General features: G+C 37.7%; 5 protein-coding genes and 1 long non-coding RNA gene across 8 annotated transcripts in view; 5 read left to right on the forward strand and 1 right to left on the reverse strand.

The window, feature by feature from the left end:
• The window catches only part of LOC311090609 (sphingosine-1-phosphate phosphatase 2-like), a gene marked incomplete at its 5' end in the record, with an annotated part of 9,510 nt that extends 9,260 nt beyond the window's left edge, over positions 1-250 (reverse strand). The window contains one exon of the mRNA XM_084125999.1: positions 11-250. Coding sequence (XP_083982125.1) covers positions 11-250 — 240 coding nt within the window. The remainder of the gene's footprint in view (positions 1-10) is intronic.
• Positions 251-2,366: 2,116 nt separating this feature from the next.
• Positions 2,367-3,885, forward strand: LOC311090624 (RING finger protein 228-like). Its single transcript, XM_084126039.1, has one exon. It carries the CDS (start codon positions 2,837-2,839, stop codon positions 3,569-3,571), a length of 735 nt encoding a protein of 244 aa, XP_083982165.1. The 5' UTR covers positions 2,367-2,836; the 3' UTR covers positions 3,572-3,885.
• Positions 3,886-12,817: 8,932 nt separating this feature from the next.
• Positions 12,818-34,888, forward strand: pax3b (paired box 3b). Its single transcript, XM_084125993.1, has 9 exons — positions 12,818-13,140; positions 14,497-14,732; positions 14,904-15,030; positions 15,561-15,710; positions 27,735-27,934; positions 28,010-28,175; positions 28,265-28,452; positions 31,988-32,216; positions 33,682-34,888. Exons 1-9 carry the CDS (start codon positions 13,056-13,058, stop codon positions 33,714-33,716), a joined length of 1,416 nt encoding a protein of 471 aa, XP_083982119.1. The 5' UTR covers positions 12,818-13,055; the 3' UTR covers positions 33,717-34,888.
• A 4,879-nt stretch (positions 34,889-39,767) lies between these two features.
• On the forward strand, positions 39,768-41,030 carry LOC311091216 (uncharacterized protein). Its single transcript, XM_084127039.1, has 3 exons — positions 39,768-39,833; positions 40,000-40,121; positions 40,273-41,030. The coding sequence occupies exons 1-3, from the start codon at positions 39,831-39,833 to the stop codon at positions 40,871-40,873; spliced, it is 726 nt and encodes a 241-aa protein (XP_083983165.1). The 5' UTR covers positions 39,768-39,830; the 3' UTR covers positions 40,874-41,030.
• Positions 41,031-50,643: 9,613 nt separating this feature from the next.
• On the forward strand, positions 50,644-68,940 carry LOC311090614 (uncharacterized protein). 3 transcript variants are annotated; one of them, XM_084126023.1, is made up of 9 exons: positions 50,644-50,885; positions 51,056-51,157; positions 51,290-51,358; positions 57,450-57,531; positions 59,004-59,144; positions 62,958-63,080; positions 64,610-64,732; positions 67,576-67,698; positions 68,121-68,939. In XM_084126023.1, exons 1-9 carry the CDS (start codon positions 50,712-50,714, stop codon positions 68,171-68,173), a joined length of 990 nt encoding a protein of 329 aa, XP_083982149.1. In that variant the 5' UTR covers positions 50,644-50,711; the 3' UTR covers positions 68,174-68,939. The 3 variants fall into 3 exon arrangements, with proteins under 3 accessions (XP_083982149.1, XP_083982150.1, XP_083982151.1); XM_084126025.1 differs by having other exon boundaries at positions 50,850-50,885; positions 51,258-51,358; positions 68,121-68,940; XM_084126024.1 differs by lacking the exon at positions 64,610-64,732 and having other exon boundaries at positions 50,679-50,885.
• A 6,801-nt stretch (positions 68,941-75,741) lies between these two features.
• Positions 75,742-102,155, forward strand: LOC311091217. The gene is made up of 3 exons (XR_014608026.1): positions 75,742-75,806; positions 101,160-101,281; positions 101,586-102,155. It is a non-coding gene; the product is annotated as an uncharacterized lncRNA (long non-coding RNA).
• The last annotated feature ends 1,713 nt before the right edge of the window (positions 102,156-103,868 follow it).

Here is a 103,868-nt window from a genome sequence, read left to right on the forward strand (position 1 = left end):
ATTTACTCACTTTGTGTTCACACTGTGAACTGATGGATTTATAATTGGAGTTGGTGTCGTGCGCGCGTGACGTCCCGTTCGACACCTGTTCCGCTCTGCGCCGCTGGGTCGTGCCCGGATCGGATCCATTGGCGTGTACGCGTCTGTTCTGAGTGATACACGAGCCCCTCTCTCTCTGGACCAGGCCGCAGCACCGCTGGAAGCTCACCACCAGCTCGGGGCTGTTCAGGTACCAGATGAACCCCCACATGTTTGAGCTCTGGCTTCCGCACCGGCCCAGCGCGCGTTCACAGGTGTGTTTTACAGCTGCAGGTGACAGCGCGTCAAAGTGTGCTGACGTAAAGAAGCGTATGGATATTCTGATTGGCTAACATGCTTACCCAAGGAAGAGTGTCTGCTTATCTGTCACAGGTGAGTCATTCCTGCCATGTAGCCTAGTAGTAGAGTATAGGATGGGGGAAGACGCCCCCCTTAAGAACAATATGTGGATTTACTTTTAAATTGTAACTGTTAGATATGTTTAGCATGTGCAGGGTGATGATGCATCAACCAATGTGTTATTATAATAATAAGTACTATTTTATTATTAACAGTATTTTTTATTAACAATTTACTTGTTAAAGCACATCTATTAAAAGAGGGGTAAGACGCCCCCCTCTTTAAAAAAAGAAAAAAAAAAGAATACTAACAACTTGCAACTTAGGGCCTTCTGTGGCAATTCTGGTGGCCCATCTTACCCCAAGGGTCAAATTTCATCCTTTTACTCCACAAATCCAAAAACATAGATGTGTCAACAAATCCCTCATTAACAAATAGACACACACACACAAAAAAAAAAAAAAAAAAAAAAAAAAAACATAAAACAAGGTCATAGATCACTGTTTTCCAGAGACACAAAACTGTTTCGGCTGACTAAATCTCACAAATGTTGATATTCAGATGAAATGAGAAAATAAAAAATGACTAGTACTGAGATGAGATTTTGATGAGATCTATGGTCAGAAGAAAAAGAAAAAAAGATATTTTCCCACGTTACCCTATTTCTATAAGTGTAGCCTTTAGGAAACTCTCAGAAATGTGTTCTGGTCAAGCTCAGGCACTACGACCTGATTCGGGTGAGTATTTACACAGTGCTCAACTGCTCAGTCACGGTTATCTTACATGAGGGACACAAAAATCCCAGTTGTTCAAAAAGTTTAATCTGGGGGATCAGAATGATCCAGGTTTGGGAATCCCGCATGTTTTGCTTTATCCAGGATCAGGTAATCCATCTTAATTCTGAGCTGGATTTTCAAAGCAAAACTGGATTGGATAACCTTGATCCAGATACAATCTTTTCCAGACAGAAAACATCACAATATAACAACAACACAAACATTTCTTTTAAACGCAGTGTTACATCGTGTGACGTATTGTTGGTGTTGTTCTTGCCGTCTAATGTTGTATTTTCCTTCTCTGAGGTTGCTGAATGCTTACATCTGCATTTGCTGGTTATCAACTAAACTCCCTCCATTGGCTCCTGTGGGAAGAAGGCCAGCAATAAAAGCAGCCGAAGAAGCACAGCAAGCAGAAACTCTGAGGTTTCTGTCCTCACTGTTGCTTTTCTTTTAGTTTGATGCCAAACAGTTGATATGAGGTGTTTGTTGAACTGGTTCTTTTAACGGTTAAGTCTAAAATATGTATAGGCCACACTATGAAACAAACATTGCATTATTTGACCAGTTTTATAGTTTTCTTAACCTACATTTTGTTCCTGAAATCCACCACATGAAACTACCCTTTGACTGGGATCAGGAAGAGGAATCAAGGTATAGGCAAATCTGAATTTTTTTTAACATACTAATCCAAATCCAAACCAACACTGGATTACATGATTTCAGAATCTTTTTTTTTCAACCCATTTTCAAGATTTGATCCAATAATAACGGACTGATCTGATCATATTTCTTCTGAACAACTGGGCCCTGGTGTTTCTGCTGTTAAAACAAACTCCCTGCTGAGAACCATTCATTTAAACATGTTTTGTTTGACTAATAAAAAGAAAACAAATGAAGAAAAGTATTTTTAAATAAATCTAATTGTCAGTTTTTTTCACATCAGAAGTTATTAGCAACTGGAAAAACATGTCATAAATGTGATTTATATCTTTTAAAATTGTGAGATTTATATCCAATAAGAACACCAGGGTTGTATCATGAAAAAAAAAAAAGTTTATTTGATTGAATGGAGGGTGTATGAGAACTCTGGGAATGAATGCACCTGAAATAGTGGGCAAGTCACCTGTTTCTGGTTTATTAGTTTCCATGACAACAACGTGAGCAAGCCAACAAACAGGTAAATGACTCACAATGGAGAATAAACACGGTTAAATGGCCAGCTTTTATTTCCATGAAGTCGGTAATGTTTTATGGAGGGGAAAAAAACAAAGAGATGTTTGGACAGCAAAAAAAGAGTTAAATCTACTGACGTAAACAGCATCCTTTAGCAGAAAGGCTCGTGCCGTTTGACCCGTACGCGTGTCTGACGCTTTGATTGAGGTGTGATTCCCGCGTCCCGCATCTCTCCGGGCTCGGTCGCACACACACATCGGTTCTGGATGAGAGAGAGCAAAGCATTACATCACCTCCCTTCCGGACTGGAACGATACGGTTAATTATTTAGGCTACTCAGCGTGCACGGAGACTAAAAGAACCGTTTTTTAAAAAAGGCCTTACACAAAAATGTCCGGGTTTAACGGGAGCACGGGCTTTCGCTGACAGGATAAAGAGAAGAAAAGGCGGCGCGCGTGACTGCCTCGCGCCCATTGTGTCGAGGATGTGAGGCAGCGCGAGATGCCATGGCAGATAACGGGTCGGAGCCGCCTGCTCTCCCGGCACCAAAGGCGTTTCCCTACGAGGAATACGAGTGCAAAATCTGCTACAACTATTTCGATCTCGACCGTCGCGCGCCCAAGATCTTGGAGTGCCTACACACGTTCTGCGAGGAGTGTCTGCACGCGCTGCAACTGTGCGAGGAGCGGCCGTGGCGCATCAGCTGCCCCGTGTGCCGCCACCGCACGTCCGTACCCGACTACCGGATCCAGAACCTGCCCAACAACACCAAGGTCACAGAGGACTTCCCTCTGTACATCGACTCGGACCCTGTGCCTCAAGATGCCCTTCCGCCGCACCCGCCTCCGATGCACCCGGCGCTCGTGGCGCTCAGGCGCGAGGAGGACGCGTCCATCATCGCGTCCACCACGACGGTGTCCACCGCGACCACGCTGTCTCAGGACTCGGTCTCGCGCTACGAGAGCTGCCGCAACTGCAGGCGTCTCGCGCTGACCACCGGGTGCGTGTGCGTCATCTTCTCCTTGCTCTCCATGCTCGTGCTGCTCTTCATGGGCCTCATATTCGTGCACAGCCACGGCGGGCCGCCCTCGCCCGCGGGACCCCTATGTCTGTCGATCGCGAGCATCCTCGCCATGGTGTCTGCGATGGTAACGTGGCTCCTCTACTGGCTCAAAGACAGACCGGAGCACGAGACGGGCCGCTCCTCTGCCTCCACTAATGCCAGCCGGAGAAACGCGTGACAGAAGATCTGCATCAAGCCCTCTCAGCTTTTATTGCTTAATAGGCAACCAAGTAGTTTCTTTTTATGTTACTATCAATATCTTTTATAATAGTAGGCATGTATAGCTACAGTAAATACCAACAATTTTCACTCAGAAATTGCTAGTAAATTTCACAAATAATTATAATTACACGTGACATTTTGAGACAGACTGAAATAGTTGGCTGTTTTCTTGCAAAATGCTCCAATATTTTTTTTATTTTATTTACAACTTTAAAAAATATCTAATATAAATATCTAAAGTTTTCTTTTGTCAAATCAAGAGATAATTTGTGGTTCAGATAACATAATATTTTGAGTTTATGTTGATTAAGCCAAACTCCTTTTTTGTATGAACTAAAAATTTTAATTTCAATGAACTCAAAATTGTAAGGCAATCAGTTTACTTATTAAGTTAATCCAAAAATATATTTTTTACGTGATCTCACTTCTTTATAATTGTGTAATGATTAGTCAAAATAGCTAAAACATGTTCAGTAAACGATAGTTACGCATTAACTAATCATGGGCAATACATTTTTACAGTATTTATTAATCTGTGTTATCATTAGTTAATAAAAATGCATCTGTTGTTAGTTCATGTTAGCTTAGATCCTATAAATAAATAATATGGTAACACTTTACAATAAGGTCTCATTTATTAACATTAGTTTATGCATTTATTAACATGAACTAAAATGAGAAAAAATATTTATAAATAGCATTTATTAACTTTTTAAAAAATAAATAAAAGTATTCATTGTTTGTTCATGTTAGTTCACAGTGCATTAACTGGTAACTGATACAAACTTTGATTTTAATAATGTATTAGTAAATGTAACAGCAAGTGACATTAATAAATGCTGTGAAAGTATTGTTTCTCGCCAATTAATGTTAACTAATGTGGTTAAATAATGTTAACAAATGAAACCTTAATGTAAAGTGTTACCAACAAGATCAACAGAAACAATTTTTGATTTTAATGTGTTAGTAAATGTAGAAATGAACACTAACTAAGATTAATAAATGCTTTAGATGTCTTTTTTCATTGTTAGTTCACGTTAACTAAAGTAGTTAACCAATGCTAACAAATAGAACCTTTATTCCAAAAAATGTTCCAATGTTACTAAAATACCTGGAATTCACACAGGTGTCAATTCAATTAGTACAGAAAGCTGGAAAATATACTAGTTACTACTTGAAAAGCAAACTTCAATGACTAAAGAAGTACTAGTATTTATAGACGAGTCACTATTGGATCACTACAACGGGCCGTCGTTTCTCTACGACGAGTGCTAGTATTTCAACTATTTCAGCCCAAAATCTTGAACACGTGAGCAGCCGTGGCACATCAGATGCCCTGTACGATGCCCGTCCCAGACCACTGGATACAGAGCTAGCTCCACTACGACCACACTGTCCCAGGACAGCTGGAACAAGCGGATACGTGTGTGTCACCCTCTCCTGCCTGTCCATTCTTGTGCTGCTCTCACACTCGTGCACAGACACCCGTAGATCTTTTGCTAGGACACCTGTGTGAGCTTGAGAAGAACGGACTTCATGCATCCACTAAAAATCACCAATACACCAGTCGGTTAAACGTCATTGCAGAAACGGTTCCGGGGAAAACCCGTGCAGCATCTGAGCACAGCTGCCATTTGGTTTGATATTTCATTTCTAATGGAAAGACATTCAGCCACAATATACAAAAAGTTCAAAAGTCTGCGAGACCACTAGTGAAAATGCATCTATTTTGTATTATTTTTTATTTAATCCAACCTGTCCATTACTTATGCATTTGGCAGACACTATATTTTGATGGTCCACTTTAGACATTCTAGTAACTTTGCAACAATGTACATGTCAACTAACTCTCATTAGAGTATTACTAAAGCATTAGACTGTCTGTTTAATATCAGCTAACATTTTATTTTGAGGCTCTCCCAATAGACAATAAGTAACTTTGCAACTACGTCAACTTTATTCTTCTAACCCGATTTCTAAAGGCACACCAAGGACGATAACTATAACGATAAAGATATAGTTCTAAAAATCGTTCTAAATATAAAAGAATAGCAGAGTTCACTCTACAACTATAATGATAACAGGACTGAGAAACGATATGATTTGATTCACTTTCAGAATTATTTTTTTTCCAGCTGATGAAGTTACTAGCCACTCAGCATTTTCACTGGCCACTATTTTGACATCGATACCATGGGGAAAAACTGCCATATAGATATTTTTAATATTATCTCATAATTTGTCAGCAGGTATAATAGGCTGCTGTCACTTTAACGCCTGATACACTTATCTTCTACACATGTGTTTTCTTTCTCAAATGTTTACATTCACTTAAAACATTACTGTGTTTACATGAATACTCGCCAAGACAAAGTCTGCAGGAAGGAGTAAAATTATGCGCAATATTCACAATCCCACACTGAAATTCAACATTTAAACTGTCACCTAACCCTAACCTAACAGTCTACTATAGTCTAATGAGAGTTAGTTGACATGTAGTTGTAAAGTTACTTAGCCTATAGTTAGTAGAATGTCTAAAGTGGACTATCGAAATAAAGTGTAACCGACACTTTTATCCAAAGCAACTTACATTGCATTCAAGTTATCCATTTTATTAGTTAATGCTTTCCCTGGGAACTGAGCATGACCTTGGCGTTGCTAACACCATGCTCGACTGATTGAGCTATACAGGAATGTACTACTTTATTATATTATCAGCAAACATGAGCACAAAGTTTAATCTAAAAATTGGTCAGTGTCACAAATCTGCTTAGTGATCTAGAATTAGAGCAGAATCGTTAAATTTCTTCCATATTTTGTCATAACCTTTCTCCAAATCAATCTGTTTATGTCCAAAATAATACAGCACAAGTACGTCTCCAAGATTAATTTGTTTAAGAGCAGTTCATTGGGAAAGTATCTGCTGCATCTTATAAACATCTTTAAAAAGTCAGTTTTACATACAGTCTAAATCATAAACATCTTAAAGACGTTTTCTAAATGTCTATTTAACATCTGACAGGAAATGTCTTAGAGACGTATTGCAGATGAGGAAACACTCTAAAAAATACATCTTGCAAGTGAAAACATGCACATCAAATAGATGTCTCCGAGATGTATGTGTGCTATTAGGGATATATCACATTTTCAGTGTGGTCTCAGACTTTTGGACCCAACCATAGCACAGTTTAATCATACCAAATGAGACGTACATTTGACATTTTATGCACTGAAAATTCACTACCAAAATCTGGTAGATAAGTAACATTTCTGTGAATCGACCAAGCAGACCGTAATCGGAAGATAATCTCAAAATCGCCACTGGGTGTTGCAATCCACTCACTTTATCATATATGCTATTCAGTCTTTGAAAAAGTAGACCTCTTTGTTCTTATGGATCAATAGCTTTACTATGGAAATTGTGAATTTTATACCACCTCTTTGTTCTCGCTTCACCTATGCATCTACCACGGTGAAACCGTGTTATTTGACGACTAACTGACAATCTCTTTTTGCTATCGTCTGCGTGTGCTTTTAATGTGCGTAGCATCACAATGCATTTACCTTAGTACTCACTTTATCAAGTCGTTCATCTGAGTTTTGTACCACAGAAACCTGTGATGCGCAGTACCGATGTACCTAGTATAGAAGCAAACAAGCTGCATGATGTTAAACGAACACTAGATAGGGCCTACTGAACTCTGCTTGGAAAGAAGGTCAATCTTTGCCTGACAAAAGCTTCCTTGTTAATCAAATCAGTACTGCCGGTTTTCCATTTCTGCATTAAGCAATGACAAATCAGTAATTTATGAAGGGTATTTGATATGATGATGCTTGGTGTAAAAAGTGTTGGTGAAAAGCTCTATCTCTGTGTGAGATGTGTTAGAAAAGACGTGCACAGCGGATGAAGCAGACAGGAATCTGACACCTGAGGAGCAGCTTGAGTTTTGCTGTGTCCTTGCAGAGACAGGATGCAGCGATAGAGAAATCAATGCTGAAGACTCACACACTGGGACTGCAGCCAAGAGGTGCTTTCGAGCGTTTACTGACCCACTTATGAAATGTTGCATCTCTCCCATAGGTCATTTGTCTTGATGCCACAAACTGATATATTCATCCAGCTAACCGTGGCTTGTTAACTTCAGTGCAAAACACATTCTAACTAGGCATTATAGCCTACTGAATATCGTTCAGCTCGTTTTAGACTTAATGGTTTTATGACGATGATTATAGACACTTGATGCCCTTAACTTCTGTATTTCCTTCTATTAAAGGTGCGGTCACATTTACCGTTGTTTGGCGAAATTTCACTGGCTCATTCCATTCGGAGTCCGCGCGATTGTATGGAAGCTTGTGTCCGCCACTGAATAAAAAATAAAAAAGTTAATTGCGACTTTTTATTTAACAATTCTGACGTTTTTTTCTTCTTCTCAAAATTGCGTGATATTAAGTCGCAATTCTTACTTTTTTCTTAATTGCGAGTTCATAGGCCTACATTTTTTCTCTCACAATTGCGAGTTTGAAAATGTCAACGTTGATTTAGAAGGGTTTTTGTTAATCTTTTTCAACAACAAACTGACATTATTTCAACCATATTTCAACATTGAAGGTCGGTCATGTGCTGGCTGGGTATGTACTCATTTCCCATTAGTGAACTGACTAGGTCCCACATAGGGAGCCCATCCGGGTTTGCCCATGTTGGACCTACTTAGTTGACCCAAGTGGGCCCCAGATAAGAAGCCCATTTTGAGCCCATGCCCACTCTGTACCCCTGTAGCCCATTTGTAACCCATATGGGCCCCAGATAAGAAGCCCATTTTGAGCCCATGTCCACGCTGTACCCCTGTCGCCCATTTGTAACCCATATGGGCCCCACATAAACGTGTTGGCTGGGACGTCTTGCAATTCTGACTTTTTTTCCTCAGTACTGCATGATAGAAAGTTGCAATTCTTACTTTTGTATCATGCAAATTTTACTTTTTTCTCGCAACTGCAAGTTTATATCTCGCAATTCTTACTTTTTTTTCTCGCAACTGCGAGTTTATTTCTCACAATTCGTACATTATAACTCACGATTTCGGGTTTATATCTTACAATTCTGACTTTATAACTCACGATTGCGAGTTTATATCACACAATTCTGAAAAAAAAAGTGTTTCATATTTATTCTGTGGCAGAAACAAGCTTACCATATACGATTGTTTCGCGTGAGGGAGAAAAAGTTCCCTAGAATTCGCTCATTAAAATTGGTCGTCTGAATTCGCCGCGCTGACCTTCAGAAAGCTGCTTGGTTTCAAAGTGACTTCTGTGTGAGCTGTGCTTCATACATCTTCACCCTATTGACACTGAACACACTGTTTTTTTCCACACGAAATGTCGCTAATGTGACCGCAGCTTTAAGGCCATTCTCTTTCAAATGGAAAACAAATCACAAGGGGATAGTTCACCCAAAAATGTTAATTCTGTCATTTACTCACCCTCATGTCATTCCTGAATCCTGTCACCTTATCTGTGAAAAACAAAAGGAGAAATATTAACAAACTATCAAGCTCCAAAAAAGAACAACAATGAACATGAGCGTGGATAAATCATTTTCATTGAACTATTTCTTTAAATTAGCTCTTATGTGCCTTTCCTTTTTATTTATTGATTTATTTATTTAAGTAATTTAACATTTTAATAGGATGAATTTAAGTGAATTTTATAGAAGCTTACTCTTTGATATTTGATAAAGTTGTGCTGTTGTTGTAGGCAAATGTGATGGATCAAACCAGGTCTGCCCTCTGCTGGTGGACAAGTGTAGTGATGCAGTCATTTGTGTGTAGTAATGTGAGGTTTTGCTTACATTTTTTTGTAAGGAAGGTTTATAAAATGAATGTGGGGTATATGAATCATTGCAGCAGTGATGTAGACATGCAAAGGTTATGTTCCTGAGTGTTAAAGAAGTAAACAGCATTTAGCTGCTGTAAACTGTGCCGTTCAATTCAACACTTGTACAGGAAGTGTGCAGTGCAGTGTGTTATATAGTCACCAGCTTCACAGCTCCTCCTGCCATTCTGTTGGGCAAAATATATGTCATGAATACTTTACACAATGGCCTTGATTTACTTCCTTTACTGCCTATTTTTTTCCCTATTTTTATCCCTGCTGAAAAGACCAAATACACACACTGTTCAAAAGTTTGGGGTCAGTAAGTTTTACTTTTATAATAATACTTTTATTCAGCAAGGATGCATTTAATTGATCAAATGTGACAGTAAAGACATTTACAATGTTACAAAGATACTTAATGCTGTTCTTGAACATTATATCCATCAAAGAATCCTGAAAAAAATTAACAAATCATTAGCCTATATTAGAATCATGTAACACTGAAGACTGGAGGAATGGAGAAAATTTTAATTTTGCATTTTAAAATTTATTCGAATATAAGACAGTTATTGTGAATTGTAAAAAAAAAAAAATCACAATATTACTGTTTTACTGCATTTTTTTTTATTATATAAGTGTAGTATAGTGAACATGACAGACTTTTAAAAAAAATAAATCTCACCAAACCCAAACTTTTGACCAGAATAAGAATTTGTGAAGCTGGTGGACAAAGGAAGTCTAGTTAAGAATCCTGGAAGGGACACACCAGCATCCGATACTGGGAAACAAAACTCAATCTGTGTTGGTCTTTTCAACAGGGATGAGGATAAGGAGAGAAGATGCTCTTGTACTCTGTCCTGGTCCGAATGCTTCATAGATGTGAGCCTGAAAAGGAAAAGTGTGAACTTGGTCTCTATGACTTACAGAAATCATGACCAAACTGTAAACATAATATTTCCATACTATTGAGTGTGACCTCCCCTCGTTCTCGTAGTAAACCGCTATGGCTGTGACTGTCTGGACGATCAGGCCTGAAGTGATGTGCACTCATGTATGTCCGTTTGTCCCGCACACACTCGCCCAATGACTTCAAGGCACTTTCCTGAACCCAGTGTTACTGCCTGGGACGACTATACTTCCCTTAATGCACTCCAGCCCTCTTAGTAACACTACGTAGGGTCGTGGGCTTTGTACACAGCCCTTATATACTCCGTGATATGTTTATTATAGATTAGGAAATGTGTCTTTTTACTATTAAGCCTCAATAATTGTTGTGAAACCTGTTTGAATTGTATTTGCACATTGAAAGTTTTCTGTTTACATACAAGAACTCACCTCTCGGTTGGCTAATAAATGAGAAAAATGCAGAAAAATGGCTGTCGTCATGAAATTTATATTATTTTACAACCTGAAATTACTGCATGTGTGCAATGTACAGGAAAAAATTCTACTCACCACCATTTATGATGATGATTATTATTATTATATAACATGACAATGAATGATACATGTTTAGTACCTGGCTATATGTCTCAGGGTATCTCAAAGACCTCATGTGTTCTCTAGCCTGGAGCTCCGGGATGCTTGTGGCAGTAAATGCAGGACAGATGATTTTATTCTAAAGTTGTCTTTGGAGAGGATTTACGTTTTCTCTCAGGGAACCTCATCTAATTGAGGTTAAAAGGCTGGTGACCTTCCTGAGGCTGGACAAGATAGATCACAAGACAGATGACACAAACAACATAGGCATGCACTGTTCAAGAAGATCATTATATGGTCAAATGGTGTGTGTGTGAACATTCTTTTACAGGTTTATACTTTTTCATTCTCTAAAAAAAACTGGCAAGTCTAATTTTAATGCCAGTTTCGACCAGCATTCTCATCATCAGGTTATGTTGTAGGGAGATCTCAGTACATACAACTTTTTTTTTTTCTTTTTTTTTTCTTTGTCTTCCATTATGCATATATTTCAAAACCGATTCGAATTATTTTGACACTATTTGCTAAGAGAATATAGATATTTGACCCTAATTATGCTCTCATCAGAGCGCACTTCTGCTCGAGATCTGTTCTCCAAAAATGGATTCGACACGCGGATTCGGTGTTTCAAAAGACTGCAACATGCATCATTCCCCTGCCTGTTCCCCACGCTCTCCTTTACAGCCAATCATCTTCTGTTTCTGAAGTTTAATAATAAACCCTTAAAAGGAATCCGACAAGTATTCTAAAGAAACATCTTAATAATTTTTTTTTCATCATATTATTTTATTAGACTTTTCAAAATGAAAGTAAAAAATAAATGCATAATATTCTGTGTTATTTGTGTTTGAAACATTCTCCTATTTATCCATTTGGTTCTATTTGGAATCTTCATATTTTCAGAGTCAACGACATGTCTACGTCAGATGTTCTATGAATTCTCGATGGGGCTTTTCTATTCAGCCTCTGTAAATGTAGAACTATAAGATGATTTACAGCTTGTATAAAGAGATCAATTTAAAATGAAAATATCTGACAGCCAGGAAAATAATGCAATAGCAATAATGCCATTAATGCCATCGAATAGAAACTCATTAACAAACACGCACACACACGCATTCATTGTTAACTTCTCCATTAAATAGTTGGGTCGGTGTCTCCAGGGTCCAGGCTATTTGGCGTTGATTTAACTTTTTAAGTAAGAGAGAATAATCGAGTGTTTTGCACGTGAAAGGACCCCCGTTTCCCACGCGTGTTTCCCTCCCGCGTGCGCCCCATTGTCCCCGCGCGCAGGCAGAAAGAAAACATTTGAAGTTTCTTTTTAGTCCAACAAAAGAGCCACATGTCATTGAAGTCACTGTGTGTGTGTGTGTGTGTGTGTGTGTGTGTGTGAGAGAGAGAGAGAGAGAGAGAGAGAGAGAGCTGAGAGAGTTAAAACAGTCAATCATGAATAACTTTTCATTTAAATTGCTTCATTCTGAGTTTCTGTCTTTAAAATACGTTATAATAAATCATGTTACAATATTGATTTAATATAAATATATATATATATATATATATATATATATATATATATATATATATATATATATATTACTGTTTTTAAAGTAGTCTGATATTTTTCAGTAGAATTTAATCATTCATCTATTAGCTGTAAGTCGCTGAAATATCTTCAAAGTCCACTTTAACGCTCAGAAAGCAAAAGTATACATATTCGACCAATCAGCTCTCGGTTACAGAATCCTGTGGACCAATCAGAACGCGCTGTTCGAGTAATAGACAAGGAGGTCTCTGCAAACTAATGAATGTCTCAGTAGTTTGAGAACTCGCGCTCATCCCAAACGTCTGCTATTAACAATAACGCGGCGATTATAATTCTCCTCACATAATGAGAACAACCAAAGGACCACAAACGTGGAGAGGCTGCATCTGATTGATAACTTTTCATTCCATCCTCTACTTTCTATTTTCCTTGAGGGATACAAAAAGATCACTGGAGCTTATATTTTTGCTTTTGGTTTTTGATCGTGGAATATTTACATGCATTTTTAAGCCCTGGTGGTTTGCCTGAAGTGCACTTTTAGTCAACAATGAACGGCTTGGCAGGGACCGTTCCCAGGATGATGCGTCCATCTCTCTCTCAAAACTATCCCCGCACTGGCTTCCCTATGGAGGGTAAAATACATTAGCCTACATTAAAAATAATGCACATTAAAATATTTTAATTTAAAAGTAGGAATTGATTTCAAATGTAAACTATTTTTTGGAATTGGGGTTGCATAAGTGCTGAAAACGGTGATGCTATTTTTCTAAATGTTTTTAATTTAGCTAGTAAACGTTTGTTAACATACATAAACATATTTTGTTACAATATTGAAAGCCTAAATTGAATTATGTAATTATAAAAAATAATATGAAATAAAAATAAATGTTCTTCAGTGGTTCTTTGGATGATCAAATAACCCTTCTTATTTAGAAACAATAGCTGATGTTAGATTATTACATTCGGTTCGTCAGACCCATGTGTTGATTTCTGTTTCTCTAAAACACTTTATTAACACTCATTTTTATTAACATGGTAACACTTTATTTAAGTGTCCTTGTTACATGTTACTGTAGTAATAACTATAAATTATGCATAATTACATGCAACTATCCCTAAACACATACAGTGTAACAAAGACACCTTATAATAAAGTAGTTACACTTTATTTTAAGGAGTCTTTGTTACACTGTAATTATACATTTAAGTACAGAGTAATATTAAGTAGGCTAACTACATGTTAAGGTTAGGATGAGGGTTATTACTAAGGTAACTACATGTAACATATGTAACAATGACACTGTAAAATAAAGTGTTACCAAATAAAATGTAACCAAAAGTTGGACAGTATAAGGTAAAGTTATGGCTATGAACATATTTAATTGGAATAATTATTTTTTATTTGTTTTCATCATTAACAACAGATTTGTTTCCATTTAACTTTTTCGCATATTTACTGACATTTCTGTTTTGTTTTATTTAACTAAATTCTAATGCAATTCAAAATAGCATGGAAAAGCTATTTTGATTGTAACCAATTTGCACCGATTTAATTTTACCTAAAACGGTGACACTTTATTTTACAGTGGTCTTGTTACACGTTACATGTAGTTACTGTAGTAATAACTATAAATTATGAATAATTACACGCAACTAACCCTAAACCAACCCCTATTCCTAACCCTAACCTTATAGTAAGTATACATGTAGTTAATTATTATTACACACTAGCCTACTTAAATGCATAATTACACTGTAACACTTAAAATAAAGTGTAACCCCCCTTACACTTTAAAACAATTACACTGATGTGTTTTTAAGGCAATACGAATTATGTCAGGGAATTAAATGCACATGCAAGGAGCCTAGACTCTTCCTAGCACACTTCAGTTGATTAGGGATAACTACAGCATAAATAATTTTTTCAGACATGTTTGTGCATACTTCGATGACCATCTCTGACATCATTTGAGTTTGCTTCGATGCAGTTTCAACTCCGATGGGTCAGGGTCGAGTCAACCAGCTCGGAGGAGTTTTCATCAACGGCCGGCCTCTACCGAACCACATTCGGCACAAGATAGTGGAGATGGCCCATCACGGGATCCGGCCGTGTATGATATCCCGCCAGCTCAGAGTCTCTCACGGATGCGTCTCCAAAATTCTGTGCCGGTATCAGGAGACTGGATCCATCCGGCCTGGAGCAATCGGCGGGAGTAAATCCAAGGTGAGGCCCTGATGTGCGGATTCATCTATTACAGCTGGCGCGCAGGAGTTTTGTGAGCAAACTTAAAGCAACTGGTCGACCGAAAGCGCTGACATTATGACATAACGAGAGTCTTTGAACTGAATCAGGCACATTGTTGACTGTTTTTTATTTTTATATTATTTTTAACAGACTACATCTCCAGATGTGGAGAAGCGGGTTGAGGAATATAAACGGGAAAATCCCGGAATATTCAGTTGGGAAATTCGGGATAAACTGCTCAAAGAGGGAATTTGTGACCGGGACAACGTACCATCAGGTATGGGATAAACATAATTAAATAGGCTACACGAAGGAAAGTGTGCGAATTATTTATGTTACTTGCTGACATTTACGGGATTAAAAAAATACTATTTTTAATCAGGTTAGCCGTCAACTATGCCATCTCAAAGTCGTAGGGCTTAAAAAAAAGGTTAGGCTATTTCTAAAAATTCTTTAACCTATGATAAAAAATAGAGAAATAAACAATGACAATATGTTTTGTCAATGTTCGCTCGAATACGATTTCTGTTCGCGAGCGTTTAATTGCTCAAGTTGCTGAACTGTTTTCAACATTTTAGTTTCCACAAATATTTCATTACTCACCCTGGTTAATTTGTTGTCTAACTTTTGTGGTTACTGATACGTTTGTGAACGTTATTAAAATGTTTATTTCTATGTAAAAAGAAAACATAATAAGAGCACTTACACATTCTGTTCAACGTTTTTATTGAATGCTTGAAGAAGAAGAAAAAAACATTAACAACAATTATCATCATTGTCATAACATTCTGTTCAACTCTTGTTCAGTGAGTTCATTAAGCCGCATCATGAGAGGCAGATATGGAGGGAGAGGTGACGAGGAGGAGGATGAGGATGAAGAGGACATCGAAAAGCGTGAGCAAGAAGAAATCGCCCGCAGGAGTGGACACAGTATTGAGGGGATTCTAGCTGACAGATGTGAGTGGATCCTACATACTTTTTATAGCCAACTTAAAAGGGTTAGTTCAGGCAAAAATGAAAAGAATTTCGTTCATTTTCCGGAACACAAATGAAGATCTTTTTGATGAGACTTCTGTCCCTCCATTGTCCCTCCAGCTATACAACTGACACTTTGACACTTCAAAAAGTTCATAAAGAGATCGCACACGAGAATGAACATCATTGGTTCTTGCTGAAGCTCAAACGCGTGTAACACGAGAACGAACATCATTGGTTCTTGCTGACGCTCAAACGTGATGCGTAACACAAGAATGAACCTCATTGGTTCTTGCTGACACTCAAACGTGATGCGTAACACAAGAATGAACCTCATTGGTTCTTGCTGACGCTCAAACGTGATGCGTAACACGAGAATGACCCTCATTGGTTCTTGCTGATGCTCAAACGTGATGCGTAACACGAGAATGACCCTCATTGGTTCTTGCTGACGCTCAAACGTGTGTAACATGAGAATGAACCTCATTGGTTCTTGCTGACGCTCAAATGTGTGTAACACGAGAATGACCCTCATTGGTTCTTGCTGACACTCAAACGTGATGTGTAACACGAGAATGAACCTCATTGGTTCTTGCTGACGCTCAAATGTGTGTAACACGAGAATGAACCTCATGGTTCTTGCTGAAGCTCAAACGTGTGTAACACGAGAATGAACCTCATTGGTTCTTGCTGACGCTCAAACGTGTGTAACACGAGAATGAACCTCATTGGTTCTTGCTGACGCTCAAACGTGCGTAACACGAGAATGAACCTCATTGGTTCTTGCTGACGCTGAAACGTGTGTAACACGAGAATGAACCTCATTGTTTCTTGCTGACGCTCAAACGTGTGTAACACGAGAATGAACCTCATTGGTTCTTGCTGACGCTCAAACGTGTGTAACACGAGAATGAACCTCATTGGTTCTTGCTGACGCTCAAATGTGTGTAACACGAGAATGAACCTCATTGGTTCTTGCTGACGCTCAAACGTGTGTAACACGAGAATGAACCTCATTGGTTCTTGCTGACGCTCAAATGTGTGTAACACGAGAATGAACCTCATTGGTTCTTGCTGACGCTCAAACGTGTGTAACACGAGAATGAACCTCATTGGTTCTTGCTGAAGCTCAAACGTGTGTAACACGAGAATGAACCTCATTGGTTCTTGCTGAAGCTCAAACGAGTGTAACACGAGAATGAACCTCATTGGTTCTTGCTGACGCTCAAACGTGTGTAACACGAGAATGAACCTCATTGGTTCTTGCTGACGCTCAAACGTGGTTTTACATGAGAATGAACCTCATTGGTTCTTGCTGAAGCTCAAACGTGTGTAACACGAGAATGAACCTCATTGGTTCTCTTACGTCAAGCAAGCATGCTTGAGTTTCTGTTTACTAATGTGGGAGTTGATGAATGTTTAAATTTACATACAGACTGTTTCCAGACAGAACTCTGGCAGGATTGTAACTCATCTGAAGTTGTTGGAAAGATGTGCCTCTAACAAATTTAATAAGAATGATATTTATTATATTTTAAAAAAAAATAGCTTGAACAATTTAGGGCCTATAATGGTGATTACAACTCATAAAGGTTTTTTTCTAAATGTGCTTGAAAATTCTTAAAAAAGTGTTGTACATTAATATAAATAATAATAAAAAAAAGTATTCATTTATAATTTTAAATAATAACAAAAAATCTTGCTACGTGTACTGTGCTAGACTAACTGGTCATGGCACTTGCATATTGTTGCACTATTGTTAGTTTGATTGCTTCTATTGCTCTCATTTGTAAGTCGCTTGGGATAGAAGTGTCTGCTTAATTATTAAAAAAGTTAATGTAAATGTAAATAAAATTGTGCCTTTCTCAGCAAAACTTTTTCTTTTTTAATGACAGACACAACAAGTGTCCAGAATACATATGTGGAATTCTTCAGTAATGTTGATAGCACCCCATGAGAGAATGTCCACAATGCGTAGAGCTGGATTCTATACAATTTAATTCCTTAAACAATGCATAATTATCATATTTCCATTTGTGTGTTTCATAGTATTGATGACTTTACTATCATTCTAAAATGTGGAAATATTCATAATAAACATTAAGTAGTCCAAACCTTCGATTGGTAGTGTACATAAATAACAGAAATGTGTATTCATTTGTAATATTTCTTCTAATCCATTCAATCATTTATTTTTATTAAAATGAGTTAGATTAAGTAATAATTCATAAACTGACAAATATTATGGCAACAGGCATGAAGAGAGTGGGAGACAAAAACCACAGAACGAGTTAAACATGGGAAATCTGGAAAGAGGATGTTTATTGTGGCTGCAATGAAAGATTCATTCTGCGAGTTCAGCATTTCACTTAAAATAATAAAAAATTAAATGTGTATACTAAAAATTATGTTTGGTCATATTTGGGAGAAAAAAAGAAAAGTGTCATAATTTACTCCCCCTCATGTCATTCCAAAACTTCTGACTTTTGTCTTCTGTGGAAGTCTGAAGGAGAAATTATTAAAACAGACTTATTAAAATATGACAACACATGAATTGTTAAGAGGACAGGACAGCTGTACCATTTACTGTTCAAAGAGGCCTAAAAAATAGAGTAAAAGAGTCTATTTTTACCTTCTGGATGAAGCCAACAGCTGGAGTGACGAATGTTTGGATGTCTGGATGAATGTTTTGCTGTTCTATAATGATATTTAATGAGCTAACAGCCTATCTCTGCGTGACTAATTAAGGTGAACGTTATTTGACTGCCATCAATGCCCTGCTAACACCACTTCAGCTCCCTAAATAATACTGATCGGGATGCAGTGTCACACTTAATGGCGACGGGAGTTTATTAAAGGCTATTTCGGTCAATAGGGACCAGTGTTCTCCTCGGCTGTTCCTTCATGGCCCGGAGCGTCAGTCACAATGGGGGCGAGCCTCTCGTCATGCGCGCCTCCACAAAGCCCGTCCGTCACGCTCTGCCCGTCTCGCGATCCGAGAAAGACGAGTTGCCCGAGCCGATTAAATCAGGCTCTTTATTTGAACTTCACTTTCATCTGGCCAATGAGTCAAACACGCCTCGCTCTTTCTCTCCTCCGTCCTCCCCATGCCCCGTTCTACCTCTCTTGGCCCGCGGCGCATTTTCGGTTAATATCTGTGGGCCGTTGTCTGTCCGTTCCATTCCCACCATCGCCCCTCCTTCTGTGGGAGACACAGACAGGCAAGTTGAGTTCAGTCTTTACACCCTTCTTTTGAACAGGCAACAGCTTGATTCCTGAACCCTTTCCTTCATACTGGCTCCATATTTCATCTTAAAGACTCAAAGATGTTGGCGGGCGTGCGGGGAGGGAAATTTATTATCTTGGTTGTGTGAACATTAACAGTTCCATTTTATAATTTTGCAAACATTCTGTGAATGGTACTTTTTAATGTTCTCTGGAACAACGTTTACGAAGCGTGCAACTAAAATGAAGCTCCATGAATGATTTTTGAAAGCATAATTAAAGACCAGATAACTTTGAACGAACGTCCTATTAACTTTACTGGAAGAATGTTTGTTTGGAACTTTAAGAGAACCCGTAACACTTTATTTGACAGTGTCCTTGTTACATATGTTACATGTACCATAGTAATAACAGTAGATTATGCACAATTACATGCAACTAACCCTCAACCAAACCCTAATCCTACCCTAACCCTATAGTAAGTACATGTTGTTAAATAATATTACTCTGTACTTAAATATATAATTACACTGTAACAGTGACACCTTAAAATAAAGTGTAACCAGAGAACCTTGCCAGAACATTAGCCAAAGTTCCCTGTTAGCTGGGATAAAGCATTGTATTATATTGGAGTAGATGCATTTAAATATGGCCAGAATATAAAATGCTACTTTAAAAAGTGTAAAATGATTGACACTCCTATAATACGCACATATGCACACGCCGCCAAACATATGCACATGCACAAACATGCAAACACATGCATGGATGCACACACACGTACACATGCATTCACAAACAGTGCCAACTGGCCCAGTGCGGGATGGTTTGTGTGGCACCATGGAGTGTGCAGTCAGCGGCTCGTAATTTACTCTGAAAGCCGAAGCAAACACAAGCACATGCACACAAGCACAAAAACACAAATGCACCACCAGGAAGACCTAAAAAAGGAAACTTCGTCCAGACCAAATTGGCAAGACAAAGCCTGGACTGAAAACAGCATTGAAAAGTGACGTTCATTAAGGCCTGATGTTGTTTAAGTACTTGAGAAGTGGTTGCTAGGCGGTTGCTATAATGTTCTGTGTGGTCCACGGATACTTTACCTGCATAAAAACAGTATACTCACATAAAGCTATATACTATATAGCAAATCTCGGCTGCATGATTGTTTATATCATTGAAAAAATGTGAACTGTATTATTGGATATATAAGTATCTCCAACTTTTTCCGCATGCATAAACATACAGGCCTATTGATTGCTTGTATCATTGCAAAATGTAAAATAAATTATCGCCCAGCTGTAATATGCTAAATTTGGCATGTAGATATTAAGATATTATAAATATTACCATCATGATTTCCTGTAACGCTGCTTTGAAACAATGGGACAGATTTACTAACAGCTTGCATCAGCGCAAACCTTCTTTTGCCGTTAAAAAAAAAACGGTCAGGATTTACTAAAGACACACAGTGAAATATTAGTGCTTAAAAGGCATGGACAGGGTTATTTTTGCATTTGTAGGAGTTTCCCTTTCACATTTATGGGAGGAGAGTATTTAAATCAATCATGCAAGGTGATTTACTAAGGTTTATTTGCACTGCTCTTGATAGATTGTGTTGGTCATTATGGAAATTATCCGGATTAATTTGCGTGTCGTCAGTAGATCACGTGCAGAACTTTACACTCCCATCTGTGCTTTAATGGGATTGTGCTAATGCTAATATGCCCTGTTTAGTAAATCTGGACCTATGTGTATTGTAAAAAAACTGACTTTGACTTCAAACACCTGAGGTATTCTAAGTGGTTTCCAGGTTGTGTGGTTTCTGAGGCTTTCCAGTTGGTGCTAGATAGAATTTAAGGCGTTGCTAAGGCGTTGCTAAGGAAGGAATCTTCAATGGGATTTTTTTTTCAGTCTGATCAGATAGGAAATATATATGCAAGTTTGATCATGCCGAAGCTGTATCTTGTAATCTCTAGGAGGAGTTACATGTGAACAATTTGGTCGTGGGTTTGGAATTGTGAAATTATGGATTACAGAGTAACATTTTTATCTTAAATGAGATATTAATGCATACATTGTTTCTGTTTCTGATAAAAAGAGAGACAGACAGTGAAAGGATTACAGTGAGATGGACAATGCGGGGAAACCCCCCAAACCAAACTGTCTCCATTGTGTCCAGTGTGCAGTGTCAGGGTCAGCAGACTTAGGAATCCGTGTCTGCTTGTGTTCAGGCCCTGAAGGCAAAATTACAGTGTGTGTGTGTGTGTGAGTTATAACACAGACAGCACGAAAACAACAGAGAGAGTTCGGGACGGCTGCTATTTATTGGATAGTTGATAACTGAACCTATTATCAAATATGAATCAACTCACCCAATCACAAAGTGCATTTTCCTTCTCAATTTGCTAAGAAAAACTTGTTTTAAGTAGTGAATACTTATAGGAGACAGTCAGCAAACACTTGTCTGAATATGTGTTTTCAATTGGTAAACAGAGCAGTTTGAGGTCACTGGCATTTGACCTCCAGGGAGCAAAGGTCACATTGGTGTATGTTTAGAGAGGCAGGTGACCACTTCCTGTTTTAACTCCTATTCCCTTCAGCATAAACACTGACTATGTTTGCAATAGCATACTAATCTTACAGTCTGTTCAAAGTATGCACATTTTCTGTGTGCACAAAAAGAATTGCCAAAATGTGCAATATACACACCGCATGGAATACTATATCCTACAATGCAATGCACTCCATCTCCAGTGTGAAGTAATATATTAACAGCAGTCTTTTTCTTGACTCATTATTTGATCAGACTGACATACACCGCCATTCAAAAGTTTGGAGTTGGTTCGATTTTTAATGTTTGAGAAAAAAAAAAAATCTCTCATGTTCCCCAAGGCTGCATTTACTTGATCAAAAATACAGTAAAATACAGTCAAATTGTGAAATATTATTACAATTTAGAATAACTGTTTTCCATTTGAATATATTTAAAAATGTAATTTATTCCTGTGATCAAAGCTGAATTTTCAGCATCATTACTCCAGTCTTCAGTGTCACATGACCCTTCAGAAATCAGTATATTTGCTGCTCAAGAAACATTTATTATTATTATCAATGCTGAAAACATGCGCTGCTTCATATTTTTGTGAATACATTTTTTTGTCAGGATACTGTCACTTTTTTATCAATTTAATGCAACCTTGCTGAATATCCACTCTTGCTTTTGAACCGCAGTCAATGCATTTCTACACAAACTTGGATTCAAGCTGCAAAATAATCATGTGTAATTGATAACTTGATGCCAGTCGCCAAATTAAACGTGCTATGTGATGAGGCCATAGCATACACACTAGCTTCTTTTACATAAGTCACACAACCAAAAAAGCAAAGAAAAAGAGGCTAAACAGACGAAGAGCACATTTGGCTCAGAGCTGAAACGTGTGGTTGTTTGAGGGCAGCTGCGAGGGTCACAGTTGCTCTTTAGCAAGTCAAGTCCTCCCTCTGTTTCTCTCTGTTCCTAAACGCTGGGGGGCAGATGGGCCCACGAGCTGTCACTCATCCTTTCTGTCTCCGGCATCTGTTAGTTCTCTATGTACTGCTTAATGTAGTCGGGCAGTCACTCAGCCGGCCTCTGCGCTGAAACGAACCCGCCTCGCTCTCCCCTCTTCGAGACGCTGCATTTGTTCCCAAGCTTTCTTTTGTTCCCCTCTTTGTCTTTCTTTTTGGGCCGTTTTTGATGGCGAGGGGGCATGTCATTGGCTCAATTAGCCCTCTTCATTACCTGCCCCCAAGAGAATCAGAGGAACACACACCAAAACACAAACTCAGAGCGCTACACGCACATATGGTTTTATCTTGGACCTCTGCCGCTTGCCATAGACCAAAGTTAAGCTAAGAGGATTTTCTTCCTCAGTATTTTTGTCTTGTTTCCCATTCCAAAAATCTAAACGTTCTTAGTTTAAGATGCATTTACTTTAGAAGGAAAATTACTTAGGATATTAAGTCTTATTTTCATAAAGGTTTTATAAGAAGTGAAAGTGCTTATGCATTTGCCGTCCCACGGTATTAGGCGGATTTTGTGTGCATGAACGCACGAGGTAAATGTGCTCGGGGTGATGTTTCGCCTCCAAATATTGAATTTAAGCGACGAGGGCCCAGAGCTGAAAAGAAACTTTGGAGATGCTTTTAGTGACCGCACCGTTTACATAGCGGAGGGTTAAAATATCTAAGCAAGACCTTAAAACACATACTCGTGTGCACTACACGCTAACTTTACATGCCAAAGACCTGAAACACACACACATACAAAGGCAAACACACACTCTTGTGTATTTACAGAAGGCAGAATATCTCTAGATTGTCCAGTGGTTCCATTTCCATGACGCTTGTGTTTTTGGTTCTGTGTGTTTAGAAACCTGCGGTCTGTTTTCTTCTGCTTGAATTAAACCTGTGTTTACTGTTTGCTCTTTCCTTCTGTTTATTCACATTGATTCTCGTTCACTCAGCAAAAATATAAAAATGCAAGTGCTTACTTATTTGCAACCAGATGATCAGATGTCAAAAATGAACATTTTGACACAAAAAAGTGCTCCTAAAATGACAAAAAGCACCATAAAAGTATCATCAAAGCAGTTCATGCAACTTGTGCACAAATCTTCAAGTCATACAATAGATTTGTGTGAAAAACTGATCAAAATTATTGTTCACTGATAATCTTCCCTTCTGGTGTCAAATCTCATTTGAGACTGCATTTTTCCAATTTGCTACATTGCAATCACTTTACATGATGTGAGAAAACTGTTTGATATCATTAATGTCTAGGGTATATTTACATTTATGTGAATATACATTTACAAACATATTCAATTTTTTTTATTAAAAACAGCACAGAAAAACGCAGCTGGTTTGATCACCACCTAGTGTATACCAACAGTATACTGTATATATATATATATATACAGCGGGGGAAATAAGTATTGAACACGTCATCATTTTTCTCAGTAAATATATTTCCAAAGGTGCTATTGACATGAAATTTTCACCAGATGTTGGTAACAACCCAAGTAAGCCATACATACAAAGAAACAAACAAAAATAAGTTCAGGAATTAAGTTATGTGTAATAATGTGAAATGACACAGGGAAAAAGTATTGAACACATGAAGAAAGGGAGGCGCAAAAAGTTGCAAGACAACTGCTGAAAACTTACAGTAATTAAAAAGCAATCCAGCCCCCTGTCAGTGGAAGTTAATAACAGCTGGTTCAGTCCCAAATGATGGCCTACAAAAAGGTCTCATTGCCAAGGTGTCACACAAGACACGATGTGTAAGTCATGATGGGTAAAAGCAAAGAGCTGTCTCAAGACCTTCGCAACCTAATTGTTGCAAAACATAATGATGGCATTGGTTATAGGCGCCATTCTAAGCTTCTGAATGGTCCAGTGAGCACTGTTGGGGCCATAATACGGAAGTGGAAAGCCTCGACCAGTGCTCCTCGCAAGATTTCTGATAGAGGAGTGAAAAGAATAATCAGAAGAGAATAATCTACTTTTATTTTATGGAAAAGAGAATCTTGTATATTTGCATTTTGCATATTTTCACAAACAGAAAACAAAACAAAACAAAATGTCAAACAAAAGAGTTATTTCAATCATGGCAGCTCTCAAAATAGTTTTAGCATGTTGATGAATATGGCAGTGTTAATGTGTTCGGTATTGTCGGACTCGATCTGCAATGCTCCTGCTGATGATGATTTTTGCTGCAGAGCAAGTATGGACTTGCTACTGCTGATAGATACACAGAAACACTGCTGTGAGCATGTAAGATTTGCTGCTGCTGCATAAATAGACGTACATACATCTAGGCAGGTGGAGCTGGGGGAGGTGGAGGGTTTCGGAGGAAACAATGAACCAGACTATTTAAATGTTAAGCAAGCAATCTCATCCAGGCCAATCAGCTTGTGCCGTGTGGTAATGATGTGATTGCCTGCAGATTGCCTGTAAAGATCGTAGGACCGTAAGGTAAGGACCGATCAGTCTTCATGCCTATTTATGCGAGTGCACAGAACTAGAAAACCCTATGTATGACTCATTACTCAGCTCTCATTCCTTGAATGGATGGATCAGAATCAGTTTTGAATGGATTTCAGATCTTTGAATTATCTGTGTCCGCATCCAGATCTGAAGTTTCAGGTGCTTCTGTGCTTCTTGTGAATGGGTTTTTGAAGAAATTTAGCACTTAAACTACTCTGGCCCAGCCTTTTCCCTTTTTGCCCCACACACACCCACCTTTGGCCTTCTGTATGCCCCTTCCACCCCCTCCAGGGCAGGTGACGGCCTCCACTGAGAGCCCTGGCCGTCGTGACGGATTCCACAGATGGAGCGTGCAAATCAATCCAACAAAGACTGAGGGGAAGAGAGAAGGAGAGCGAGAGAGATTGACTAATAGCTCAATGTCTGAAGATTATAAATTAAATAAATATGAATCTCTTTTAATTCCAACTCCATGAATATATAGTTACCAGCTTCTCCTTTTGGCATGTGTTGTTGTGAAGTCATTCCAGGCTGATGAACAGTTTTCCACAGAGTTCAGCGTTCCCTAAGCCAAATCCCTGTGAAATTGTAGGAATTTCCCATAGTTCTCGATGAGTCCTCATAGGTACAATGGCTGATTTCTGTTTAAAACAAGAAAAACATTTCAACTTTAACTTTTTTTTACGAAGACATGTATCAGGTTTGATTTATTAATTGTTTTCTTTTATAGGTTTTTCTTCTTATTTTCCATTAAATATTATGATCATCCAGTGCATTGCTTCTTTCTTTTCTCCTATGTATTTCTCTTTCATCCTGTTTTTTTTTGCACATTTTATATTCCCTCCTGCAGCTCTCTCTAATTGTGTTTTATTGACTGTTGCACTTTGGTTTTTCAGTTACTGAGGCAAAATGACAGATAAAAAACAGACAATGAATTACTGTGACGCACAGAAATAAGCCTGTTCTGAAGTCTTTCAAGAAAAGATGTGAAGAAGCTCATCAAATTCTCCCTCATAAAAGCGCTACAGCATTCAAAATGAGAAAAAGCTACTAAAGCATGTTTGTTTTGTAGTTCTGCCCGTTGAGGAATGTCTTTTGTGCCTCTGCTTGTTTGTATTTGTATATTTTGTAGGTCGACGACTTTATATGATTGTATAAGTGGCGATTTACCATAAACCTCTGTTGTTTCCAAAATAGTGAAAAACCCAATCCAATTAAAATATTTATGTTTAATTTGTTTTTATTACACATTAGAAAATTGTAGAAAATTATTTAATTTATAGAATTTTAGAAAATTATACAACATATAACAATTTTACAACATAAAAATGAAAAAAACATATGCAAAAAAACATAATTTACAGACAAATAATTATGAAATTGTTGTGATGCAGCTGCTGTCAGAACCAGTAAAGTTAGTTGCTGTCAACAAAAGTTTCTTTGTGAATTCTCCATCACACTATAACTCATTTACAAATCAAAATGCTCCGAACAAATATGGAATCCTCTAATGCGATAAAATGAACCATCCTCTTGTTTCTGATGCTGGAATCCTTCTGAAGTCTCTACAGAGACACAAACAAGCTGTTTAAACTGGACGCTTCAAAGCGATCGCTCTTTCATTTGTCTTGTTGTCAACAGACTCAAGTGCGTGGAGTATATCAGAAACTGAACACGCATCTGTATACTGGACCCAGTGTAGACAGTGCCAGTGATTATAATGGATTCTATTTGCTTTTGACCCAACACTCACATCAAGTGTAGGCAAATGTCAGCCGCTAAGTGACAGAATGCCAGTGGGCGGGGCCTATGGTGCGATGATGTGTAACTATTTGTTACATTTGGTGCCGTGACCTGGGTGGGAGTGAGGTTTTGGGTGGTGAGTGTAACGGATGTAGGCCATCAAGAACTGTGCGTGTAAACCTCAATCCCATGATCTCAAGGGGCGAGCTACTGACTGCGGTCTTTAGCGTCCTTAGCCCTATTGGGACGGGATTAACTTTACAAGGGTAGATGGAAGAATGTAATTTTACCACAGGACGTCTGTAATATTAATGGCCAATTCACACGGGATAAGATATCTCAGTAAAACTAGCAGAAGTGGGAGGAGTAACTCGATTTGCGCATCGCCGTTACCCTCCTGTCATCATGTGTATATTACGTTGCTTCCTGATATCACGTGCACAAACACATATAACCTATATTTTATTAATAAAACAGTTATGTCCGGTCGAACAATGTATTAATTAACTTCAGATTGGATTGTGTTGGTAATAGGCACTTGCCTAACGCTAAAAGATGTTTTGTGCCTCTAACAAGTGCTTTCGATCTTCTTTCTGATCTGAATGGTGTGTGGAAAACACTTTGAAACACTTTGGAGTTTGAATCCCAGCATCTAGAACGCAACTGAATGCTTTTTCAAACGTCTCCATACTTGAAAAACCGCGGAAAACTACTTTTAAACACGAAGTGATGAAATATTTATGTACATAAACTAGTCCCATCTGAATAGGGCTCTTGTTAGCGCACCTGCCTCCCATGCCGGTGACCCAGGTTCAAATCCCGCTTGGAGTGGGTCGAGTAGGACTGGTTAAACATGCAGGATGTTTTATGTTTTAATGGTTCAAATACCTCTTATATGTCAAAAGATCAAAGCAAATTTGATTTCTCATGTCATGACCCCTTTAAATAAATTTCTAAATAATCTAATAACAAATTCTCTATTCTTTGCATACTTTGCATGTGTTTCAGCAAGTCCGTCTGATGAAGGTTCAGAGGTGGAATCTGAGCCCGATCTGCCGCTGAAAAGGAAGCAGCGGCGCAGTCGAACAACATTCACGGCCGAACAGCTGGAGGAGCTGGAGAGAGCTTTTGAACGCACGCATTACCCTGATATCTACACCCGAGAAGAGCTCGCTCAGAGAGCTAAACTCTCAGAGGCACGAGTACAGGTACAAATACACCTCAAAACGAACAGACAGAATTAAAAATTCCGTATGAACTGTTTCATGTTTGCCTTTTCTCAGGTGTGGTTCAGTAATAGACGAGCTCGTTGGAGGAAGCAAGCGGGAGCCAATCAGATCATGGCGTTCAATCACCTGATCCCTGGTGGGTTTTCACATCCGGCTATGTCCAGTCTCTCCCCGTATCAGCTGTCAGAGAGCCCGTACCCATCCGCTGGCCTTTCTCAAGGTAAACATTTTATATATAAATTCCAATTTTACCTAAAATATACTCTGATGTATTGTGTAACCATTATTGGTGACTGTATCTGTTCTCAGATTCGAGTACTGTACACAGACCTCAGCCGCTCCCACCGCATCAGAGTTCAGGAGGGGCGGGGCCAGAGGGCGGGGCTTCCTACTGTCTCTCCAGTCGCCATGGTTACGCAGGATATTCAGATACCTTTGGACCTCATAACAGTCATGCCAACTCTTCCATCACGCATCATAATGGACTGTCTTCTCAGGTAATAAAGCCACAGAACTACTTTCTAGTCATTTTTTTATTATTTTCCAGACCAGTTATGCCCGTTTCACACATACTCCGTTTGCAGTGCGTATGCGGTGCGTATTTTTTTCCGTACCCATGTTAACAGGTTAGAGCTTTCACACTGCACACGGATGCGGTCCGGTGTTGCGCCAAATTTCAACCCCCGCCAAATTATTACCCCCCTTGTACTGGTAGGTTTAGGATTAGTTGTGGGGGAGGGGTGGGGTTAGGATTAGACAATCAGGTACTGACTTCAACGAGGGGGGTAATAATTTGGCAGGGGGTCGAAATTCGGCACAACACCGGCAATGCGTTCCAGTTGTGGTGCGTATACAGCAGTGCAGCGATCGTTTCCGCACCGAGTCTATTTTTGCTGTGCTGCACACGCTGAATTAAAGTGACAGCGCATGGTTTGTGGTCAAAATGACATGAAAATATAATAATCTCACCATAAATGCATTTAATTAAATAAAATGTAGTAATCTCACCATACAAAAAAAAATCACAGTCATCTTTTTACTTTAAGACCGGGGTAAAGCAAGGAAATCTATAATTTACCTCAACAAGGCAACATAATAAACAACACTCGTCTCATTCGTGGAGGTGGAGGTATTATTCAATGCATTGAATAATACGTTGTTTAAATTGTGTTTAAACGTGAATACGTCTTTTAAAGAGTGTATATTTGTACAAACCTTTTTTTAATAAAAGTTGCTGATAACTTCTGGATTTGAAATAAAAATAGTGAGTATGTGTTTGTGGTAGAGCCGTGGATCAGTTATATATATAAACCAATGGAGAAATGTAATTTATTTATTGACTTTTTTTAATGAAACATTTGTTTTATTAATAACTTTTCACATGAAGCTGACTCTATTCACAGGAATTACATCAGTAATGTATTATCAGAAGTTCATCAACACAGAAAAGTAGTCCCACCTCAAAAGGACAATTTAGACACTTTACAGCTCAAATAACAAACGTTTTAACTGACAAATTAATCAAAAACTATGAGCAGCAAACTGTCAAGAAACATTATTTCCTGTGGTAATTGGCAGCATGATAGAGCTCAAACCCTAAACCACTGCATACAAAAGATATAAATGTTATTTATATAGTTGAGAGTGACTCAGTGAAGGTGTAGTGGATCCCACCTGTTGACCCACAGTTGAGTGTCAGTTTAATGGGCTCTTCTGGCTTCTGTACAAACTATTACACACTTCAAGGCGACGCATTACGCAGATAAATTCCTCCATCGCGGGTCATCCACGGGCCGTTTTTCATTCGGTTATCTTTAGCTTTATCACTGGACCATGCGAGGCAAAGCACAGAACGCACACTCACACACACACACACACTCTTCAGTGTGATAGATCGGACAACTGACCCACACATGTTTCTCATTTGTAAAAGGAGCGCAGCAATTCCTCCACGGGGTGTTTGTCAAGAACACTGACAGTCCGCTGTGAATTACAGGTTTGACGGGTGTGAATGTATTACAGTCTCACATCCTCTCTGTCATCATCCATACAGTGGGAATACTAATATGTGAAAAATGTTGTTAAGATTCAAAGCATCCCAGTGTAATACTGAGATAGATCTTTCAATCTGTGCTGTCTTGCATATATATTTTTTTAAAGAAATTAATACTTTTATTCAGCAAGGTTGAATTGAATTGATCAAAAGTGACAGTAAAGACATTTATAATGTCATAAAATATTTCTATCTCAAATAAATGCTGTTCTTTTGAACTTTCTATTCATCAAAGAATCCTGTCATGGTTTCCACTAAAATATGAAGCAGCACAACTGTTTTCAACACTGATAATAATCAGAAATGTTTCTTGAGCAGCAAATCATCATTTTATACTGATTTCTGAAGGATCATGTGACACTGAAGACTGGAGTAATGATGCTGAAAATTCAGCTTTGATCACAGGAATAAATTATATTTTAAAATATATTACAATAGAAGCCAGTTATTATAAATTGTATGCAGCCTTTTGATCTGTGCTATATGCATGTGTATGTGTGTATATATTGTGAATATACAACCACCAAATATTTTAAATATTACAAACCCATGTAATGTGTATTTTCTGAAGCTATAGTGAATTAAATGAAACTTACAAAAAAAAAATGGAGCTACTTAATTTAATTTGATTGGAAATATTACTAAATGCAAAAACTCTAACACTCATAGATATACATACATAGATTTATCATTAGCGGCTGTTTTTATGGGCCATAAGCCGTCCACCATATGGGGATGTGAACGCCAGTCTGTGACTACCTTAGAGCAAGTTATAATAAGTTATGCACAAGTTATACACATGAATGAATATCTATATCTGCAATAGACTTTAGCAGATGATTTTTACAACCATTTAGTTTTGTTCAACCAAGAAACTTATTAGTTTAAGTAGGATCCAGGAACAATGTAAATTTAATGTAAATCCCAAAAAAAATTCTGTTGCCTGCTAAATTTTCCAAAACTCTCAGAGAAAATCTTCCAGAGCTTCGGAAACAGAATTCCATCCTGATTCGGCACATGTCACTCTGGGAAAGGGTTTAAGCGAGACCATGTGCGTGACTGTGTGTGTAGTACTGCGTTTACTGTGTCCACTGATGTAATAGGATCCTGTAGCCTGGGAGACATGCTTTTCTCTTTCTGTTTCTAAGTTAAGGTGCTTATTTGGTGCAGCGACTGGAGTGTGTGTTTATTTTGGCCATAATTCTGGTGGTAGATTCAATTATGCTTCAGGAACTTTTATTCCCCAGAGCAAACATGCAACATTCCTGAAATGCAGCACAGTGTTTTCTAGGTTAAATAATAATGAGTACACACACACACACACACACACACACACACACACTCACTGTACTGCCCTCTGGCTCCGTTCTAGTCCTAGAATCAGATTAAAAAATCCCCAAATTCAATTATTGTTTTTGCCTGATCAATTGCAGGTCACAGAGATCTACCCAGATATCTGCATGCAAGTGTGTGTGTGTATGTGTGTTATTTTAAACAATACAGTCACGGCTAGAGGCGCAACACACAGCGTCTCGAGTCCCTTATTATTGCATACCAGCAGTTCTCAAAAACAGCTTTGACTGCCAACATTAAATTTTGTGCATATTGTACCAAAGACCTGTCCATTTAGAGGACACTCATTAATATGACAGAATTTTTTGTATTGATAATTGTGTTCAGTTGGTGTTTTCCCCATATTTTGAATTATGCATTGCATTGCATTGTGTTTTAGGGTTAAAGGAAATGTCTGATTATATCATGGATAAAAATGACCAGAACCTTTTCCATTTTTCTACATATAAATACCGTGTATGATTATTAGTGAAATGGGATCATTTTGAAAAAAAAACTGGCCTTCAGAATATTTTCTATGCACTATGATTTTAAATGCGCTAATCCCAACCTCACATACTATGTAGAACAGACAGTGTGTGATTTGAATGAAGTCTCTCTCTCTCTCTCTCTCTCTCTCTCTGTAGGTCATGGGACTAATAACCCCAGCTGGAGTCACACACCAGAGCCAGGCTGAGTTTTCTCTGTCGTCTCTGGAGTCGTGTGTGTCCGTCAGCAGCTCGTGCTCTCAGCGCGTCGAACCCCTGTCGACTCTACCTGTCCTCTCTAACCTGCCCAGTCCTCAGCCCTACGGCCCGGCCTCCTTCTACAGCACAGAGCACAGCGCCCCCTACCAGTACAGCCAGTATGGACAAAGTAAGGTCGTTATTATTACTGTCAGCCCACTTTAACCTTCTTATTTGATTTACAGGCTGAGTCTTTGCGCACATGCTCTGATATCTGGAGGCTGTGTCCAATTATTTGCATCATTTGCTGATCGTATAACTCCGTCTTTTCCCTGCATGCACAATTTCTCAATAAATAAAAAAAGACCAAATTTTTTTTTTTTAAATTAAAACTTTAATATATATATTTTTTAAATCTGACACCAGTACCAGCAATTTTACACTGTTTATGATATATAAATTACAAATAATTTATACATAAATTATTCTTGATTAATATTAATTATTATTCGGCGCATATATATATATATATATATATATATATATATATAATAATATATATATATATATATATAGTAATATATAGTAATATATATATATATATATATATATAGTAATATATATATATATATATATATATATATGAACGATTATTATAATTATACAATATTAAATATTATTGTAAAAACATAATTTTTTTAGATATTCTCTATATCAAAGGCATTCAAATATTTTATATAGCTATTTTTTTTTTTACATATTTATATATTATTCTACCGGTATTTATATAATATATTTATACAATTTAATATATAATGTAAAATCAATAACATTATTTATAAATTCGTCACTAAGCAAATTTAATTTATTTAAATTTATTTTATATTTAATTATTTTATATTTTATATTTTATATTTTATATTTTATATTTAATTTAATTTAATTTAATTTAATTTAATTTAATTTAATTTAATTTAATTTAATTATTTATCTCAAAATCACTCTCCAAATATAGTATAATGATAATATAAAATTATAAGTTATATTTCATTAGTCAAAATTAGCACGTGTATTTCCCGTTTACAGCTGCAAGACACAAAAAAATATTGTCGATCATTATAATTTTGATAGTGACAGTGTCACATGTGATCGTCACTCCCAATACTTGCAGTTTGTTCGTGACCTGATATTCTGAACCTGAACATGTAATAAGAGGGTAAAAGCCTTCACGCTCACATCAGATGTTTGGATATAGTTCTGTGTGATTTGCAGAGGTCTGATTGTGTAATATCTGGACTGGGTTTGCGTGTGTGTGAATGTCATGGTTGGATGCTAATCTCCTGTGGCAGTATCATGATGAGAAGCAGCTGCTCTTGTCTAACTCACTATCCCAGCTCACAGTCAGCTCATACAGTTACGCTCGGATGAAATGGCCGTCGCACAAATACGGCAGCTCTTTAATGAAGAGGAGGGTCAGCGTTTGCCAGCCTGATTACTGTGTCCAATGAACGGCACATGCTTTCTTTTAGAGTCCAGCAGCTGGAGTAACTCAAACATTATCAGACCAAATATTACTAAAGCTCTATATTACTCAAATAAATCATATAACTTTATTGATACATTTTCATCAAAATCCTCTTTTTCTTTTCTTCTAGATTCCTTTCATTATCTGAGGCCTGAAATTGCCTGAACGGGTCGTGCAACTCAACTGTCCCAAAGTCCTGCATTTTCAAAGCCGGAATTAGGATTTTTCACAGATATAGACTGAAATCCATTTTTTTTTTTGACTTGGCAATATAAATCAAACTGTTACGCCACAGGATGGCACATGCAGCCACACACACACACACACACACACACACACACAGCCGGCAGATCAAAAGGGCTTTTGTCTGTCTAAAACATTCCCTTGAACTCTTCTTCAAAAGTCCTTCCAGTTGAATTATCCACAATCCCAGAAAACACAACAAGACAAGTTGAATCAGAATGAAAAAGGAGACATTTGTGTATGATTTTACTGCAAAACATGTTTAAGTGCAATATGAGAAATTGAAATGCATGGCCACATTCATACGAGACATTCGCAGCCACTGAGGTCTTTGACACCGGCGGCCGTCCAAAGCAAGAGCGCGGAACGAGATCGGCCGTTCTCATGATGCCAGACACATCGCTCTCTGCCCACGTTGTAAACAAAAGACAAATATTTTAGAGCCGACAATGAACTTTTTCCTAACACATTCCTTGACTTTTGAATGATGTTTTAGTTTTTTTTAATGACAGATGATTGGAAAGTTCACAAACCATACATGTGTAACTTTTCTCTATTTACGGATATGACGAGACACACAGGCGAGTGACGTACTGTATGTACACAATTTCTTACGAAAACCATCCCGTCAGGTCTAAAATATAAACACTTATAACAGGCTTACCATAATGAATCAAGGTAAGACAGAAACACATTTCAGGAGAAGAACTGATGTTTTGACTAATTTTGACTCAAAAAAAGATGCATAGATGCTTTAAAGTGAGTTTGAAATCATACTGTTTTATTATTCATTTCAAAAATAATTCCTTTAGCGGTGCTGTTATTCGTGGTGTTGGAAAGATGCACTGTCAAAATGACTTTTTTATTTTTAGTAAATATATTTCTACTGATCTGATATTATTTGATATGCTTATGATTGCCATTTAATTTTGTCCATCCCCACGATAACTAAAAACCCCCGTGTTGTTTTTCTTCTTACAAGAGATGGTCAAAAACTAAAAACACTCAACAATACTGACAATACAGCCACAAAAACTCTGAATGTCTTTTTTATTAATTTATTTTGTATGTGTGTGCGATTATGTATATGTATCCTACAGATATTTTGCCTAATTAAATCATTCATTGTATGACAATAAACCCTGTGTGTGTGTGTATGTACTGTGGAGACACAACAGGGGACACGTCCTCCTTTTGGTGCATTTATGGATATTGTCAATTGCAAAATAGATTCATAAAGCTAATATGGCTTTTTTAAGGATTCAATTAGTCTGTAGTCATTATAATTCACTCAAAATGTAATTATAAAAACAACAGAGGTTATTCATCTCTCGCACATCTGTCTCCATTCACAGCTGATGTTTCACACTTTCCAGGATGATTCATGTCTCTGTTCTTCCTCATCTGATCAAACGCTTCACATGTGAAGATTGTGAACACTGAAAACCTCCTCAAAACACCTCAAGAATAACAGACAGGGAGACAGATGCTATTTTATGACAAACTCATGCATCTTTCTTTCTTTCATTGGCTCGCTCAGAAGCTTCTTTTGACCCGCAGTCTTCCCCTGTAAATGCCAACCTTCAAACAGAGTCCTCTCCTTCACCCTGCTCCATCATTCTGAGGGGTCAAAGTGTAAAGTTCACAGGTCTGGCACATGTTCATCAGAGAGAGAGAGAGAGAGAGAGAGAGAGAGAGAGAGAGAGAGAGAGAGAGAGAGAGAGAGAGAGGACAAGCTCAGGCAGATGAAAATAAAACTACAGTCTGATCTGTTTTTCATCTGATCCTCAACATGTCTTGACTTCATTACGCTCTCATAGCAGGGAAACACAATTATTGTTGATTTTTCTATAATTAGAGGGGAATAGTTTTTTTTGTAATAATATTGAGCATGAAAGTAATTTGATATGCTACACAATTTGTTGTACATCAGATTGGTGTAACATTTTCTAAATCATATGACACATTAATGCAGTTTTTATCACACATGCAAGTGTGCTTTTGAAACATCTGTGATTGTGAGTGAGATAATGTTTTCATATAACTGTTAAACAATAGGCTAATATAATAGATTATCTTTCAAAAAAACATTTGCCATGTAGCTTGTTAATTTCTTCTCCACCAACAAAAATAGATAAAAAAAAGCTCCATTGGCTCTGCATTTAGTACAGTTAAAGACTACCTTAAACTGTACTCGTATACTGGTCTAAATTTCTAGTTTTCCCCTCTCATTATATATTTTTTATTCATGCACACTCAGAACTGTAATAGTTCCTCAGAGACCTGCTGATTTATTTCCATTGCAATGCTGCCCCCTACTGGTGTGCAATTACATCTGCGACTCTACAGCTAATCGGTCTTGTTATTTTAAAATATATTCTAATCAACTCTAAAATAATGCTACTTCTTATTTTCAAGTTTTATTGCAGAGACATGGAGTCCATTAACATTTTGAAATATCATGATGATGTCAGATTAGTATGGGATGATTATAGTATCAAAATGATTAACACGTGCAAGCACACTTATCAATGAACTTGAAACATGTTGCAGAAATGTTTTATCCATGCCTTTCAACTTGCGTGTGCAAAATTAAAAATTTAATGAATGTGAAGCAATTTGAACAAATAGAGACATTTTTGTGAATACAAATGTTTTCCTTTGTATTAGTGTATCATAATTTGCGCATGCAACACAGAAGATGTGCATGTGGATCAGGTGACACGCGTGCATTCTTTGACATCTTTTCTGAGTCGATCTCATTTGATTCATTTGGATTTTGAGACTTTCTTTTCGCAGTTTTTAAGCATTTCACAACCCACACACAAACAACTACAAATGAATAGGCATGGTGCTAATTATTAATGTGTGCACAACTACCCATCTATTTGTCAAATTCACAAATGTGCGTCACTACATTTAAACTAATACAATACAACTTGTGTGTGCAAAATCCAAAATCACATGAATGTGCATAGATTAGAATAAGCCTACGACTGTTGAAATATAGCATACATCTATTTTCATATTCAAAACCTCGTATACACGGCAAGGTTTTTCAAAGTAACCATGGTACCTTGGCAAATTTAATGTCAAGCTCGTGGTACTTCCGTGTAGTATTTTGAAGACTTAAGGCGTTGTTGAGGATGAAAATGCAGGTTTGGTTTTATTAGGTAGGCTATAACTTCATCCAACGTCCTCTTGATCTCTCTCACACCTGCAGGACCAGCGATTTATTGACTTGGAGTTGCGTTTTTACAAAGAATGTTTGGTAACACTTTACAATAACAGGGCATGAATAATCATGTGCTGATACCTGAATTAACAGTTACTTCAACATGAACTCATGATTAGTGAAGATATGAACTAATCATGAACCAATGAAGAGCGATCCTTAACTATGACAGGAGTCATAATGATTCATGCATGAATAACAGCAGCCTTAAACATGTTAGTACATGTTTGATAGTTAATGCATTAATTAATGTTTAGGGGTAAACTAAATCAATCAGGCTCCGTAAGAATAAATAAGAAATATTTTGACTTTGACATTTAACCAATTCGGGTTGGTTAAATGTCAAAGTCAAAATATTTCTGGTCTTCACCAGGGTGCTGTACAACCGACTAGCCAGGCAGTTGGATGAACAACAGCCACCCGAACAGGCCGGCTTCTGGTCTGGCTACAGCACAATGGACCACATCCACATGCTGAATCAACTACTCGAATGCTGCCAAGAGTACAAGATGCCCTTGGTGCTGGCCTTCGTAGACTACGAGAAGGCCTTCGACAGCGTAGAGATCAATGCCGTACTGCTCGCCCTACAACAACAGGGCATCTCCTACCAGTACGTGGACCTTTTGCGGGAGCTGAACAGCGGATGCGCCACCAACATCACCCTTTTTGACTGGCCGCTGTACATCCCTGTCGCCAGAGTCGTCAAGCAGACCCCATCTCGCCCAAGCTGTTCACGGCGTGTCTGGTGCACGTCCTTCGACAGCTCGACTGGGACAACAAGGGTATCAGCGTTAATGGCCAGTGGCTCAGCCACCTGCGCTTCGCCGACGACATCATCCTAATGATAAGGCGAGTCAGTGGCCGACGTGCAGCTGCGACTCAACCAGCTCGACCAGGCCGACGCAGCGGTCGGCCTGAAGATGAACCTGGCCAAGACAAAGTGGATGCACAACCCACAGGCTGCCAACAACAACATCTACATCAGCCAGAAGGAGATCGAGCAGTTCGACAGCTACGTCTACCTCGGCCAGGAGCTGACTGCTGGGCATAAGAACAACCGCGAGCTGGCGCGAAGGAGGGTCGCTTGGGTTAGCTATGCGTCCATAGCAGAGGTGGTCACCAACACGGCCGACGCCACCCCCTGCGCGCCCACTTGTTCAACAGCACCGTCCTACCGGCCATGCTCTACGGGGCCGAGACCTGGTCGCTGACCGCGGCCGACAGGCAGAAGTTGGCAGTGACCGAACGCGCCCTTGAGCGGTGGATGGTCGGCATCAAGAGGACAGACCACATCAGCAACGAGCTACCGAGGAAGATGAGCAAGGTCAAGGACGCCGTCAACCAGGCCAAACAGGCCAAGATGCACTGGGCCGGACATGTGGCCAGAAGTTCGGACGGGCGATGGACGCGGGCCGTGACCGAATGGCTGCCACTTGACATAAAAAGACCGATCGGCCACCCTGCAACCCGATGGTGGGACAACAAGGGTATCAGCAAGGGTATCATCAAACAAGACATTGGCAGAAACTGGATGGGCCAGGGACCGAAAAGCCTGGCAAAGTTGTTGTGGCCTGCGTCGAAAGAACGAAATACAGGCTGATTGAAGATTGAAGATTTAACCAATTGGTTCCACTTTATTTCGATAGTCCACTTTAGACATTTTACTAACTTAAAGTAACTTTGCAACTACATGTCAACTAACTCTCATTAGAGTATTATTAGACTGCAGTAGACTGTTAGGTTATGGTTAGGTGTTAGGGTTCGGGTTAGTCAAATAAGTTGACTTGTAGTTGCCAAGTTACTTATAGTCAGTAGAATATCTGTTTGGGGAACAACTAAGGTCAGGGAAACATTTGCTGGGATCAGTACAGTTCACTCTCCATCCAGACACAGGCCATGATGATACTGTACCTCCGTTCTCTGACTTTTTGAAAAGCCACACAACATCACTTAACGGGGCTGAATACTAGTTGTAGTACATGTGTATTTGATAGTAAGTTTATGATAAATCATGAGCTAATATTGGTAAGTAGTTAACAGTGAATTAATTATGATGTGTCCCCTCAAGTAGTCATGACACAGTCATGCATTAACAAGCCATTAGTTGATGTTAGTGTATGGTTAGTTAATCATGAGTTAGTAATGATGTGCCCCCTCAAGTAAAGTCATGACACAATGATGCATTAACAAGCCATTAGTTGATGTTAGTGTATGGTTAGTTAATAATGAATTAATTATAATGTGCCTCCTCAAGTAAAGTCATGACAAAAAAAAAAAAAAAAAACCGTGAAAAAAGCTTGAAAATTAGAACAACAGCAAATTAGACCACTCATTAGAATGCATTTTTAGTTAAAAAGTGTAAGAAGCAGAATAGTGGAAACCGTTTAAACTGTGAAAGTGAATCTTCATGATTGCTTCAGAACCAGTAAATGCTGCAGGGTCGTGATTCCTGCAGGCCACAGATTTCAGGTGTCACAGATTCAGAGATTCAGAGTGACATATTGCTTAAAATTCCAAAGAAATTGGCAAATATGTTTAAAACATTGAGACATTTATTAAAATATATAATGTAATATTTCTTAAACCATACAAATAAAAAAGGTCAATTGAATTATTCAAGACTGTGAAAATCAGTGATTAAGGCAGTTTTCTTAGTAGATTTGTGGTCTTTTTTTTTTAAGAAGAGGGCTGGTCCAGACTCAGAATAAATCCCATCCCCGTTTCTCTTTCACTCTTATCATTCCTTCTTCTTTTGAAGACTCACAAAGCATCTTTGGGCTTGAAGATTTGAAACAACAAACATGGTCAGTCACATTCAAGATTTAGCAACTATTAAGATGTGGTGTCAGTGGGAGGTAGAAGTTCAGGTCTTTTGAATGGGCTTGTTTTTCTATTATAATGAATATGCATTTAATATTTATCCATTTATTTTGTTTTTCTCTGTGTGTGTGTGCTGTTTTGTGACTTTAGAAGTTCACTGTGTTTCTGAATGGACTCCTGTTGCTCTTTCTGCTTCCCGACTGGACAGAAAGTGTTGAAGACACTGTGGACATCAAGACTCTCGCCCGTATTATTAACTTCTTTGAAAATAAGTAAGTCTGTCTCCAGTCTATGAAAAATTAAAAGTTTAAAGTTAAGCAATGAGGAATTAGAGAAATGAGAAGCAGTCGGTCAAAATGTCATGGATTGAAAACATGGGAGTGTGTCATTAGTCAATACTTGATCTTGTTTACTGTTTTCCAGCTATAAGAGAGTCGATACAGATGGACATCCCCGTCAGTACGCCACCGCCATCAATGTGCCGAAGGAACAGTGTCAACAGAACTTCAATCTGAACACCTTCCTGACTCAGGAGAATGCTGTGAATGTGAAAAATGCTATTACTGATGAAACAAACGCTCTTTACCAGGGTTCAGATCTCATCGCTGCAGGAACTAGGAAAGTTGTAATTGATAAAAAGAAGCAATACAACATGCATTCAGAGTCTCTCCTGCTGAATCCTGCTGACAACTCGCCTATGAGCAAACTTTTGAAAAAAAGAAAAGACAGCTGCTCTGTTTTCTACACCTTTGAATCTCCCTGTGTTAACACGTGTCTGGATGCGACAGGCAGTCACAGCATTATAGATGCTCTGAAGAACTGGAAAGAACATGATGGAATTAAAGCTTTTGTCTTCAAGAATTTCTGGAAGTTTGACATTAAAAAAGATCTTGAGACTAAGTTTAAGCAGATTGTGGCTCATGTTCCTCTCTTCCGCTGTGAGAGTGAGAACGAGTGTTATGCTTGTAAAGGGGAAGGAAACACTCCCATAGATGCGCGCTGTCTGCCTCCAAAAGATATCTAACTGCAGTAACGTTCACCTCTTTCCCATGTGATTCTGTATTAGTGAGATCTACTATCATTTGTTTTGATAATCATTATGCTTAGATGTAGTAGTAAAATGCATTTCAAAAATAACCTTGCTTCCAATTTGAACTAATAAAATACTTCTGCCTGGCAAACTTTGTGTTTATGTTTTTTTTTTTCAAGATGGTGTGGGTCATAAAAAGTCAAAAGGGAGATTCATAATGCAAAAGTTGGTTTATTGTGAACACTGCAGATGTATGGGTGTTTGTATTTATTTGAGAACTCTGTGCATTGTTAACATTGCTCACAAGAAGGAAAACAAGCTTTATGCAGCTGTCGGGGTGAACGAAGACAGACACAGTGGGTGACGGCATCTGGCCTCAGAGATGAGTTTATATTAAACAAACAAAACAGAAATCGCTTTCTAGGTTAACAAACTGAAAAAAAGTGGAAAATGAGGCTAAGTGCAGTACAGAAAATAAATATAGACTATTTCATATAACTATGAGAAAAAGCAGATACACAAATTGATGATGATCGCACCAGCTTTCAGTGATGTTATAGTTTTAGACAGTAAGGGTGAGAGTTTAATGCATGATTGTATCGACTGGTAAAAAACTGCCATGCAGATCCTTCACATGGACCAAACCGAATGTCAAACAGTGTTTCCGTATCTCTCCATGAGCAAACTTTGGTCAAACAGACAGCTCTCCTTAGATAGGAAAATCACTGGCCACTTTATTAGGTACACCTTGCTAGTACAGGGTTTTACAATTTTGCCTTCAGAACTGCCTTAACTCTTCAAACATTCTTGAAACATTCCTCAGAGATTTTGGTCCATACTGACACAATAGCATCACGCAGATTTGTCGGCTGCACATCCATGAATGTGAATCTCCCGTTCCTCCACTTCCCAAAGCTGCTCTATTTGATCGAGATCTGGTGACTCTGAGAACATTTGAGTTTAGTGAACTCAGTGTCATGATCAAGAAACCATTTTGAGATGATTTGAGCTTTGTGACGTGGCGTGTTATCCTGCTGGAAGTAGCCATTAGAAGATGGTACACTGTGGACATAAAGGGATCGACATGGTCAGAAACAATACTCAGGTAGACTGTGGCATTAAAACGATGCTCAATTGACACTAAAAGGCCCAAAGTGTGCCAAAAAAATATCCCATTACACCATTACACCACCAGCAGCCTGAACCGCTGATAGAAGGCAGGATGGATCCATACTTTCATGTAGTTCACACCAAATTTGCAGCAGAAATTGACACTCATTAGACCATGGGTTCTGGGTTTCCCCCACAATCAAAACACATGCACGACAGGTGAATTGTTTACTGTAAGTTTGCCTGTAGTGTGTGTCATATGAATGTGTGCGAGTGTGTCGTCCCTGTGATGGACCGGCGATTGGTCCAGGGTGTTTTCCTGCCTAACACCCGAGATGCTGGGAAAGACTCCAGCCTCCCAGTGACTATTTTGAAAAATGTATGGATGGATGTATAGTACTGTGAGGATTCACAATTAGTTGTGTTTGGAATATTTATTACTTAAAGGTGGTATCAGTGATTTCAGGCCCAAAAATATTTATATCACATTCATCTAATCTTTCCTAACGATCCGCTAGCTGCCCCATAAGCATGCCGTCAAAAAAACGCGTCTCTGTAGGCAGCCTAGGCTCTGAGATCTACACACAAAAACAATTGGTTTCACCAACCACTCAAAACCAAAACAAATAGTTTTCCAACTAATCACCGACAGTGTAAATATTCTGCTAAGATTTTTATACTTAATATAATATTAACATAATTACTGCAGAAAATGCACAGTTTGCCATCATGTTTTGAATGTGCTTGTATCAGTTTTGAAAGCAGTGTGTTAGCATTAAAATAGTGTTTTGCAGATTCATTCACTTCAGTTCATGAAGTATGAATGACAAAAGTGTTCATGGATTTTGGAAAATATGGTCATTGAATGCATTTTGTGTGAAAGCTATGAAAATCGATTCACAGTTGGGTCAAAATAGACTGAATGTACGATGAGTTTTGAAAATGTGGCTTTCGGTTTGATTGATGCTTGTTAGCAATTGAAAAAAAAACAACAACAAAAAAAAAAACCCTGTAATCTCCAGTAGTTCATTTAAATTTTTTTGCAATGTTTTCTCAAAGCACTATATTAAAAAAAAAATTGTGTTTATTAATATTTATAAGTTTATTACATTGTATTTTCTTCTAAATAAGCATGCAACACAGCAAGCTGCTTCTTCCTTGCTCACACATTCAGTAATAGATAAAAAATATAAAAATAATTTCACACATTTGATCTTTTGACACAGAAGCTGAGTGTGACTGGATACAAGTGGTGCGTGTCTCATCCTATGGCTTGACACGACACTAACATCTAAAAATATATTGATAAAAACAGCACAAGATTAAAAAACAAACTGTACAAAGATAAAAGTCCGACTACAAGGCGTTGCAACACATTCCAATATTGATAATAACTTCTGCTTTCACAAGGCCAAACAGATCAAGCTGATAAATGGTGTCGCAGAAATTCTACTGCTCATACATTATTATTATTTCAGTCCTGGAATTTCAGAATTTATTTTTGCCACCTTTTTATTTTTTACCAGTAAATTACCATATGCAAAGATATAGAAAAACATGTTGCAGCATTTCTGAATCATTCTTGTTGAAAACTGCTCTAGTACAGTCAGTAAAATGAAAATATGTTATTCTTATTCTAAAATGAAAATAAAAATTCATCATTATTGTAATGTTCCCTCTTGTTAGTGTTAGGTCAATGAGTTATGAGTGAATGTATGCTTTTGCCAGTGAGATTAGTGTCCAGTGTTATGCTGGAACGAGCTTATTTTGAGACGTAAATGGAAACCTTTGTTGGTTCAGGTGAGATTTGGAGGTGAAATTAACTGTTTGGCCAAAATTGATGTTGGTAAATGAAGACTGTTTTGAAACAGTGGCTTAAGAAGTGACCGATGCTTGTTAGCAGCAGAAAAAAAACTGTAAGTTACCAAAAGTAGATTCTAAAAACAGTAAGCTATATTCAAGATCTAAAGCTCTTATCAGCCAGGATGCTGTTTTACATTTCTCTGTTTTGTACATGTGTCTGAATGTGTGTGTGTGTGTGTGTGTGTGTGTGTGTGTGTGTGTGTGTACAGGTTTATATTACATTGTGGCAAGCAAATGTCCCCACGAGGATATTATATATATATATATATATATATATATATATATATATATATACAGTGAGGAAAATAAGTATTTGAACACCCTGCTATTTTGCAAGTTCTCCCACTTGGAAATCATGGAGGGGTCTGAAATTGTCATCGTAGGTGCATGTCCACTGTGAGAGACATAATCTAAAAAAAAAAATCCAGAAATCACAATATATGATTTTTTAACTATTTATTTGTATGATACAGCTGCAAATAAGTATTTGAACACCTGTCTATCAGCTAGAATTCTGACCCTCAAAGACCTGTTAGTCTGCCTTTAAAATGTCCACCTCCACTCCATTTATTATCCTAAATTAGATGCACCTGTTTGAGGTCGTTAGCTGCATAAAGACACCTGTCCACCCCATACAATCAGTAAGAATCCAACTACTAACATGGCCAAGACCAAAGAGCTGTCCAAAGACACTAGAGACAAAATTGTACACCTCCACAAGGCTGGAAAGGGCTACGGGGAAATTGCCAAGCAGCTTGGTGAAAAAAGCTTGGCTAAACATGACCGTCAATCTCCCTCGGACTGGGGCTCCATGCAAGATCTCACCTCGTGGGGTCTCAATGATCCTAAGAAAGGTGAGAAATCAGCCCAGAACTACACGGGAGGAGCTGGTCAATGACCTGAAAAGAGCTGGGACCACCGTTTCCAAGGTTACTGTTGGTAATACACTAAGACGTCATGGTTTGAAATCATGCATGGCACGGAAGGTTCCCCTGCTTAAACCAGCACACGTCAAGGCCCGTCTTAAGTTTGCCAATGACCATTTGGATGATCCAGAGGAGTCATGGGAGAAAGTCATGTGGTCAGATGAGACCAAAATAGAACTTTTTGGTCATAATTCCACTAAACGTGTTTGGAGGAAGAAGAATGATGAGTACCATCCCAAGAACACCATCCCTACTGTGAAGCATGGGGGTGGTAGCATCATGCTTTGGGGGTGTTTTTCTGCACATGGGACAGGGCGACTGCACTGTATTAAGGAGAGGATGACCGGGGCCATGTATTGCGAGATTTTGGGGAACAACCTCCTTCCCTCAGTTAGAGCATTGAAGATGGGTCGAGGCTGGGTCTTCCAACATGACAATGACCCGAAGCACACAGCCAGGATAACCAAGGAGTGGCTCTGTAAGAAGCATATCAAGGTTCTGGCGTGGCCTAGCCAGTCTCCAGACCTAAACCCAATAGAGAATCTTTGGAGGGAGCTCAAACTCCGTGTTTCTCAGCGACAGCCCAGAAACCTGACTGATCTAGAGAAGATCTGTGTGGAGGAGTGGGCCAAAATCCCTCCTGCAGTGTGTGCAAACCTGGTGAAAAACTACAGGAAACGTTTGACCTCTGTAATTGCAAATAAAGGCTACTGTACCAAATATTAACATTGATTTTCTCAGGTGTTCAAATACTTATTTGCAGCTGTATCATACAAATAAATAGTTACAAAATTATACATTGTGATTTCTGGATTTTTTTTTTTAGATTATGTCTCTCACAGTGGACATGCACCTACGATGACAATTTCAGACCCCTCCATGATTTCTAAGTGGGAGAACTTGCAAAATAGCAGGGTGTTCAAATACTTATTTTCCTCACTGTATATATATATATATATATATATTTTTTTTTTTTTTTTTTTTTCAGAATGCAGAAAGTTTTCTTGGAAGGTTTAGGGGTCAGGTTAGTGTAAGGGAGAATATACAGTTTGTACAGTATAAAACCCATTATGCCTATGTAGAGTCTCCACAAAGATAGTGAAGCAGAGTGTGTGTGTGTGTGTGTGTGTGATGTGTTTGGTCCAGGTTCCATTTTAACGGTTGCTGCTTACAGTACATTTGTTGGAGTTAAATTCAATGGTTAACTTTAATAGGTATAATTAGCACAATAGCTTTTAGGGATATTTGGTAATCGTAACAAGTAACAATATTTTGCCTGGTAATTTTTGCAGGACTATAAGACTTTGTAAAGAGGACAGTTCTGTTTTATTAAAGTGTGTGGTTAAACTATGGACTATTTTCTAGATAGATCAGTGTGAGTGGAAACTTCACACATAATGAGCACTGAGAAGATTCACACCATTCACCAAATAATTTGCATGTTTCTTGCAATGGTATCTTGTACACAGAGACACAATTTAGGCCGAGGGTCTCACACTCATCCAGGCACATTTTAAAACCACCTACTGTAATTATTCACACAAAAAAAACAAATAGAATAATTTATTATTCTAACCTTTTTTGGGAAGGCCAGTGAGGAGTCCATTACAATAATCCACCCTGCTGGTGATGAAAACATGCACAAGTTTTTCTAAGTCTTGTCTGGAAACAAAGCATCTAATTCTTGCAATATTTTTCAGATGATAGTATGCTGATTTAGTTATTGCTTTGACATGACTACTGAAACTAAGGTCTGACTCTAGTGTCACACCAAGATTCCTGACTTGATGTTTAGTTGTTTGACCCCTAGAGTGAAGGTATGCGTTCACCTTGAGAACTTCATCTTTGTTTCCAAACACAATGACTTCAGATTTGTCTTTGTTTACCTGAAGAAAGTTTTGACACTGTTTTGAAACTGTTAACTTCATCAATGCATTGGCACAGGGAGTCAATGAGGCTGTAATTGTTAGGCGATAGGGGTAAGTAGATCTGTGTGTCGTCTGCATAGCTGTGGTAAGCAATTTGTCTCTTTCTCATTATTTGGCTTATGTAGCACAGGTTGAACAGGAGTGGCACAAGAATTGAGCCTTGAGGGACTCCGCATGTCATGGTTGTCCTTTCACACATAGCAGCAGGCACTATAGTGCTTTCACATATGCTGCGTTTGCAGTGCGTAACTGGTCCACGGCTCTACCACAAACACATACTCACTATTTTTTTTTTCAAATCCATTAGTTATCAGCAACTTTTATTTAAAAAAAGTTTTGTCAGCATTGCGATTCTCTTTAGGCCTACACACACACTCTTTAACAGACGTATTCACGTTTAAACACAATTTAAACAACGTAATATACAATGCATTACTTCTATATAAATTTATATATTAAGTTGCTCAAGCAAATGGTAAAATATTTAACCATGTACTTATATTAAAATTGTACTTATATTTAAACATTTAAAATAAAACTTTGACAAAAACAGCCAACTCTCATGCCTTTTCTTTTGCATATCAATTTTAAATTGCACTGTTGTATCCGCACCGCACCTGGAACGCATTGCCGGACTGCAGTGCGTGCAGTGTGAAAGCTCTGTTAACATGGGTGCTGAAAAAAATACGCACTGCAAACGGAGTATGTGTGAAAACAGAATATGTGTGAAACGGGCGTTACTAGCTTAAGTAGACAATTTGACGAAATATATAACACTGGGCAAGTGGTTTTGGATATTTTAATACAAAAATCTTACATATTCTGTCTTTAAAGGTATAGCCTTTTTCATGTATAAAAAATATTATAATACCTAAATAGGAGCATAGAAGTATACTTATAGTTGACTATTTAAATATTGTTTTTGTATAAATATTTAAGTATGTTCACTTAAAGAAAATTATAGAAAAGAAGTATACTTGCGGTATAAAACTACTAAACTAGTCATTTACTGAGAATATATTTCAAAGTGCACTTTGCATAAACAAAAAAATGTACTACTAGTATTAAAATAGTAAACTAGTATACTTAAAAGATCACCTGTAGTACAGATGCAGTACAAATGAGAAAGTAGTACTGTTACACTAAAAGTACACTTAAACGTATACTTTTATATACTAAAAGGTGGGGAAATTTAGTCCCAAGAATTATTGAAATAGTACACTTACAAGTATACTACTAATACATTGATATTAGTATACTTAACTTTACTTAAGTATACTTCATAAAATGAACGTTATTCTTTTTCATAAGGAAATCTTTTCTATGGTGCGACCTGGACACTGTACAGAAAATACCTGAAAAAAATCTACAACTGATCCACTTATGTCCTTTTTGTGCCCTTACTGTCCTAAAGTGTGTGCATCCAGAATAGGCCTTATCAGTCACGGCGCCGCCATTTGGTTTTCACAAGCGACAACAGTGTAACCAGTTCTGACGCAATTGCAAAAGCTTGAGCAAAGCATGCAGACTGTTCTGTCGTTGCCGCACAGACGAGCACTGAACACTATTTGACCACAAAATGTCACAGCTGTCTAATAAAGACCTCAGGGAACTGTGTAAACTTGTGTAAAAGTTAAACATGACGGTGCATGCAAGTCGATGAGAATTAGATCAATGTAACTCCACAACAACTACATAAAAGTATCCACTAACCATTCAGAAACATCCAAGTGTGTCTAAAAGTTGCAACCTCTTCCTGAGTCTCTCTGTAAGCCTGCACTTCGCTACTGGTTATTTCTGAGATTTTGGATGAGTGAGATTTGCATGTTTTGTTATTGTATCCGAAGCTCATGTAAAGGATCAGATTTGGCCATCTTCTGAACAGAGGTGGGGAAAAGCAGCTCATTTGCATTTAAAGGGACACACAAAAACAGTGCGTTTTTGCTCACACCCAAAAAGGGCCAAATTTGACAAGTTATAAAAAATGATCTAAGGGGTATTTTGAGCTGAAATTTCACAGACACATTCTGAGGACACCATAGATTTATATTACATCTTGTGAAAAGGGGCATAATATGTCACCTTTGAAGAGTCTTTGGTGTTAACATGATTTCTACAAAATATAACCGGAAATCGAGGGTAATGCGGGTATGATGTCATTAGGTGCATTTCCATTACAGATTTGCGCAAAACTTTTGCAATTTTTTTCTAAATGTCGACAAAAAACTATTGCGAAAATGACGGCGTTTCCATTAACCGATGTTATGCGACTAAAACGTCTTTTTTTCCTCTCGCAATAAGTCATTCCAAAAATCATGACGACGGACGTTGGTAAGTTTACGTATATCCCAGCCACCGCAGCCATTATTATTAATGGAAGCAGACGTAGCTTATGTGTGTTATCTAATCATTAATGGCAAGGAAAGACCCTTATACTTGAGATCGGCACATATGAGGAGTTTCTGGGTGTTTCTCCCTAATTTCTGCTTCGAGATCTTGATTGTGGTATTTTCTTTGAGGTTTAGAATCCAGAATTCCTGTAATTATTTTGTCTTTTATGAATTTAATAAAGAATTCTGTCTCGAATTATGTCCAAACATACCGCGTCATCTACGTCAGGTGACCTGTAAATGCGCAAAAACTGTTTCCATTGCAGTTTTGCGAAATATTTATAAATTGCCTGAAAAAAACACCTCATGCGAGCGCAAAAACTTCTTTGCGATAAATGGGAGTTTTTGTGAAATTGACGTGTTTCCATTGGTGTTTTTTCAATTCGCAATTTCAATTTGCGCAATTTGAAGGGTAATGGAAAACGAGGCTATTGATAGGCGACACACGGACACGGTCCGTGTCCTGGTTAAAACTGCTTATTTCTCTGGATTTAAACATTCTTAAAAAGATTTGGGATAATGCAAGTACACAATTCAACAAAATATATAACATTGTTATATTACTTTTAGGATAGTTTGACCCAAAAAAATGCCATTGTGTGCCTTTAAGAACATTTTAAGTGTAGTCAGTTTGAAATGGTGAAATAAATTCTGAAAGATATTTACACAACAGAAACATTTATAGTATTTTTATATCTTATATAATATATTCCTAATAAAATGTTCTCATTATGGGAAGACCACAAAGCACAATCTTTTTCTGCATAGTGGCACAGTTGGTAATGCCAGTACCTTTGTAAAGAAGCCAGGTTTGGACCCAGATGTTAATAAAGCAAAAGTTCAATCCTGGTGTGTTGACCACTGTAAAGGGGTTATAAATATTAATACATTTCCAATGCTCTCAAGGTACAAGTACAACTGTGATACCTTAAAAATACAGTAGAAGCCTGAGTTCAAGGTACTTCCTTTGCCATTACAAGTAATTTGAAGTATGTCATTTCTATATATAGTGCAGCTCTATCCCACTCAAAGTGTTATTTCAATACATTTATCAGGCCTAAAATGTGTTTTAATGTCACTAGTAAGTCCTGCTATATTGTTCTTTTACTAATGAATAGTGAAACATTAATACAATCATTCTCTGTAAAGAAATGAGGCGTGAACATCATTTATCAAGATCTTTCTAAATTTGTGCTCATTTGTGCTAAAAGCCTCAATGAAGCTGTTTAAAGTATGTGATCACAGTGGAGCAGATGTGATTAAACACGTGTCTTTGTGAAATAATGATAAATATCAGTTTATGCTATTTGATAATGGCCTCAAATCCCGTAGTCAGAGGCTAAATGATGTGGTTAAATTCCCAAGTTGTGTTAATTTTTAAACTACACATAAATATGTGTAAAATAGGGTTTTTTTTTCCTACACATTTTTAGTTAATACTGACACAAAATGTGTAAAATTGAGTGATACTTTTTTGTTAATTTTCCTACACATTTCCTCTAAGAGTGTGGGGAGGGCCTCTGGTTACAAAGCTGACCAATCACAGCAGTTTGTGGTCTGTGTAGACGTTACTGGTTCTGACTAAGATCAGGCAAACAGTGCAGAAGTGTGCAAGATGAGAGGATTACTGTTACTGCTGAACACTCTCGTCCTGCTGGAGTCAACAGAGGGAAACGAATATGATCAACTAAGCAAATATGACACAAATATTATTGACATGGCAATAAAATTAGCAAATGAGAAATATGGGACAAGCAAACACATCGATTTTGCCTCAATTTTAGACGCTGTAAGTTATTTAATTCAAATGTTATTAAACATTATCATTTTACTGTAATTTGTCTGTTTGTTTGTTTTCTGTGCATCTGCATTAAAGTTCTTGATACAAATATTTAATCATCTACTACATGTATGGTTGTCATCTTTATGGTTTACCTGTATCTTTCCCCTATACAACAGAATAAGGACAAGCGTATGCTTCATGTTTTATTAAGATCTACCTCATGTAACAAGACGACACCGAGTGTCCATCGGGAAGACTGTGTAATCCAAGATATGGCAGTAAGTAGCTACTCACTCTTGAAGAAGGATCTTGATTGTCTAAATGTCTATAGGAGTCATTGTAGAATACACTTCTTTTTTTCTTTTTTTTTTTAAAAAGCTCACAGTTTCACACAGAGTATTTTTCTCAAGCGTCCTCAAGTTTCTTGTGTTGACTGTCGTGGATCCATGTCCTGTTTGCTGCTCAGAGAAACAGAGAAGGTACTTCACAGTCACATATTTGGACAAAGACCTTTTCCCTTACGAAAAATACGTTTATTCAAGTGTGCTGTATACTTTTTTAAACTAAAAATAAGAAAGTATACTTTCAGTCTCCTTTATGTACTGCTCAGAAATATACTGTATGTGCATCTCACTTAAAATTGCACTTAAGTAAACTTGGCTTATACTGACTAAAAGGTCTAAGTATATTTGGCCAATATATACTTGAACTCAATCTTTTGATCGAGATATACTTAAAGGTGCTGTATGTAATTTTTTCACTCTACTAAAGCATAAAAATACCGTAATATGTTTGCAGATATTTAGAAAACATGCAAAGTTCACATAGGCCTACTTGTTTTTCTGAAAAACACTTCTACAACCAGTTATTTTACTTATTTACTTACTTATACTTGGCTTGTAGTTGTGCTTAATCTTTTGATTCAGTAGCCTATTAAATACTTTTTTCCACATAGTTTTACTTACAGTATTATAAACTTACATTTTATGAAAATAGTGATTTATAAAGAAAACAGATATGTTCCTAATTCTGAGTATTTGAATTTTAGTCCACTGATTGTGGAATTTATTTCAAATCTATTTTACTCTTTCCCCGCCATTGACTGAGTTTTCCAAAGCCGCGTTTCCATCGAAATTACCCAGAACAATTTGTCCCAGGAACTTTTTCTAAAGTCTAAAGTACCGTGAAGATTTGGCAAATTAGTCCGGTGACGTAGGACTGCGCACTACTTTACAGTTCCCGCTGGATTTCATCCTCTGAATTTAAACTTAATAAAGCCTGAACCTCGTCGTCGGGTTGTATTTTTAAACTCCTTTGTTGATTCCAATAGCAAACAACTGTTACTGCCATAGACAAAGAAATGGACACAGCAACCCCATAGGTTTCAACAGAGAAAAGTGAAGCAAATTAGAAGCACTCACTTCCTGATGGCTGAGCGTACTGCGCAGACTCAAACTGAGCTTGACTACGTGGATGTGACATGAGCAGCCTGTCTGACAGATGTAAGTCTTCTAGTAGCTGTGCCAAGCGAAATCTGAAACATTCCCTTCCGAAACTTGCAGAGACGGAGAGTGTGAGTAGGAGCTGTCCATGAGCTAGGAGCAGGAGCAACGTCATGACTCTCTATGGGCTTCTCCCTTGACTTTATCGGACTTTATGCCTCCACGTCCCCCCGATTGACTGCGAGCTTCTCCTCCTGTCTATATGGTCATTTCCAGAGAGTCGCGTGGTTATGACGCAATCGTTAGCCTATTTTTACAAAAACTGCTTCTACAGGGCCATAAAGTAAGATACAAGGTAATGGAGACTTTTATACATTGTCGTGTTTCTTTAGAAATAAACAATGGACAAATAGAGTTTTTAAACGCCTCAGATGTAAAGTTATTCACTGTTAAAGTGACGCCAAAATGAATGGGAGTCAATGGGATGCTAACAGCAGGTGAAGGCTTGTTAGCCAATGGCGGCCCCCAGGGGTGGTACGGTTTTCGAGCGCTGGATTGACCCCCTGGTTACTGCACGCACCATGACAGATTTTAAAAATGGTGGTTGAAATTAAATGCTGCGTGGATTCAACCAATCAAAATGCGGCATGATCTCAACCAATCAGCATGTTCAGCGCCCAAGACCCACCCCTGAAAGTTCCTGAACTTTGAAAAAGTAGGGGAGAGCGGGGCACAACCTAACGCTTTTTGACTTTCTCAGTTTGTGTAAATCTACTTATGGTTCAGAGTATTTATTTTTTCAAATCAAATCAAATCAAATCAAGTATATTTGTATAGCGCTTTTCACAATACAGATTGTATCAAAGCAGCTTCACAGTATTAAAATAAAATAATACAACAAAGTTTGTTTCTAGTGGAATTTATTGATTTGATAGAATAAAATTAAATATCCCCAAAATATCCCCAACTGAGCAAGCCAAAGGCAACAGTGGCAAGGAACCGAAAAAAACTCCATCAAGCGGCCTAATGGTGTCCTAAAACTCCATCAGGTGACCTAATGGAGAAAAAAAAAACCTTGGGAGAACCCAGGCTCAGTCGGGGGCCAGTTCTCCTCTGGCATTTATGAACTAGAGGCCGGATTGTAGTTTGAAACTGTGAGATTAACAATATTATATGAATGCCTGGCTGAAAAGATGCGTCTTTAATCTAGTTTTAAACTGGGAGAGTGAGTCCGAGCAACGAACAGTATCAGGAAGGCTATTCCAGAGTTTTGGAGCCAAATGTGAAAATGCTCTCCCTCCTTTGGTTGATCTGGATATCCTAGGTATGACCAAAAGCCTTGAATTTATTGATCTTAAAGAGCGCGATGGATTATAGGGTGATAGAAGATCCGCTAAATAGACTGGAGCTAAGCCGTTTAGGGCTTTATAAGTCAGTAGCAATACCTTGTAATTAATACGGAACTTTATAGGTAGCCAATGTAGTGATGATAAAATCGGTGTTATATGATCATATTTTCTTGATCTAGTAAGAACTTTTTTCCCACATTAATTTCCCACATGTCTAGTACAATTATGTGTTTTTGTTTTATTAATACAGTATATACTTTTTTCTTGATATACCCCGAAAGAATGGAAGTGAAATGTGACAACATGCCCCATAGGTGGGGTACATTGTAACATGTGTGGGGCACATTGTAACATGACATATGGCAGCTTAAAATGTTATCTGATCTAATAAAAAAAATATACAAAACAAACTAAAATATTTTCTAAATAAAATACAATTAAAAAACGTTTTCATATAAAATAATGGCAATTTTGAATAATTAAATAGAAACTCATTTTTGAGTTTTGACTACGAATACATGAAAACACAGCTATACAACATAGTTCAAAACAAATAAATAATTAGTAATTTCTAAACATTGACTCTCAGTCTTTATTCACCTTTTTCTCACGTTTTCTCAATAAAATTAATAAAAGTATAGAATATAATAGCATATTTCTAATAGGGGCACATTGTAACGCAGTGTTACAACATGCCCCCGCCTGCACAACTGGGATTTAAACCCTGCTAGTGTCTTCTGCTAGTTAGCGAAACATTAAATAACTATCTCAACTGTTAAATAACATCTTGGAGATTAAAATAATATCAGATTTGTCTTATTTTAAATAAACACAAAAAATAGAGATGAAAAATTAACTCAAGTAAGAAATTTACTTTTGCTATGGTTTAATAAATGTCTATGGATATCTTCCAAAAAAAAAAAAATTTGGCGGATTTTTTTTTTTCTATATAGTGTTGATATGGCAACTAGTAAATAAACAAAGTTTCGTCATCCAAGCATGTGCGGAAGTATTTAAAACAAGCGTGTTACAACTAACCCCGCGTTAGGTTGTGCCCCGCGCTCCCCTACTACCTAAAAGTACTAAGCAAGCAGGGACTTTCAGGTGATTTATTTCCTAAATGGGGTGTCGATCAGAACACATTCGATCAGTTCCATGCAAAGGAGGTTTATTGTTGACAGTCTTTACTGTAGGCTACACAACACATAAGCAGTAGGCCTGCACAGGAGTTACAGCTTAATAGTGTGTTTTGATGTGTGTGTGGTCTACAAAGGGAAAGGAATACAGATATGTCTTGAGTATTATAACACAAACATTATTTGCATAAAGCTACCAATCTCTCAAATAAAGAAATGATGAAGTTCAATTCTAGAATAAAATAAAGAAATGAACATACAAGCAACGACATTTTTATGCAACACCGCCACCAAGTGGTCAGAAATGGTAAAACATTCGAAACCGAAACTAATTATGAAGTGATGAACTGCACATAATAAGAAACATCGCGTTCATAAACTTGAAATAGTAAGCGTTTTAGCTGTTAATGTGGTGATCACACATACATACAAATCAAACACTGGGTGCAATATAAATACTATGAATTGCAAGTAGCCTAATATTGAACATAATTGGCACCATTGTTGTGCACCAGGAGGAACCCAGGACCCACTGCACCAGCATAGGGTCTGACAATGGATCCAAGGATTTCATCCCGATACCTAATGGCAGTCAGGGTGCCATTGTCTAGCCTGCAGAGGTCTGTGCGTCCCTCCATGGATATGCCTCACCAGACCCTCACTGACCCACCACCAAACCGGTCATGCTGAACGATGTTACAGGCAGCATAACATTCTCCACGGCTTCTCCAGACCCTTTCCTGTCTGTCACGTGCTCAGGGTGAACCTGCTCTCATTTGTGAAAACCACAGGGCACCAGTGGCAGACCTGCCAATTCTGGTGTTCAATGGGAAATGCCAATCGAGCTCCCTGGTGCTGGGCAGTGAGCACAGGGCCCACTAGAAGACGTCGGGCCCTCAGGCCACCCTCATGAAGTCTGTTTCTGATTGTTTGGTCAGAGACATTCACACCAGTGGCCTGCTGGAGGTCATTTTGTAGGGTTCTGGCAGTGTTCATCATGTTCCTCCTCGCACAAAGGAGCAGATACCGGTCCTGCTGATGGGTTAAGGACCTTCTACGGCCCTGTCCAGCTCTCCTAGAGTAGCTGTCTGTCTTCCTGGAATCTCCTCCATGCTCTTGAGACCGTGCTGGGAGACACAGCAAACCTTCTGGCAATAGCACGTATTGATGAGCCATCCTGAAGGAGCTGGACTGCCTGCGCAACCTCTGTAGGGTCCAGGTATCGCCTCATGCTACCAGTAGTGACACTGACCCTAGCCAAATGCAAAACTGGTGAAAAACAGTCTGAAAAGATGAGTAGGGAAAAAATGTCAGTGGCCTCCACCTGTAAAACCATTCCTGTTTTGGGGGTTGTCTCACTGTTGCCCATCTAGTGCACCTGCTGTTAATTTCATTAACACTAAAGCAGCCAAAACTGATTACCAACCCCCTCTGTTACTTAACTGACCAGATCAATATCCCAGGAGTTTAACTGACTTGATGCTATTCTCTGATTAAAAAGTGTTCCCTTTATTTTTTTGAGCAGTGTATTTTACCCTCATAGGCTACATTATGTGTTTTTTTTTGTTTTTTTTATAAAAAATTACATTGCATAACCCATAGAGATCGCACTGTCAGATAGTTTGGGAATATTCACACATAACGTATACACATAAAACATAATATCAGAGTTTTAAAATCAAACATTTTAAAAGAGAACAATACATCACGGTTGTTTAAACCAATGAGCATTAAGCTGTGTCGTCAAGCTTTTGATCAGAATCCGACTCTTGCGCTCACGAGTGTTTTTTGTCATACGTCAGCATGACATCAGAGCAAGGCGGAACACACGCGGACACATTTCTTTCTTTCTTATATTGTTTTTTTTGGTGATTTTCCTTTTATTGTGACAGAACAGTAGAGAGATTACAGGAAACGAGGAGGGAGAGAGACGGGGGTTGGGATCGGGAAAGGTCCACGAGCCGGGTCTCGAACTCGGGCCGCCCGAGCGCCCACGAGGCCATTGGCGCCGACAATCGGATACATTTCTAACCGGCATGCATCTCGCGGGAATCACCGGTGATCGGTTCTGCAGATTTTGCTCATCTCAAACAAGCCTGTTAATACTGCTACTGGAGCGCTGCCAAAGCCAAACAAAAAGAGAAATACCCAGCATTCATCAAAGTATGAATGATATTATGTTCGCTTATAGAAAACTTACAAGTAGCCTATAAGCCTACTACAAAGTGCACTTTCATAAACTAAAAAAAAAAATACTACTAGTATTAAAATAGTGAACTAGTATACTTAAAAGTTCACTTGTAGTAGTTGCAGTATAGCCTACAAATAAAGTTTACTACTGTTACACTTACAGTAGCCTACACTTAAACGTATAGTTTTATATAGGCTACTTAAAAGTGGGCCAATTTAGTCCCAAGCAGCATTGAAAGAGTTCACTTACAAGTATACTACTAGTTAAATGATACTTACTACATAAAGTATACTTAAAATATACCTTAACTTACTTAAGTATAGACTACTTCATAAAATGAACTTGAAGAATACTTCTTTTTCGTAAGGGTTCACTCACCATCATGATCCAACCTTCTTCTTTTTTTGTCAAGATATTCCTGCACTTAAACGTTTTAACTGTTCTCATTGCAGATTAAACAAACTGTAACCGAATGTTTGAATTCCTCATCAAGGAGACTTTATCTTGGGGAAGGACATTCGTTATTTGGAGGATGTGAGCAACAACTGGGTGTCTGGCATGCTTCTGAAAAATAAAAACGATCAAGAATCTTTGCAACTGGTCCTATTAAACAAAACAAAACAACCAGTGAAATGTAACCTGTACAATTGACCTTTCAGGCAAAGTTTCTTTATCTAGAATTTAATTATGTGTATAAGATTAATGTGTATTTTTGCTCAATTATCAATTTTCTCAATGTGTTTCAATGCCATGATGTAATTTTAAGAGAAATATAGAAATTACAGTAGCCTAGCCTTCATTTTGTCCTTAGTTTTGAATAACATATGTCAAATTAATAATTGTATAAAAAGTTTTAAAAATATCTAAATATTCTTCATATAAAACATATTGTAAAACTCTCCCCAAATTAATAAATGCTTTAAACTTTTTTTTTTTTTTTTTTTTTTTTTTCATTTCTAAATATTCTTCCTAGAAAACAAAATTGTCCCCAGAGTTTCCATGAACATGTTACAAATCTTGATTTCTGGCACTGAATTTGAGAGGTCCAATATACCCATTCTTGAAAAGATCTGTAAACATATGTCCTGCAGTGTTATTTAGTTGTTTCTTATGGTTGTTTTCATTAGTGTTTTAAATTGATGTAAATAAATACAAATTATATATGGGTCAAATGCTAACTGTTGGCTTTAAAGCTATACAATGGCATGGTACTATGTACACAGTATTGTGGAGGAATTTGTTAATTAATCAAAACTAACATTTATTTTTCTTGCAGGATTAACATTTGTATGCTTTTGTAAACTAAATGTCCCCAACACTTAGGCCAAAGTGTGCCTGAATCATCTCTAAAAAAACAAAACTAGACAGATGTGTAACATTATAACCTCATGACTTTAAATAACGTGAATTAATCAAGAAATCCAGATTTGCTTTTACCTATAGCAACCTATAACAGAAGGGCTTGCTGAATTATAGATACAGTATAAATAACCAATCATATTGGAGACAAAAATATGTAATGAATCATGTCACCTTTGCCATGCCATCCTATTCTATAAAAACTGTTGTACTCATTTTGTCGAGTGGATTCTCTCTGAAATTGAATTGAGGTCCTAAGGTATTGTCTGGAGTCTGTCTGGTTACTGCTGCGTTGTCTGACTCAGCCATCGTCGATTAGAAGACACGCTAGAGGATAAATTTGTAAGCGTCGATCAGGAGACATTTAGGGACGTCGATTAGGAGATGACCCAGATAAACTCAAGTAAGGTGCGTAGAGGAATTTGTACCACAATTTGGCGAGCCGAGCCAGGAGTCCTCGGAAACTCCTGGACAGGCTAAAAAGGACTTAAGGTCGGATGGACTCCATACTTTCCCTTTCAAATGCTTCTAAATTAAATATAAGGTTAAATTGAATACAATTTTGGATTCTGTTAAGTAAAATTATTGAAGAAAACTGGTGATGTTTAACCTTGGCTAACCCCACATGTGTGTTTATGCATGTACAGCCTACTACAAACCGGAAGATGAAGATGAGTGTGAGGAGCTGAACGGTGGTTGCCAGCAGACGTGTGTGAACACACTCGGTTCATACCACTGTAAGTGCAGCGAGGGGTTCCACATACATGCTGATGCTCGTACATGCATAGGTAAGATCTTTAAAACACACAAGCATGCTTACAAACACATACACTGTGTATCATGGAGAAGTCTCTCTCTGTCTTGAGTGGCATCTTTGTATCACTCGTAGTGATGCATTCTGGGAAGCTCTGTTAAATCTGCTAATGTTATATCCCTACAGCCCAAAGTATACTTTGTAAACAATTTATTGTCATAATTTAAACTATTGACATCTGCAGCTTTGTCATAGCCTAAACGCTACTGAATGGCACCGGATTGGTTTGTCATTATTTTCAATGATCCTCATCAAATAGAGAATACTAAACTAATAATGTTGGGAGATTTATGTAAGGACTGTATTTGTGCAGGAACAGGTGGATTTGTATCCACACTGGCGTGTCGGCAAGAACACATAACATTTCATAACACTCATTTGGACCAGAGTTTGAAGTTTACTGATGATTCAGTTTGAATGGTAACAGTGAGTGGTCTGAAATATCAAATAATAACAATAAATATTAGATATACAAATAAATCAATAACATTCACATAGGCAATAATCCAGGTTACATTATTAAAGTTGTTGCAGTACTTAGTTTGCACACAAGATGGCACTGAGAGCTCAGACAAGGCATTAGAAAGACGCCATTTTAACATGTCCTTATAGGCAGTAATGGTAGATGAAGAAACTACACATAACGCGTAATATATACACAAACATAGGAGAATAACAATATAAATCACCATTTAGAGATATTGCTTTAGTCTTACATGCATTAGTAATCGTAAATGGTGAACTTTGGCGCTTCAAGGTGCTAACAAGAATAGGCGTGATGGAAAACCAATGAGCTTGTGATATATCAATAAAGTACACACATATGCTTTCAAACATCGAAAAAGGGATAATAATAAATATCCTAAACAACTTTCATTCTGGTCATTAACTCGCTCATATAAGTCTACTACTAAATGATAAAGGAGATATAAATTCTGCATATGAGCATTCATAGTTCGTCTCTTGCTGACTGCGATGCACTGACTGATGTCATTCGGTAAACAGCGCTCCTGAATCTTTCTTAACAAATAATTTATCATAAATGGTCTTAATGTGATATTCTCTTTCCCATGGTTGGTTAATAATGAATTAATTTTGATGTGCCCCCTCAAGTAAAGTCATGACATGATGCATTAACAAGCCATTAGTTGATGTTAGTGTATGGTTAGTTAATAATGAGTTAATTATGATGTGCCTCCTAAAGTAAAGTCATGACACAATGATGCACTTACAAATCATTAAAATAAGATAATATGAATACACATATACACTAAGAGTGCCATCCTTATTATTTTACACCCATGGTGCAAAAAAACTAAAGATATAATTATTTGTAGTTATTTTATATTTCTATTTTATTTTATTTATATAATTAAACATATATGGACTTAAAAGAAAGCCCAAATATACCTGTAAAAACACACATAATGAATGTTTACATGTCAAATAGGGTGCATCCACAAGCTAATGCTAATCAAAGCATATACATTTAAATGACAAAAATACAGTTAATTACTGTACATAACCTCTTGAAAAATCCCAATACAACATACATGCAAACATGTCTTTAATTATTATTTCCAATGAGCGGTTTTGTGGGTAAAGGTTTTTGCGCGTTATGGTCTTTCCTTTTATGCAACACAACAAGATTAATGCAATACATTTTCGCATATGTATTAACTCCTTATTTCAAATGACTCCATAAAAGAAAAAGGTTTTAATGATATCTGGGAATCATTAAAAGTGAGTGAATGCAGAGCATGTCCGTAGACGGTAAAAAGATTATTCTTTTTTAACTCTTTACCGTAATTATGTTTTACCTGCTTAGATTAGGAAGCTATATAGCTTAGAGGTCCTCGCGTCTTCCGCGGGTCTCACAAGCACAATCTCGTCAGTTTTGTTCATGAAACCAAGGCAATTGCTATATACCTGAGATTGGTCACATTCACGTTTACAAAATCAAAGATACTTTGGTAGCCTATAGCCCCATGAAATTGCATACACTTGAATTTAATTTAAACGTTTCCTTCATTATAGTATGGCCACTATTACAGATATGAGTTGACCAACATTATTTCTGTCAAATTAACTTTGGATTGGCCAAGCCGTGGTTTCCCATTATCTAAAGTAACATTAAATTAAAACAGAGGTAATTAGACACTCCAAATTTAGGTTGATCAAATAGAATTTGCTGCCCTAAATGGAATAATAATTTGTCTCGGCAAACCAAGTACACTTTGATGTAAAAATATTAGTCGTCACTAATCTGACGCAAACTTGCGGGAATATACAGATCCGATAATCTACTTGGGAAAACAATTTTAGAGTCAGTCAAAATAAAATCAAATGTTTACAATTTATTGACCAGGTTATAGAATAGGCTAATAATTATGACCGCCGCTAGCGTAGCTAGCGAATGCGGTCATATAGGGATTGTCAAAGGTTTTTTTTTTTTTTTTTCGTCATCTACTGAATTTTTCGTCAACGATACCAGGGACACCGAAACACCGGGGAACATGAAATTTGGTGGGCATGTAGCCCCACTAGACTTTTACGGAAAAATTTCGTTTGGTCCCCGGGGACCACTCCCCCCCCGCGCTGGGCCCCCCTAAACCCAAAAAATGCAGTTTTTCCTAAATAACTACCTGAACCGTGGCACCGAGGATGAAGAAATTTTTATGGTATGTTGGTCTTAAGGGCCCACATCAACCTAGCCCATAATCACTCATTTGTGATTTGCGCCCCTCCCATAAAAAATGAAAATGCAATATTATTCTGCTTTAATCGCCCCTATCTTCAGTTGAGATGTTCAGAACTGCACCATATTTCATGTGTATGATTAACTTGACATCCTCTGGGGGTATGCTAAGTTTTGTAGAATTTCATCCATGGGGGGGGTATAAAATAAATTCATTTATGTGCACATTTAGCCAGTTGGCGCGTGCTATGATTGACAGCTTGCTCACGAGGGTGCGAGGGCGGGTCTGTGTTAAAACGCTGCTGTCAATCAACCATTGTGGGAGGGGCGCCGATTTTGTGACGTCACAAAATCGAACAGCTTGATTTGAGACAGGAGGAAACATATAAGAAGATAAAAAAAAAACCACTGGATGGATTTTTATAATTTTATGATGGTTGTTTACAGTCACTACCAACACACATTTCAGTACAATCAACTTGTAAAAGTGCATGTACCATTATATGACCTCTTTAACAAAATTAAAAAGATCTATCCAATCAACATGTCTATCCAATCAGCACTCGGAGGAGGCCTATATGCATGCAGCCAACTCACCTATGTTCCTCAACAGTTTTCAGCATTTTGCCCTGCCCTAAGTTCCCTTTTGTCCTCAAATAATATTTGCCGCAATCCTCCCGACCTAAGGAGCAATTCCCCTCCGTAACACTGCTGCTGATCCCCTGGCATTATCTCGTCAGCCCAAACAAACATAACTTTGTGCACAAGCAGATCCGTTTGCTATCTGAAGAAGCATTCAGTCTTGTAAATTCTGCCATGTAAATAGCAATCCACAGTGCAGCTGGCTTTTAAAGGGAATGGGAGATGAGACTCTGATTGTTTTTTTGCACGTTACGCAAAACACACCCCTTACTCGTTAAGAGAGTAGGGACAACCCTTTTAGACCATGTGCCTGGCGCGCAGACCATTTTTCCTGTCATTAAACTAGCAAAAGTGGATACGGACACTTGCACCGTGTGCTTACTATGCGCTTAGATCGTTAAAATAGGGCCCTATATGTGTGTGTATTTATGCATGTTGTCCCCACAGATAAAAATGAGTGTGAGGAGCGGAACAGTGGTTGCCAGCAGACGTGTGTGAACACACTCGGTTCATACCACTGTAATTGCAGCAAGGGGTTCCACATACATGCTGATGCTCGTACATGCGTAGGTAAGATCTTTAAAGGGGTGGTGGTTGGTTATGATTTTACTTTTCTAACTTTAGTTAGTGTGTAATACTGTTTGATCATAAACAACATATGTAAAGTTACAACGCTCAAAGTTCAAAGCAAAGGGAGATATTTGCTTTTAAAGAAATCACTTTTTAAGGACTACAACAAACAGCTGGTAGAGACTACACGACATTCCTCCTGGGTTAGTGACATCACAAACAAACCCTAAAATTTACATAAACCCCGCCCCCTGAATATGATTTATAGATTATCATGACAGAATATGCTAATCAATGACTAGAAGATAACTACACATAAGCTGCATAAATTCATCAACTAACCATTCAGAAATGTCCTGTTGCATCTACATGTTGTCACTTCTTCTTGAGTCTCTCCATCATTGTCTGAATCCGGTTTAAACATAAAAGGCTAAACGTTTTTTAAATTTTCAGTGCATGTCTGTGTGAGGTAAAAAGACACAAGCTGTTGAAGCTCATTTGCATTTAAAGGAACAGAAACAAAACAGTGCGTTTTTGCTCACCCTCAAAAAGTGACAATTTTAACATGCTATATAAAAATATCTGTGGGGTATTTTGAGCTAAAACTTCACATACACACTCTGGGGACATCAGAGACTTATTTTACATCTTGTGAAAGGGGCATTATACCACCCCTTTAAGACATGCAAGCATGCTTACAAACACACACGTAACATAGAGAAGTCTCTCTGTCTTGAGTGGCATCTTTGTATCACTCGTAGTGATGCATTCTGGGAAGCTCTGTTAAATCTGCTAGCTTAATCTGCTGATGTTATATCCCTAAAGCCCAAAGTATACGTGACAGTCGAATGCATAGCCTTTCCAACAATACTCCATTTGATAGCATGCGCAAACGCAGGCAGTCGACACCTGCACAAAGTTTCATCTTGGTCCATGGCCGTAGCCAGCTATGAGGACACCGAGGTCTTGACCTCTGTGTTTTTCCAAGCTGTATATAATCCGAGCTGTATATAATACAGGTTGTGAAATAATCGCATAAGATATTGTCAAATCTACTTCAGTGTTGCAAGAATATTGCACACACCAAGATCTTCTCATCTGAGCTGCCTCAGCGGTTTGTCACCACTCGTCAATGTCAAAATATTTTAGATGACCAATCAAATCCGCAGGACCGAGATGTTCTAGCAATGCAGTCTGTGATGTTTAATTGAACATTGATCACAACTCCAAGTTTCCTTCCTGTCCTGGATTGAGTTATGGTTGACGAACCCAGCTGAATGGAGAAGTTGTGATGAAGAGTTGGTTTGGCTGAGACCACAAGCAATTCTACAGCTTGTTTTATTACAAAAACTGCAAAGTTGTCACCTCATTGCTGATAAATAATGTAGTTTTCTAAATGTCTACAGTCATATTTAGATGAAGGTCAAAATAAAATATAAATAAATATTATCAGGTGTATTAAATTTATCAGGTGAAGGCAGATTAATTTGTTCTATATGTGTGTGTATTTATACATGTTGTCCCCACAGATAAAGATGAGTGTGAGGAGCTGAACGGTGGTTGCCAGCAGACGTGTGTGAACACACTCGGTTCATACCACTGTAATTGCAGTGAGGGGTTCCACATACATGCTGATGCTCGTACATGTGTAGGTAAGTTCACACTTACAAATAATCAGATAGAATAAAGCAGTATGTGTATTTGGCGTGCTGTCCGAGGAGAGGGCTCCGAGCTTGGTATTTTGGCCCGAGCCCAGAGTACTACCCCCGTATACTTCATTTTTTATGTGTATGTTAGCATATTTGTACAGTTGAACGCAAAGCCTTTCAAAGAATACTCCATTTGATAGCATGCACGAACGCAGGCGGTCGACACCTGCACTCTAGAAAGATACTACTGTATGTGTGAATGCCAGTGTAAAGCCATTGATCTGAGTCATGTTAGTCTGGACCTCACTTGTGTCTAGACTTAAGGAGATAACCTCAGCAGACCCCCATGAAGAGACTGTCACTCCTGCTATGCACACATCCACACACAATGCCACACTTACACACAAGCACATTTACGCACTAGAGGTCTTCTCGGATCCTAAAATCTGTACCCGAACTGAATCACTTCTTACCCGAACCCGACATGCATGAATTAATAAAAAAAAAAAAAAAGAAACACTTGACCCGAGACAGACCCATTAAAATTGGGACCCGAATGTAAAAATGTAAAAAGACAACACTTCAACCGGATATGACACAGACCAAAATCATAGATTACAAATAAGGAACGCCAGGTGTAGAGCATCCCTGCTGAAAAATCCAGCATTGCTGGTCACCAGCATAAGGTATGTTTTGCACGCTGGGACCAGTGTATGTTGTCTTTTGGGTGCTGGTATGTTCCCAGCAAGACCACAACAAAACTTACTTATGTGTTACATATCACTTTTTTAGTGCGTGTCTAGTTAAATAAAGACCAAGACAATTTTCCAAATTAATTTTAAGAAATTATTTAAAGGTACAATATGTAAGATTTTTGTAATAAAATATTCAAAAACCACTTTCACAGTGTGATATATTTCATGCAGTTGTGTACTTAAATTATTACAAAAATGTTCCCAAGGATTTGTAAATCCAGAGAAATTCCAGTTTTAAATAATGGCTCAATCATTGTCATCGTCGCCAAACAATGACGTAATATTATCGCTATCCTCTGTTTCCGCTTGTAGAAACCATATATATAATTTATATGTATATGATATAGTATCTTGCACGCCACTGTTGTGTCGTTCAGTCATCATGGTTCACGATTATATTATATTATACAGTTATATTGCACTTTGTTTGTACTTCAGGAACACTTTTTATCAAGTCTGGTGAGCAAGTCTATGGCAGTGAAATTAAATAGGCTACAGTATGTATTGCACAAAAATATTTATCCATTACTTGCAAATACTGTGATTTTAGTACAATTGTTTTAAACGTGCAAAACTCTGCAGCATTAACCCACTTAATAATTTGACAAAGTCACATATCAGTAACAAGCTACAGAATTACATTTCACGTTCCTTGCAGCTAATTCATGACGATGACATAAAATAGTGTGATCAAACATACAGGTAATACAAAAACTGATTTATTACCTCATCCCTGAACATGATTTGTGAATTCTATGAATTATACCATACATCTCTGGATGTTAAAAATTACATCTCCCATTGTTCCACTCACCTTCATAGCGTCATCAAGCTTCGCCTTTGTTATTGTTTGGCGACCTCTGGCGGCGGAACAAATACATATTGTAGCTTTAATAAAAAAAAAAAACGCATGTTGCTGGTTACATGTTTAATGGTACACAGCAAAATCACCAGTGTTAAAGGTGCATTGTGTAATATTTAGGAGGATCTGTTGACAGAAATTCAATGTTTTCAGTGGCGTATAAAGACCTAAAAGTATGTTTTAGGACCGTGGATAGGTCCCAAGCCGGCACCGAAGGTGGCCGAGGCGGGTTAAAGGAATAGTTCACTTTAAAGTGAAAATTCTGTCATCATATACTCACCCTCATGTTGTTTCAAACCTACAATGAATTTCCTGAAAACCTGTATGAATTTCTTTCTTCTGCTGAACTAAAAGGAAGATATTTAGAAGAATGTCAGTAACCAGACAGTTTCTGGGTCCCATTGACTTCCATAGTAGGAAAAATATATACTATGGAAGTCAATGGGACCCAGAAACTGTCTGGTTACTGATATTCTTCTAAATATCTTCCTTTCAGTTCAGCAGAAGAAAGAAATTCATATAGGTTTGAAACAACATGAGGGTGAGTATATGATGACAGAATTTTCATTTTAAAGTGAACTACTCCTTTAAGCCTTCTGGCTCCTTTTAGGAAGCGAACGATAAGGTCGCTTCTACCCATGAAAGAAGCCAGCCACTGGCGAGTGGAAAGCCGCTATGGCTGCCACATACACTTTGAGCGTGGAGGGGGAGCGGCCCGCATCCAACAGCTCTTGGAGAAATGTAAGTACCATCGGTATTTCACAGTTATGTGGGTCTAAGTTCTGAGCTAAACACCAGCTGGAGAACGCTGACCATTTGAGGTGGTAGAGGTGCCTAGTAGAAGGAGCTCTAGCCTCCATAATGGTATTCAGGACTCCTTCTGGGAGGTCCTGGGGTACCCGTTGAGGGGCCATGCATGGAGGGCCCACAAGTCGGGACGAGGGTGCCAGATTGTCCTGTTCGCCTGTGTGAGGAGATCGCTCCTCAGCGGGATCGGCCACGGAGCTGTGGTTGACAGCTGCATCAGCTCTGGGAACCAGGTCTGGGTTAGTCAGAGGGGGGCTACAAGAAGGACTGCGCACTTGGTGTCCCTGATCCGTTCGATGATCTGAATTGTCTGGATATGCAAAAAATCATTTTGTGGCTGGCAGTCTGAACATAGCCTTACAGACAGTGAGTGTTCCGCTGACATATCTTCTCTAATTACCCTAATTAATTTTCTCTCTCAGACATAGATGAGTGCGTGTCTGGTCAGGCTAAATGTGCTCACGGCTGTGTGAATGTGCCGGGATCGTTCCGTTGTGTGTGTAATCTGGGATACAAGCTGGACACTGATGGGAAACAGTGCTACCGTGAGTAGGCCAACACATACACACACACACTCTGTGAGTCTTTTAGAGTAATTTGAGGTAAAAACCTTAAACACTTCAGAAAAAAATGATCCTATTATCTCAGTATTTTACCATGTGCAATTGTTACTGCAGTCCGTGATCGGTAAATGTATAGTAGCTGTTGATCTCTTGCATTGTTCTGATCGTCAAACTTCAAGTCTTTTCAAATTTTTATCAAAACTTTCAAACAAAGCTATGTCAGTATTTTGACAGTTTGCTTTTCTAGTTAAGGCAGATGTATTAATTAATTTGACTTTCTGTTCATTTTAATTCTATTTCGTCATTTCAAATATTCAGGAATTGAATTGGAATTTCAAAATTAATTTCTGAATGGTGTACAAACCTAATATTCATACCATCCATGTGTCTTTTTTCTTCTGTAGTGGAACCCGGGCTCAAAAATGAAGTTTACTGTATAAAGTGGAATGCCACGTAATTTGGCCATTTTTTCAAGAAGTCACTGCTACTAAACTGTGATGGAATATTCAGTTGGGGTGATGATTGCTTTTTTGATAATCTAGTCGCTGTATCAAATAAAAACCTAGGATTGTTTTGATTTGTTTCTTTTAGTTTTGCAAAGATTTCAGAGTCTGTCTATAGACATTCTGTGTCAGAGAAATATTATTTCTTATGTGTATTCAATCAATGTCACTGCTTATACATGATTGTGTTAATCTTACACGAGTTACAGAAAACTTTTAATCATGAAAGATACACTTTGTGTAACTTAGTATTTTTATTGAATGTAACAGACTCTCTACCTTTATTGCTACTCAATATATGATGCCTTTGACAGAAGGATAAGGGGAGGTGGACAATGTAATTGCTTATATAGAAAGTTAACTGCTTATTAATAATGTAAGGGGACGAACTGAAGGTTTCAAGCAGGTCATTGCCCAATGGAGATCATGCCTGTAAAGGTTAGATTTTGACTGATAAGCATAGAGATGTTGAAAGTTATGAGTCACTCAAATGTAATAAAACATTTGAAAACATGTTGAAAACAGCGCCATCTTGTGGCAGGTAAAATGGATTGGATGGCAGGAAAAATGGATTACAGCAGCCATAAGCCGAGCAGCCAGCAGCACAGCTCCGTTAATTGTTTTATCCATTAAGCACAAATAAAAGCCTGACAGCACTTAAATGTTCAGTTGTCTGATGATATGATTCCCATATTGTGTGGCCATAAAATATGTATAATGTTAAAAATGTAATAATAATAATAATAATATTAATAATAATAATAGCCTACCACCAACAGAGTTATTTGATGCAAGTAAATAGTGCTCTAATAATTTAATTATTTTTATACTGTTTACATGGTAGAATATATGATCATGTAACATAGGATATAGGCTATATATATAGGCCTATATGTGTGTGTGTGTGTGTGTGTGTGTGTGTGTGTTAGAAATTGGACTTGAACTTCCATAAACAACACTTTTAGATTAGTGTGGATTCAAACATTCCAACCATGCAAAATAAAGTATTCACGTTACTTGCACAACTCTTCCGCATTCTACTTATTACATGACGGGAGTTTCCGTTCAGCACACCTACACACATGAGAAGATAGTAACTTAGGCCTACTACGTTTTATGGCTAGCAATTGATTTATACAATGATTCGGGATCTCTGCATTAATTACCTTGAGCCTGCTGAAATGTTCATATATTTTCTTTCCAACTGTGCATTCTGAATAATAGGCCTAAATAGCCTAGCCTAGGCTAAATGTATTTACCCACTAAGCTCCTCCAGCAGTCCAATGCTCGTCTTCTCATTAACCCTCTGGGGTTCTTCGGTCATTTATGACCCGAATTTTTTTTTTCAAATTGTTAAAAATCGCAGATTCATCGAAATGGTCCGAAACTTGGTGACTTTATTGGTACTTGGTATATGAACACCCAAAAAAATTGGGGACAGGATTTGAAAAGTCTAAGTGGGTGTAAAAAAAATAGTCACACTCAGGACCTTCGGGTCAAAAATGACCCCCATAGGAAACGAATGGGAAATTGGCAAAAATATGAAAATACAGAGTTTTTTTGTGCGTACAATCTACAAATCAGCCACGATAACACAAAATATGTATCATTTTAAAGCTTAGAATCTCAGTTTTTTAATGCATCTAATCACTTTGATCAACTCCAAAAGAGTGCTGAGTTATCGCTCTAAAACGGAGTGTACCCCCCGCAGGCGCCACCTAGCTGCGAAAAATATAATCATAATATTTTTCAAAAATATTACATTGATCAACTTAAAATAGGTGTCATTTGAAAGCTTAGAGTCTGAAATTTACAATGAATGTAGCCAATTTGATAAACTCCTATGTAGTGCTGAGTTATTTGCTGATAAATAGAAAAAAAATGTTTTCATAGTTTATTATATGAATTAATATTTAACTACTTTTTTGTACTACGTACAGCAACATGTCAAAGACATCATACAGCTCTGATAGTCCTGTGTCATATGTCATTTGAAAGGTCTCAATGAGTAGAATACAACAAGCATAATTGTTTCAGGCTTTTTACTTTTAAATTTAAGCAAGGTTTTTGTAAAAGACGCCCCTCAAGAGACCCATATATGGATACTGAATTTTAGACACATTTCCGCTCGTAACTTCATGAAATATGCTCTGATTGTGGAAAATAACACATCATTATTTACAGCAGATGCTTACAATTAAAATGAGTCCAAACTCAACATAATTCATTACTTAGAACTAAAGATATTCCTCATGGAGTTCTAACACAAAAAAAATCCACAGACGCACGTAGCCAAACAATGTAGCTTAGACTTGGCCTTTTTACTCGTATCTTCATGAAACATACATCGATCATGAAAAATGACACATCGTTATTTACAGCAGGAGCTCACGATTAAAACGAAATATATATATATATATATATATATATATATATATATATATATATATATATATATATATATATATAATCAATATATTCCATCAATCAGATCTAAAGATATTCCTCATGGTGTTCTAACACAAAAAATACCACAGACGCACCAAGGAAGTAGCAGTAGCAGTGATGTTATGTTGTTTTGATTTGATGTTTCAGCTCATAACTCAATGAAACAATGAACATCTTTATTTACAGCAGATTCTCACGATTACAAAGAGCCCAAACACAACACAATCCATTGCTTTGATCACGAGATATCCCTCACAAAGTTATGCATACTTGGCTAAAAAACAAGTCTCTCGTCTTTCCGGGGTGCAAAGTGTTTTCCAATTTTCCCGTAACCATCCGTGCTCGTTTTCAAACATGGAATAACAAAAAATATGTATCATCTTAAAGCGTAGAATCTCAGCTTTTTAAAGCATCCAACCACTTCGATCAACTCCGAAAGAGAGCTGACTAGTTGCGCTAAACCGGAGTGTACCGCCTGCGGACGCCACCTAGCTGCGAAAATATTCATTATCATATTTTTCAAAAATATTGCCTTGATTAAAAAAAATTTGGTGTCATTTGAAGTCTTAGAGTCTGATCTTTACAGTGAATGTAGCCAATCTGAAAAACTCCTAAGTATTGCTGAGTTATTTGCTGATAAATAGATTTTTTTTTCATAATCTATAAAATACTTTTTTGTACTATGTACTGCAATGTGTCAAAAAACATCATACATCTCACGAAACATTCAAAAATCTTTGAAAATGTCACTTCATTTTTTACAGCATATTATTACAATTAAAATGAGCCCAAAATGAACTTAATCTATTGCTTTTATGACAAGATATTCTTCATGGTGAAACAATATAAAAAATGCCCATGAGGGGGCGTCAAAGACTGAACAATTTGGTTCCAAATGCTGTAACTTTTGATGCCTTTATCCAAACACCACAAAATTTTATCCAGATGCAGCTCATATGTATAGGGACTTGCCCAAAAAAATTTCCTCCTACCTTATTTCCTTCCTGAGTTATTCCATGTCAAATAAGAAAGATATGCATTATCATTATAAAAATTATATATATTTCTTGTCTTTTATCAGCAGTTTCTCAGCAGGAGAATGTCCAGATGTAATGTAATTTATATTTTCAGAAAATTTTAAAAGTGTTCTTTCAAAAGATACCTCCCTTTTGACTCTCCTTGCTACAGTTATGAAGTTATGAGTCTTTAGTTTTGTGTATGTCACTCAGAAAACAATTTTTTTTTATTGCCTTCCAAATGTGTGAGGACTAAACAAAAAGGCTACATTTGTTCCAAATTCTGTAATTTTTGAGTACTTTATGCAATCACCACAAAATTTTATCCAGATGCAGCTCACATTTAGGGAAACTTCCTCAAAAAAGAATTTTTCCCCTACTGTATTTTATTACAAAATAATAATACAAATTATATATTTTTTTTGTCTTTTATCAGCAGTTTCTCGGAAGGAGAATGTCCAAATGTAATGTAAAATTTGAAAAGTGTTCTATCAAACGATACCTACCTTTTGACTCTCCTTGTTATAGTTTTGAAGTTATGAGTCTTTAGTTTTGTGTGTGTCACTCAGACAAAACAACTCTAAAAATGCCTTAGTTTTTTGTTCATAATTGCTGTTGCCAATTTTGAATAAGAGTTACTGTTCATTGAATTGTACAAAAATAATTTTAATGAAAATGTTTATTATAAAAGGTTAATAAAAACATGTTATGACTGAAAGAATTGCATTTTTATTAAGTTAGAATTAAAACAATGGGTAACAAAATGCTTTCCATTTGTTCTCTTTCTAATGCAATGTTCAGGTTTGACTGTATAAACGAAAACTAGCACTTCAAATTACCATTTAAACCAAACAAACAAACAAAAATAGTCTCTGAGAATCTCTTATTATATATTAAAATCCACAACCTGAAAAAAATAGGCAAATATATGTGCAAAAACAACTAGAATTCACAAGCCTTTATACAGAGAGCTGTAAATCCATCTAGTGGTTAAAATATGATATTTCACGATAATTATGCTTACTACATCCACCAGATGGCACCAATCTGACTTCAAAAATTGTTTTCTACAGGCCTAGTCTCTACTTTAACCTGAAATACAGCATTAATTAAAAAAATAAAAAAATTCTATTATATTCAATGGGAAAAAATGGATCATAATTGTTGCATAAATATTCATTATTATCATAAAATTATCTCAAAACACCATAGAAAAAAAGAAAAAATATTATTGAACAAAAATACATTTGATTGATTTTGATTGAAAAATGTATATGAATCCCGCCCTCCGGGTCATTTTTGACCCGAAGGTCCTGAGTGTGAGTCATAAATGAAGAACCCCAGAGGGTTAACAGTGTTTTTCTCTTACTGGCATTTCATACCTGTTGAGTTTACATTTTTAAATAAATTTGACTAATGAAAAGGATTGCTTGTCTGTGTTGGTGCTTTTATTCCAATCTTTTATAGTAGTTGAATGAATGAATGCTTGATAGGTGCCTGTAATGATGTTAAAAGTGTCTAGGCTATTTAATTAATCTTAAACAGTAACGCACACATATATATTGAATATTAATTGTGAATTTTGGGCATAAACATGAAAAATGACACACAATAGTGTTTGAAATATTTAATTCAAATAAATAAATGTTCGTTCTGATGTTATTCATCTGTTCTCACACACTTGTTTTTCGTTGATCACATGTTTCTCTGAAAACAATACTGCTCTGGCATGCATGGAGATTTATGAGAAATTGTTCTGCCAACTCGATAAAGCTTTGAAGCTTCAGTGTCATATGTAGGCTAATCACTACAATATTTATCCATTACAGTTTTTAAAAATTGCTTGCACACAATTTCTGAAATTATGGCTCCTTTTCTCAAAACTCCACACACAAAACCACAAAACACACACACACACACACACACACACACACACATCATGCAAAACAATCACACATCTCTTGCTCGAAAGCAAACATTTCATTCAAAGCTATTTTGTTTTTTTGCATACTTTAAACACCATCCATCAAATGTTAGCCATACACAGGTCAGACTACATTGAAGAATGTAAAAAATCTTTTGCATGTTCAGTATGCAGTGAAGTGCACAGGAGTTTTTCTGAATTGCTAAAAAACATTTCTTGAAACCATAACTCACTTTCTCAAAACCTTAAACACAAAATCAAATTTCAAAGCACATTCAGAAAACCTCTGACTCAATTGCCTCAAAACCATTTTATCTGTGCTCAAAATCAGACATGCTTTCAGATCATACACACATGAGTCAATATTATAAACACTACAGATCAGACATCAGACATCAAAACATAGAGAACACAGAATCCAACGCATGCAGTTACAGGAAAAATGTATATTGTAACAAAGTAAACAAATTTTGCAATTATGTAAAAAAATGTCTGTATATTCAGCACTTGTGTACTGTTAAAACTACAGAACTCTGATCATGAAACTAAGTAAAATATTATCTTATTATACTATTTACAGTTTTTTTCAATTGTTTACACGCAATTTTGAAAACCAGGTTCTTTTTTTCAAAACAGAATCACAATTATCCAAACACCACACTCAATTTACATAATTCCTAGATTGTTTGCAAAATGAAACACTTCAGTCAAAACATATACACATATTTGTGAAAATGCTATTAGTTTTCATTTGACCAACACAGTCCTCAATGATCAGACACTATTGCAGCCAGTTACACACAGCTGTGATAAATATAAAAAACATTTGTAAAAAAACTAATTTTAGGAAATAGCATGTGCTAGATTTTTGGCCAGACATTGTTATGTAAGGGATAATTTAGATGACCAAAAAAAAAAAAAAAACAGTATTTCTTACCATAATCAGTTACAGTAATCAACCAACAATGAAATCAATGAAACAAATAAAATCTGTAGACAAATAAAAATTACTGCATGAAGTACATACACTTTGACTCTGAAGAAAAACTACTGTAAAAGCAACAAGAATACTGTAACTATACATCATCTCTCCGTCTGGCTGGATCAGGCCATAAGATTTCATCCACATCACAGGCTATGTCTTCAATGGCATAAGTCCTTCCCTACCTCTTCCTCTACCTCCTTCTCCTCTTCCTCTACCTAGGCCTCTTCCTCTATCTCCTCCTTCTCCTCTTCCTCTACCTAGGCCTCTTCCTCTATCTCCTTCTTCTCCTCTTCCTCTACCTGGGCCTCTTCCTCTATCTCCTTCTTCTCCTCTTCCTCTACCTGGGCCTCTTCCTCTATCTCCTTCTTCTCCTCTTCCTCTACCTAGGCCTCTTCCTCTATCTCCTTCTTCTCCTCTTCCTCTACCTGGGCCTCTTCCTCTATCTCCTTCTTCTCCTCTTCCTCTACCTCCTTCATCTCCTGTTTGAGCTCCCCCTCTCATTCTCACTCTTCTTCTTTTTCTTCTAGCTCCTTCCATTTTTGTTGAAGACAGGTGAACTCACCTGCTGCCTTTTATAGCACACCTGAGTGCTGCGTTTTCAAATTAGCACATGTGTGCTTCCACACCTGGTGGTTGTGTTTATCCAATTCGTTCATTAGTGTAGTCATTGGCAATCCGGGGCTTTGTAATGACAAGGAAGTAACCTCACAATCCTTAACTGTGTCTAAGGTGTGAAAATGTGTGTAGAGTTTTACAAATCACTGTGTGTAATGTTTTGCAAAAAGGGTGAAGCAGACATTGTGTGTAATGTTGCGCAAATCTGTGGAGGTGTTTTGCTCCTTGGAGTAGAATTTTGCAAATTGTGTGGAAATTTTTATTTTAGTGTGTAAACAATTGTAAAAAACTGTAAATATTATCTTACTAAGACATATTGGGAGATATAGAGTGATAATTATTACAAGCTCATTTTACTTTGTGGTCATATACAGTAAATAACATTTGCACTAAATTGAATAATTTTGCTCAGGTGCTGAGGTGTTTTTGACCTCCTCAAGTATGATGAACCGTTTTAATTGGTCTTTTCATGGTGTTGAAGAAGAGGGCTGGTCGAGTGTCAGAATAAAAAGCATCTTCTTCCTCTTCCTCGTCACTCCTGCTTCACTGCAGACTCACACAACATCTCTGAACCTTCTGATCTAGCAACAGATAACATGGTAAGTCATATTCAAACTTCTTTATCACTTAATACCATCTGTAACACTTTACAATAAGGTTCATTAGTTAACATTAGTTAATGTATTACAGTTTTTTTCAACTGCTTACACACATTTTCAAAACTTTGCCTCTTTTTCTTCAACACTTAACACACAAATCCAAGAATTGAACACACAAAATCATGCCTTACATCTCTTGCGAAATGAAGCACTGCATTCAAAATATCACAAACACATCTCAAAAGCAAACATTTGTCTTACGTTGTAAACACCTTTGTCATTATTATATTTTTGGAGATATCATTTACACATAGTTATTCAGAACCTGAAGATCTTCTTCGACCTGTTTTTTTTTTTTTTTTTTTTTTTTTTTTTTTTGCTGTAAGCATTTGTGGTTGTGAATACAGAAAATACATACATCATCTATGTTTAGTTGGACAGAAACCAAACATAATTTATAGGCCTATTCTAAAGCCATGATTGGTTGGTGTGAAGTAAAGCAATGAGTGTTTGCACATGTGAGGAGTTAGTGTGAGGCTCTGATGAATTAGTGTGGCATTTTGAAAGGTTGTGTTTGAAAAGAAAATCGAGATACTTCCTGTTAGATTTTTGTGTGTTGTGGTTTGCAAAAAGTGTTTTATGAAATTGAAAACTGAGTCGAAGGCAGAGAATTAGTGTATGGTTTGCAGATTTGGTGTGTGATTCTGGTGTTTGAGTGTCCGGTTTCAGAAAGTGTGTGACAAGTAAGGATTTTGTAACTGTAAATAACATGAACTAACAATGAGCAATAATTTGTTACTGTAGTTAATCTTTGTTAATGTTAGTTAATACAAATACAGCTGTTCATTGTTAGTTCATGTTAGTTCACAGTGTGTTGACAAATACAACCTTTGATTTAATAATGTATTAGTAAATGTTGAAATTAATATTAACTACGATAATAAATGCTGTAGAACCACTAATGAACTAATGTTAACTAATGAACCTTATTGTCAAGTGTCACCATATCATTAGTGGTGCTAAAGCAGCACAATTGTTTGTTTGTTTGTTTTTTTGTGTGGAAAAAACATTTTAAGCACCAAAAAAAACTGTGCATACAATAAAACGTCAAATAAAATTCCGTTCCTAACAAACAGAATGCTGTTTTGAATATCTATGCACTTTGTGTGTACTGTGCATATATTTTGTATAAGTGTTTGTATTTGTTTGCTCCAGGTTTCCGCTGTGCCACTGAGGATCCTCCTGCTCTGCCTGCTTCACTATTGGACTTGTGCTGTCGGTCAGGATGTGAACCCAGTAGTCCTCCAGCGTATTGTGCAGACATTTGAAAATGTGTAAGTTTCTTTGATTGAACATATTAGTAGAATTTACTATTTAAAAAAATAATAAAAACAATGAAAAATTACATATAGGCTACACAACCAAAAATATAAAGAAATGAAAAGAAATATATAAAGAGAAAACTAAAAAAGTAGTGGATTTAGTAACAGAGGTTGTTATAAGTTATTAATTTAGAAGTATTTGTCTTTTATAATTACATCATCATGTAATAATTTTAACATTGAACTTTACATATATTTATAATAATAATACATAAATTACATAATAATAAATACAATACTTCTATTAATATTTGTAATTTTTAACGCACAACATTAAATTCCCACTGCTTTCATTTCCAGGTTGGGTAACATGGGACAATACGCTGTTGTGTTCAGAGTCGAGCAGAACACATGTCTTCAAGGTTCTTCTGGCTTTCCAGATCAGAACTTACTAACTCGAGTGAGACAAGCACTTCAGAACAATGGGGTTTATTGGAGTAATAACCTCATTGCTGCGAAGCCTGGGAGAGTAGAACATTCAGAGTATCGCCTGAAGGATGATCTGAGGAACATCTTGAATGTTGGAAATAAATGTGTGGTTTATTTCACTGTAAATTCACCCTGTTTGTTAACATGCCTATCAATAGGGGAATACAACATTAGAGACAGTCTTAGACAGTTACAAAACTATGGGGGAATTAAAGCCCTTGCTTTCAAAAGAATCTGGACGCATGATAGAAGGCAGGATGTGATAAACAGACTGTATGCTATTGCTCCTGCTTTGCCATATTATCAGTGTGAGAGAGAAACACAGTGTGTTCGCCTGCAATTAAACCATATACTTGACAGTTGCTCTCCTCACACATACAGTTTTATTTAGCTGAGGATTTTTTTCTGTTTAAATTGCAGTAAACGTTAAAATTGGCAAATACAATTGTATAATCTGTGAAATGCATAAATTGTGATATTGCGTGTGCTTGATTAGCTGGTAATTATTGTTAGAGTAAACTAATGTCTGCATGTCTGCTTAATGCTGGAGCAAATAAAAATGCATTCGAGCATTGTTCAAAGTATCATCTCATTTAAACACACTCTATAAGAACACATTATCCAGTCATATGGAGTGGCCATGACTATTTTAACTATGATATCCTTCCATCTTATAGCCTACTTGTGCTGTGGCATGAATATAATAATGCTATTTTTCTCCAAGACATTTGTTTTTCTCAACACTGTAAAAAATACATTTCTATTCTACGTTGTAAATTAAACAAAGATTATTGGATTATGTTTTACAAGAAAAATGCTATTTTAAATTGTCACTTTTAATTCAATGCGTTGCTTGCTGTTGCTTTGTAATTGTTTATAAAAATTGCTAGCAATTTCTACACCAATTGTTCTTGTTTTTTCAGTGCATGTGAAACAAGCTGGAAAACATGAAGCTGCTGGGAATTAATAATATATATTTTGTTATTTGTGTGTGTTTGTAGCTAGAAATTGCAATTGTTGTATTATTTAAAAAAATAATAATAACGTGTGTATATATAATATTTTTTATTAGATAAATAATTATGTAATTTTAGTAATTCATGTTAAAAATTCTAAAGTATTATTGAAATAGTATATTGTTTAAAATATTTACTTATTATCAATAATTATTATATTTTATTCAAAAACATGCCTATAATAAACCTGATGCTGACTGTATAATGAAGTATGATTTCAAATTTTGCTGTGTGCCTGTGTGCAAACAGCATTTGTAAAAAAGACCTTTATTATCTCTTTGAGGCATGTCAATGATCTGTTTTTTTTTGTTTTGTTTTTTGTTTTTCAGTCCTTATAGTCATGTTGAGTCAAGATCAGACTGAACCTCTGGTCCCATAATTATGTATTCATCTAAATCTGTGCTAAATAGATCTACTTTTACCACACTATTTTAAAAGACTGGAATAAAAGCACCAACACAGACAAGCAATCCTTTTCATTAATCAAATTCATTTAAAAATGTAAACTCAACAGGTATGAGATATCAGTAAGAGAAAAATATGGAGCTAGAATTGTCTCTTTATTACATGCGAGAAAATAAATGATCTGAGAGAAAAAAAAAAGTTTGAGAAAAGTTATCACACTGATAGCAAAAAAGCATTTCATGAGAGAAAAAATAATGTTCGAGAGAAAAAGTTTTCATACCAATAGCAAAAAATAATAATATTTGAGACTAAAAAAAAGTTTTGAGAGAAAGTGTTTTCTCATAGAACATAAAAAAATATACATTTGACATTTTGTAAATTATTTCTGAGAAAAAAAATCTCTCTCAAAATACTTTTTTGCTATCAGTGTGAAAACATTATCTCTAAAAAAAAGTGTTTCTCTCAAAACGCTTTTCTTTGCTCTCGATGCAATTTCTTGCTCTCATGTCAGGATTTTGCTTTCACTGTGAAAATTGTGTCATGGGCGGGGCCACGTTCCTATTGGCCAGTCGGGTGAGCATCGTCATGTCTTGGGAGTCGAACTCCTATGAGTCGAACTGAATCATTAAATGTTCGGTTCACCGGCATAGATGCCGCCTCTTAGTTGAGCACGGACACTCCAATGTTTGGGTAAGATGATGAGGGCTGTAATAATTAGTGAGCTAAACACCTATTTACAATCATAGTAATGTAGACAGCCAAGAAACCTTAAGGGTTTAGAGAGTAGCCTATATGGATCAAAATCCCTCCTGAGATATGTGCAAACCTGGTGACAAGAAACGTCTTACCTCTATGCCAACAAGGGTTTCTCCACCAAGTACTAAATGATGTTTTGCCTGGTGAATGCAAATCAATTTATAACCTACATGTAATGTGTTTTTGTTTTGTTTTTCTGGATTTTTTGCTTGGTATTCTCTCTCAATCCGTTAAAATAAACCTATACAAATTATAGACCCTTCATTTCTTTGTAAGTGGACAAACTTACAAAATCATCAGGGGATCAAATAATTATTTTCTCCACTGTATTTTCCATTATTCCCCACATCAGTATCAAAATTGTATTCAGGTGCCATAATTCCATTGTACTGGGTAACATGAGAAAATCACTGTACTTTGATATAGGCCTATACATTGGTACTAAATCAATACTCACATGGTTTTTGCCTCATACGCCAATTTTCCTTTAATTGTAAACTGGTTTTACTTGAAGTATATCCTTGACAGGTTCCAAGTACACATGTCAAACTAAACAAAAAAGACATTTGTCATCTCAGACAAATGATAGGATAGATTTTCAGGTTTGGTTTCAATTTACTGAATATCTTCTTCCTCCATCAACCTTTTTGTTATTTATGTCCCAAACTTTCTCGTAATAAGAAAACTCTCCAAATTATGTTTTCCCTGAGTGAACCTTTCACAAGATTCAGACTGAATTGTAAACAGATTCAAAGCATATTCGTATTTGAATGAATTTGAAACTACTTCAAAGAGTGATTTATTCATGATACGGACATCGGGTCAACTTTAACTCCAAGTAATGCAGAGTGCCATATTGATTTAAATTCCAAAAGAAATATGCAAACATGCTTACATTGATGCAGATATTTATCATAACCAATAGTATATATATATATTTTTTTTCTTATAACTGATTCTTTCGAAGAGCCTTATGAACACAAAGGGCCCTATTTTAACGATCTGAAACGCAAGTGTCAAGCGCAAAGCGCAAGTAACTTTGTGGGCGGGTCTTGGGCGCTGTTGCTATTTTCCCGGCGGGATAAATGACTCTTGCGCCAGGCGCAAATCTAAAATGGGTTGGTCTGAAGTAGCTTCATTATTCATAGGTGTGGTTTGGGCGTTACGTGAAATAAACCAATCAGAGCGTCATCTCACATTCCCTTTAAGAGCAGACGCACTTTTTCCATAGCGGATTGCTATTGTAACGGCGGATTTGCCAGGCGCGCGCCAGGAGCGGTTCACAGCCGAGGAGAGCAACGCTCTCGTCACGGCCGTAAAAGAGAGAAGTAACATTGAAATGGAGAAACCCACCCAAATTAACTTCGGTTAAACAGGCGTATGATAATTTGGGTAAATGTGTAAGCTAGATGTATGCTTTTATAATAAATTGTCTATCTATCTATCTATCTATCTATCTATCTATCTATCTATCTATCTATCTATCGTAATAATGTATGATTTGCAAAAATGAAAACTGCTGCTTCTGTGTAGATGAGAGAATCAAAGTGTATGCGCGTTGTGCACACGCTACATTGATTATCCAAGCATGCGCCCTTAAAATAGTGTAACAACCGAACAAAATGCTAGGGAAGCAGAGATCAAACACACTCGGATGGTATGTGAAACGTACCAAATTCTTTATTAATTTTAAAACATGATAGGCTCTTAAAAAAACTTGTTACCCCCCTTGGGTTGTTGATTACAATGTCCCGTGAAACAATCCAGCTCACGTCCGATAAAGAGGGGCGGCTACCGGAAATCCTCAATTTTCGACAGGTCCACGTAGACGGGTTCGCATCCAATAGATGCACACAGGAATCGGGGACCGTCCTTATCAGACATGATCGGCCTCTCCAGTCTCTGTAACTTGATAACAGAGTACATGTGTCCAGAGCTCTCCTAAATCCAAGCAGAGTCCCTATCTGTCTACATTTACCCCCCCACTGGCTGGCTATCTTCACCGCCGGTGGTACTAGTTACCGCGAGCGGCCGTCAAACGGGTACCCAAGTGAGAGCTCTCCCACCTCTCTCTCGAGCAGAACTCCACACCTCAATAAATAATCCTCCACTCCTCCCCCTTCACCTGTACGCATTGATTTAATTACACATCCATCCATTCGTTCAGACCAAGGGGGCGTGTGCTTCAATCACTTAATTTCCTCTTAATCATCACACTACCCCCTCCCAAGTGAAAAGGACTCGTCCTCGAGTCAAGCAGTCAAGTCATAGTCCAACAATCGGGCCGGTACCCTCTTGGCCCGCGACGAACGACCCTCAGCAGACCCGTTAAGACAGGCAGGTAGTGCAGGCAACCGAATGGGAACAGAAGCCATCCCAGCATCCAACACAAGATCAGGATGTCGTGCTGCGTCAGCCGGTGGTCCAGGGTGCAGCGCAGCGTCAGGCGGGGGTCTAGGGTGCAGCGCAGCGTCAGGCGGGGGTCCAGGGTGCAGCGCAGCGTTATGCGGGGGTCCAGGGTGCAGCACAGCGTCAGGCGGGGGTCCAGGGTGCAGCGCAGCATCATGCGGGGGTCCAAGGTGCAGCGCAGCGTCAGCCGGTGGTCCAGTGTGCAGCGCAGCGTCAGGCAGGGGTCCAGGGTGCAGCGCAGCGTCAGGCGGGGGTCCAGGGTGCAGCGCAGCGTCAGGCAGGGGTCCAGGGTGCAGCGCAGCGTCAGGCGGGGGTCCAGGATGCAACGCAGCGTCAGGCGGGGGTCCAGGGTGCAGCGCACTCCTTTCCACAGCTACAGCCAACATTTGCTCCCTCTCAACACTCCGCAGTTCTGGCCGTTCTGCAAATAAATTAACAATATATGGCTTGAGACGGTTAAAATGCACAACACGTTCAGGCCCCTTTTCCTGTGGAGCTATTCGATACAAAATGTCCGTAACTCGCTCAAGGACAACAAACGGCCCCACAAAACGCCTTTGCAATTTCGGACACACACCCCGCTTACGCGCCTTATTTTTCACCCACACCAATTCCCCTTCTGTGTAAAACTGATGGGAAACTTTCAAATCAAAATATTGTTTCTGCTTCCCTGATGCCTTCAGTTGATGTGCTTTTACAGCCTCTACTACCGTAGACAAACTTTCAGCTACTTTCTCCACATAATCATTAGCTGAATCAAAACGTTCTGTCTCCCCCACTCCCAACACAACATCCACGGGCAAAACAATCTCTCGTCCAAACAGAACTTTATATGGCGAGAACCCGGTAGTAGCATGTGTACTGCTCCTATAAGCCATCATAACATATGGCAGGAGCACATCCCAATTCTGCTGGTTACTATCCACAAACAAAGACAGCATGGAGAGTAAAGTACGATTGAACCTCTCTACCATTCCGTTCGATTGAGGATTATAGGCTGTCGTTCTTGTTTTATGCATCTGTAATAAGGCACACAACTCTGTAAATAGCTTTGATTCAAAGTTTCGACCTTGGTCCGAATGGATACTGCGGAGGACCCCAAATCTGCACACCCACTCCTGCACCAAAACCTTCGCTATGGATGCTGCCTCTTGATTTGGAAGCGCAACCGCTTCCGTCCACTTCGAGAAATAATCCCCAATTACTAGGATATACTTATTCTTTTCCCCGGTTAAGGGCAGAGGACCCAAAATATCTATCGCTACCCGTTCAAAAGGTCGAGAAACGAAAGAGGGTTGCAAAGGGGCACGCACATTTAGCGCAACTGACTTACGAGACGCACATTCTGTACATCCCCTGCACCACCTCTTTACATCCTTGAACCACCCGGGCCAATAAAACCTGTCTTTTACTTTCGCCTGTAATTTTTGCACACCTAAATGACCACCTGTTGCTGAATTATGTAACATTTTCAAAACCTCTGGAACCATCGCCTTCGGAAGGACCACCTGGACTTTTAATGCCGCATCTGTATTAAGAGGCGGTTTACGCACCAATCGCCCGCGCTCAAACTCCAGCTGATCCCACACAGGCAGAAACCCACCCACTTCCCCTCTAGTCTGTGCTTCAGCACGCCCCTCCTCCCCCCGCAACAGCAATTGTTCTACAACTTGTAAAACAGCATCCCTCTTCTGTGCCCCCACCAGCTCATCCTCGATCTCCCCCAAAGGAGGAGTTTCACATACAGCGCACACAGAGGCACTAACCTGCAAACGGGGATCTAAAAAATCTTCACACTTGTCACCAAATGATGGCAAGTGTGAAAGCGCGTCCGCATTAACGTGTTTTTTTCCCGGGCGGTGTACAATTTTATATTGGAAACTGGCCAACTGTTCAACCCATCTAGCCAGCTGTCCTTCTAGCCCCTGGAAATTATGGAGCCACCTTAAGGAGTTATGGTCAGTACGCAATATAAATTCTTTTCCAAGCAAATAATGCTTGAAATATTTAGTAAATACTACCATACTAAGCAACTCCTTTTTCGTTGTAGCATATCTACGTTCCTGTTTAGTTAGAGCTCGACTAGCATACGCCACAACCCGCTCAAGGCCGTCTACCTCCTGAGACAAAACTGCACCAATGCCAACATCACTGGCATCCGTGTCTAACAGAAATGCCTTGTGCGGGTCTGGATATGCTAGAACTGGAGTTGTCACCAGGGCCGTTTTAAGCTGTAAAAATGCCAGCTGGCATGCCTCATCCCATTTAAATTTCCGACCTTTTTCTGTGAGGCGATGTAATGGTCGCGCAATTTCAGCGAACCCCTCAATAAATCGCCGATAATAAGATGCCAACCCCACGAAACTACGCACCTCAGTTTGATTATTCGGTACAGGCCATTGTCTCACTGCATCTATTTTAACGGGGTCTGCTCGTATTCCATCAGCCGATATAACGTGCCCCAAATAACGGACCTGAGTGGCAAACAATGTGCATTTAGATGGCTTAACCTTTAAGTTCGCATGGCGTAACTTACCGAGCACCTCATCCAGCCGTTGTAAATGTTCCCCAAATGTCCTCCCAAAAACTATAATGTCATCTAAATAAACAAGGCACGTAGTCCACTGTAAATCCGCTAACACTAAGTCCATAAGGCGCTGGAAGGTGCTCGGAGCGTTGCACAAGCCGAAACTTAGAACATTAAATTCAAATAACCCGTCGTGTTGTAAAGGCAGTCTTATGTTTATCTTTAGGGTCCATCTCGACCTGCCAGTATCCACTGGCCAGGTCAAGAGTGGAAAACCATTGGGCATGGGCAATACTGTCCAACGCATCATCGATACGTGGTAAAGGATACGCATCTTTCCGTGTTACGTTGTTCAATCGCCTATAATCGACACAAAAGCGAAGGGTCCCGTCCTTCTTCCGTACCGGGACCACAGGTGCGCCCCACGGGCTACATGACGGCTGTACAATTCCATTTACCTGCATATTCTTAATATGCTCGTTCACTTCATCTTGTAAATGGAGAGGTACACGGCGCGGGGGTAATTTAATAGGTTTAACATCCCCAGTTTCGATCTGATGCGTTATTAATTTCGTCCGCCCCAAGTCTGCATCACCCATACTAAAGACTGACGAATTCTTGCTTAATAACTCGCGCACCGCGCGCGTCTCAGTCTCCCCAAAGCCCTTTTCCTGTAAATTCAACCGGTCCATGAGCGTGTCCACAGAGGATATAGGCGAACTATCTATAGCCACACCTCCTCCCTCTACCACTACATCAAAAAATAGTTTGCCTACTTTCATTCCACGCTTTAGAACATGCGTGTCATCAGTGACATTAATTACCCGAACGGGCAAAACCCCCTGCTCCACCCGACACACTACCCTGGCCACAAAAAGGTCGCAATGGTTATAAAGGGAGGAAGACGGCTCTAACATACCCTGCAAACTATCAGACGCCCCATGCACTGCCCCTGTAATCAACGCTTCACTACGAGGTGGAACTGATGTATCCGCGTGGACAGTTACATCACAGGACTGTATAATATTATTATTTCCAACCAAGAGGGGGATCTGTTTTCCCATCACCCGACAGTTTTTTTGATCGAGATTAATAATAACACCATATTTTAGCAAAAAGTCCGAGCCCAGTAAAATTTCCTGAGGCTCCAAATCTGCGACAAGAAATTCTGTAATGACAGTTAGGGAGTCAAATTGGCACACCGTTTGCCAGCGACCCAAAATCGGCATCCTCCCCCCGTTGGCCACTCTAACCACGCCCTCATGATGTTCAAGGTAAGCCCCGCCATTCGTAATAGTAAGCCATCTCTGTTTCGGTATTATTGAGACCTGTGCCCCGGTATCGAGTAACAACTTAACGTCACACCCACCTAATTTAGCAGCAAGGTAAATCCCAGGATTGCCTTGGACCGGTGAGGCCAACTGAAAAAAATTATCTTGCATTGGGGCAGGCATTCGGCCTATGATGCCTGCCCCCTCCCGTTTCCCTGCACATAAGGACAGTCTCTCCTAATATGCCGATTACATCCACATTCCCAACAACCGCCTCCTAAAGGTTGCCCCTGCCTTCTCCCCACCCCACTTAAACTTAACGGTTCAACACTGCTATTCCTTAATGTGGGGACTGCCTCACAAAGTTGTTGTACAGATTTCTTCAACGTCTGAACTTCATTACGCAGCGCATCCACTACTTCTGTCAGCGCATCTACTTTACTTTCTGCCTCAGAAATGTGTAACTCACACACTCGAGCATCAGGTGTAATCGTGCATTGTTCTAACCCCTGGATAAGTTCATATTCACTTGCAATATTAATTGCTTCTTCCAGAGTGATAGGTTTAACACTGCGCAATCGAATACGAGTCTCCCCATTTCCCACATGCGCAATAAAATGATCTCTAGCCAACAAATCCTGTGTATCCGCTCCTACTGAAGAATACGCTTTAGTCGCCAGCCTTCGCAGCGCATTACCAAACTCGCGTAAAGTTTCGTTCGGCAGGCGCTTTCGTGTTGAGAAGCTAACGCGATTCCATTCTGCAGTTTCACATGGTTCAAAACATTTACCTAACGCATCCTTCAATAAAACATAACTACGTTTAGCCTCTACCGAAAGGCCACTATAAATATCTCGAGCCCGCCCCGATAATAAAAGTGCCATAAATTTTTATTTCATTCCATCATTCCAATTATTCACCACAGCTGCCATCTCAAACTGCTCCTTCCAGTCAGACCATTCTCGACCCGTGCCGGTAAAAGTCTCCGGCATAAATACTGGACGTACAATAGACATGTTTGATAAAGCAGCTGTGGTCAGAGTCGAAGGCGCAGCAACGACTGCTGCTGAGGTAGATGGAGTGACCGCCGCATCCCGGTGCCCCTCTCCGCCACCCTGCATTGTCCGGCTGTTTTATTATTGTAAGGGATTAAATCCCACCGCTGCCACCAGTGTAACAACCGAACAAAATGCTAGGGAAGCAGAGATCAAACACACTCGGATGGTATGTGAAACGTACCAAATTCTTTATTAATTTTAAAACATGATAGGCTCTTAAAAAAACTTGTTACCCCCCTTGGGTTGTTGATTACAATGTCCCGTGAAACAATCCAGCTCACGTCCGATAAAGAGGGGCGGCTACCGGAAATCCTCAATTTTCGACAGGTCCACGTAGACGGGCTCGCATCCAATAGATGCACACAGGAATCGGGGACCGTCCTTAAACAGACATGATCGGCCTCTCCAGTCTCTTTAATTTGATAACAGAGTACATGTGTCCAGAGCTCTCCTAAATCCAAGCAGAGTCCCTATCTGTCTACATTTACCCCCCCACTGGCTGGCTATCTTCACCGCCGGTGGTACTAGTTACCGCGAGCGGCCGTCAAACGGGTACCCAAGTGAGAGCTCTCCCACCTCTCTCTCGAGCAGAACTCCACACCTCAATAAATAATCCTCCACTCCTCCCCCTTCACCTGTACGCATTGATTTAATTACACATCCATCCATTCGTTCAGACCAAGGGGGCGTGTGCTTCAATCACTTAATTTCCTCTTAATCATCACACTAGCATATGAATAACAGAATAACATGCGCAACGCGCCACTGACTTTACACAATTTTTTCCTGGTTAGTGGCGCAATTGTTTTCTAAACCTGCAAAATAGCATGAAGGAACGTTTGCGCCGGAACACGCCTCCTTTTTTGCGCTGAACCGCCCAGGGAGCGCAAGTTCATTCCCTATACGTGCTTCTGTGGAGGGAAAAGTGCTCTTTGCGCGGGTGCAAAAATCTCATCCACTTCCTCTTTCCCTCTTATCACTCCTTATCACAAACAACATGGTCAGTCACATTTAAGGCTCATAATACACAAGTATAGGGTTAGTGGGAGTAGTAGGTTTTTGTCACTTTGAATGGTTCATTTTTGAACTATGCACATTGTATTTATGAGTGTATTTTGATTTTCTCTGTGTGTGTTTTGTGATTTTAGAAGTTCACTGTGTTTCTGAGTGAACTCCTGCTGCTCTTCCTGCTTCCCGACTGGACAGAAAGTGTTGAAGACACTGTGGACATCAAGACTCTCGCCCGTATTATTAACTTCTTTGAGCAGAAGTAAGTCTTTTTTTAATTTTTTTTTTTGATTTTCTCATTAATTACTTGTTTATTTACCCATTTACTGAGTGAATAGGCTCATATACATAGTTCCCACATGACGTCACAACATACGGGCATTTGCCGACCCGGCGCCATTTCTGTGGGCAGAACATTAGACGAAGAAGCTGAAACGAGTTAATTTCGTGATAAAAAGTGAAAATGGTCATCTCCTGCTGGGTCAATGGATGTTCAAATTGTGCCGGAGGTAAATTTGGATTTTTACAGTATACCCGTCATTAGACTTCATGAATGTGACAAGACGAAGCTTTTGTCAGAACAACGATGGAGGTTATGGCTGGCGAGGATAAACAGGAAAGAAACTCCCTCAAAACACGCAAGAATTTGTTGTGTTTTATCGCGAGTGTACACAAATATAAGTTAACACTTTGCAGTTTGAATGATGTCCTGTATGTACAAAATGACGAGGTATTAAAAACATACAAAAACAACATTGTTTCCACTGTTCGATCGCGCCCGCGACTCTCTCTCTCACTCACACACATTCCAGCCTTGCAATCTCAGATTATGTCCCTAAAGAACCCGCGTATAAAGTAGTTCCGCATTAACTGTTACATTAATTTGCACGTGAGTTTTATTTATTTTCATACCGTGTATATTCATATTCATGCACATATTTCCAGGCTCGGAATTGCTTACATGTGTTAAAACTCCTAGCCAATACCAGATAATGGTACACATGGATAATACAGTATCTGAGCCAAAGCTGCAAAAACAGTGCTCAGTGCTTCCTTTGTTAGCGCATACGGATCCACACACCATTTCTGACTGAAATTTTCGCATTGTACCTCTCTCTGTCTTGTGTTAATAGAGTGTCTTTATAATCTCTGTCACTTTGTCTCTTCATGATTTTCGTAACATTATAAATAGGAAGAAATCTTCGAAATTTGCTTGTAAAACCTTGTAAACACAGCAGCTTATGCCCTCAAAGATGGCATCTCCGGGAGGTCACGTGACATTAATTGGCCTGTGGGAACTATGTATACGTAGAGAAAAAAAATAGATGAAAAGTATTTTGTGTTTAAAAAGTTGATTTTGAAAGTCTGTGTTTAAAATAAAACTGCTTTTAATTTTTCGCTGATGACTAATTATTGCAGTGTTCAGACCTATTACTGTTATTATATAACTGTAGTTATATAATTCATTGTATAATAGACCTAAATGTTTTTAAACATTTATAATGAGGCATAAGCTAATCTATCTCATCTTTTATTATCCTCGCAGCGTGTCGGTTATTATGAGGTGATGCGATATGAAAATAAGGTGGGGCAAATTAAATAATATTAATCTAATAATAAAAGTAGCCTAATAATAACAGTAATAAATTATTATTATTATCTTCTTCACTCCAAAAGCATGCCCGTCCGCTATGATACAGATATATCTCAAACAGTATGTGATTTCGGATGCAGCGCTTGAGTTGTATGTGTAACATAAGGACAAAATCTTCCTCAAAGCAAAGGTGACAAAAAATGTCACATACTCAACAAAAAGTTATTAATACAAAAGGAATAAACCTATGTAAAAACATAGATCAATTTAATAAATAAAAAATAAATCATACAACAAAACTTTTTTTTTTGTTAAATCAAGATTTCTCATTCAAATAAAAAGGTAGAAAATACCAAGATATACTGTATATCACCATTCAGCCCCAAAATACAGACATGTGATTTGTTTTGGCCAAATCCACAATGTTTGTGTCTAGATACCCTGATTTAGTGAAACAAAGCTATGTAATGTTAAAAATAAAACATTATTTTCACTCATTCACTTCACCTAAGATCATGTCTGTGCAAAAACAGCCAAGGAAGTGCTATCAGACAGCACTCTTCACTGCATAAGACCGGACCCCATCTTGAGTCCTTTCAGGTGCCTGCCTAAAAACCCTCTAATTAGAACCACTGGTAACCACTTCACCGGCTACATACAGTATGTCTGAGTGGAAAATGTCAAATGGCGACGGAAAACGCATCTTTTGGAGTGAAGAAGAGTGTTCAATTCCTATCTTTATAGTCTGAAAAGTCCATTCAGGAAAAACTTGACAGCAGTCGGACTCTGTTATGAGGATGCACAATGCTAGAGCCTCATGTAAACAGGTTGTTTGCTGTGTTCGTTTAATCAATGACAATTAATTTACAAATATGCAAATAAGAATGTTAACCCAGGGTCTAGAATGTCAATGTATGGATATCCATGAATTAATTGTTAACCCTGGGTAAATTATGAGCAGGGTGAAAATGTAAGTGATAACCTACGCAGGTGTCAAACTCATCCACGGTTGATATACTTTGAAATCTGAGACACGACTGACATTTGAGTGAGACGGAGTGGAACGCGGAAAATGAAGTATCCTATACCTGGGCCTTTAGAGTGATCACTATTTCAAGCGTGAAAAGCCCTATTAATGAGGTAGTAGAGAAATGAGAAGTCATTGGTTAACTACTCATTGATAAAAAAAAAAAAAAAAAACATTATAATAATCATTACTAATCACCTTAAACAATGTTAACAGCTATAAGAGAGTCGATACAGATGGACATCCCCGTCAGTACGCCACCGCCATCAATGTGCCGAAGGAACAGTGTCAACAGAACTTCAATCTGAACACCTTGACAATGCTGTGAATGTGAAAAATGCTATTACTGATGAAACACACTTTACCAGGCTTCAGACTCAGAGCTCATCGCAAATAATATTATGCTCTATTGCGTTAGAAAATAACGTAGCTTACCTCCTAACTAAACCGATATCCTCAACGTCATATAAAAACCTATTTGCTGAAGCAACTGTGCTATTTTACCTTGTTTTTACAATGCTGTAAATAAATATTTAAATATTTCAAGAGGGTTACTAATGGGTAGACTATGTCATGGGTTAGTGGTTGGTTAGGTTAGAATTGAATAGTAAGTGCTATAGAATAGTTGAAACTGCTAAAAGAAAGAAGAAAAGAAAACAGTGTGTTTACACTTTCCTAAACACATTAAGCTTGTAATGAGTAATGATTTAGATCAGCAGGTCGCAGTAATGGATTGATGTCCAAAGACTGACATTTCATTCTTTCAGAGATCTAATCGGGTTAGAAAACCACCTGTTCGAATGGACTTATAAAAAAGAAAGAAAGAAAGAAAGAAAGAAAGAAAGAAAGAAAGAAAGAAAGAAAGAAAGAAAGAAAGAAAGAAAGGTTTGTGAAGAAAAAAGGAGAATTGTATGCCTTGTAAAGTGGATTGTTATTGATTGCTGTTTGCATTGGGCTGGTGTGAATTGTTGATAATTATGTGATGTTAATGATGTAAAACATTTTTTTTTTATATATATATATAAAACTGATGTAATGAGTCTACTAGTAATGAGTAATGATTTAGTCCAGCAGATGGCAGTAATGGATTGTATAAACTTAAGTGCATTTGCTAAGGAATGGTGTGGTAATTTGTATATGATGGGTGTTTCATGTGGAATAAAGACGCCAGCTCCCACAATCCCTTTCTCTTTATGTGTGGTCTATTGAATAATACAAAGAAAGCTGTTTTGCTTTGTACATTTTAACAGAATTCCCCCATTTTCACAGACAAGGCTTAAGACTAATCCCAGACTAAAATGCATGTTTGAATGTTTGACAGTTTTTGCTAACATCCTTTTGTCCGATCTGTAGTCACAATTTTAAAACTCTAAACACAATTAGCACAGCATCCGTCTGTTGTGACTATATTCATGTTGTTTTCACACAATATGCAGTCAATTAATAAGTTTCTAAAATTCTTACATTTTCTTTTCATACAAGCTTTACCCCACACCAAAATCTTTCTGGTCTTATTTACAAATGCTTAAACACAGCATGACAGAAATGAAGACCTAATGTTCCAAACCTTAAATACAGTATAGTCTAAAGCCTTTACTTCTGCAACATCAGCAGCTCAAAATAAAACAACTACTAAAACAACTGTATCAGATCACTGAAATATTGAGAAATAGCTGAGTCCAATCTCAGTCTGAGGTATAGAAGAAGGAGGAGAGTTGGATCAGGAAAAGGGATAGTAGGGTAGGAAGGGGGGGTTCACCTGCACCCGAAAGGTATATTTTTTTAACCTAGTTTTTTGTAATCCTTAAGGTGTCTAGAAAAGGAATTTTGATGTTCCCCACGCAAATTATTGTCCCATATGTGATTTTTTGTATCATCTTTTGTGTCCGTGCTTGATTTTCGGCTGTGAAAAATGAAAACTTTAAATCTACATAGAATCTGAACAATACATCCTACAGACACAATCCAGCCCATTTTCTCTTCGTCTTTGCATGAGGAATTGATAGATATGAGGATTGTCATGATTAGATGATGTATGGTGCATTAAAACTCAAATAAACTAAAAAAAATTAGAAAAAAAAATCGGTGACATTGGATCACTGGAACTCCTCCCCTACTAATATATTGATATATGATACATTATATATATATATATATATATATATATATATATATATATATATATTATCTATTATCATATATCTATTGATATATGTTTTCTAACTTTTGTATTTTTATAAGTCTTTATGATGTCTAATAAGCAAATGTTGATGATCCCTACTTGAAATATTGTCACATGTTGGTCCAGATGAACATCTCCCATAATAAGGAGTTACTATTCAAACCGTTATATTGGTATTATATTTATTGAAACAAAACAGAAAACCACTCATATAGTCAAATATGTGTATATATAGGGTATAACAAATCCCCATTAGAATAAACTGAAAAAGAAAAAAGTGATTCTAATCAAAGGTCAAAAGGTCAAGGGCAATGATGTCTATTCATCATACAGCAGGTCTTCATAATCGACCTCTTGCTCCTCGTCTTCTTCACCATCTCCATCCATCTCCTCGACTGTTTCTTCTAGCAAGTCAGTGAGTGAAGTGGGGAGGATAGGTCCACAAGACCACACTGGTTCCAGGGTACCCTCTTCAGTCTTTTCCCAGCCTTGGCCAGGATCATGGGGCTTGGGACACCAGAATATCGGTGTGGCTGCTCTCTTGTAGATGGCCAGACGGTGGTTGACACGGTTGATGTGCGGGAAAAACAAAACATGAAAAAATGTTTCTTCAGAAAAACAAAACAAATAGAATAGGCTAGTATAGAATAGAAAATAAAAGGTATGTGCTAGTATTAATTGGTCAGGTGCTGAAGAAAAATATGTGTCTTTAGGCATGAATTGAGATAGGCTGGTCATTCCACCAGCAGGGAACAGTCCAACACTTACAACACTTGTTTTATTGAGTAATTAGAGGCAACATCATGAATTGTCCGCAGCAGATTAAAGAGTGTGTGTCATCTCTCTCTCTGTACTATCACAACTGCTGCAGACTGCTTTCGCGATATTGCTCAGGAAGCGAAGGGCCTAAAGAACAGCTCTCTGTTATTGAGAGGGCCCTTTCTGTACTTCTACCTGCAAAGCTGTTTGCATGGAGGCCTCAGCAGGATGACTCTCGAAGAAGAGGAGGCCTGACACATGTTTGGGGGACATCTAGCTCAACTATCACAGAGCTCAGGGAGCGAGGGGCCTAAAAACCTCTCGGAAAAAGAGAGACCACTTCTCCAGCTCTACCTGAAAGGTTGTTTGCATGGAGGCCTCTGCAAGATGACACTTTTAAGGAAGAGGAGGCCTGCCTTTTTTTTTAACAGCTAGGCTCTTGATATGCACTGCACAGAGCTCAAGGAGTGAAGGGCCAAAATCACAACTCTCTGATATGAAGAGAGCGGGGCGTCTTCATGGAGAAGCACTCACAGTTCGCGCACATATCCCCCTCAAGGACCGAGTGCGCGTGCTCCTCACCCAAACAGCACAGGCATGGGACATGAGTGTCACAGGTGTAAGAAACCTCTTACACGGGTCGGCACACTTCCTGAAGCGTTTGTTTCCAGAGAACTCACAGTATCAGCAAAACAGTCCATGAAGACGAACAGAGGTTGACATGTTCTCGATGCGCCCTTTTATACTTCCTGCTCACACTAGTAATGGGGAACAAACAAACAGATAAGTCACATAGGCTATAAGTCTTATTTTATTACATTCAGAGGTAATACCGGCTACATAAAGCAAAATGATATGCACAAACATTATAAACACTATAAACATCTATTTAAGTTCCCTTCAATCTTTAAATTTAACCGTAGCTTATTGAGAACAGAACAAGAATGTAGAAATATTAGTAGCTAAACAGGCCAAAACAATTTCATTTAAAGCTAAATTGAAAGTAACCAACGTTGGGCTCACATAGCTCACCTCTCTCATGAGGAGGATGAGGAGGAGGAGGAGGAGGAGGAGGAGGAGGAGGAGGAGGAGTAGATGGGACTGGAGGAAGAGGTGAAGGAAGAGGATGAGGAAGGTGAAGGGCAAGGCCAAAGAGACAAGCACTGCACTCTAGTTGCCCATGTCTTTGTCCATATGACTATGAGGGAGGCTGGGAAACGAGTACGGCCAAACTTGAGCTGTGACACAAGCAACATAACTTACAAGTTTTGGAAATTTTGTTTTGGAATTTATTGCACCAGTGTGTAAGACTATGTTGTAGTGTGTGTGTGTGTGTGTGTGTTTGTGAGGGCTTGTGTGTGATGTCTGAGGGCAAAGTTTGGTTTTTCAGTAAGAGTGAATGGTTTTGAGTGTAGAGCTTCATTTTGAGCTGTAAATAGGATGTTTGGGGAATTGGGTGAGACGTTAGAGATGTTGTGTTCACTATTTTGAGAATACGAGTCTCAAGAAATGTGTTTAAGCAATTGAGAAAAACTGTAATAGGCTAATGTAAATCAGGCTTTGCACTTCATTCACTTTCACATTCACAATTCTCATTCCAATATCGACGGGAAAAAATCATTGTGAGCAAACATGTGCCACAGTGGTCAGCACGGATTGTATAATATTAAATTGAGCAGTGTAACTTTTTATATGTTTGGTATTTTTAAATTTTATTTTGATAATGAACAGGCTTGATAATTAACAGCCACAATTTTGGCACTCTGAACTGACTTGTATGATGTACAGTTGGTTTGGGCTCATCATTAGAAATAAGTGTGAACAGTTTGAGTCGTTGTGTGTAAACGATGACAACTGTGTTGTAGTTGTGTTTAACTTTTGCCTGCCTTCGTTTAGCGTTTTGAAACAAAAGTGCATCACAGTGCAAAATGTGTTTTAGAGTGAGAATGTGTTTAGAGTTTTGCAAAAAGAGTTCATGAGATTTGCAAACAGTGTTTTAACTACATGAACTTGTTTAATGTTTTACAGAAAGAGTGATTTATTCAACAAATTGGTTATTGAGAATTTGGTTCAGAGAATGGGTTTTAGCGTTTTAGCAATTCAGAAAAACGTTAATAATAATAAATATGATCAGTGAAATGCGACACTATTTATCAGCTTGATCTTTCTGGCCTTGTGAAAGCAGCAGTTGTGATCAAAATTGCAATGTGTTGCAGCGCCTTACGGTCCGTCTGACACTTATCTCTGTACATGTGAACGATCTGGCAGTTTTTACCAGTTGTTACAGTCGTGTGAAACCATAGGATGAGACACACACCACACACTGAAAAAATGCTTTTCTTACTTAGTATTTTTGTCTTGTTTCCAGTCCAAATATTTAAACATTCTTAAATCAAGGCTTTAAGAAGTTAAAAGAAGTTTAATAAGTGTTGTTTGGTGTATTGTACAGTACAGTACATTAAGGAATAAAAATGTGCAAATGTATACATACAGTGCTATGCATAAGTTTAGACACCCATGCTAAAGTTGACTAAAAAGAGGAATAAAAAATCATCTTTTGGAAATTGAACTTAATGCCTTAATTTAAAAAATTAGGAAAAATCCAACCTTTAAGGACACCAATTTTCTTTGTGAATGAATAATGTATCGTAAATAAATAAATGTTCTTCCTTAAAATACATGGTGCATAAGTTTGGACACCCCTATGTTAAATTCCCATAGAGGCAGGCAGATTTTTTTTTTATTTTTTTTTTTTATTTTTTAGGATACTATGCATCCTGATAAAGTTCCCTTGGCCTTTGGAATTAAAATAGCCCCACATCATCACATAGCCTTCACCATACCTAGAGTTTGGCATGGGGTACTTTCCATAAGATCATCTCTCAATGCAAATCAAACTAGCTATTAGGCTAACTGAAATAAAACCATGCCAATCTCTAGGTATGGTGAAGGCTATGTGATGATGTGGGGCTATTTTAATTCCAAAGGCCAAGGGAACTTTATCAGGATGCATAGTATCCTAAAAAAAATAAAAAAAAAAATACTTAAAAATAAAAATCTGCCTGCCTCTATGGGAATTTAACATAGGGGTGTCCAAACTTATGCACCCTGTATTTTAAGGAAGAACATTTATTTATTTACGATACATTATTCATTCACAAAGAAAATTGGTGTCCTTAAAGGTTGGATTTTTCCTAATTTTTTAAATTAAGGCATTAAGTTCAGTTTCCAAAAGATGATTTTTTATTCCTCTTTTTAGTCAACTTTAGTATGGGTGTCTAAACTTATGCATAGCACTGTATGTCGTGTCTTTTCTTGTTTTCATCATGTGAAAAGTTTTTTGAGAGGAAGAACCACAAGTTACGCAACATAACTTGCGTATTACTGGTTTTTGTAGTGTTGTTTTGAATTTATCTCACCAGTGTGTCAGATGTTGTAGTGTGTGTGTGTTTTTGAGGGCTTGTGTGTCATGTCTGAGGGCAAAGTTTGTTTTTGTTTTTTCAGAAAGATTGAATTGTTTTGTGTGGAGAGCTTCATTTTGACCTGAAAATAGGAAGTTTAAGGACATGGATGAGAAGTTATGGGTTTGTGTTTAGAGTTTTGAGAAAAGCTTCCTTTTTTAATTTCACGTTTAAGCAATCGAAGAGTAATCTCCAGTAGTTCACTCCATTATATTGTGGTGGTTTCTCAAAGCACTATATATTGCAAAATATTGCGTTTATAAATATTATACGTTTATTTCACTGTATTTTTTTCTAAATAAGCATTCAACACGGCAAATAGCTGCTTCTACCCTGCTCACACATTCAACGAAAGACAAAAAAGAAAATAATTTTCCTAAATACTTGGTGCGTCTCATCCTATGGCTTCACACGACTGTAACAACTGGTAAAAACTGCCAGATCGTTCACATGTACAGAGATAAGTGTCAGATGGACCGTAAGGCGCTGCAACACATTGCAATATTGATCAAATCTGCTGCTTTCACAAGGCCAAACAGATCAAGCTGATAAATAGTGTCGCATTTCACTGATCATATTTATGATTAATTATTATTGCAGGCCTGGAATTTCCAATTTTGTTTTTCCAACTTTTTATTTTTCACAAATAAATTACTTTGTGCAAAGTTTCTGATTTATTCTTGTTACAACTGCTGTAGTACAGCCTGTAAAATGTAAAGATGCTATTCTTATTCCAGGATGAAATACTGATTAATGTGAAAAATAAAATTTCATCATTATTGAAATATTCCCTGTTGTTAATTTAAGGACAATGAGTTATGAGTGACAATGTATGCTTTCTGAGTGAGTTTTGATGGCAGTGTTATGCTGGAACAAGCTTATTCTGAGACATAAATGAAATGCTTTAGGTGAGTTTTGGAGGTGAACAACTATAGAATAATCCACATGAGTGTTCGTGACCAGTGAAGAAGAAACATTATTCCTCGAGTCGGAATCTGATAAGCCTGATGGAAAGAGCTGTGGAAACATGTCTGGTGTTTAACAGTGACACGTGTATCATCAAGCAGAAGAGCATATTCTACTTTGGCAACTTGTACACAGACAAAGACATCGTACAGCTAAAGTCCACGATAGACAAAAAATGCCAATCCAGCAGTCATCCTCACACTGGAGGTAGAGGCGTCACAGAGAGGCGTTGGTGTAAAAGACAACCGTTGCTTTCGGCTTAAAGACACTGACTGAATGTTAAACAGGAGATTATTAACCGAGACTGTAAAAGAACCCAAGCTAAGAACAAAATAGAAATAACATACAATGCTATATTTTGTGTTAAATTTCTTTGGCAATTACAAAAAAATTTACTAAAGGGATACTTCAGCCAAAAATAAAAAATTAGCCCATGATTTACTCACCCTCAAGCCATCCAAGGTGTATATGACTTTCTTCTTTCAGACTAACACAATCAGAGTTATATTTAAAAATATCCTAGTTCTTCCAACCTTTATAGGCCTAATGGTAGTGAATGGGGGGCGAGATTTTGAAGGCATTCATCATAAAAATAATCCATACTGGGGGTTAATAAAGGCCTTCTGAAGCAAAGTGCTTGGTTTTTGTAAGAAACATATCCATATTTAAAACTTTATTAGATAATAACTAGCTTCTGGCAGACGGCCGTGATTTGCGGAGGAAAAGTGACCTTTGACCCGACGCATGACGTATTGACGAACACAGAAACGCAGAAAACATTTTTATTACACAAACGCATCGTATTAACCTTTATTAACCCCTGAGACATATGGATCAAAATCTCGCCCTCCATTCACTCCCATTATAAAGCAGAAGAGCAAGGACAGTGTTAAATATAACTCAGATTGTGTTTGTCTGAAAGAAGAAAGTTATATACACCTAGAATGGCTTGAGGAGTAAATCCATTTAATAACACTTCTACAAGGGTGTTTCTAATGCAATGGCTGAGGGAGTGAAAAAGAAAAAAAGAAAAGAAAAAATGTATCGTATGCATTGTGACTGCAATTACAATTACTTAACATTGTTAATTATTAAATTAACAATGTAAGATCATAATTCATTTTCATATTTATGTTCCTGCACATTATTTGGGGCCCAAGGCAATTGCCTGCCTTAAATCCATTTCCTTGGATCGCTTTACTGGAGAAACCCATGACAGTTTTTAGAGTTCTTTTATTAATTATATATTTAGGAATTATTAATTGTTTTATTTCTTATTGACCATTTTGAGGAAGTCCAACACACCGTACATGGCGAGACACACACACAGATGCTCAGTGACATCATTAAAGGAGTCAGTGCCTCAAGTGTGAACCGTTTTAATTGGTCTGTTCATGGTGTTGAAGAAGAGGGCTGGTCGAGTGTCAGAATAAAAAGCATCTTCTTCCTCTTTCTCGTCACTCCTGCTTCACTGCAGACTCACTCAACATCTCTGAACCTTCTGATCTAGCAACAGATAACATGGTAAGTCATATTCATACCGTACTTTTTTAAATTATAGGCTACTAATACTAAATAATAATAATAAAAACAATTTTATGTTATGCATTAACATTTTATGCATAATATAATATAATATAATATAATATAATATAATATAATATAATATAATATAATATAATATAATATAATATAATATAAATTCTCTATGAGAAAAATGTCAAATGATTCACATGCATGATGCACCAAACCCACTGTCAAACCGGTCCTTTTATACTGTTTCCACAAGACTCACATATTATATTTATTATGTGTAATATAATAAATAATAAATATATATAATATATTTATTATAGGCCTAGTAATTCTACTGTGACTCTTCATGATAATGATAATGATGATAATAATAATAATAATAATAATAATAATAATTATTATTATTAATAATATTATATTTTTAAACAATATGCTGTTTTAATATTTTAGAATTTTTAATTTCAGGCCAGGCCAAAACTACAATGAAAGGGATGCACTAACCAGGAGTTATAGTATAGTTTGTTTTGGAACGTAACAAGGGTTAATGTTACGCTGTTCAATAAGAGTTTAATGCTCAAGCCACTTAATAGCCTACTTGAAATTTGCATTACTATTTTTTTTCTTTTTACTCATTTATTACTTAGGCTACTGCAGTAGTAGTATTTTTTATTAAAAATACTTGTGTAATGTGATGTAAATATAGAGTCATATTTTAAGGATCTAAGCGCATGGTCTAAAGCGCACGGTGCAAGTGCACTTGTCCGAATCCACTTTTGCTAGTTTAATGACGGGAAAAATGGTGGTATGGTCTAAAAGGGTTGTCCCTATTCTCTTAACGAGTAACGAGTGTGTTTTGGGCGTAACGTGAAATAAACCAATCAGAGTCTCATCTCCCATTTCCTTTAAAAGCCACTAGCACTTGTGCCTTGGCGGATTCGCTATTTACATGACGGATTTGATAATGGAAAAACTGCTTCTGCAGAGCGCAAATGGGGACAAGCCGGATTCCACAATAATAATAAAATAAAATAATTGTAGTTATTATAATAATTTTATAATACAATAATATAATATAATAATTATTCATTCATCTATAAAGAAAGATTAATATTCAGCTAATTTGAAAGCTAAATTAATTGAAAATGACTTTTACACCTGCAGTAGAATATGTCAGATTTTAATCTCTCTCATAATCATGTAGACTAATTAACTATTGTAAACAACTCTCTGATAAACACTGTTATTCTCCTCTGCTCCATATTGTCCATATCCATCATGTTACTGCATGTTCTGTTCTGGAGACAGCAGGTTTGGGTCAGGGTTATGACAGTCCATGACAGTGTTTCCTTTAAAAGCATAACACTGATTCTCACTCACAGCAGAAGAGAGGAACATGAGCCACAATCTGATTAAATTTAGTGTCAAAACTCCAGTTGATAGGACAGGAGTGACAGAGAGGAGAGTGGGAAATGAACACGACTCAGATCAGACTTTAGCCATTATGCTAATAACTATATTACACAGAGGAGAATTATGACTGATGATTTTATATTTTTGCTCTTTTTAGGTTTTCTCTGTGCGTTTGAGGATCCTTCTCGGGATTATTTTGCTTTCCTGCATTCAAAGTGTGATGAATGAAGATGTGGACATTAACACCCTTTCCAGGATTCAGACATTTTTTCATCGCAAGTATGTTTTCATGTTGCTGTATGAAATGAAGGGGCAATACTGTACAATAAGGTTGTATTTGTTAACATTAGCTAACAACGACAATGTGTTCTCACTGTATTCATAGGTAATCATAACTTAAATGTGTTAACAGCACAAATACATTTTTGTATGATTGCATAGACACATAAAAATGACCCACAATGAGTTTGCCCTACTGTTAAAGTTTGTCTGTTACAGTCCCAGCATCCTTGTTTGATTTCTCAATAACTTTGCATATGTAAATGGTGATAATTCTGTTTTTTTTGTTTTTGTTTTTATCCAGTTATGAAAACAACTGCCAGTATGCAGTAGCCATCAATGTCCCAAAGGGCAAGTGCAAAAGCGGATTCAGACCCAAAGAAAGCAACTTTCTGACCTGTGACCCATCAGCAAAAGTTAAACCTGATATAAAACGTGACAGCATGGATGTCTACGAAGGCAGTGAACTCATCGCTGCAGGGTTTCATAGAAATGCACATTCAGAGCATTTACTGATGTATCCTCTAGATAATTCTCCTTTGACACGCTTGATGAACAAAAAAAAGGATGGATGTGCGGTTTTCTACACCTTACTCTCTCCCTGTATAGACAGATGTCTTAAAAACGATATTATACCAGGTCTTGATGAATTAAAAGCATACCAGGGAATTAAAGCCTTTGTTTTCACACATATCTACACACAGGATCAAAAAAAATATCCTATAGATACTCTTAGAACTGAACTAAAGAAAATTGCTGATCGCGTGCCGCTTTACCGCTGTAACAATAAAGGTTGTATTCTGTGCGGGCAACCAAATTCAAACACAGCAGTGGATATACAATGTGTAACACAATAAATCTCACATGCTTACTCGTTTTGAGTTTCTTGTTTGACAGCGATGCTTTAGCCGATGAGCTAGTTCGCTTCTGACACTTTGCATAAGCCTTTCCATATATGAGTGACTCTAATCATGAATATGAGCTTATATCAAATAAAAAAATTTGAAAGCCCTGATAAAGGAAAAGTACCAGTAAATAAAAGCTACCCCCCCCCCCCCCCCCCCCCCCCCCCCCCCATATATATATATCTCATAGCAAATGTTTCATAATGACTTTTCTCATAAACATATTTTGCTTGGGAAAATAAATACATTTCTATGCACCAAACTTTGTGTCCTGTTCTTTATTGCTGTTCTGCTGTTATTTATAGAGGGCCTATAGGGCTCAAGCTATCCCAGTTTTTTTTTTTGGAGGATGCAAGACTGACCATTAAAAGTTATATATAAAAACATATAACACATAAACACACACACACACACACACACACACACACACACACACACACACACACACACACACACACACACACACACACACACACACACACACACACACACACACACACACACACACACACACACACACACACACACAGCTTTTCAAAACCAATCAAGTTTAATCCATCTAACTTTTAAAAACTGCTGGGTTAAAAAATTAACTCTCGAGTTACATATTACCTTTACATTGGGTTATTTGTTGTCTCAATGCATTGCTACTTTTAGAATAAATTAATAAATAATAATAATAATAATAATAATAAAACATGTAAGTTTTGTTGTTCTGTTATACAATGATGCAAAAAGAGGCCACTGTCTAAAAACAAATGTCTAAAACACACTTGACATCTAATGCCCACCTCCCCGTAGATAAAACCACAGTTTTTATAGAACAACTTCTTATTGTAAGATAACAAGGCCAAAAAAAGTACAAACCGCACTTAATAGCACATCAGTAGGCTTCATAAAAAACATAACAATAACAATACTTCAACATATTAAAAAAATTATATTTTACACACCACTGTAAGGACTGATAATAATAAAAAAAATGTCGCATATATGTCGAATGTCGAACAGATTGTGAACTTTTGGAATCCTAAAATTTGAAATTATATTTCATTATTTACAATGAGAGAGAGAGAATATAGGGCGGCTTCTGTCACTTTGAGTGATTTATTGCCCTTAAGCCACGCCCCCTTTTTGACCGTGGGAATTTTCCCACGCTTAAGCCCCGCCCCTTTCTACCCCCTCCCACCCACCTCCGGACAAGTCACGTGACCGTGAGAATTTTCCCACGGTACCCTTCCCCACAAACACCCCCAACCCACCCCACTTCTGGACAGGTCATGTGACCATGGAATTTTTTCCCACGATCCACATTAAAACGTTAAAACAACATGTATTAAAATTATGTAATGCAAATAGTTCTATTTTCTAATACATTTGAAGAAAAGTTGTACTTTCACAATTACAGTGTTAAAAGGTGTATACAACATATAACGTTAAAATACATTTGTAAAATGTTAAACATTAATGAAAAAGTTTAAATTGCATTTTCTTAAAGCTATCAAAATGTATTAGTATTAAGACATTAAACAAATATTAAAACACATCAAACGCATAAACACATGCGTACATTTTAAAAACTGACTTACGTTTTTACAAAGTCCTCGGGAGGAACTCAACAAACAAAGGTTTAGAGGTTTTATTTCCCAAAGTTACAAAGTCCTCGGGAGGAACTCAACAAA

Source organism: Abramis brama (genome assembly GCF_963993115.1).
Source record: "Abramis brama genome assembly, chromosome: 10".
NCBI lineage: Eukaryota > Metazoa > Chordata > Actinopteri > Cypriniformes > Leuciscidae > Abramis > Abramis brama.

Coding starts and splice junctions, on each gene's coding strand:
- LOC311090624 (XM_084126039.1), top strand. CDS start 2,837: ATGGCAGATAACGGGTCGGAGCCGCCTGCTCTCCCGGCACCAAAGGCG.
- pax3b (XM_084125993.1), top strand. CDS start 13,056: ATGAACGGCTTGGCAGGGACCGTTCCCAGGATGATGCGTCCATCTCTC. Junction 14,733..14,903: donor TCGGCGGGAGTAAATCCAAG/GTGAGGCCCTGA, acceptor TATTTTTAACAG/ACTACATCTCCAGATGTGGA. Junction 32,217..33,681: donor GTACAGCCAGTATGGACAAA/GTAAGGTCGTTA, acceptor CTTTTCTTCTAG/ATTCCTTTCATTATCTGAGG.
- LOC311091216 (XM_084127039.1), top strand. Junction 40,122..40,272: donor ATTAACTTCTTTGAAAATAA/GTAAGTCTGTCT, acceptor ACTGTTTTCCAG/CTATAAGAGAGTCGATACAG.
- LOC311090614 (XM_084126023.1), top strand. CDS start 50,712: ATGAGAGGATTACTGTTACTGCTGAACACTCTCGTCCTGCTGGAGTCA. Junction 50,886..51,055: donor TTGCCTCAATTTTAGACGCT/GTAAGTTATTTA, acceptor CCTATACAACAG/AATAAGGACAAGCGTATGCT. Junction 59,145..62,957: donor TGATGCTCGTACATGCATAG/GTAAGATCTTTA, acceptor TTGTCCCCACAG/ATAAAAATGAGTGTGAGGAG.